Below are 144179 nucleotides of genomic sequence, written 5' to 3'. Positions count from 1 at the left end.
TGCCACTCGTGAAAATACTGAGTTTTTCACCCACTCGATGAAATATATCCGTTATTCACTCGTTTCAAGCAAATATCCTCTATGTATCTTATTATATATGGTAAGTAAGGTGTGTATATATATATATATATATATATATATATATATATATATATATATATATATATATATATATATATATATATATATATATATATATATATATATATATGTGTGTGTGTGTGTGTGTGTGTGTGATTCTACAGACTTGCGCACCTATGACTGATAAACATTCCAGAGTAATACCTCATTTTTCTTTTTTTTAAAAACCAATTTGAGTCCATGTTGGTTATAATAATACTAAATAAAGAGTTTGATCAAAGTCTACACTCTACATGTTCAAAAAGTATGACGATTGTTATAAACATTAATATTTTATATCTGCAGTAACTTTACTGTACTGTAATCCTTTATTTGATATATTTTACTTATGCTCTTTCTATCCCTCTTCTCATATGTACTGTAGAGCTTTCTATGCGATTTAGGAGGTCCAAACTTCTCAGGTGACAATCTCTGAGAAAATTGTAGGCACTGCTGTCTCTAACAAATTCACTTTCATTTGTACACCAATGGATTTCATCACCAAAGGAGGGTGTAAAAAGCAACTGGTCTCAAAATGCACAAGCAGGATGTTGCACAACTTTCCGATTCTTCACCCTATTTTATCCCACAGCTTCAGTCCACTTTTTGTAGTAAACAGGATATTTCGGAAAAAGAAAGAACCCTTTTGTCCCATCATCACTCTTTTGGGTTGTTGAAGAAAACCACAATCGTAAGATATATCACAGATATTTATATGGGGAAATTAAACACACAAATGGCTAGGTTGAATAAAATGGATAAATGTATGTCATATCTGTTTTTGGTATGAGGAAACTACCAATTGTTTACAGAGATTGCCTAATAAATAATTTATTTTATAAAGTGGATTTTTAAGTCTAATTAAACCTTATTTGTGATGTACATTCATAAGGAATGCATTTTTTTAATGACTATAATAATATCACACTTTTGTATAACCTATGTGGCCAGTGACCTTTAAATCTCTATTTCAGGTTTTGACCATCAACGAAGCTCTCAACATAGACAGTGCAATGTCTCGACCAGAATACTCAACTCACAGCAAGGTCTTCGAATCAGTCCAGAGATCTGGACCAAATGATGAGGAAACCAGTCCATCTATGCCATCATCTTACAATATGGCTGCTCCCCTGAATGAAGCAGAGCTGATGGCACTACTGATGGCCTCACCACTTTACCAGAAAATGGAGCAAATTAGGAGATCTGTTGCCAAGGGAGATTTCAGGAAGTCTGCCGCAAAGGATTCCATTAGAGGTAAATTATTTTCAGTCAGAATGCTTTATTCAATACATTTTAGACACATTAGGAGTTTTTATCAAATATTAATTTACAATATGAATAGAATTAACACCCTCTATGCACTGGAGATACATTGGATCTTAGATATGGTATTTGGCTTGGAAAAAGAATTTGAAATGTGGGTCCTATGTAAAGCACCAGTTAGCTTTCCATGGATGATTAAGCTTTCCAAAATGATTTTGAACTTACCGGCTCACTTAACCTGATTGAAAGTAAGACATTCTGGAACATTCATACTGAGGAATATAAACAATTTCTTGATCTACATTAATTTTGTTGTATTTTATATTTCTCATTTCAGACGGAGGCTATCATGATACTCGTGACTCAGAGTGGGAACAAGACACTGAACTCCAGCCAGCTGATCTTAACAAGCTCAATGCCCGAACATTCATCGTGTACAAGTTTGGCTGTTTTGTCACAGATCTGGTTGCTGTCCACTGCCAGCATCCTCCTGTGACCGTCCTTCTGGCCGACAAAATCCCAGCCAATCAACATCTTGGACGCAACTCATATAGAAACTCTTTCCATTATGATGCCAATAACCATATCCTGTATATCCGAACTGCACGCCTAGATACTGTGGGGGAGTTTGTTGTTGTGCTTGTCCATACGCTAGCCCATATTAAATCAGGTTTGCATCATATACCATAAACATTTATTACCATAACACTGTATTATACTGTAAAATAACACCTTGCTATATGACTTTAGCAACCTCATTAAATAAGGCAAAGATGAGATAATTCATACCATTGTCACTTTAGCAACCTCATTAAGTAAGCAAAGATGACATAATTCCTACCATTGTCACTTCTGCAACCTCATTAAGTAAGGCAAAGATGACATAATTCCTACCATTGTCACTTCTGCAACCTCATTAAGTAAGGCAAAGATGACATAATTCCTATCAATGTCACTTTAGGAACCTCATTAAGTAATGCAAGAGTGACAAAACACTTTGAAATATCACTTTAGCAACTTCATTCAGTAAGACAATGAGGCAAAGGTTTAGTAATAGAGATGTCACTTTAGCAACCTCATTAAGTAAGGTAAAGGTGATAAAACTCCTGTTAATATCTCTTTAAGACCTCATTAGGACAGAGGTGACATAACTCTTACCAGTATCACTTTAGCACCCTCATTAAGTAAGGCAATGAGGTGAAATAACACCTAGTAATGTCCTTTAAATACCCTCATTATATGAACTCGATTAAGAGTTTTGATGATGAACCACCAGAGAAATCTTAATTTTTATAAGAAGAATATGACATACATATATAGTTACATACATACATAACTACATACATGCATATTGTGTTTGATTTTAAGGTGATCTGCGAGATGACAGTGATCCAGAATTCCTACATGAATACCACCGTGCCCTGGCTGTCGTTTGTGATGACCTGTTCTTTGCTCGATTCCGCCACTCCTCGAATGTGACCCAGTCTATTTCTGCCAGCACAGGAGCCAGTGTGGAGCAGGCTGCTCTCAAACTATTGCAGGCCATGTTTGGAAGCTGCCACACAGAGGATGATAAGGTTCAAATGGTGGATGACCTACTGGACATGAGGCTTCTACCTACCACCACAGTGGATGGCATCCAATTCAACAAGGACAGAATAATTGAGAGGTCAGTTATATCCTTAAGAAAATCAAAAAAATAAAAACCACTTATTAAATTACAAACCATTTTTTTAAGGAAAAATAGTTTTTATTTCTACATTTTTTGACAGTTTCATGACTTCAACAAATCTTACCAGTCTTTTGAAGATTCAATGCTTAGAGCTTTAGCCAAATTTAATTTTGAGTCACATTTTGATCTTTTGTGATCCAATAAGTAAAATATAAAACAAGAAATAAATTAGCTGATTTGTTAAAATATCTGATAGATATCAAATATCAACTTCAGTATAATATAACATTCAGATACTTATTTATTAATATATGGTTATGTACATGAATGTATACATTTTAATATATGGTTATGTACATGCATGTATACATTTTAATATATGGTTATGTACATGCAGGTATACACTTTAATATATGGTTATGTATATGCATGTATACATTTTAATATATGGTTATGTATATGCAGTATACACTTTAATATATGGTTATGTACATGCATGTATACATTTTAATATATGGTTATGTACATGCAGGTATACATTTTAATATATGGTTATGTACATGCATGTATACATTTTAATATATGGTTATGTACATGCATGTATACATTTTAATATATGGTTATGTACATGCAGGTATACACTTTAATATATGGTTATGTATATGCAGGTATACACTTTAATATATGGTTATGTATATGCAGGTATACACTTTAATATATGGTTATGTATATGCAGTATACATTTTAATATATGGTTATGTACATGCATGTATACATTTTAATATATGGTTATGTACATGCATGTATACATTTTAATATATGGTTATGTACATGCATGTATACATTTTAATATATGGTTATGTACATGCAGGTATACACTTTAATATATGGTTATGTACATGCAGGTATACACTTTAAAGAAAAATGTGCCAATACAGATTTATGGCCATCTTTAATTATAAGGAAAAGAAAAAGTATTTCTACTTTCCATATTACATTTCTTCTTAAATGTTAATTGCAACTTGTTAGTTACAAGATATCTTTGCTGAAATTAGTATGGCATGTTAATTAAATAGATACTATGTCTTCATTTCATTTGAAACTTTAAGATGAACTTGTTTCCAACAAACATTGCCCTAAGAAAGGTACCTTTTCTTGTAGGCTTGCCAAGTACTCCAGTTTCTCCATGACCAACAAGTTACATACAGTGCTGGGAAGCTTGGAGGATAAGATCAAACAAGCCAAGGCCCAGGGCAGTTCATCTCACATGGATCACAATCTCTGGTCTCTTAGCCAGAGATACTCCACTTCAGGTCAGTAAATATATCTCACTCAGATTGCAATCTCGGTAAATGCATCTCACATGGACCATCATGCATGGATGGTAGCATTTGGTTTCACTACCCATGATGCTGTAGTTTAGTACTAAGATCTCAGGCAGTTTGTCTCACAAAGATCACAATCCGTGGTCTCAGTCAGGCAGTTTGTCTCACAAAGATTCACAATCTGTGGTCTCAGTCAGATGATGTTTGCTTTAGTACATTTATCTCTAGGCACTTGATCTTATATTGATTACATCCTGCAGTACTGCAGTCAGTCCTGAAACACAAGATTTCTCACATCAAAGGGTCATTTATTAATTAAATATAATATTACTTATAGGTTTTTATATAAGATAAATTAAGTACTGTAAAATATATATATATATATATATATATATATATATATATATATATATATATATATATATATATATATATATATATATAAAAGTTGATTTCACTCATTACATGTACCACAAGAGACATTGTTTCACTTTTCTTTTTAAAATGCAGTCATTTAAAGGATTATATATATATTACCTTTATCTGTTATTGTATTTACATTTTACAGAAGAATGGGATGATCTTCAAAATTTTGTTGTTCAGTTCATTATAGTGACACTTTTAAAACTTTACCTTGAAATGGCCCTATATGGCACAAATTAACTAATTTGATGCCTAAAGACTTTAATGTTAATGTTTGGGCACATACTAATTTGATTCCTACGGACTTTAATGTTAATGTTTGGGCACATACTAATTTGATGCCCACAGACTGTAATGTTAATGTTTGGGCACATACTAATTTGATTCCTACAGACTTTAATGTTAATGTTTGGGCACATACTAATTTGATGCCTACAGACTGTAACGTTAATGTTTGGGCACATGCTAATTTGATTCCTACAGACTTTAATGTTAATGTTTGGGCACATACTAATTTGATTCCTATAGACCAGTGGTTCCCAAGCTTTTCAAGTAGAGGTCCATATCTACTATTTTCGGTAATTAAGCGGGCCACAACGTTATAAAATTATAAATGTGTATAAATGTTTATAAAATTATGAAAGTCGTGTAATATCATCCTTAAATTTATTAACTTTCAGCAACCAAATTCTAAAACTTTAAAAGCAGTCAGTGTCAGTCCTACACTACATTCATTTTCGGTTTTAAATCAAATGTTCATTTAACAATTTTAAATCAGTTTTGAAAACCGATATCAATATAATTAATTTACAATTGTAACTGTTCTTTACAACCAGTTACTGAAGTTCAAGGCTGGGAAAAGGGAATTTCCAAACGTTTCATTCGCTAACTCAACGGGCGCATTCCATAATTATATCCGAGCACAACAACCAAGCGCAGAGTGAATTATAGAACGCCGACAGAGCTCCGAGTGCTCGACCAAAATGACAGACTTCTTAGACTTAGAAAAAACATTCTAGACTCTAGAATACTGTAGATCGTGCATTATTGCAACTTTCGTCTAGTTATTATTTATTTATTTGAACGTCAATAAATTTTTGAAATTATTAAAATACATTATAGTAAACATAGAGGCCTCGCAGGCCACTTTCTGAGAGCTGATGGGCTACAAGTTGCCTGTGGGCCGTGGTTTGAGAACCTCTGCTATAGACTGTAATGTTAATGTTTGGCCAGATCACTATACTTATTTGGTAAGACTGGCAGACATGCTAGGCCCAGTTTATCTATTTTTAAATAATGAAAATGATATGTAGTGATGCTGGTGTTGAGAAAAGTCCCTTTGTGCCATGAAACTCTACACATACATACCAGACTGTAATAATACATACTTTATCATGCCAAACTGTAATAATACATACTTTACCATACCAGACTCTAATAATACATATTTTACCATACCAGACTCTAATAATATATATTTTACCATACCAGACCTCTAATAATACATGCTTTACCATACCAGACTCTAATAATGCATACTTTACCATATTAAACTTTACCACAATAAACTATATATATATATATATATATATATATATATATATATATATATATATATATATATATATATATATATATATACTGCACCAAATTCTAATGCATACATACTTTACCACACTAAACTCTAATAGATACTTTACCACACTAAACTCTAAAACGTACATACTTTACCACAACAATCTCTAACACATACATACTTTACCACACCAAACTCTAGAACATACATACTTTACCACACCAAACTCTAAAACATACATACTTTATGACACTAACACATACCTACTTTTCCACATTATTCTAATACATACATACTTTACCACACCAAACTATAATGCATGCATAGTTTACCACACTAAACTGTAATACATTGTATTTTAGTGCACTAAACTCTATATATTCATGCTTTACCACACCAAGCTTGAATATAATACATAATTTATGACACCAATGCATACATACTTTACCATTTCAGTCTCTAATACATACATAGTTGACCACACCAAACTATAATGCATACACAGTTTACCACACTAAACTGTAATACATTGTATTTTAGTGCACTAAACTCTATATATTCATGCTTTACCACACCAAGCTTGAATATAATACATACTTTGACACTAATACATACATACTTTACCATTTCAGTCTCTAATACATACATATTTTACCACATCATATTTTACAACACTAAACTCTATATGTTCATGCTTTACCAAATAAAACTCTAATACATACATATATACTTTACCACACTAAACTCTAATACATACATATATACTTTACCACACTAAACTCTAATACATACATATATACTCTACCACACTAAACTCTAATACATACATATATACTCTACCACACTAAACTCTAATACATACATATATACTCTACCACACTAAACTCTAATACATACATATATACTCTACCACACTAAACTCTAATACATACATATATACTCTACCACACTAAACTCTAATACATACATATATACTCTACCACACTAAACTCCAATACATACATATATACTCTACCACACTAAACTCCAATACATACATATATACTTTACCACACTAAACTCCAATACATACATATATACTCTACCACACTAAACTCTAATACATACATACTTTACCACACTAAACTCTGATACATACATACTTTACCACACTAAACTCTAATACATACATACTTTACCACACTAAACTCTAATACATACATACTTTACCACACTAAACTCTAATACATACATACTTTACCACACTAAACTCTGATACATACATACTTTACCACACTAAACTCTAATACATACATACTTTACCACACTAAACTCTAATACATACATACTTTACCACACTAAACTCTGATACATACATACTTTACCACACTAAACTCTAATGCATACATACTTTACCACACTAAACTCTAATACATACATACTTTACCACACTAAACTCTAATACATACATACTTTACCACACTAAACTCTAATACATACATACTTTACCACACTAAACTCTAATACATACATACTTTACCACACTAAACTCTGATACATACATACTTTACCACACTAAACTCTAATACATACATACTTTACCACACTAAACTCTAATACGTACATACTTTACCACACTAAACTCTGATACATACATACTTTACCACACTAAACTCTAATACATACATACTTTACCACACTAAACTCTGATACATACATACTTTACCACATTAAACTCTAATACATACATACTTTACCACACTAGACTCTAATACATACATACTTTATAACACCAGACTTTTATTTTTCTGCACAAGCGATACAGTTTTATTTTAATTCCTAAATAAATCAGTGATTTTGGTATCTGTATAGGAACAACAGTATTAACCCGTCAACCACCAGTCAGCTTTACAACTGCAAACATGACTGGGTATGCTCTCTGGAAGACACTTCTAAATGAGCAGAACAAGGAACATGATGACCTACCTACAGCCAACCTGCCAGAGGATAAGGTATGGAATAGATAATTCTTCTATTGATTATACTTTCTTACTTATTACCATTATCAAGCAAACATCCCATTTAATAAAAGGTTTTCTTCTTAGAGTTTGCATGCACAGCTCTCTTGAGTATGTATTAAACATTTGATAAAATTTGGGACAAGAAATAAGTTGTAATCTTGTGTATTGTATATAAAAATACTTCATTATGAGACTGAAATGCATTAGTAGAAAAAACTTGAAACTACTTTTATCACCATAGTGGTGAAACCTCTTTTATTTTCACTGTGGTTATATCATTTTTATTACCACACAGTACCACTTTTATTTTCACTGTGGTTAAATCATTTTTATTACCACACAGTACCACTTTTATTTTCACTGTGGTGATACCATTTTTATTACCACACAGTACCACTTTTATTTTCACTGTGGTTATATCATTTTTATTACCACACAGTACCACTTTTATTTTCACTGTGGTTATATCATTTTTATTACCACACAGTACCACTTTTATTTTCACTGTGGTTATATCATTTTTATTACCACATGGTACCACTTTTATTACCACATGACCCCTTTATCATCACAGTGGTGATAACATTTTTATTACATAGTTGATACATTTTACATACGGTGTGTGCAGTTTCATGTTTTGACATGACAGCATGGTAAAATATTGCTTTATGCAGTTCTGACTGGTCCAGATAAATCCATGAAATTATTATGCAGTATTCTTTTGACTGTTTGGCTATTATTTGGGAATTTTTCCTTACCGTGCCTTCTGGATCTTTTTGTTTTTACAATTACTATAAACATTTTGTTTTGGTGGCCATTTTTGGTTTGACTTATGAAATGGAATTGTGGAAAAAGAATCATATATGTCTGAATATGGCCATTTTATCCCAGAAGGGGCTAGTTAAGCCAATGTACAGGCCAATTTACCCCAGAGAGCCCTAGTTAAGCCAATATACAGGCCAGTTTACCCCAGAGGGGCTAGTTAAGCCAATGTACAGGTCAATTTACCCCCGAGGGGCTAGTTAAGCCAATGTACAGGCCAATTTACCCTAGAGGGTGCTAGTTAAGCAAATGTACAGGCCATTATGCAGTGAAAAATAGCATTAAACCCCAAACAAAAAATAACAAAAAAATAAAATGAAGGGAATTAGTCAGTTGATAGTGGGCTTGGCAAGAGCAGTGGGCAGTATTAACTCTATACAAAAGTGGTTTAAATGGTAACTTATAAGAGTAAATAAACTCACCTCAGTTCACAGAAGAATGTGGAGATAAACCAATCTTCAAATGACATAAATGTATGGGTGGGTGGGTATGTGTGATTTGGATTTTTAACATAGCTTTAACAATTTTTCAGTCATATCGCTACGATGTCTGCAGTGTGACAGTTTATAGTGATGTCTAGCACTGAGACATCATGCTGCAGACACGTAGCATGATGTCCCACCCAGTCATATTATCCTGACACCAGGAGTACCAGTCCTAACACTAACCTCTTGATGCTGAGCTCCAAGCAAGGCAGCTGTTAGTACCATTTTTGTAAGTCTTTCATATGACTCGGCTGGGGATCGAACCCATGACCTTCCGCATCCGAGGCAGACGCTCTCACTAGTAGGCCACTGGAGCGGTCATAAAATTATGGAACCACAGCATTGTTACATGGTAAAATATATGATGTAATTCTGGGTAAATAAAACTTGTATACGCATGTCAAAACCAGGATATACTGTAGTCTACTGTTCCAAATCAATATAATGCAAATATCCTATCACAAATGCATTACAGTTAATCTGGATTCCTTGCATCCAGTAATCATCCTTTCACATGAATATCCCAACAACTCTAAAAGTATGAATATTGATCGTCTGTCCGAGTCAAACTGTGACATCACACATAATTTCCATTGGACATTCTGTGTTGAAAAATTATTTTATCAAATGTTCTATTTATATGGAAGGACAGTTGCTACTTTGATTTATAATTTGTTAAAAAGTCTCCTTTTAAATATTATTATTGTGACTGATTGTTTTTTAACATGCAACAAATTAAACATGCCGCACCCGAGTCAGAATGAACAAAATTATTCTTTCTTCTTTCTCTCTAAACTATTTCAAATAAAATATAAACTATATGTTAAAAAGAATCTCAAATGACTTAATGTTAAATTTATGAAACCAGTTGAATAATGTCCAGATTTTGTGACACTTGGTAAGCAAAAGCTAGACAGTATTAAACTTGTTTCATAAATTCATTATTAAGTCATAACCCATTTTGAGGTCCTCTACTTATTACCACATGGTGCCACTGTTATTACCACAAAACCACTTTTATCATCACACTGGTGATACCACTTTTAATTATGACATAGTACCACTTTTAAAACTAGAGTGGTGATACCACACATTACTGTATGATTGCTGTTATGATAACATTGATGATACCAAATTTCTCAGCACATGATACCACATTTCTCAAGATATGATACCACTTTTTTCATCACAGTGGTGATACCACATTAGTCACCACTTGATGCCCCAAAGCAAACTCTAAACAACAACATGTTGGCTTCATGTGTTAGGGTTTTTAAAAGTAGTTTTTCAGTGAATCATGCATATTGTCAACAACTAAATTTACATGACCATTTTCTATTTTATATTTAGCGTCACCCACAAAGTACTTTTTACAACAAATGGTGCAAAATGTTAGAGAAAAACTTTTGATTAAATATCGTAATAAAATTGTTTAAGTCCTGATTAATTCTCATCACAATCATAATCAAATTTGAAAATTATGGAGAATATGGAGGTTGCAACCTTAAATTTAGGTAACATAATTTTTTTATTTATTTTTACTTGGCTTAATTGGAGGGACAGTTTTAAAAATCTGAGAAAGTAATAAATAGAACCAAAAAAATCATGTACACTTGATAACCATCTTCTGGGCTGAGAGTGAGATGAAAGAACTGATTTGCCTCCCAGAGACAAATTCGTCTTGATTAATGTATGCTGTCAGATGAAAAACTTCAAATAATCAGATCACATTGAATATTCTCATCTTTTTTAATCTGCTTAAGTCTTAAAGAATCACATTATATTTTGCATTACAAATCTCTGAATGATTTTCTATTCCTTATTTTATTCAGAAATCGCCAGAGGATCGATATGACGACCTGTGTGCTGACTTTACAGAAGTCAACAAGTCCATACTTACACTCCGGGACAGAATACAGGAATTGGAGGAAGAAGAGCTCCGCAAGTCAAAAGGGAACTCAAGTACAAATGACAATATAACCCGACTTAAAGTGGAACTCACCAGACTTGAAAAACAGAAGAAGCAGATATTAGACCGAATGGATGAAACTCGGATATAATTAGCAACTAGGAGGAGTTTTTGAAACAGTGCAGATCAGTATGAAAATCGGACTATACAATAAATTCCTTATCTTAGATAATTGGAAGTATGAATGACAATTGTTCTTAACTGCGACATATTTTCTGGGACTTGTGACTTTTTTTATATGGATAATCATATATTTGTAGTATAAACTGTAAAGCTGTATCTGTGATAAAACCAATTAGTGCACTATTGGTAATTTATATTCCTTTCCTCACACACTGTCTTAGAAATTAAACAAAAATCATACTGAGGAGATAATTCATGAAAATTGCCGGACAGTTTTTATGAACACATTCAGCATTTTGAAAAAAAAAAGTATTCTTTTCTACGTGAAACTTATGTAAAATTTTATCTTCACATTTTGAAAGGAAGGATATTTGTTAGGGGCAAGAGCAGAGTTACGAATCAAAATCTTTTTATTTCAATGAATATCACTTTTTTAAAAATGATTCCTTAAATTTTGTTCATTAAATTTATATCGGAGGTTCAAGTTCCTAGAAGGGACTGCTACTAATGGCTACAGGATTACAGCTCCTAATGAAAATAATTTTCTTTTTTTAGTTGTAGCATTAACATAACTTTCATTTGTATAATGTATAATTATCATATTTTGACTAATTAATGGCAAACTATACTATACTATATATGACAAATTCTAGAGTACACAGTCTACGTGACTAATTCATGACTAATAACAGTGTATGACAAATTCCAGAATATATACAGCATGTATATGTTTTTGAATGCTTTATTTATATATATATATATATATATATATATATATATATATATATATATATATATATATATATATATATATACATGCTTTTTCAAATGGTTGCTTTAATTATAACCTTGAGATGTTTATTACAACTCTGAAATTAACCATTATTTTTGTTTTTAGAAGTTCTATACTTCAGATCCAAATTTTTCAGTCAGATTACGGAAATACATGAATTATTCAAACAATACTCGCACTTCCTAAGTGTCCTTTTTTCCGAGTAATGATCATTTAGTATATTTTTGTATTCCATCCCACTTTCTAGTGTGAAAGTAACAATCTGTGATATAACATTGTCATGTGTATTGATGTTAAGTCACATTTTACATACATACAACAAGTATGTTGCGTCGTTTAGTTTTAAACCGTCCATCAGTTTTAAACTTGTTGATTGACATTTATTTGCTGTATACTGGCACCAATATTTACTGCCTGAAATATATTAATATTTTTACTAAATTTTCATACTTTTAGTTGAGAAAATGTTTAATTTTACTGTGTTATTGAAGACTGTTCTATTCCGTCCTCTCTCTTTCTCATGCAAATTAAATTGAGAACTACTTTTAATTGGGATACTGTTATTCCAAGCAAGTCGGGTTACTCAAAGCAAGTCAGGTTATTCCAAGCAAGTTGGGTTACTCAGTGCAAGTCGGGTTACTCAGTGCAAGTCAGGTTACTCCAAGCATGTAGCAACTGCTATAAACTCCATTCTTGTTACAAAGATTTTAGTATTTAGAATCCTTGTCTTAAAAAAGTAAGATAAATAATCATTTGATAAATATTTCTTGTACACTTGTACCTTTGGCACCATACAGCTACAGCTGTGCTGAGGTTCATATATACAAAGTCATCCGATAGTAACGGTTCTTAAAATAACAACTTTCATAGTTGTCGTTCTTTTTTAACTTTTTTATTCCATGTTTTCTCAACTAGTCCTAATGCTTTTCATTGTCTTGTTATTTAAACTTGTAATTCTTTAATTTTGATACCATTAAGAAAGCATTCACCAATACTGTTATTTGTACATATGTTTTTAATAAAAATACTCTTTTCAAATATTGCTTTGTAGTTATTGGTTTCATCATTCATGTTTCAACTTTGTACTAGTTTATTCATAAATAATAAGTAAAGAGGTTGATATACTTATTCAGTCTTGATACTGAACACCCCCACCACACTTTTCACATGCAATGAAACAGGATGGCATACTGTATTGAGCAAATGTCCAGGTCATAACTTCTTAGTTACACTTGAAAATCCATGACATAACTTACCAGTTCCACTTGAAAGTCCATGACATAACTTACCAGTTCCACTTGAAAGTCCAGGCCATAACTTACCAGTTCCACTTGAAAGTCCAGGCCATAACTTACCAGTTCCACTTGAAAGTCCAGGCCATAGCTTACCAGTTCCACTTGAAAGTCCAGGCCATAACTTACCAGTTACACTTGAAAGTCCAGGCCATAACTTACCAGTTCCACTTGAAAGTCCAGGCCATAGCTTACCAGTTCCACTTGAAAGTCCAGGCCATAACTTACCAGTTCCACTTGAAAGTCCAGGCCATAACTTACCAGTTCCACTTGAAAGTCCAGGCCATAACTTACCAGTTCCACTTGAAAGTCCAGGCCATAGCTTGTCAGTTACACTTGAAAGTCCAGGCCATAGCTTGTCAGTTACACTTTAAAGCCGAGGTCATAATGTTTAAACCATTGGAGATATTTCTACAAAAGTATCTATGATTACTAGATGGTATGTCATGTACTCTACTTGATCCCATCTCAAAGGTCAAACATCAAGGAAAGTCAAACTTTAAATTCTGACCACTTTCATGTTCTCTTCAAAGCATTTGAGTTATAAAAACACCATTAGTCTGAACAGAGGTATACCAGTTTGTGGTTGGTATGAAGTGAAATTGCATACCAGCAGAAGCATCATATATATGTAACAAGCTAAATTGGTGAATATATGTCCCCAACAGTGTCATTACTTTATCATTAATTCAACAAAGTAATATACGAGGCTCATTATAAGCATGTTTTACTGTAGAGGTACTTTTATTGTCCCCTTAACACTGAAGGAAAAATGGTGTTTTTTCTTTATGCAGTGTTCATTCATTATTCCCACTACTATTTGAATAGGGGGGCCCCGAGTGGCCGAGTGGTCTAAAGTGCTCTTCGTTACGGATCACTGCCATCTCACCTCTGTCTGTGGTGGTTCGAGTCTAAGATTCAGCCAATGTGGGTATGTGAGAAAGCTTGCCAGTAGCTTCTCGTGGGTCGGTGGTTCTTTCCGGGCATTTTCTCTGGTTCTTCGTCCACCATTAATACTGGCCGCCATGTATAGCCTATCATGTGCTGCAAAATGGCATTAAACCCAACAACAACAACTATTTTGAATACCCCCTAAATGTCTCGGGGGGAGGGGGGTGGCATTTCACTTGCCTTATGAAATCTGCTGCATTCATGCACCTTAGGAACACGAACTTTTCTAATTGTCAGACTTGAGTGAGTTTATTGTTTCAGTTGTTTGTTCATTATACCTCTACGTCTATAAACCATCTTTCACATACACTCATTAAAATTGGTTCGTAGACACGTGTTGAAGAAAGTAACTGAAAAGATGAACCCACCGGCGGCATAGGAGTAGCTTGATTGAATCAATGTGTAATGGCTCTTGTGTAACCAGTATCGTAGGTAAACAAATTTAAATGGAACACACATTACAGTCCATTTCAGCAGTTTTGGGATACTGTTACAAAGTTGTATAAATTTTAGGATGACCAGGTTTAGACAGATGAAACCATTACAGTCATTTGTCAATATTACATATTGGATTCAAGTTGGACTACATGATGGTATCCTTAGAGCATCAGGTGACAAGGTTGCAGAAAAGGGTGGGATACAAACATAATTGACAGAAATACATTGACTCATTTAAACTTGGATTAAACCCTATGATCCGTACTGATCTACAAGTGAACAGTATTGCAAAGACTGATAAACAATCTGAGACAATATCCAAAAATATAATTGAGGATAACAGTGAGTCAAGAAAGAATATGAGACAATACCTAAAAATATAATTGAGGATAACAGTGAGTCAAGAAAGAATATGATTGAGTCTAGTTCATCTATAAAGTGGAACCAGCACAGAGTGTGATTGATTGTACCTGACCCACAGAAAAGAGATGAATGGATTTGAATTCATGGATGGAAGAAAAGATGATGGTTTGTTGGGTTTGATAGCACTTTTAATAAATTATTGGCTATTTGTATTTGATGCCAAGGAAATGGGACCCCAAGTGCCATTCCCAAGGACACAGCTAGGTAGCCAACCTGGGCATGTATTGAATCTGCAACCCTTGGATTACAAGCCCAAAGCTCTACCAACTGAGTTACCATAATAAACTGCCAAGATCGAGCTATGCCAGCACATAATGTGATGGCAGATCTGGGTTTGTGCAGTCTGCAGTTAGGCTTGACTTATCAGTCAGTATATATCGTAAGATTTATCAGTCAGTATATATCGTAAGTGTTATCAGTGAGTATATATCGTAAGACTTATCAGTGAGTATATATCATAAGACTTATCAGTGAGTATATATCGTAAGTCTTTTCTTCTTTTATCATTATCATTCTTCTTATTGTTTTTTAATGTTCTTTTTGTTGTAAATCATTTACTTGTACAGTCATACTCAGTTAAAGGTCATAGAGTTAATGTTAGAAAAATATGTTACCAAAAATAAATAGAAATGTAGTGTATTAGCACATTTTCCTTTTAACTGCACTCTAAATGTGTCTGAACATCAAGTCATTAACATATTTTTTCCATGATCATTTTGGTTTTTTGACATACTATCTTTGACACAATTGCACTGATGGCACAGTATTTGTATTATTTTTATTTTTTAAAAAAAATAAAGAATGGTCTAGAAATGTTCTTTTACAAGACTTAAAGTTTCCATACTACTGCAGTAGAATATAAAAAATGGTTTTTGATTGATTAATACAATGCTGTCAAAACATTGACTGCCAAAACTCACTTTTAACATTGACTCAACAAAACTATTGGTTCTTCTATGATAATCAAACTTTGAAAACATCCCCAAGGATGCCTCAAGCATGCAGCCATTACATCCAACACTCTGGTGAAGAATCTGGATGCAGGAGTGAGACCAAAACAGCATAGCTCCAAACTGAAAGACTTCCTGTCTGATATGAAAATTTTTTATTACATGTGTGGAGGAAAGATTGGGGTGTTGAAATAAGCATCCAGTAGATCAATAGAAATTGGCACTCTGGACTAATGCTGCAGTTTCCATCTTGAAGGTTTCCTCTCAGAAATTTGTAAAAGGACAAGACATCATCCTATTCCAGACTTAATTGGGGTACAAGACTATTATACCAAAAATGGCCCCTCTATGTGTAGGTCCTGGATATAGGGACATAGATGTTCTGTGACTCCTCACGGGGATTAACTGAACTTTACCTGGTTGGTACCTTTCCTGAAGGATGAGAACTTTCTTGTCCCTTCTGCACTTCATGGAGGAACTATCCCTTGCCTTTTGTGATGAACCCTCCCAAGATAAGCATGCGGGGCTTCCAACCTCAATAACTGTACTTACAAGGGGACATACAAAATTCACCCATTTTCATACAGTGTTATGTATATTTAATTGTTTGTTTGTTAGTTTTTAACAAAATTTTATTTTACTGCATGCCATTGTAATTTAACTGTATGCTGGGCCTGACCTTGTCCAAAATTGATTTCTTTTCTGCTTGACCTTATTGACTTTTTTCTTAATTTCATTTCATGTAAACAATGCATAGCTAAATTATTCACTCTGTATTTGCTTGATATCAAAATCATTATTAACAGAAGTAAATACGTTAATTTGGGTCAATGTTATTGAGTTTCCTGAGTGAATTATACATAGTCCAGGTTATTGTTTTGTAAACATCAGGATCATTCTAGAAGGTTATTTTCAACTGGGTAATTTTTTTAAGAAAATGCTAATTGTGACCTGTAGTCAAGTATTGAACTATATAATGATTGTGAGGACTTGGTCATTTGTGCTTGAACATCTAGCACTTTCAAGTAGTACCGGTATTATGTTGTGTTCAGTTTGGCTGAATTGTATTTTCTTCAAATTATTGAATTAAAGTGATTATTTTCTCTGGAAATAAAAATGTGCTCTGATAAAGTTATTTGATAAAGACATTCACTGGAATTTATACTGAATTCAAACCTGGAATTATATTACTGTGATTCAACAAAAGACTTGACATGTCACCACTCTATAAGCTATAACAGACACATCATCATCTTCAGTTTTGGATTTCTTGGGACTTGTACTGAATTTTAATCACGATTTTAAATTACTAGGACTTGTGCCTGTAATTCTTGGAGTATTTTGGGATTTAATTCGCAATACCGTAAGTTGTTTTTTCTCATTTTCACTTTTGTTTTATAATGAAATATTTATATTTGCTAAATTTTACAAAGCATGTTGTCCTTCACTCTTTTCTGTTACTTATTTTAAGAGCATAGAATCATAACAAAATTGGGGGCTCGTCAGGGATACAAATTTCTCTAAAATATTTCAGAAATTTGTTTTTTCAATTTATGTGAGCCGGGCATTGTACAAAAGAAACGAACAACACCCTCGGGTCGTGGGTTTTATTTAGAGCCAACGATACGAGACAAAAGAAAAACAAGAAGAAATTTACAACGAAACAGAACAAATACTTAATATACGATAGTAAAACAGAACAGAACAAAAAAATACAAACGAGACAAATATGATACATAACCTGCATGCTGGTATTTCAATATACAGCAACACAATAATATAAAAAATGGCAACTTACCAGACACGAAGACCCTAAGCATCCAGATACTAAACTTCTCAAAAACTGTATTCGCCGACATAGGCGTAAACACAATGAATAAGACATCGTTATTCAAGAGACGATACAACGAGCAGCAGAGAGGGCGATCAGACCACTTTAGGGAATGGTCACCGTTGTTTTTAGACAAAAAAAATAGTGACCCTTCATAGAGGTCAATACCACGTCTACGATTATTGTTTGTCCCAAACAGAATTGTAGACAAGGCCCTCTCTGCTGCTATGTTATTCTGAATAATCCTGGGAATCTTCATCTGAATCCTGGGAATTTGTTCTATGTTTCAAGCAATATTCAAGTTTTGATGGTGGTTTTTCTATTTTTGGATTTATGTTCTTTCTTTTTCTGTAATATATCATCAAACTTCTGTATCGATCTCCACCGCAAGTTTTGCAAATCTGATATAATCCTCTAACGCTGTTGTTACATCCAACACAACTTCGTGGACCAGCATGAGGGTTTTTCTTTATAAGATAATTATGTTTTTTGCAATATTCTCCACGACATTTTTTATCGCATTTGTTAGTGGTTCCTTGATGCAGCCACGCACAGTTGTTCATTATATTAATGATATCTTTTTAATTCAATTTAATTTTATCATCACCCCTGTTATCCAAATATTTTATCAAGACCTACATGATATCTTGTTCTAGGATCGTGCAAATTTATTGTTATAAATCCATGTGGGGTAGCTTGCGCTCGTGAGAAGAAATTTCTGAATTTAATTATATCCATGTCACCGCTGCACCAAGTTTGACGAATATTTCGCAGCGTGTGTGTGTCTACGCCATTAAACACAACTAAAATATTACAATTGTCCCTGATCACTTTTGGTATTTGTGTATACTGCTGAGTAACATAGATCACATCTGTATTTTTATGTCTGCCACGAGAAAATATTCTGGCTGGATTTGATTGTTTATCCAGCATCACATCGTCGTATATAACTAAATTATTAATAAATCCGTCTAAAACATCAACGGAGGGTGCTTCATCAATATCTGTTATAAACTCTATAACATCATTATTTTTGTCCAGTAATCTTGCGTTTTCATTGAAATATTTAAGTACATCATAACATCGTTGATCATCAGCGGATGGTGCTACTAAATATAATTTATCCCATTTCAACCATCTCATTATCAGATTAAGTAATAACTGCGTCTTACCCGATCCAGATGGTCCTATGATAATCATTCTGATGGAATTCGGTAGCGCAGGATGATGCTTAACAGGTTCTCGTTTTCTTGTCGCTGAGAAATCAATTATATCCATATATTTTATAACATGAATTTATATTGTTTACGCTGTAGAGTTAAAACTCCAACTACTGATTTAGCTACAGTTACAACAAAAAATAAAAAAATAGCGTATGGTGGAAAATGTTCTGTGTGCGGTAGAAAGAAATTTTCGTTTTTACCTAATAAGCGCGGTGGTGATATTGCTAATTTGATGTCAAGGTTTCCAGGTACTCCATGGGCTAAATACTCAGGAGAAAAACATCTACCAGGATATAATTATTGCGGTCCTGGTACTCGACTTGATATCAGACTTGATAATCAAGATCAACCAAAACCAGGCGAGGAACCAGTAAACGCTATTGATAAAGCTTGTCATGTTCATGGTGTAGCTTATAAGGGTAAAAATCTACAAGACAGGCATATTCCAGATGTGAAATTAATTCATGCATTAAATTCTATAAAAAATAAAAATATTAGAGAATCATTAGCTAAATGGTTAGTAAGATCTGCGATGAAAGGTAAATTAGCGTTTGGGTCTGGTAATATATAATGGAATTAATTTATTATTCACCAAGAGGATATTGGAGAGGCAAAGCAGCAATTGGTAAACTTGCTGATGCAGCAGTGGTTAAACATTCTACTGCTAAAGCGTGGTTATCCAAACAGGCAATATGGCAAATTTATCTACCACCACCGAAACGAATTCAGTACGCGTATTTCGATGTTAGTGTTCCTAATGAAGTTCATCAAGCTGATATTTTATTTTTACCACATGATACTGTACGCAGAAAAAAGTACAAGTACGCGTTAACTGTAGTTGATGTTGCAAGTAGATATAAAGAGGCAGAGCCGCTATCAAGGAAAACATCATCTGAAGTAGCCGATGCGTTTGAACGAATTTATCAACGAGGACCCGGACCACAAGGTGGTCTGCGATGGCCACAGCTACTACAGGTTGATCCTGGTAAGGAATTTCTTGGTCCAGTATCATCGTTGATGAAACAACATAATACCAAAATACGACGAGGTCATACTGCAATTCACCGTGATCAGGCAATTGTTGAGCGATTTAATCGAACACTTGCTGAGCGGTTATTTGGATATCAATACGCTAAGGAATTTATTCAAGATAAAAGATCTCGCGAATGGGTTGCAAGATTACCAAGCGTGATAGCTGCATTAAATAATGAGATTACACGAACAACCAACATGAAACCCATTAATGCAATTACAAAAAAATATATACCATTACAACGAAAGAATATTGAAAAACAAAAAATATTGGGTGATGTTACAGTTAGATATTTATATGAACCGGGTGAACTTGAAGGTGGTAAAGCGAGAGCGACTGATCCTATTTGGAGTGTTACCACACACAAAATATCCACCGTGACAAGATCCTCAGGTAGACCTGCAATCTATAGATTAGATTCGGCTGCTTCTCAACGTGGATTTACACGTGAACAACTACAAGTAATTCCCGAGGATACACAACTACCACCGCGATCACTTAACTAGCGCCTCTACGTCGATTACACTCAAGACAGGTCGACATGGTATTTTCTCGTGTATGACCGCGACTATTATCTTTTCTGTCTACGGTAAATTGTCTTGAATCCTTATTCGAATACCTCCACAGCATTATACAATTGCAACTTGCGCAATGATTATTCTGCTGCTGTTTTAACTCAATAATAAATTTAGCATCAAGATCAAAGTCACGTTTATTTTTTTCATCAGATTGTTTGTATCCGATTAATTTTTTTCTTATTATATCATCATCGATGATGCTGGTTTTATTAACGATTTCAGGAATTATAATTCTCCGTAATTGCGATATTTTTCTCACCCTTGATACCACTAAATAGACTAAGTTTGACCACTCGATACGATAGTCTACAATCCAGACTCGTGTGTCAGAAATAGTTAATCCCTGAGACGAGTGGATCGTCATAGTGTATCCCAACACCAATGGAGATTTGTCAGCGCGTAATGCATCTTCGACCACACTGATATCAACAGCGACAATATCATTTAATACGAGATTTTGATTCTCAGTCTGTCCTGGAATATCAACATTATTATTCTGTTTTCGTGTATCTGATGGTCTATAACACAACGGTACGGGTAATTCTGAATATTTTTCTTTATGCAGCTGAAATAACTTCTGTTGTAAATCGTCTCTGATTATTTTTCTGCTTGCTACTATCAAATCGTTGGGTCTCCATAAATTTAAAAAATCACTCATTGAGGTCTCTGAGATTACTCCGCGTATTATTTCACACTGAATTTTGTTTGATTGTAATCTGATTAATTTTTTAAATTCCTTTAAATTTTCATCGAGAGCTCTATGATCATCATCTATTTCTTCGTAATAATCAACGAAATTTTTTAACCAATCATGTGGAGATGCTCCAACAAAAGGCGGCGGTTGACCATGATCGCCACACATTATTATAGCGGTATTTTTCGTCAGCAACCAATCAAGAAACATTTTTAATGTATCCAATGACACCGTACATATCTCGTCCCAAATAATTATTTTAGGTATATATTTCTCTCCCATTCGTTCAGGAGTCCATGTATCCCCGCGCCACCGAAAGAAACAATGATACGTGCACGATTGTACTTCCCGTTGTTTCATCTCCCGTGCAAGTCTATGTGTGGGTGTCAGCACGATCATATCTGAATTTCTAAAAACATTAATTGCTCGAGTTGTTTTGCCGCATCCACCAGGTCCATTGAGATATACTGCCTTATATCTAGCTATTGGATCACTCAACGATGGCGCTTTCGACATTTCTGATATTTTATTACCCTTACGATAAAAATGTCTCATCGGAACATCTGCTGATTCTGTATAATTGTGTAATATTTCCTTTTTTATTCTCCACGAACTCCATCGTTCATCATTACTTGTGAATTCCATAACAGATCCTAAAAATTTACTCGAAATATAAAACGAATCTGTTGCGACTCTGACTGCGGTCTCAGGAAATCTATTAATCATCGATAATAAATTTATAGAAAAATAAGCCAACATGGAAGATCTTAGATGAGTATACTGTGGGGAGATATCATTTATGTAACTAACGATCGTACCCAATTTTGTTCCGTCGCAGAAATAAACACTTTCTCGATTTACAAATATATCTTTCGCTGTTGTATCAGCGATTATAAAATCGTACTCGGCATCATCTAGAATTAAGCGTGCGTGATGTCTTTTATGATCATATGCACCACCTTGAGTAAATTTACCTATAATTTTTCTACCTAGATCTTTTGCGGTTTTGAGTTTAATCTCGAGAATTTTAGGAGCTTCTTTGATAATATCATCTTCGGAAACACCAGGACATTTTTCCTTAAACTCGCTAATAACTTCATCAATACTGATAGAATCTAACATGGGCAACCAAACTTCGGTCTGCGCATGATATGATATAATTGCCTCACTGACAACCAACGATGTCAGTACCGCACAATCTAGCATATATCGTAATAAAACTATAGGCGCCCAACGTTTTTCACAAAAATGTCTGCCAAACCGAACATAACAAATCTTGTGAAGATTTTCGTTAAGCTCGAATGATTCAACACAAGCGAATCCAGTCAGATCAAAATCAGGTAATGGTCCATTAATTGCCACTCGTGTCATCTCGTTTGTAGGGTGACCGAATCTTTTAAAATACAAGAACAATCTCCGTATCCTAGAAAACTTCCCGGATAACATGCAACCATATCAACTGAAATAACATCATTGTAATTATATTTGGTATTCCATAATCCACCGTGTCCGTATTCGACGCAACTGCGCGTACATCTTCAAGTAAATCAAATCGTGTTGGTTTCCATGAATTTCTTTCTCTAGCGAAATGAGCCGCAACAGATGGAACAGTAAAGCAATTAGTTAGTAATTTGTCAGTATTTTCCGCGTGCTTGCATTCTAAAAACTTCTCCGCGATATTTTTCATCTCGTCATGGAGAAATTCTGTTCGATATATTTCACCGTTTGGTCTAACAATCTGATCAAATCCACCTTCCTCATTACTTTTAAATAACCATACTGATACAGGATCGTTTTTACTTATTTCATTGATAAAATCAAGCATACTCATATCTGAGGGGTAAAATCTAACAGTTCGATCACGTGGAAATATTGTTACTGCGCTGGTCCATGCGTGCGCGTTATGATCAATAATATTTATTGAAGCTCCTTTCGATTTATATTTCCATTCGTACAGTATTTCTCCCGTTATTGTCGCTACGGTTATTGGAAATTTTAATATTTTTCCTAACTCAGCAACATCTTTTATTGTAGCACCGGTATCCTTAACTGAATCAGCCCTCGAGTTTATTTTTTCACGTCTTAAATCAGTTAATCCGTTTCCACGCATCTCGTTTGTAAAGTGTTCTATTACTCGTTCGGCTACACAATTTAACCTTGAAAATTTCATGGGTGTCAGTTTATCAACGTTGGGTTTTTTATTTATCTCATAGACTCCATAAATAACCGCTGTTACAGGATACGCTCGCTCATAATACGGTTTGTTAATACCCGTCAACACACCCGGTCTGGAATTTTTACTTAATATGGCAATTTTATTATTACCAAGGAGAGGATCATATTTGTCACGGATAATCCAACTACCTGTTTCTGTTAACACAATAAATTTTACTCTGAAGAAATATTTTTGATTGCCCTCATACTCAGCGATGTAGTTAATGATAGTGGCCGCTCGTTTGTCATTCATTGTAGCGTCCTTGACAGCATTGCGAATAATCTTGAACGCTGACCATGTATGAGATGCACCATCCGTGTAAAATTCTTTCTTGGCGTCGTGAATTTTATTGATCAAACTTTTATTTTTCGGATCAACCAGATCTCGTACTGGTAAGTCGGGAGATAATCTGTCGAGGTTGAAATTATATTTAGAAGGCCTAGTTTGGGATAATCTCTCAAACTCATTCATATAATTAAAACAAATATTTAAATAGCACAATGTCTCAATGCAGATGGCTCATGATCGGTTCAGTAAATCGATGCAGTAAATCCTGCAGAAAGGAATTTTGTTGGATGCACTTACAAAGTATACGACGAGGAAGTCTAGGACCAATACCGTGTCTGCGATTTGGTGTTGGGGTGCGAGGAAAAACAGAATTATGTGTTAAGTGCAGTGCAAAACGGTTCAGAGAACTTAAAAGATATTATGACAAAAAAAAAAATAATAATAGTGAAAACGCTATAAAATCCGTGGAGGATTATATATCAAGATTTCAGACAAACAATGATTTAAACAAATAATATTATTGCATGTATGGAGCAAAATATATTTGTCTCACATCCTGTCATAACAAACTATGAATCAAATATTAATGGTGTCATTAGACACTGTAAGTTTAAAAAACCGGTTGGTTATATTACTAATGCTGGTTATCTAATGTTTACTGTTGGGAAGAGAAAACATTATCATTGTCATCGTTTTATCTACGAATGTTTCTTTGGAGTGATCAAAGACGGTCTTGTAATCGATCATACTGACGGGGATCCTCAAAACAATAATTTATCCAACCTTCAGGTTATTACATATAGCGAAAAATGTGCACGTGGTAATACTGGAAGATGTAAGACAGTTTCTAGAAGGGCGGTAAATTCTACAAACACAGAAACTGGCGAAGAAATTATATTTCGTTCGATATGTTCTGCTGCGAAATATTTTGATATTAATCCGTCTTCAGTACAAAAAGTAGCAGAAAATATAACCAGATCTGCTTTCTCAAAAAAATATAAACAGAAAATCACCTTTCAGTATTGTTAACTATCATCACCACCTCGATTAAATTTTTTTAATTTATGTCACATTATTTCCCCCATACATTACTTATTTTTTGACTCACGAAAGGGAGATAGTTTTATGATTCTCGGTATAAGGTCATAATTATCTACGGTTTCTAACTTACAAAAATGTGCAGTTCGTGTATTTTCTGTTCTATTCGTGAAATATTTAGAACAGCGCACTACACATAGACAGCATATACATTACATCTAAACTACAGAAAACCGACATGTATATTCGAGCTTACAGAGTGCAGAATCCAGTGTCTAGTCTGTATCGATCGTGGCTGGTTAATTTTAGATCTACAGTACAGTACAGGGATCCTGCATGTATTTACTCGATTACAGAAATACGTGTATATAGTGTTTGGAATTAAAAATCAGTTGCATTTTCCTTGTTCAGTGCAGAAATATACATGATATATATTTTTATACGTATGTGTGGTTATGTATTTGTGTGCGTATGTGTGGTTATTTTTTTATCGAGTAATATTAACAACTAAATACTCCCTTGACCATGTTCATGGATACAGATTTACGAGTGTGAAATCTCGTAATATATATTTCTCCATTGAACAGTTATAGGAAGGATGGAAAAATCTAGCAGTTATGTTATAGGAAGGATGGAAAAATCTAGCAGTTATGCTATAGGAAGGATGGAAAAATCTAGCAGTTAGATGATCTGGACTGGATGTTCCATCATAGATGGCGTGGTATAGTAAATAGGAAATTCCTTAATCCAGCTTTATAAATCTAACTTGTTTGGTGAAAACGTATTTCTTGAATTCAGAATTGTATTTTGAGTAAATATATTCGAAATTAGTTCCTTTTCAATGATTATTAGCTACATATTAACTTCCGAAGCATATGTTTGTAACAAGTTTCGATAGCTCAATCGGTATCGTATTGGACTGTGACGCTCGCGGTCCAGGATCGAATCCCCATGGCTGACAACTGGTCGGTGGTTTACGCATAATTGCGATTTTTATAATAATTGGGGGCCACCGCTCCCCACCCCACCCCCGCTCAGCAAAACTCAACCACATATCAACCGGTGGTTGATACATATTTATGTATCACCCACGGGCTTGATTATTGTGGGTGGGGTTTTGCTGAGCGTATATGTTTGTGCAGTCCTTCATTCAATTCATTCATTCAATTATTTCATCTCATTCATTCATTGTATATATTTCATTTCTTACTTAATGAACTTGCTAAAAAAAACTCGAATAGAAGTTCATTTCATAATATATGTTTGTGCCGTCCCATGCATAATCTGAGCTCGCTAAGACACTCGAATAGGGGCTCGTCATCCATAATCATCCATAATCTGAGCTCGCTAAGACACTCGAATAGGGGCTCTTCATTCATTGTATATGTTGTGCCGTCCTTGAAACATCCCGACGAACTCGCTAACCACTCGATAGGGGTTCTATAGGGATAATTTTTTTTATTTTAAAGATTTATATATTATATAATGAACCATGAAAATATCAAAGACATTATTTCTGCTATTAAAAAACTAGAAGAAAACGGAATTAATATATCTGATGAACTAAATCCTGAAAAAATAATATCTGATTTTGAAACGCTAGAAGAAATTGAAAATGAAAATAAGTATGTTCTATCATCTCAATATAAGTTCATAAAGCGGATTCAGGCAGCTATGTTTCAGTCACTGGCTATGGTGAGCGATGATCAAGTAAATGAATTTATTCCTCTTTCTGTCGCAGTAGAAAAGGTCAGATCGGGATTATCCAGCGAGTACGAAACGAAAAAAACAATCAGTACCCGCATAAGATACTTAAGAAAAATTATGTCAGCGGGTAACGACCAAAGCAACCCTGAGTAGTAATATAATTTCCCTCATCATGTATATCACATCAGAATTAATTTACATAAAAAAAAAATATTTCAGAATAATAATAAAATATTTCAGAATAATAATAAAATATTTCAGAATAATAATAAAATATTTTTTTTGGTAGTATTTTTGGGAAAACTGATTAATTTGCATATTTTTCAGTACCAATTACCCCATCATAATTAGCAAACTGATTAATTTGCATAATTTTCAGTACCAATTACCCCATCAGAATTAGCAAACTGACTGATTTGTATAATTTTCAGTACCAATTACCCCATCAGAATTAACAAACTGACTGATCTGCATAATTTTCAGTACCAATTACCCCATCAGATTGATTCATTTCAGAATAATAATAAATTATTTCAGATTATACAAAATTGATTAATTTGTGTAATTTATCCCATCAGTGATTATATTTATTTATTTAAAAATATTTTTTAAGTTGATCGACTTTAATACAGGAGTGTGCATAATTTAGAATCTGATCTCTGCTACAAATGATCTCAATAATATGTTTTTGACGGAGTTCATCTAACTGTTCTTGTGTTAATAAGAAATCCTCGCTTCCGTATTCATCAATAACTAAATTAACGTTAAATTGCTCTGTGTTTTGTGAAAACGCTGTTCTGATGACGTTTTCAAGTGCTTCTTTTTCATGTATAAAAACCATCACGTGCTGGTACATTATATAATATTTACTGGATTAATTAAGATTTCACATACAGATTTATCACAAGCTCTTCTCCACGTATGTCAATTAAGCGATTAAGGTGGTCTGTGAGCTTAAAATTTATTCGTGTTAACATATTATTGTGACATTGCAGATACACAGGATTAGTTGGTTCTTGCACGATTAAACTTCCAGGGGGAACTTGTGGTGTAAATGTATATAAAATATATCTTTGTTGAGCCTGATTTGATTTTCCGAGATCTATTTGATAGCTGCCATCGACTACGTCACAAACCAGATTGACCACGATCGTGCTGGTTATATTAACGATTCCCGGAGATACGTGTCTGCCGCCGGCATGTGGATCATTATTATATCTTAAAACAGTTGGAGGTGGTGCTAGTTTTCTCCATGCATCGAGTATTTTAGGAAAATATTCATCAATGACATCATTGACAGATTTTCTCCGAGCGTCCGGGTCATAATCGGGAAATTTGAACGTCGGTATATCAGATTCCTTGATTTTATATTTATCAATTAAAAACTTTTATGAAGCAGGAGATGATTTTAAAATTAGATCTATAATTTTGTTGTGATTGTGTTCTATAGCTTCTGCGATATAATTCAGAATTTCTATTTGTTTTGATAATTTCCCCTCGTGTCTCGTGGGATGTTATATCGAAAAGATACTCAGTGAGGCGCTCACGCAATTTATTTAGTTGATCTTTATGATCAAGATTGGAACTATCAGTAGTTCTTTTAACTTCTTCTTCATTAATATGGTTACGGAATGTACTTTCTGGTAAACCTGAAAATAAGCCACCACCATAACCAATTAAATCATCCAGACTAATATCCCAAGTTCGAAGTCCACGCCACCACCACCAAATACCTGTCATTTCAATATCGTGACGAGAGCTATTTGTTGACGTAAAATCAGATTTATTTGGTTCTGGTGGTCCTTCATACACCGGGGGAACATCCGGCCAACCTAGTACGGATCTTATCGTGGACTGATAAATATCAAGGGCATAATCAGGAGAGTGTATCTCAACCGTCGAGGATAGCGTCGGGAGGATAGCGTCGGTTCATGAACGTTAATTGATATTTTTGCTTCTTTTCCGGTTATTGATTTTATTCTACGTTGAAATTCCTCATTGATTTGTTCGATCTCATAACTACCAGTGGGTATTCCAACATCTATCCAGTCAGGAGTACCATCTGGTTTGTTCTTGTTAGCAAATACAAGCAAATTATTTGCTGGTGTACCATTAAATGATTTTGATCTGATATTTGGCCAGCTGTAATATACTCGTAATTGCGCTAGTGCTATTTCTTTTACTGGAATTGCAGTAGGAAAATTAATACTAAATTCAGGATTAGCTGAACTTACCGAGATCATCGTTATCTTTGACGGAGTTGTATTAGTCACGATCTGCTGGAGTAATTCTGTCATTATTAGTACTTGTATCTTTAATACCGATACCTTTGTCATATATTTTAGTCATCATTGAAAACTCAAAATCAGATATAATTCCATCACTGAGACTCACTGATAACAACGAGGACAATTTCGAGTATGCTACCGTCGTTGTGTGTAATCTTATCATGTAATCGGATAATTTTTCATTCATGCAAGTACATGTTTTTTTGCGATGATATTAAGCACACCTGCAATAGTTGTTGCTGCTGAAATGCAAATAGTTACGGCTACTGGTGCCATCATTGTCACCGCTGATAATATAACACCTGCTCCAGCAACAACAGCGGATACTAAATAAACAATCACATCAACGATAACTAATCGTCGTCGATATTTTTTTACTTTTACTGTATATTGTTCGACTCGATCTTTTAGCGCCGCCTGCCATTCACGCGCTTGATTGTATCTGTATTGTGCACCGTCCATATATTTTTATGCAGTAACCAATTGAGGTGTTTCGGCTACAAATTCCAAACACCACCAGTAAGATGTTGCGGTTAATTTCTTATCATCTGCTTCCAGGATAAATATTTCTTCGGTTCCGCTATTGAATATAACAGATACAACCCAGGAAAACCTATCAGTTGAATGACGCCATGGAAACGTTGTAAATATTTCAAATTTTGCAGCACTGAACACAGACAGCCTGTACACGCCAGTGACTGTTGCGGTATATTTGATAGTTTTATTTTTCTGCGACCATATTGCAAATCCCGATGATACTGTGTATGCGATGTTTGTGATATGCCCAGGAGTTATTCCGGCTGAAATTTTAATCAAATTGGTTTTATTAACGATCTCAGGAATCCCCGCTACGACATCTTCAATTGTTTTTTTAGTTGTGTCAATGTTCGTTTTGATATCAGAAAGTTTCATGTCAACGGAGTGCAGAGTGCCGAAGAATTTATCCATAGATTCATCGGTTTTTTGATGATTTTTTCGAAATCTTGTAAACGCGCCTACGTGAACGTCATACTCAGCCCGCAACGTGGATAGTTTACTGTCTACGGTGTCGACGTATAGTTTGTTTGCGACGTCGTTGTCAGATTTTGGAGTTGTTACAGCTACTATTTTGTTCCCGTTCATACTAAGTTCACCTGTCATTGTGTCACCGGTATTTTTCACGCGATTAGCAACGCTTCTTGCAATTTTATCTCTGATGGTTGTAAATGATACACTTGAATCTCTGATTCTACCACCGTCAGTAAACACGGGAATATTATCTGTAACTGCACCGAGTACTCGTCGAACTATATCATTCCATCTGATATTGCTCGTTTTTAGTTTACCATATCGATCTTGAAAAATAACAACCTCATCTGGATCAACTCCAGCCAGGTTCATAATATCAGCAAGTTCATCTTTAGTCGCATACTTCGACAGATCAACATCGCCGGATTTTTTCTTACTGGTAGAAGATCTTCTTCCGTAAATATCAACCATTATATTTTAAGATCCAAGATCTGTTTAAAACGCCTTACGCGCAACGAATCGGTTTCTTGTATAATCATGCACGACTTTATGTAGTGGTTTGGATGATTTTGATATAGCGTTAAGTACATTAATTACCTCACGACCGCATATTGGCGGATCTGTCATTGTTTGTGTGGGTAGCGTTGAATACCAAACTTTACAACCAGAGGTTCTTGCGTGAAGTGGTGCGACATACTTGATAAATTCAACAGGTGGAGCTAACCCGTACGAATCAAAATAAACGATTCCACGTGGATCAACCGCGTATGATACCCAATGAGTACCAGGGCCAGAACGTTCATCGAGATTAATAATACCTGTTTCGAGTTTGTTTGGTTGTTTTGGTAATTGATCTCGCATAAAAACACCTCTAAAGGCTTTTATTTTTAATTTTTACCAGCATCAAGTAAATCAAAATTTGACGCTGGAACATCTAACGTGGAAGCCTCAGACCTCTTCTCCAACGAGATCCCGGCAATCTTAGGCCGCGTCCCTTTTTTTGTACCCATTTCCAGTTGTTTTCTTTAGAGCCATTCCAGCAGCTGTTCCAACAGCACCTAACACGGGTGCTTTTACAACGGCTGGAGCGGCAGCAGCTATTAACGCTGGAATAGACGCAAGAAGTGGAAATATACCACCTGTTTTTACCATGTCCTTGATGGCACTCGGAGAAAGATGGAACTGAACTCCAGTTTTTGATTCTAGGGCTTTGTTGAAATGTTTAATCTGATTATTTGTCAACGATAATTTGTTTGGACCACCACCCATCTGATCTCGTTTTAGTGATATTTTGCGTTCCGCATTTGCCGGTGGTTTTTGATTGAAGCTTTTTGACCTGACCGGGAGTCAAAGTAACATTAATATGACCATACGACATTTTTATATAAATAATATTTTTCTGAATAATTAAAGATTTTCCACTGGTGCATCAACGACTCTCATTCGACCACTACCACCTTCAAGTAACATGGCTTTATCGCTGAGTATGATCGCGATTAGAGCAATCGCGGTCATACTCAGCGATAAAGCCATGTTACTTGAAGGTGGTAGTGGTCGAATGAGAGTCGTTGATGCACCAGTAGGTGCCGCGAATAAGAGGTGGACCAGCTATATCAGGAGGAGGGTTAGTAACACGAGCTCGAAAGTGTATATCAACGACAGATTGTTTGGATAAATCAAGATGTTCCAGTGAAAAATAATAAATCGGATATAGATTTGTAAAATCTAGTTGTGATATTTGCAAACCAGTATCTATATTTTGATCACGTCCCATGAATGACATTAAACGATGATATGCACGCGCTACGTGATTTTGATCAAAATTTAACAAGATATCTTCAGTTGGTTCTTGATGTCCATTTATCCGCAAGGAAACTTCACTAACTCCAAGGTTGTCAAATATCATGTGAACGTTCTTGATTATTCGTCCGAGCATTATCTTGCAGCGCAATAAAAATATGTCGTGGTGCAGAAACACCTTGTTGTGATGCTATATGCCATGTGAATAAACCATTAACGTTACTTTGAATAGCATCTATGGTTACTGTTAACCATGATAGCAATGATTTACCGCCCTGATCCATAAAAGAAATTAATTTTTGTTCCTCAGTAATTGATGGAGTCATTACTGGCATCCACAGTGAAAGCTTTGATATATTTACTTTTCCATCAGCAACACCAGCACCTCGCCAGATTGCATCATTATCATCACCTTTTCTTACGAGCACAACTGTGTGTTTAGCTCCAAAGATGACCTTTCTCACATTTCTGCAAAATCCAAAGATGTGAGATAATGGAATTGCACACGAAAAATTTCTATTATCCCCTGACAACACCGCTCGACGTGCAGCAAACCCTAAGTTGTAAGTTGCATTAACACTTCCCATAACATCAAAAGCAGCACCTGGTCTGGCTGCGTATTCAGGACCATCAGCAACTGGTTGTGGATCAATTGCAGTATCTCGTTCTACCCGTATTTTATTATACTGAACATGATCAGCGTTGTTGGTAATATCCTTGGCAAACATCATTGTTGGACCGGCCGATCTTGTGTAATCATCAGAATATCTCGCTAGACCAATTATTGTTATAGCAACATCGACATCCTTCTGAACTGATTCAATATTTTTTCCATCAATCATGTATGTGGCGCTATCAAACAACGCCATAATTCCGTTGTTGACAAAACCAACTCGTGTATTGGCACCATATGGCGTATTAGCTACAACATTCGTTACAAGTCTACCTTCTACTTCAATAAACGCCTCAGCGGGCAAGAAATATCTACTTGTATCATGAACCTGTAATTCGATTCTCCCCCGCTGATTTGGTTGTCTTGCGTCATAGGAACAAAATTGATAATCACGTACAGATTCATACTTAAGGACAGGTGCCTCCATATCAAATGCTGTGTCTGTTTCACGCTTGAACATTTTTATTATAATTACCATTTTTCCAAATGGTGATCTAAATTATCGTCGACGAAGACCGCTTCCTGCTATTAAATTTGATGTTATATTTCTTTCTGCTTCTTCAGATAATTCTGCTAGTTTTTTATTTGCAGCCTGATTGGGTCCTTGATCTGCTATCAAATTTGATGTTATATTTCTTTCTGCCTCTTCAGATAATTTCGCTAGTTTTTTATTTGCAGCCTGATTTATTATTTTTTTTTCTTCTGCTTTTCGCTTCATTTCCTTTGCCATCTGCTTCCTTTTCTCTCTAGATGGTTTTAACATCAATTGCTGTTGTTCTATTTGTTGTAAAGGTGGAGGAAGTTGATACTGGGAGAGTTGTTCTTGTTGTTTCAGTCTCTCTCTATAAAGTATTTTTACTTCTTTATCAAGATTTTTGTATTCTTGACCTTTAGCTTGTTTTTTGTTGTAATATACGCGATATATATATTTAATAAGATTATCATCATTTACTTTTTCATAATGGGGTTTTAAAATACTAGATTTATTAAATATAATATTTAATATTGCTTCGGGTAATTGTTCTTTTTTGGTATTTCTAATTTCTTCAACAACCCCTTTCCTAAATTTTGCAATCAATTCTACGTTTTTTTCTACTAGTTCGGGTTCAGGTGTATGTTCTTTTTGCACGTCGGTGACTTCAGCACGAAGTCTTCCAATACTTTCAAGTATTTCCTCACCAACAGGTGGAGGTTGAGCAGCAGCTATATCAATTGGAAGATCTCGTAAAATCTTCTTTGTCTGTTTAGTTCTTCTTGCTATTTTTTCAATTTGTTCTGCTGTTTGTTTTGATACCGGAAGAAGATCTTCTTTGATGACAGCTGTAACTTGTTCAGTAGCTGCAGTGACGGGTTTAAACAGTTTTTTAATTTCTTCTTCGTACTCAACTTGGGCTTCTTGCTGCCCTTGTAGATTTTTTCTAAATGAGTCTCTGACAGGAAGAAATTTTTTAATTGCTTCTAATCGTTCTCGTGCTATTCTTGCAGTATGAGATTCTGGATGTACCATTATTTTTAATATAACAATTTTTTAATTGATATCAGCAGAAGGGGTGTAAATTGAAACAAAAAGATATTAATATAATGAACAATTGTGCGTGGCTGCGTCAAGGAACCCCTAACAAATGTGATAAAAAATGTCGTGGAGAATATTGCAGAAAACATAATTATCTTATAAAGAAAAACCCTCATGCTGGTCCACGAAGTTGTGTTGGATGTAACAAAGGCGTTAGAGGATTATATCAGATTTGCAAAAATTGCGGTGGAGATCGATACAGAAGTTTGATGATATATTACAGAAAAAGAAAGAACATAAATCCAAAAATAGAAAAACCACCAACAGAACTTGAATATTGCTTGAAACATAGAACAAATTCCCAGGATTCAGATGAAGATTCCCAGGATTATTCAGAATAACATAGCAGCAGAGAGGGCCTTGTCTACAATTCTGTTTGGGACAAACAATAATCGTAGACGTGGTATTGACCTCTATGAAGGGTCACTATTTTTTTTGTCTAAAAACAAGGGTGACCATTCCCTAAAGTGGTCTGATCGCCCTCTCTGCTGCTCAACGAGCTAGGTGGACATTTATTAGGTGCCTGGCACTCGATGTTATCATCTCCTTCATGCGCCTCATGCACTGATCGATCACTCACTCACTCACTCACGCGCTCACTCACGACAAAACACGCAACTGGGTCATATATTCCCTCCCTAAGTGTAAATGTCTCCTGACATTTAACAAATTTGTGCCTGCAGCCAAAGAAAAGAAACTTACAAGAAGAAATAATCAATCAGTGCTATATAGTGTGTCTTCAGAAATAAATAAAAACGTTAATAAACGACTGTTATTCATATATGATATCAAGATTTAAAATCAAACAAGAACATGAAAGTTCATACTCTTTCATTTTAAAATGAAAACTATACAAGAACGGTTTTCTATTACTACGTATTCCCTTTCTTTCCTTTCGTAGTGGTACTAGTGTGACTAACCTAGTAGGTCAGCCCCAGTGGGAATCGAACCCATCCGTTTCTCCCCGGAAGACCACTATCCCCACATTTATCCATCATTCTGCAGTAGTCTTAATTCATAACATGGAGGACAAGTACAACAATAAGCGGAACTACAGAGATTAATAAGTTAAATTGCCCGGCAACAAATTAATACATGAAACCACTGAAATTGAAAATACAATTACTTACATAATGATGTCAGATTGTCTCCTTTTTTATCTCTGTATTAGATTGACAATATATGAGATATTTGTTTGTTCATTTAAACTTCTTTCATGTTGCCTAGATCCACCATTTTGAAAAGTTATGCTTTCAAGATGCTGACTAATATGGGGGTCAATAATATATCGAGATCTACTATCAGGAGTGCTCCGTGTTAATGGGGTCGAAAATCTCCTTCCCGGACCAAACGGGTCATCTGTGTCGTATAACATACCTGTCGGTGTCTGAATCAGAACTCAGGAGATTCAGAGCTCGACTCAGAATGGGTAAGTTTTTGTACATTCGTTTTTTTTTATTTGTCTGAATTGATTTCATGGAGACTGGATCACAAGGAAGATAGTCAAAGGGCAAAAGCATATTACGGTGCAATGCAGGTTTCGGACCCGCGACCCTTCTCACCTTGTACACTGACATATCTAAATTGGAGATCCATATCACCTGATATACGTCCTTGGTCCACTTGTTGGCTAATTTTTGTTTTCCCCTTAGTCCAATCTTGAGCACTAGGACTCGGTCCCCTACTTCAAGTTTGGACTCTCTGACCTTCTTATCGTAATGGACCTTGTTCTTAGCATGACTATTGCTCGAGCGGCTGTGTAAGCGAATTGGAGGCGGTCTTTCAGTTTTTATGCGTACGTGTGAGGCTCTTCAGCAGCCTTGCCACAATCTGATGCAGTACCCAGATAATCGTCCATCATGATTAGTTGCATTATATGCATGTACACTTGGATCAATGTACGACTTCCAATCTTGTTTTTGCTCTTCCTCCAATATCCCTTCCATTTTTAAGAGTTCCATTAAAGAGTTCGCAGGCACAATTTCCCTGTATGTGAAATGGGGAGTAGCGAGACTTCTGTGTGTTCGCTTATTTGCATAATCCTCTGTAACCTTATCCTCGAAATTACGTCGCTGATCACAGTCAAGCCTTTCTGGAAAACTGTAATATCGTCAAAAGTGCTCATCAAAGACTTTAGATGTAGTCTGAGCCGTTTGGTTTCCGCAAGAAACGGCCTGAGCATACCTAGTGAAATGATCAGTTGATACTCTCAAACCCTCCCTTAGACCGCTCTAGTGACAAAAAGTTTATGCCGACGAGCTCCATTGGGCGAGTGGTGTGAATTGGGGTTAATTTATCCATTGTCCTAACCGGAGTCTTTCTGCGTATGCACCGTTCGCAAGAATCCACCTTGCGATTCACGTCCTTCTCTAGACCAGGCCAGTAAAACATTTGCCTAGCTAACCAGTGTTTTCTCCTTGCCCTGATGACCCATATCGTTATTGATACCTTTCAAGGCCAGGCTCCGGTGTGACTCTGAGATCACAAGCCCTCTGATTGATTGACCATCAAGAGAAGTGGTTCTGCAGAGAACACCGTTTTCAACTACAAGGCGGTTCCATTCACGGAGAAATGTTTCTGCACAGACGAATTTTCTCTCCGGAGACCCTCCTCCCTAAGTCGAAAACCCTTACTCTTGAGGTCAATAACTTTTGCTATTGTTTTATCAGTCAACTGTTTCCTGTCCCACTTAAAATTACAACGTTCAAATGAGAACACCTCATCGGCCGAATGAGGTGCCGAATCATCCAAAACACTCAATCAAGGAAACAGAGACGGTGGCTGCATGGCAAATGGCTACCACCACGTCCGGAAACATTTGCGGTAAACGCAAGAGGGTGTCGGCGTCAACGTTATTTTTGCCAGCTCTGTATCTGATGGAGAAATTGTAGTTTACTAGAGCTGAAACCCATATATGCCCTGTAGCGTCAAGCTTTGCCATCGAAAGAACGTTATGATAATGGGTTGCTGTCCGTGACCAGCTCGAAGGAGGAACATACGAGATAGTCATGGAATTTATTCGTCACGGCCCATTTTAAAGCTCAAACCTCGAGCTTGTAGGCTAGATAATGGCGTTCACTGGTTCTCAATCCGCGAGTCGCGTAAGCAATTACCCTTTTTACACCATTTTGCTCTTGCTATAGGACTGCGCCTAAACCAGAGCTGCTAGCATCAGTATGCACAATAAATGGTTTAGCATTATCGGCAAATGCTAAGATCGGGGTAGAGGTCAACTTATCTATAAGAAGACGGTTTCTTAGGCAGCGTCCCAAGTCCATGGAGCCACTTGTTTCTTTTGGGACTTATTCTTTTATTAGCCTTGGTCGTTCCATGACCCTCTAATAGAGCGTTTAACAGTTGTGATATCTGCTAAAAATTCTCGACAAAACGGCGATAATAACTCTCTTACCCCCAAAATAGACCAGCTCCTTAATGTTGTTAGGCTTTCGCCAAGTTTTAGTAGCAGATGTTTCTCTGGGTCAGTTTTGATACCCTCCTAAGATATAACGTGACTCATGTAAACGACTGAATACATGAGCAATTCACATTTAGAGGGTTTCAGCTTAAGACCATGCTGGTGTAAGCATGTGAACGTTGCCTCAAAAAGTTCCATGTGCTCATCAAACGTCTTTGAGAAAATGAGGATATCATCTATGAAAAGGTGGCACTCCTTGATGTGCATTTCTCCATAAGACGTTGAAATGTAGCTCTAGCGTTGCACACAAAAAAAATTCATGCGGTTCGCCTCATAAAAGCCGAGTGAACCTACCGAGAAGGCTGTGTATTGCTTGTGTTCTTCCTCCATCTCGACTTGCCAATATCGCGATCTTAGGTCCCGCTTGGAGGATAGCTTGGCCCCTCGCAATATGTCGACGGTATCATCAAACCGCGGTGGCATGTAGGCGTCCTTCCGGGTTTTTACATTGAGGGTTCTGTAGTCAATGCAGAAACGCAGGCTGTTATCTCGTTTCCGGACCATCGCAACATTAGAGGAGTAAGGACTAACATCATCTAGCATTTCCTTAATATGCTGACGCACCTCCTCATATATCCCCGGGGGTATTCTTCTGTATGGTTGTTTGAAATGTTTATCATCCTTGAGTACTATCTTATGCTTGATGAGGTCAGTCTTTTCCAAGTCTGTGGGGCCCTTAAAAAATACGCAGTTCCATTTGCCCAATACTTGTCTGATTCTATCCAGTTGCTTTGGGATCAGATTTTCCATGTCGATTTCCTTTCCTGAGTAGAACGTAAACTGTTATCTGACCTGCTGGGGGAAAAATCAGAGGCTAAGTGGTCAACCACTATGACTTCACTTATGAGACATATATCAGACTTAGGTCTTATTGTCACATATCTGGCTGATCTAAAGCGCTCTCTGTTACGGATCACTGCCATCTCACCTCTGTCTTTGTTGTTGTTGTAGGGTTAACGCCATTTTCAGCACACGATAATCTGTACATGGCGGCCAGTATTAATGGTGGAGGAAGAACCCGGTGAAACCCCGGAAAGAACCACCGACCTACGAGAAGCTACTGGCAAGCTTTCTCACATACCCACAGTGGCTGAATCCGAGATTCGAACCCACGCAGACAGAGGTGAGATGGCAGTGATCCGTAACGGAGAGCGCTTGAGACCACTTGGCCACTCGGGGCCCCACTCTGTCTGTGTGGATTCGAGTCTAGGATGCGGCCAATGTGGGTATGTGAGAAAGCTTGTCAATAGCTCCTCGTGGGTCGGTGGTTCTTCCCATAGTTTTCCCGGGTTCTTCCTCCACCATCAATACTGGCCGCCATGTATAGCCTATCGTGTGCTGAAAATGGCGTTAAACCCCACAACAACAACAACAACACATATTTGGCATATATATTGCAAAGTTTGACCTGCACTTTGAAATGTGAACCCTGTTGATTAACCATCGTCACTCTTGGACACCTTTTAATAAGTTTAGAACTTTCTAAAGTTCTCAGTAATAGCTTCTGATATATGAGCATCAACATTGCGGGAAATGCCTTTGATAGTAATAATTTCACATCAAAGAAACATAATGGTGTATAACACTAAACAGAAATATGAACAATACAAAGACTTAGGTTTCATAATAAATACTACATATGTCATTGGACCGCTCCGGTGGCCTAGTGGTTAGAGCGTCCGCCTCGGAAGCGGAAGGTCGTGGGTTCGATCCCCGGCCGAGTCATACCAAAGACTTACAAAAATGGTACTAACAGATGCCTAGCTTGGCGCTCAGCATTAAGAGGTTAGTGTTAGGACTGGTCAGCCTGGTGTCAGGATAATGTGATTATGCTACACACACACACATTGTTGTATTTGATATCGAGGACTTGCATATGGAACCGCGTACCGAGGACATTTGTTGTGGCAATGTTAGTGCGAAAAGAAATACTGTTTGAGGCAGCACATTAATAGCAAATGGTGATGTATCAAGGAGGGCTCTGTATTATCAATTCTAAGGAATATGAAATTTATTAATGCAAGCGAGGACGCAAACATTTACACAACTATTCTGAATAATCCATACAAATTAAGGACGCACACTATTTGACAAAATCATGGAGACCGTGGACATTGGTACATTATGACCAACAAGGACATATTTGCACATCTAATCCAGTCTTAACAATCAGTACGACCGCTCAGGTGGCCTAGTGGTTAGAGCGGAAGGTTGCGGGTTCGAACCAAGGTAGAGTCATAACAAAGACATAACAATGGTACTAACAGCTGCCTCTCTAGGCGCTCAGCCTTAGGAGGTTAGTGTTATGACTAGTCGGCCTAGTGAAAAAATAATGTGACTGCGTGGGACATCATGCTACACGTATGCGGCGTAATGCCCCAATGATCGACATCACTAAAAACTGCCACACTGCAGACACCGTAGCGATAAGACTGAAAGATTGTTAAAGCTACGTTAAAATCAAATCTAAATCACATACTAATATTAAGTAACTGTAACCTCTATAAGGGTTTCGTCTACAACTGTTCTTTAGGGCAATTGCATTATTTTTTGAATATATATCTTGTTGTTATTGACTGACTGATGAATTTATTGATTGGCTGATTGTCCTGCAATTAGACTTTAGTACGACATAACACGCTTCGGACTAATCCACTGCTTTGTTGTGATTTGATGGCCACTAGGCCACCGGAGCGGTTCCACTGCTTTGATTTTTAACGTAACTAACAATTTTTCAGTCATATCGCTACGATGTCTGCAATGTGGCAGTTTATAGTGATGTCTAGCACTGGGGCATCATGCTGCAGACATGTAGCATGATGTCCCACCCAGTCACATTATCGCGACACCAGGCCGACCAGTCCTAACACTAACCTCTTAATGCTGAACGCCAAGCGAGGAAACTGTTAGTACCATTTTTGTAAGTCTTTGGTATGACTCGGCCGGGGATCGAACCCACGACCTCCCACATCCGAGGCGGACGTTATAACCACTAGGCCACCGGAGCGGTTCCACTGCTTTGGGGGTCATATCGTAATAAATTTGGAGTATGCGCATTTGGTTATAGCGCCCCGTTTTAAGGAATTCTTAGATTTGTGTGATTACTTGTTTGATTATTGGAGCTCGATGCAATGGAAATATTCCTTAGCCCGAAATAATTAGCCATTTAGTAGGAGCAAACGTCACGGAGTGAAGGGTTAGTGAGTTTCCATGATGCCATGGTTGACTTTTAGTGAATTCAGGTCAAAACCGCATGGGTGTCCCTGAGTAATATAGTCCCTATTAAAATCTAATGGTGTACATTGGTTGTGTGACTGCAGTGGCAGTATTTACGGTAGGAGACCGGAAAATTACACAAAGGAATAAACAAGAAGGGACTCGACAGATACCGTTTATGTCGCCATGGTGGCAAATGTAACGCAGTTGTACTGGCGAAATGTGCCTTGAAACCATGAACTGACTGGCCTAAGGTGGCGCAGTAAAAATAGTTTATTGTGTTAGGGGATAGTTGTATAGTTGTATAGTTTCTACGGCGTGATCTGCTGACGCTTCATTAAGTTGATGAAGAGAAACCATGCAGATGTGCGGTTGATAGATATTTGGCAAATTTTGAGATCGGTGATCTTGCATTGATTAGCGAAAATTTTATGTATAGAATGGACATGTCGGGCTTTCTAATTTATAACTGAAGTTGTATAGAAGTCATTGGAAATTTGGGGTAACCTTATGACTTCTAGTGGAATCGTGCCAGGGTTTGACACCGCTCGGTCAAGCAAATACCCCTGGCTTATAGCAATACTATTTATCTGGATTTGAGCATTTATGGCAGGAAACTCGTCTTATCGGCAATGACTGTTCGCTTTTTGACAAAATTTAGTAATAACCTCGTTGCATAATACGCGTACGAATCTTCTATCTCTCTCTCTCTCTCTCTCTCTCTCTCTCTCTCTGGCATGTGCAGATGCAAAGCTGAAAATAAGAACGAATGTTTGTGTTACCCATATTGTGTATTTCACGAGACTTTATTTTTCAAGTCACTGGCTGAATAAATCGATGATGCATACAACATTATTTGTGTTGTATTCTGTATAGTGTTTTATCTCAACCTCGACACAAAGAATAATGATAGACTAAAACATCGATAACAACGACAACAACTTATCTATGTCAACTGAATTGAAACCTCCTAAACAGCTTTAAAGTTCAGCAATTGCAGAAGTGAAGAACAGAGTTCTATGAGAGTAGATGTATGCATAGATTTAGTGGATGGGGATAATTTTCTAATACATTTTTAACAAACAGTTCATCCTGTTTTATTGTTTTGGAGCCATGAATGAACAAGAATATACTTTAATGGTACAACACTCTCTTGATTCACCTTCCAAATCACTTAGTTTAAACATTTGCTAATTCAAGGTACCACGTAAATGTGTTTTGTATCGCTGATTGGAAGTTTTAAACAGTTTTTTCCCCCGCGTCGCCTTCTGTATTAAACATACTGAAAAAAGACTAAATGAGTAAGAATATTACAGTCTAATGCAGCTCTAAATAAATGTACTTTTAAGTTATAAATACAAGTTTGTCCAGTAGAGCATCCTGAGCGTTTTGACTATTGTTAAAAACATCTTTAAATTTGGGAAAGCAATATAGATTGACGCCTTGTTTTTACATGTGTGTTGTTTTAATAAGACTTCGTTTACAACAGAACTATCGATACAAATATAATTCATGACATGTTCAGTAAATTCATCAAATCACCAACTGAATCAAGTATATACATTTGAAAGAACATTGAATGCATTCAACAATTTATGATTGCTTGCACGTTTAGTCGCAGGTCTTAAGAGCGTGATGATGAAAAACATATTGCTGTAATTAAATGTTTCATTTTGGGACTACTCATCTTGATGATAAATATTTGACCTCTGTATAATATATTTATCTTTCTACATATTTACTGAAGTTCTGTGCATGTAACTTCCAAATTCGGTTAGTGATAATTCGATCTTACCTAAACGGGATTGTTCACTTGATTCACATCTGTTTTTTCCTGTTTGAATACTAAATAGGCAAATGATGAAATGGGGCGGATATAACTCATTTAATAATCATAAAATACATTTTGCATATCATGGATGTCTTTTAAATATCTTTACGTGTGTAAAAACTCGCCGCAAACAGGACGTTTTAACTTTACAGATGGGTCGGATAATTAGCAATTTCAGAACAACTCTACAATGAATTCATGCTTATTTCCAATAGCATTTTGATGTACTTCTTTCGTACATATCGTAGATTTATTTGCCTGTATTGGACGTGTATGGTATGAATGTATCGTGAGTTTCCCAACACTACTGTCTCACTTGTATGAAATATTAATAAAAATACCAAGGACTGTTATATGCACGAGCTTATGTTATAGTTTAGCTTAGTAGTTGGTATCTGTTGCTTGTATCTAAAGGGAGATAATACGTTTTTGCAACGTGTAATTTGATAGTGGAGATCTCTACAAATTTTCCACCGGGCAATCGAGGACATGGTTACGAGCGTGTGTATCACCAGCTTTGGAAGAAAGATGTACTTCAAACTCGCGAGCAAGTACCAAGCGTGTAAACGGGGACCTTCCTACAAATCATGATTTTACGTTATTCTATGCTAAAATAGTTGGGAGAAGCAAGATTTTACCACTGAGGTGTGTCCTCGGTACGTTGGTGTGTAATCTCAGTAATGTCCTCGGTTTACACCAAATACAAACGCGCGCGCGCGCACACACACACACACACAGATGTCATTGTAATGTTCATTAAATTAATGCAGATTTTTTTTTTTTAGCAACAACCAAACCAAATCATTGAAATTGCTAAAGACAATATGTCAATATAAATTTAAACACTCAAAGAGCAGCCCATAACCTGGAATTGACTCAGTGATTTCTGTGCCGCACGTGATATGCGGGTCAAACCGTGCTGCTAGTTAGAATAGAAAAAAAATGAACTGTGTAATTGTACCGATTATGGAAACTATAAAGGTAAAACAAAATTACTAAAGGCACCAAATGAGCCAAAAATTGATGAAAACTTAACTTACAGTATCAAAAATCCTTCCTTATCAAAATATATAACCTGAACACAGAACGCATAACACTAACACATTACTACGAGTTCTATACACACAATTGTTCACGTCCATTAATTGCGAAGATAATGACGTCCTTACGAGAAACACTATGAAAGAAAAATTGTTCATTCGCCATCTTCTGCCCTGTCGTGACTTCACGGTGGGCGCCATTGTGAGCCGGGCGTTGTACAAAAGAAACGCACACAACACCCTCGTGTCGTGGGGTTTATTTAGCGTCAACGATACGAGACAAAAGAAAAACAGAATAAAAAATCTACAACGAAACAGAACAAATACTTAATATACGATACTAAAACAAAACAGAACAAAAATGAGACAAATATGATACACAACTTCCACGCCGGTATTTCAATGTACAGCAACACGATAATATAAAAAAATGACAATTTACCAGACACGAAGACCCTATACATCCAGATACTGCAATTCTCAAAAACTGTATTCGCCACCATAGACGTAAACACAATGAATAAGATGTCATTATTCAAGAGACGATATGACGAGCTTGGCGGGCATTTATTTGGTGCCTGGCACTCGATGTTATCGTCCCCTTCGTGCACTGATCGATCACTCACTCACACGCTCACTCATGACAAACGCGCACATAGGTCACATTTAAATTCACCTTTCCCAGGTATTATTTCACATTTTATAAATCTCTAGTGAAAATCAACAAGCTTTTTACAATGTCATCTTAAGAGGAGTTCTTTATTTCAAATCCTACCCAGGATCCGTTAGTCTTCTTGCAATAAAATGAATTGCTTCAGCTTGCCAGAAAATGTGATCTTTCTGAAGCAAACGCTTCTTTAACGAAGCAAGAAATAACAAATATTTTGGTCCAATATTTAGTGGAATATAACGTTTTGGTTAAAAGTGCGTTGGATCGATTAGTAAGTCTTTATCAGACTCTAAAATAAATATAAAGGAATTCAAATTAAAATACAAGATGGAATTATAGTTATGAAAGCGCGAGCTTCAAGAAAGACAGATGCAATTAGATAAAGAGGAAAGAGAGAGGACCATTCAGTTGCAGAAAGATGAAAGAGAGACAAAAGCAGTTCCAGAAAGAAGAAAACAAATGCAAATGCAATCGGAGAAAGAGGATCAAGAAAAACAAATGCAATTGGAGAAAGAGGAACAAGAGAAACAAATGCAAATGCAAAAAGAAAAGGAAGAAAGAGAATTGCAGATAGAAAGAAAAGGAAGAAAGGGAATATCAATTTAGATTAAAAGAATTAGAGCTTGCACATGAAAAGCACATTCCCGTTTTACATAAAAAATTTGATGTTACTAACAATGTTAATTTAGTGCCTCCTTTTAGAGAAGAAGAAGTAGATATAGATTTTCCTCATTTTGAAAAAAAAAACTGCTGAAAATTTTAAGTGGCCAAAAGAGCATTGAACTCTATTATTACAGTGCACTTTTTGGCAGATCCCGAGATATCTATGCTTCCCTGTCAGTACAGAAAAGTGCTGACTATGATATGGTTAATCTTAAAGGGGTATGAGTTAATCCCTGAGGCTTATTGGTAAAAGTTCAGGAACTATAAACATGAAGCTGGGCCAACTCTTGTCGAATTCGCAAGAGAAAAAGAGCAGTTATTTGATAGGAGATACTTAGTCAAGAAAGGTGATCATTGGCTGGTCATTTAGGGATTAATAAGACTTATTACAAGGTCTTGAATCACTTCTATTGGACAAAAATTAAAAGTGATGTTTGTAAATACTGCATATATTTATTGTCACACTTGTGAAATTGTAGGAAAACCCAATCAGAAGATTCCTAAGGCTCATCTTCAACATGTTTTTGTATTTGATGAACTGTTTAGCAAAATAATGGTAGATTGTGTCGGTCCCTTACGTAAGACCAAGTCAGATAACCAATACTTGTTGACCATAATGTGTGCGTCAACAAGATTTCCAGAGGCAATTCCTTTGAGGAATATTAAAGCTAAAACAATAGTAAAAGACTTGATAAAATTTTTTTTTTTTTACCCAATGTGGTCTTTCCAAATCTGTCAAAACTGATAAAGGGTCAAATTTTATGACTGGAGTTTTCCAGAAAGTCATGTATGAATTAGATATCAAACAATTCAAGTCTTCTGCCTATCACTCTGAGAGCCAAATGGCTTTAGAAATATTTCATCAAACTTTGAAACATATGATTTGGTCATATTGTTTTGATACGGGTTAGCATTAAGATGAATGCGTTCATTTGCTATTCTTTGCTGCTAGGGAATCAGTTCAGGAATCTTAAGGATTCAGCCCCTTCGAACTAGTTTTTGGACATACTGTCCATAAACCATTGAAGTTGCTAAAAGAGAAACTTCTTTCTAATGAAGATACCGAAATTAATCTTCTCTATTATGTTTCCAATTTTAAGTATAAGTTGTCAGAGGCTTGTGAGGTTGTAAGAACTAATCTGCACTCTACTCAGTCAAAAATGAAATTAACGTATGATAACAATGCAAAGGAAAGGAATTTTCAGCCTGGTGATAGAGTTCTGTCTCTCTTACCTGTACCACAAAATCCTCTTTAGGCCAAATAGTATGGTCCTTACACAGTTGAAAAGAAAGTAAATGATTTAAATTATATCAGAAATACCTCTGTGAGGCGAAAACAAAAACGACTTTGCCATATAAATATGTTAAAGGAGTATGTGGATAGAGATAGCCAGGTTAATCATGCGATTAATTTAGTTGTACCTGTCCCACTCAGTGAGGACTAAAGCGATGGAATGTAATTGGACTGTATTGACCTTTGAGCAACAAAAATTAAAACTTCAGAAATTATGAATAATCTGGACCAGAAACTCTCACATTTGCAAGCAACAAGTAAAACAAAAGAAAAATATTACTTGAATATAAACACTTATATCCAGATGTACCTACACGAACAAATAAAATCTACCATGACACTGAAATTGTAAATTCCAAGCCTGTGAAACAACACCCCTGCATGATGAACTCTCTCAAACAGGAATGTTTGAAAAAAGAAATTCAGTGTTTGCTGGAGAATGATTTCATTGAGCCGAGTAAAAGTGACGACTGGAGTTCACCATGTATACTTGTTCCGAAAACAGATAATACTTTCCGTGCACTAATTATAGAAAGATAAACTGTGACTAAAACAGATTCGTTTCCATTATCAAGAATTGATGCCGACATTTATAAAATTGGAAATGTGAAGTATATCACCAAATTTGACCTTCTGAAAGGATTTTTGCAAATTCCACCGACAGTAAGGGCAAAGGAAATTTCGGCATTCATGACTCCAGATGGACTTTATCAATATAAAGTGATGCCGTTTGGGATGAAAGGTTCACCTATTACTTTTCAACGTTTAATGAATATGGTTACATCTGATCTAGATAATTGTGATACTTAACATCGATGATGTCATTATCTACAATGACACCTGGAAAGATCATTTAGCAACAATTCGGAAATTCTTTGACAGACTTACTGATGCAAATTTGAGAATTTATCCAAAAGTGAATTCTGCCGTGCTTGTGCAACATTACTAGGACATACTGTGGGACTTGGACAAGTTCAACCTATAGATGCTAAGATTAAGGTTATTTCTGAATTCCCTGTCCTACCAGTAAAAAGCAATTGATAAGATTGTTGGTTATGGCTGGATACTGTTGGAAATTATTTTCCAATTTTTCCATAATTGCTGAACCACTGACAAATTTATTTAGCAAGAAAACCAAATTTTATTGTTCTGAAAAATGTCAGGAGGCGTTTGGTTAGTTAAAGGCCATACTTAAAAGTGCAACAGATCTTACAGCTCCAAATTTCAGTAATCAATTAAACTGTCTGTTGATGCAAGTGATGTTGAGGTTGGAGCAGTTTTGATTCAAGAAGATAAAAATGGTGTTGATTATTCAGCGTGCTATTTTTCTAAGAAATAAAATAAGAACCAGAAAAACTATTCAACAACCGATCTGGAATGTTTGGCTTTGATACTGGCATTACAACACTTTGATGTCAACATTAGTTTAGCTCCTTCTCCGATTATTGTTTAGTGATCACAACTCCCTTACTTTCATCAGCAAGATGAAAAACAAAAATCAGAGATTATTAAGGTCGGGTTTGATATTGCAGGAATAAATATTGACATCAGGCATATTAAGGGAAAAGACAATATAATAGCAGATGCACTTCCACATGTATAAAATTTATTGTTTCATGTATATTTTGTGTTATTCTTAAGATTTCAGCTTATGTAATTTATTTTTACATGTATATTCGACTTATAGTAAAAAGAAAGCTTTATTGTGTAAATCTTTCTTTTTCTTTATGAGGGAAAATGTTTATTATATTTAATCTAATTGCTTGTTTGTTAGTTTTTTTAAAAAAATTATATATATTTTATTATATGATATTTTAATGTAACATTGTATGCTGGACCTGACCTTGTCCAAAATTGATTTCATTTCTGCTTGACCTGATTGACTTTTATACATTTCTTTTTATGTAAACAATACATAGCTAAATTATTCACTCTGTATATGTGCTTGATATCAGGATCATTATTAATATTAGTAAAAATGTTAATTTGGGTCAAAGTTTGTGAGTTCCTGAGTGAATTATACAAATCTAGGTTATTGTTTTGTAAATATCAGGATCATTCTAAAAGGCTATTTTCCATTAGGTAATGTTTTTTTTAGAAACTGCTAATTGTGACCCGAGGTCAAGTAGAGAAATATATAATCTTGTATTTGTGAGGACTTGATCATTTGTGCTTTAGCATCTAGCACTTTCAAGTTGTATTATGTTGTGACCAGTTGGGCTGAATTGTATTTTCTTCAAATCATTGAATAAAATGTGATTATTTTCTCTGGAAACATAAAAGTACTCTGATAAAGTTATTGGATAGAGACATTCACTGGAATTTATACTGAATTCAAACCTGGAATTATATTACTGTGATTCAACAAAAGACTGTTGACACATCAACACTCGATAAGCTGCAACAGACACATCATCGCCTTCAGTTTTGGATTTCTTCAGGACTTGTAATGAGTTTTATTGAGGACATAAAATTACTAGGATTTGTGTTTGTAATTCTTGGATTATTGTGGGACTTAATTCGCAATACCGTAAATTGTTTTTTCCACATTTTCACTTTGTATTCCAGGGAAATAAATTATATTTGTTAAATTTTAAAAAGCTTGTTGTCTTTCACTCTTTTCTTATACTTAAGAGCATAGACTCATAACAACAGGAAACTCCACATCCTGTTGAGAATACGCACGTGGAAAGAGGAACATTGGTTTGATATCCTTTCCTGTTAGCATGAATAATTGCATAATTGCAAGCTCTGTCCCTGTAAATGGTTAGTTAGGTAATGTGGAGACAGGGTGGAGTTTGATCCAATCCCTGACTCCAGATTTTTGGATTCAGCACAAGTTATTGATGCCCAGTGTGTGGTATTGTGACCAGTGACTGGTGGTCTATACCTGGCGATTGGTGACTGATTAGCCAGCCACCTAAAGTCTATAGTGACCTAGATATGTGGAAATATCCTTCCTCAGAACATCACATTACCCTCTTGGGGTTGTGGGAACTGCTCATCACTTGACATCAGGTAACTGGAGAATGATGACCTTCTCCTGAAAAGGCACAAGTACAATCAGATTGCACAACAGGGGTCATCTACCCCCCCCTCCATGGTTAAGTCTTTGCTCATGCCTTGCATGGTAGTTACCTTCTCTTTTATAGTCTAGGAAGCGGGCTGCACTCTACTTTGGCAACCCTGTAGTCCTTAATGATAGATGCTGCTGTCTAATTAGACTATAATTATCTTTAATGGGGATCTTGCTACTCATTTTTATTTAGGGAAACACACTTTATCCCAAGAAATAGCTCAAGGGTGGATTTGATGGACCATAGACAACAAAATGGACATCTGTCCATTCATATACACTTTGTACATGAAAGATGCGGTGTGTGACCCATGGGAGCTTCTTGTGCCCAAACTTACCCCCACTTCGTAACATCTGGAGAAAAAAAATCAGAAACAAAAATTATATTGGATGACAAAACAATTATGCATAATAACAAAGACTACATCACTCATGTTGATATCCTTTCATAATCATTTGATTTTGTAGGTTTAATGGCATTTTTCAATATATGATAGGTTATACATGTTAACTAGTATGCTTGATGGAGGAAGAACCCATTAAAATCTGGAAGAAAGCCTTTAATCCATGTGGACAGAGGTGATATGTCATTAAAGGAAGCCTTCGACTACTTGATGGCCCCTAAATGATTAGTAAGGAGATGAACAACATCTGTGAATGATATTAATATGTCTAGCATAACATATGAATGGAGTGACATGTAATCTTTCTTGGTACTAGGAGATTAATTAGGTATTAATAACGCAATTTATAAGAACCCAAGTGCAACATGTAAACACTCAAAGTGAAACATAATGAAAAATTTGTATGACCTACTTGAAATTTTTACATATTTCTACAAGTAAATCCAGAACCCACGAGGATTAGAAAGGGTAGGTGGCTCATTGTGCTTAAAACACTGAAAAATTACTACTGGACTATCAAAACAAACATATTTGATAATTAAGGACTGAGAGAAATGTGTTGCTATTTAGAAACATGAATATCAGATCAAGATACAGAAAATTATCGCTTTAGTTTTTTATTCTTGAAGCAAGTATTTTATTCCATATGTTGACAAAAGAATTTATAGAACATGAGGATGATACATCTGACACAGGCAATGGTTTTCCATTGCAAACAAGATAGGCTAATGTGCATGAACTTATAATGTGGAGTCAGACTGGGTCCATGCATGTGTTCAAAGAATTTCTAGCATAGGAGGATGGTGCATCTGGCAGAGGCGAGGGTTTTCCATTGCAAACAAGATAATGCTACACACTAGTGACAACCGACACATTACCAATATTAAACTCAATGATTGCATGAAAGATAAATGATCCCCATTTTCACCTCAGCTGAATGTCAGATCACTTGAAGGAACCCATATGCCAAAAAACACAAAGCTTGCCTTAAGGAGCATCATAAAATGTACATGTGGCACACACCAAAACTGGGCTGCTACTACCTAAACATGAGATTTATTAAAAAGTGCTTAAATATTCAAACTAGCTATCCAGACTGCAATGCCTACAATACCACAGCTATTTACATTAAATTTATGCTGTATGTGCATCTTGGGATTGATGTATGATGCACATCAAAGCTAGGTTGCCATGGCATACTATCATGAATTTGTTAAATTTATTTAGGAATTATTTGGCTGCACTAACTTTTAATCCATTTTCACCTCTTGCCACCAAACTTGCTCTGTGGGTGAACCTTACGATAGATGTGTTGTGAATCAAACTCAGTTGCTGTGACCAACTTCGCCGATTTTTTTTTAAAACTGCAGAAACATTGTGTATCCTCCTGACTAAATTCTTCACTATGACATCAAACTAATGCTGCATGGGATGATCATGTGTTGTGCAGGCAACTGGGGCATTGGAAGAGACTTAACAGGATTTATTGAAAATTGGTTTCAATTGTGTGGGCCCTATTTTCAACACTTTTTCACCATATGCTACCCATCTTATACTAATGATGCATCTACAGGTTTTCACATCAAAACTGAGTCTGTGTAACATCTTTTAGGCACAGCTGGAGATTTAGCTGCATCATATACCAGTAGTCACCTTTCTTAAGTGCACTGAGCCACAGATACCAATACCAAAGATGTCTTGGAAGGTTGTGCTTACTAACAACTCTGGTAATGCCTAGTTATATTGTAGGGTACAACACCAATGTCTATACTGGAAAGAAGCAACATAATCCTAATTAGTAGTTTTTCAGCCACCACCTTGCTGCTTTCCGGAGTAGCAATATTTGTTATAACATGTAACATAAGTAAGGTTAGTTTGATTTATTTTACAACATGCCATCAAAATAAGAATTGTTTTACTGTTTGCTGTCATGTTTCATGAGAAACAATGTTTTTTGCAAACAATGATAAAGAAAAGAAAAGCAAAAGTCAGATTGCAATTAAAGATAATTTATTTAGTACCTAAAAAAAAACTTTGTAGTTTTCATTGTTCAATCTTTCGTGTAAACAATTTCATTGTAGAACTTGGTATGTAAACAATTTCATCGTCAAACTGTATTGTAGAATATAAAGACTGTTGTAATAAATTATACATTACTAAGCCTTGTGACCTAACAGCTGGGTATAACTAAAACATGAGAAATACACAGTAAACATTATGTAAACGAAAACACTTTTCCAAGAAAATGAACACTAGGATTTTTGGTACTGTACAAAAAGAATATAAAAATATTTCAAGAACTGATATGACAAAAATCTGTACTTTATATTGTACCATTGTTCGAGAGACGAGAGTAATTAGAACAACCAAGTTATTTCCAGCTGTGACTTCGTTGTTACAAAGAGTACATCCTCACATACAAGTCAGGCTTAACTGCAAACAACATAGACTCGGATCAGCTGATCCAGTAAGCAACAGCAGATCATGGTCTCTGTTGTCTGTTCTACAGATCAATCCTAACAAACTGCAAAGACCCAGATCTGCTGGTATCTTAAGTGACAGTAGACTTGGATCTATACTGTTTGCAGTCAGACCGGACTTGTCATCATTGTCCACCCAAAGTATGTAAATGAGATAATCAGAAATATAAACTTGTATATATAATTGTCTGTTGAACCCCATACCTATTTTCATACATTTAAAACCAATTTTTAATAAATAAAATTTGTTACATAGGCCAACTATTCTGACATAATTGGTAACTAAGAAAATATGAATGTCTGTTACCAGGAAAATGATGATAGAATCAAAATGGAACATTCCATTATTATGAACTAATTTACCATGGAACATGTTTGCTCCCATAAATCTTCTATCAGAACCCAAATATTACAATGTAATAAATATTGCTGTTAACAAGACAAGTAGGTACCATGCATATCAAATCACATGCAACAAAATAAACCTTGCCTTGTACAAATCTTAAGCCTTTCATCTTGCCCGTCTTCCAATTCTACTTAAGCCAGCATGATCTCTCCTTTAGTGTTTCATGGAATGGTGTCTCCATCAAATCTCTGCCATGCAAGGGTCTGGAAGAATACTTAATGGCTCACTTTTACAGAGAAAAAGTACTCTGATGAATGTAATTTAAATTTACATGGATATTATTCAATGTAATTTTTATAAGGACACTGACGTGGGAAGCACGCTTCAACAAGCCAGTGAAAATGTCAATATTTACCAGAAATATCATCTCATCACAACAGTGAAGTTTTATGACACCTCACACAATCAAAAATATTTAAAAATTTTGAAACAGCCTTATTCAACAAAATCTGTATTATTATTATTCTTTTTTACCAGACCCTTAATTGGCAGAGACCACATCAAACCATGCAAAATGGTCTGCTTGAACTGACTACAAAGTTTTCTGGATACAATGGTAAGACAGGATTTGGTACAAACTCTGGACACACATTCCACCAAAATTTTGGTTGAATACAGCAACCAATACATACAATAGGTGACTTTCCAAAAACTTCAGACATAACCATAACCTTCAGAAACTCTGTGACTTTGCAACTTACTAAATCAGCTAAATGTGGGGAATTCTGCGACTGTGCAACAGAGTAAATGAGATCAATGTGGGGAACTCAGTGACTTTGCAACTTGCTGAATGAGCTCAATGTGGGGAACTCTACGACTGTGCAAGAGACTCAATGGATTCATTGTGGGGAACCCTGTGACCGTGCAACAGATTCAATGGGCTCAATGTGGGGAACTCTGCGACTGTGCAAGAGACTCAATGGGCTCATTGTGGGAAGTCCACTACTGTGAAAGAGACTCAATGGGCTCATTGTGGGAAGTCCGCTACAGTGCAACAGATTCAATGGGCTCATTGTGGGGAAGCCCGCTACTGTCCAAAAGACTGACTGAGCTAGATATGGGGAATGTATGTAATGCTTACAATGCATAATCCAGAATGAGCTGGGCATGTAAAATGAGGTCAGTGTACAGAAACAGTCATTATAGAAGTTTTTAGACATAATACAAGTATTCTTTGAGGCCAGATATTCAAAAGGGAATAGGAATGTGCTCTAAGTTCATACTACTATCAAGATTCTTACTTGTCAGCTCTATATACACCTATAAAAAATCAAGATGATGAAACACCCTGAGAAAATGTCTTATTAATGAGAAGTCTGTAAGGTTTATGATCCTTTGTTTATCACTGAAAACTTAATTTTCTTTAGGTAAAACAAACATATCTTCATTAAAACCCCACAAGTTTCTTAGAAACATTACAAATACATGTTTTGCTATAACAGAATGAAAATCAAACTATGAAATCCACATGCATATAAACCTAACTTAATATGTCAACCTTTAGTGGTTTTTGCTCAATTGTGGCACAAGATTATTTTGTTTACAAACTTCAGCCCAAAAAGTTAAGAAATTTTTAATAAATTGAAAAACGTCTGCAATGGTAAAAAATAAATTAAAATACACCCACCACAAGTAGTATGAATATATAAATAAAAACATGACATTAAATCATATATATTACAATGAAACCTAGTTATAAAAGACACAAAACATTCTTTATTACATGAAGATATCCTTTATATTGAGGTAAAATATGAAAATTAACAAATTGGACGTAACATTGTTTATTACTTGTTAGGTGTCCTTTAAATGGATATGTCTTCTATGGCAGGTTTAAAATTTAAGTTTCAACATGCCCTTTTAATAAGGGACATTATGACAATGGTTGAATATGGGGTGGGGGTGGTTTGCTTGACTCCCATTTAGAGTTAAAACAGTATATTTTTCTGTGAACTAGAGAAAAAGCAAGAAATTTTAAGCATTATGAACCATCATGTGCTCATAATCAAACTCTCACTGAAGAAAAAAAATGAACGCAAGTTGAAATTCAAGATCTGACACTGTCTTATGAACTGGATTTTGATTACTGGCAATTCATTTACAAACTATGTAATTACCAACATTCTGAATTGTAATGCAGTCACGGTATGTTTGCAAAATATTGAACTTTAACCACTAAATTATGTGATATGCCAAGAACACACGGTATGAATTCTTTAAGAAGTGGTTTAGGTTTTTCATGATGAAATACTCCCCTACCCAAAGTCCACGATTGTTGCAGTTTTCATATAAAATGGGCAAATTCTTTTTTGTTTGGTTGACAAAATTAAATCAGCTCTGATTACAACTCTATGCAATCTGAATGACATCATATCAATATATTAACACAATAAATGCAGGCTTAAGTACATACCTTTTTCTAGCATAATGTAAAACCTGTTAAACCCTATTTTCAGTTTAACTGGCACATTACGCAGTACAAACTGTGTCACAGTTATGTATGCAGGTTGTAGCAAGGTATGCCTAATTCTTCTTGGATGGCAATGAATGATGGGTCAATGCGACCTTGACCTTTCATTATAAAACTGCAGGCCATCAATACAAGTTTGGCTAGGATATGTATATGACTCGAGTTACTCTTTTTGTTATGTATCATTATACCAAATTTTAAAGGGAGCCCTGAGTGGCCGAGTGGTCTAAAACGCTCACTGTTACAGATTACTCCCATCACACCACTGTCTGGGTATGAGGCCAATATGAGTAAGTGATTCTTTCTGGGGATTACCTGGATTCTTCCTCCACTATTAATACTGGCCGCCATGTATAGCCTATCTCATGTTGAAAAATGGCATTAAACCCTACAAGAACAACAAATTTTATAAGTGTAGGTGAAATTGGGTACAAGATATTGAAGATGTAAGGATTGGATAGCTGACAATACAACTGCAAATCAAGCATAACTGGGTCACATTGCCCTAGCTTTGGTATCATTAAGATACTCTCACCATGATGCATCCAGACACCAATTTTCATCAGTGTATGGGAGACAGTGTCCAATATAGTGAGAATGCAAAGAACAGATTCCCAAATATACAACAGGCTCTCAAGCATGAAAATCAGGTTATAGTGACCTAAATTTGGTATTGTAAGAGTTATTCTCAATCATCTACATTCACATATAATTTTCCTGAATGTTGGTGAATATGGGTGAACTCATTAACCCCTGGCACTGCATTTACGCATCAGGAGGTAGTAGCCTACTGCCTGCCGAGCTCTGTAGCATTAAGGTCAGTGTGTATGTGTGTGTGATTTAAATTTTTAATGTAGCTTTAACAATTTTTCAGTCATATTGCTACAATGTCTGCAGTGTGACAGTTTATAGTGATGTCTAGCACTGAGGCATCATGCTGCAGACATGTATAATGATGTCCCACCCAGTCACATTATCTTGACATCAGGCCAACCAATCCAACATCTTAATGCTGAGCGCCAAGCGAGGAATCTGTTAGTACCATTTTTATAAGTCTTTGGTATGACTTGGCTGGGGTTCGAACCCGCGAGCATCAAGGTCATGTACGATACACTAAAGTGGGTGGTATTATAGAAAGGTAGATAAATGCAGCTCTACAATGATACCAAATAATCTGGACATTCTAGGTGCACTACAAAATACAGTGGGAAAAACCAAAATTTTTGGGCTCGACTTTTTTCCACCCAAAATTCACCCATGGTCGGAATCCGACTTTGTGTCCACATTTTAGACTTCTGGCCTCTGACCTAAGGCTAAGGCAGACTGGTCTGAACTGCACACAGACAGGCAAACCTTAACAAAAAGTAGGATAAGATGTGCATTTGGAATGAAGAGTGGTCTTGATACACAAAGGATGGATCCGTTAAGCAGGAAAGAAAAAAAAATCCAACTTTTACCCTTCTGCTTATGTGCAAGTGAAATAGCCAATGAAAAACAATGTTTCTAACACAACTAGGCATTATGTTCGCGGGAAATCTCTTGGAAGTTAACATATTAGGATGTATTAAGAAACAGAAAATGTGTTTCTACTCAAATTTCAGGCGAAAATGACAACAACCTCCAGGGGTTAATGAGTTAATGGGTGAATTTTGATGACATCCCAAAATATGAATATTCCTTGCAAATTTAATCACTTGTGCATCAACATTGCACATAAATTACAAATTTAGTGAATGCTTGACAATTTGTAAAAATTTCCAAAATCCTTGTTAATTCATTAACCCCTGGCGAAGTGTTTATGAGTCAGGAGGTAGTAGCCTACTGCCTAGCTCTGTAGCATCAAGGTCATGTATGATATACTAAAGTGGGTGGTATTATAGACTTTTTGGCCTCAGATCTAAAGCTAAGGCAGACTGGTCTGAACTGCACACAGACAGGCAAAGGTTTGCAAAAAGTAGGATAAGATGTGCATTTGAATAATGAGTTGTATCGATATGAAAAGGATGGGTCTGTTAAGCAAAATAATAAAAATTAAAAAAAAGAACTCCAACTTTTACCCTTCTGCTCATGTGCAAGTGAAATGAAAAAGCGATGTTTCGAACACAATTAGGCATTATGTTAATAGGAAATGTCTTGGATGTCGATGTATTAGGATGTATTCAGAAATAGCCCCCAAAATGTATTTCCTACTCACATTTCCGGTGAAAACGACAAAAACCTCCATGGATTAACAAGTCAAAGATGTTGAAGGCATCATGAACACACACACACACACATGCAGAGCCAAATGAATGAGCAAACAAATTAACATAAAAGGAATGAGACCAATGTTATAACTTTCTGTAACTCTTGGCAAAGGGAGAATTATACTATTAATATGTTTTGTCTGTGACAGACCATGGTGAACACAATTTACAAACTTGAAATTTCATGTCACAGTATGCGCAAGACTTTAACAAAATGCTGTCTGTCTGTCTGCTTGCTGACTACTTAATACAAATGTCACATGTGTATGTAAAGAATGTCATTTTAGTTCACTATGATCCAAACAAGCAGTTCTACCAATCAGGGTATGAAAACAAATAACCACAAAAATGTGGCTAAGACAAGGTAATTTGTACTCCTAAAAACGAATGCACCCATAACTGCTCATGGCAAAAGTGTCTGGGAAATAGATCTAAATGTACAACTTTAATATTAATTCCAATGAGGAGTTAACTGGAATGTATACTGTGGCAAGATTTATAATGAACACATTATTGTATTTTTTCATACATATGAATAGATGGAAAAGTTTCATTTCATTCAAAACTTGAACAGATGGAAATATAAAAAATGTAAGAAATACTTAACACAAGTTTATATTGGGTAACATTTTTGCTGCCTCTTTTTGTCCCAGTAGTGAACAAGTTCTTTCCTTGCCAGTGATAAATTTAACCAAAGTACACATGCTTAATAATAATATAATAATAATACTTTATTTATAGAGGGTGACTCATTAGTCAAGGACTTTCTCCCTTGAAGCCCTCTTAAGGAGAGTATAACAATGCATATTATATTAAGATGGCAATAATTACTGTTTATTTAACATGCTTAGTATTAAAATACTAAATTCCATTATCTATTAGAAACACGTACATGCTCATGATAACTCTTCTTAAATACTCTAACATTTTCAGCAGATTTTACATGTAGTGGAAGCTTATTCCACAGAACTGTACCAGAGTATCAGAAGCTCTTTTTAAATTCCTCTGTTCTTGGGTTTGGTGCTAGAAGGTTTCCATGTGATATTGATCTCAACTGGTATTGTGTTGAAAAAGGCCTGAACAAATCCTGAAGATACTCTGGTGCAGTTCCATGTAGAGATTTATATAAAAGAACTGCCTTGTGAAAATCTATCCTGTCAAATATGGTGAACCATTTGAGTTCTGTAAATAATGCTTTTGAGGGATGATCAACAGATGCATCTAATATTATGTGTGCTGCTCGTTCCTTAAGTTTATAAATCCTGTCAAGCTCAGATTTAGCAGTTTCCCCATACATTAGAACAATAATCCATTGTTGGAAGAATACATGACTTGTAGTACAGATTGTGAGTTTCCATAGGTAAATATTTCTTGATTCTGCTGAGTAAGGCAATTCTGGATGACAGTGCTTTACAAAGTTTATCAATATGGTCATCCCATAATAAATTATTATCTACAGATGCACCTACAAGCCTTTCATGTTTGACATTTTCTAATGGATGATTATTTATTGCAAGAGATAGTTCTGGGTTCCCTGACTTGTGTAGCTTTTGTGATGTCCCCAAAATCATACATTTTGTTTTACCTTCATTAATTACCATCCTATTTTGTTGTGCCCAGTTTTGGACTCTAATAAGGTCCGAGTTTAATCTTGTTTGGATAACTTCAGTATCAGAACTAGATGTATACAAGGTTGCATCATCTGCAAACAAATCTGTATTTGTGGATTCATTATTTAATGGTAGATCATTGATATAGATAAGGAAGAGGGTGTAATTTGGTTTTACCACTTTTTTATTATTGGGGCATGCTTGTCTAAGGCTGCATTGAACATCCAATACCATTTGTCTAAGGAATCATCCTTTTCTTCCATAATGCTGTTATTGGGAATTTCAGTGGCAATTTTCACCAGGTATTTTCTTATTTAAGGGGGAGAAGGAAAAAAACCTGAAAATCGTGCCTGGCAAAAACAACACAAAAATTCCATATATAGCACAAGAATAATGTTGGAAACAAAATATTCCCTTAAATAGAAACATTTTAATTGTTAAGGGCATGACTTTAGGACAAGAATTATAATCAAAAGATGCATACCTGTCATGATATATCGCATGAAGAAAAAATTTTTTTACCCACCCACCCCTGCAAACATGGTTATGTTAAGAAAAATAAAATATTTCAGTATTATTAGCAAAAAATGTTTTTTAAAAATCAAGATCAAGAGAGAATTTTTGGCCACCACTATATATGTCCCTAGCATGCAGTCTCTATAAACAGTGAACAGCCTTGCTTTCAGACCATGTAAACATTATCATCACAGCAATTAAAAAGGTATGGTGTTAACAAATAAGCAACAATCATTTCACAGATTACTTAATTGGCTGACAAAAGCTAGGGTGAAACCATGTTTGAAGACTGCTGTGGAAGAGACCACAAGGCTAATCTGCAGAAGTCAAGTACAAAAAGTAGAGCAACCCACCTAATTCATTTGAATTTACATCAAACAAAGAAATGCATGTTGAAGAACAAAAATTTATATAAATCATTGCCTTGAATGAGAATGTTTAAGCCATCTGTATTAATGATTACTGGCAAGTTTGTGATATGTTGCAATGTTTCTTTCAAACCCTGATCTCACTTCAAATATAAAGCACAACACACATTTCAATAGTCAAAATACTGTACAAGTGCTTTTGAAGGTAAAATGTTGTAATGCAGCTCTGAATTCATGGAAATATATATAATCCACCTACAAAGGAAGCAAGGCCAAACTAATCAAAATTTCAGAACTATTGGACACAGTTTGAAATTGTGAGGCAAGAAAGCAAGGGGGAGTGTTTTATTTTTGCACACAGTGCAAACACTATATTCATATCAGTCATTCTTGAGTGTACAACATCCACTGACATAGTAACACAACCCTGCATGTTTGACACTCCTCAATGCAATGCAGATGAAGAAAGATAATTTTCTCTGCTGGGATAAAGTCAGCTAGATCTTTGGGGAAGTTTGATCAAATAGTAACACCCAGTATCTAACAAGTGCATGATGAAATGAGAGCAGCAAACACTGCATCTAATCAGTAGAATATTTCACTGTCCAGAGATTTTAAAGATAGGATTTTGGTAGATTTCTTTTTCTTCATCTAATGTCTATGTGGTTGTGATAATGTGAGTGTGGACATGTGTGGATGTGTGTGGTCATGCTACTGGACAATGCCAAGTCTATTAACTATTTATTGCTTGGCAGTGGATTAAATGCTTAAAACAAGCCCAATATTTTAGTTTCTATTTTTTATCATAATTTTGAATTTCCAGTAATTTTCTAAAGGCTTTTTTGAAATTATAACTTTTTATCCATTGGATATCAGATTTTTTTGTCATCTGCATAAATCCCTTTGGTCTCAAAACACTTTCAAATTCCCCAAAAATCTTCTAACACAGCCTGGGAAGAGGGCAGATATGATGACACATTTTCAAATCTGGCAAAATTCTACTTGTCCATTTCAGATTTATAATGACATGGAAGAAGCGTAAAACAGTAGAATGCTGGAAACATGAAACAGATGAAGCAAATATTTAAGAATCATTTATACAGTGGATTGGACAGAAATATCATATATAGTGGCTTATAAGTTTTCTGAAAAAATATGTCAAAAATTAAACAAATGAGAACTCTTAACCTTGACAACACAAGTTCATTTGATTTTGAACAAATAAATTAGTCAACTTCAGTAAGAATGATACTATCTATACTTGCTTATAAGTAGAGTCAAACCGCAAACAACAAAGATCCTGATCTGCCATAGCATAATGTGCCTGCAGATCAGGGTCTATGTTGATTATTCCATTGATTATAGTATGCATACTGATTTGATGTTTGTTATTTTCTTGTCAGATTAAATAATGGGTGGGACAATGGATGGAATCCAGTGTTGGTTTTGTGCAGTGCAAATTAAAAAGAAATTAAATTTGTGTTCTCAAAGAACTAGTTTCAATTCCCTCTAATTGTAACTAGGTACAACAATAGTGTTTTTTTGTACGATATATGATTAGAAACCATGTGTCAGCTTACACGCTTTGTCTTTATAATAAAACGTTTTTCACTGAATGACAACGGAAAATTATTTGTAAGATAAATAATTAAGTTTAAATACAAAAAGACACAAGTTTCATCAATTTCATTCACGTGGTATAGCTGTAATCCCCATTCTTGATCACTTTTACTCTTTCTCAGGCAAATGCAAAGTTACAGTTTTTATATTATCCTGCCAATAAAAATGTAATATTTAATGTCATTAATCAACATGTGACAAACTACAAATCATAAATACCAGAATAAATGTTCACTTTTACTCTCTCAGGTAAATGCAAAGTTACAGTTTTTATATTATCCTGTAAATAAAATGTAATATTTAATGTCAATAATTTTCATGTGACAAACGACAAATCATAAATACCAGAATAAATGTTGGCCTTGTTTGTAAACATATTTACAAGTTTAAAAATTACCAGAAATTTGAATTATTGCTGGAAAAAATAATTAATTTTCTCATACATATAATACTAAACTTAAAGTAATCAAAGACTTCAAAAAACAACATACTCCATAATATGTATATGAATAAAACAAGTTTTACCATACAACAATATCATAATGACTTCTACTGATTGACCTGTACAAAGATAATCTAATAAACATAATCAAAATTTACTGTCATATAATAAAGTAAAACCTCCATGACCATGAACTTTGACTTTTGTATCTAAGTTCCATTACCAAAAACTGCATAAAAGTACAATGCACTTAAAAATCAACTTATAACTTCAGACTAAATAATGTAGGAATGACATAATTGTTTTCTATTTTAATATTTTACCTTATTTATTATATGCATCTCAGAATTTTTTTTGGTTAAAGATTCTGTGAAAAATAATACATCAGTCATTATTTTATGTTAAACAAAACTGTTTATCTCACAGAACTAAAACACAGCCCAAATACAAAGTTATCTCACATACCTAGAACACAGCCTAAATAGGAGTTATCTCTCTGACTAGAAAACAGTAAAATGTGAGAAAAACAGAACTAGAGCACATACTAAACATGACTTTCCTCACAGAACACTGCCAAAAAATGAATTATTTTCACTGAACCAGAACACAGCCCATACTATATTAGATAGCTTTAGTTAATAATTGACTAAAAAATTGGACTCTGAAATCTCTGCAAGCCTGTAAGTCAAGGAGGAAACAGGGTGTTTCCTTGTAAATAGGAATATCATTACTAACATGGAGAGGTAAAAGTCTTCGAAAGAGATATGCCATGACAACTGATACAGTCTGATTTTGAGTCTACGTCATGACAGCAGCTTCAGTCTGGCTGTGTATAAACCAATAAATAAGCATTGAGGAAGGAAATGTTACTGCAATAGTCAAAGAGATACATTAACAATTAAAGTTTCATCAAGGATGGGTTTTTAAAAATTGATTAGCTTCAATGTAAGAGGATTAAATGCATAAAAGATGCAAGAACACATGGCTAAAATATAAAAATCACTCAAGCATGTAATCTAGATCACAGCGACCATTGCATAGTTCTGTAATTCTCGTCAAACTGTGTCCAAATAACAATTTTCATTGTGTGGGCAAAATAGGGTCCAAATGTTGAGGGTGTTGTTGTTGTTGTAGAAGGGTTTAACACCATTTTTCAGCACACGATAGGCTATACATGGCAGCCAGTATTAATAGTGGAGGAAGAACCCTGGAAAACCCCGGAAAGAACCACCTACCCACAAGAAGCTACTGGCAAGCTTTCTCACATACGCACATTTGCCGAGCCCAAGACTGAAACCCACGCAGACAGAGGTGAGATGGCAATGATTTGTAACAGAGAGCGCTTTAGACCACTCGGTCACTCGGAGCCCCAAATGTTGATGGTGTAATAAATGAATAGATAAAAATGTACAAGTCACTCATGCATCAATATTTTAGGTCCCAGTGACAAAGTTTTGAAAATTATGTCGGGGGAGAAAACATGGTAGCTTAATCAGTAGAGTATCAGACTTGTAATCTAGTGGTTATGGGTTCAAAACCTGCTCAAGTCAGCGTGGGTTGGGTGCTTCACCCATGCCACAGTAGTCTAGTTTCTGTTTTGGATGAGTTTTCTTGAAATGTATCAGCATATCAACTTTACATGTGTAGTTGAATTAGGGTCTAATCTAATGAGGGCATAACAATGAATAACTGAAAATGCACAAGTCATTCAAGCATGAAAATTAAGTCTCAGTAACCTAGGTTTGGGATGGTTGAGTTACTCTTCTTGAAATGAATCCATACACCAATTTTCATGTGTGCAGGCCAAATGTGGTCCAAGATATTTTGGGCATAACAAACTAAAAGCACAAAATTAAAAGGTGACTCGAGCATGAAAGTTAGGTCACAAAGACTTTGTTTTGGTATGGTTCAGTTACACCTGCTAAGACACATTCTTACATTGATTTTCTTAGGTTTATGTGAAACAGGGTACAAAGAGACTTAATTTTGGCAAGACCAAATTATTTTTGCTGATATTCGCCCATTTAACAATTTTTATGTGTTAAAAAATGTGACCCAAGAGGGTGTAATAAATTGCTGAAAATTAAAAATAACTCAAGTGTATAAAATAGGTCAAAGTGATCTAGTCTTGGTTGTTGTTGTTGTAGGGTTTAACGCCATTTTTCAGCACACGATAGGCTATACATGGAGGTCGAAATCTGCTATTTAAAGTAACGGGGTCATATTCTCCACTCTCCAAAATGGAGGTTGCAGATTTCATTCAGTACTTACTAAGTTTTCCCGATTAGAATCACAACTATGAAAGATTCAATAACTTAGGTAAAGGCTCTGATATTGATGTAGGCAGCAATTAGTTTTTATAAATTATCAAATTCAGATGACTTAGTGATGTAGACGCGGACAAAAAACATGTAAATTTCTCTAGTATGAGAAATGGCAGCTATGGCTGGTCACACGGCTTCACTGACTTGATGATGAATGAGTTCTCTCAAGATTTAAAAGCACATAAAAAAAATTCTTCTGTGAAAAATAATTACACAGCTATAATGATCAGACTTTACTCTTAAATTTTTCCATACGTAATGTACCAAAAATGTAAAATGGTTAAAATTGCTGTTAAACGTAACATACACTACATTGCTTAACAGTTAACAGGCAGGCCTATGTGTATGGAGTTGAATAGGTAACAGGTATTCTATTTATAGCACACTGCACTGGGTAACTCTGTTCAATGAGGTAAAGGGTTAAAGGACCGTTTCAGTAAGTCTTATGGTAAAAGCTTAAGAGTTGGCATGTTTAGTGTAATAACGCACATAAGTCAATGGATGTCAGAATGCTGACAATTAACTTGTTTTCAAAATATAACTTAATACAAAGTCTGATCAGTTTGCATATTGTAACTGACATAATACCAAATCTGTATATTTAGGGTAAATTTCATGCAGTCAATGATGGCATAAACTATTTTCTTCTCACATTAGTTTAGACACCCAAGGAGCTCGTTTGTTTGGTTTATATTGAAAGCTCTTCACAAAGGAGGTTCATTCTCTCCAAATATCCGGGCCTTGCTCATAACATATAAACAAGATCCATTTTGGAGACTGCTTCCCTCACACAAATTGTGCAAGGTTCGAGATGCATGAGCTAGAAATGGAAAATTTATGTGCAAGATTTGGCCGTAAAAGAGGTGATAATAATTAAGGCTTGTTTGGGTATTCTGTTCAATATAGTAGGTACAATTTAATATGTTCACAAGTTCACTGAAGTACAAAATCTATAAGTGGTGATCTTAGATCTTAACCCCTAGGTCAAGTCAAGAAAGGCATTACCAAACTCATTCACAAAGTTGATGAGACAATAAGATAGAAAGCTTGATTAAAATCTTTCCTATTTGTTAAATTTATGGTGTTCACAAGCCATTACAGATAAAATGGGACCAAATACATCATTAAAAGTCATTCAAGGAATGACAATGTAAATATGACCATCCATTTATGAAGACTGATACATACATTTGACGACAGTCACTGTAGCAGCCATGATGCAATCAGATCAACTACATGTTTACAAAGTGTTTAATCAAAAATCTTTTGTCATTCAGGAGAACCTTTAACAAGAATTTCAAAATATTCATTGTGGTGGCCATGTTGAGGGTCAGATCTTTATTTTCATTAGTGAAAATCCCTTGTCCATACGAACATCTTTTCAGGAGGTGCAGCAATATTTCAAAGCTAGCAACTAAACCAGCATTGTTAAAGGTCAGAGAGGTCACTGTTTCCATTTGGGACAGATGATCTGCTCTGAAATCCACAGTTTGATATAACCATAACTTCAAGAAGAGTGACATTACGATTTTTAAGATGGCTGCCAATGGGAACAATTTTCATTCTGGACCAATTAGACCCCAGGATAAAACTGTATGGCAAGTTTCTGGACTTTCCTAAAAGTAGTTTTAGAACCACTACAATAACAAAATAACACTGCTAATCGATGTTGGACAAAAGATGATGGGCAATGGATGACCAAAGGATAACAAGAACCCTATGAAAGCTCTTCTGTTCATTGATCAGTAGTTCTAAAAGATACTGAACAGATCTGATAAGATTAAAGCAAATCCAACTTATCAGCAATGCAATATGTCCTGTCTAGGTATAAACTATAATTACACAAAATGTGTCTGATGATAGTTAATCACATCCATGTGATTATTTAGATCTTCTGCATAATATTTAAGGATATCTGAACTGAAATATAACATATTCATTGCTCTGTGTTCCAGGCTGGAAATGCAATGCTCTGTTAAGCATCACAAAATTCTATTCTTATAAACATTAGGTTATATTTTATACATAGCTACATACACAATATGGTCCTTATAATGACAAAGATGAAAACAGTGAACAGTTAAAAAAAAAAAGGAAGAAATTAGTGTTCGTGGAACAATGATGACCCATAACAGTGCAAAATGACAAAAATGGCAAGCTTCACAAAGGCAATGGACTGATGGACAAGGCAAACAAAATATGCTTTACCATTGTTGTGGTGGGGCATAAGAAAAAAAGCAATGGAGAGGATGATGGAGAAAAAAATGGCTGGTAACTAAACTTAGCCTCCTTGTACATGAAAATATAACCAGGTTATAAATAATCTTGAACAAAAGAAAACAGTAACATTGGCAGATGACCCTGATATTGCATCATCCTTGAATTGGTTACTACTGAGTTATACACAGTGGATTCTGGGTAACTGGGCCACATCGGGACTCTAACACTTTGGCCCAATTAAGCAGCTGCCCCAGTTATGCAGAGGAGTTAAAAAGGTACACATGTATTTTGTCCTTTAAGATTTGTCCCAAACGAATGGCTGCCCCAATTAAAAGATGGCCCAATTAACCGGAATCTATTGTATTATGCCTTGACTAAAAGTTTGCTTAAAATTCTCTTAAAATAGTACAAGCTCATGCTGATCTGGAAAAATACATTATGTTCACTTTGATCTCAAGGCTCATTCATTCAAATTTCAAATCTAAACTTGACAGGAATTAACCAATCAAAGATGTGCATGTGGAAAAAGGGAATCAAAAGAAGTACAACTAAAAAATAACACAAATATATGCTAGTGCATAAAATGTACTAGATTCTCTTTGCAGTATTTAAGATAACTCTATGATTACAATGCCTGGCCCTGAGATTCAGTATCTTCAGATGCACGTCGTATTCGGATCTGAATCTGGTCACAATACATCATTTCTTCTCCTTGATCTACATGCTCCACAGAATTGTTAACATCATCATCGTCATCTTGCTCAAAATGACCTTCATTATTGTCCATTTCTGAGATCACTAATTTTGCAATGTCACTTATGCTGTCACTTTCATCCAACGAAATTTGCCGCAGACGATAACGTATTACCTTTTCCATCTTTCTATGCTCAACTTCTTCTGCTTGCTTCAAAGTGGCTTTTTCCATTTTGCAAGCCTCAGTCTCGTCCCTTTCTTCCTCCCAGTCTGGAAAGAATTTGCTTTCTCCAAAGAAAGAGCCCGTTGTTGTGGGACTTCGTGGAGGTGTTCGATTGATTGTGCAGGTTGTATCTATCTCGTCAGTTATTGTTGTATATTCTGCACGAAGTGGTGTCAGAATCGGTGTAAATGGTGTCACCACTGAGGTTGGAAGACGGCTGGAGGCTGCAAGATCAGACACAAATGAAGTTACTGAAGGAAGAAAAATATCAGACTGATCATTAAAATTTGAATCTGTTTGTATACTGGTAGGTGTGGCATCCCCCAAGCAACTCTGTAAGTTTTCGTTCTCATTTATTCCCTGCTGCACAGTAGACACATGGGTGTCAGATTCCAATTTGGCTGTACTGTACACGGGTTTTGAATTATTTGTGTTATTGTAGTTCTTGTCTTCCGGGAGGCAAACGTGGTAGGCCTCAGGTGAGGACAAAGTGTCTGACAAGTTAGGTGTCGCAGGTTTAGTGTCAACTTGAAGATGGCGTGGACCATATCTCTTCTCTAAAAGAGACTGATAAGGAACACCAGCAGGAGATTCAGATCTACTTCGCTCTAAAGCATGATCAGGTTCAAGTGCACTCTCATGCACTCTGGGCAGGGATCGGCGATTTTTCATGCTTCTAGCTCTCTCTAAAAGCCCTCTTGATTTTACTGGTGATTTGTCTGTGAATCGCTGAAAGTAGTCTTCTTTTACTGGTCTCGAGGAATGTATGAACATTGGGGAGGGTACACTTCTCATAGTACTTGCATCCAGATTAGACATTGCCGATGTGGTAGCATCTAGAGTGGTCATGTCGTGAGGCAGTTTAACCTCAACACCAGCCTCAACAGACTGAGGGAGACCTGACTGGTCATAATACTGAGGTAGATCAACAGTTTCAACAGATGATTCCTGACTGTCACGACGACTCTTATCACTTGAGGCACTGATATGGCGAGATCGAATCCCCGATTTGGAAATGAAAGCCTGCAGAATGTTCAACATTTCAGCATTCTGAAGAGCTATTTCCTCTAGTTTGGATAGTCTATAGTCAACGGTCTGAAGGGAAAGTTTGATGGAGTTCTCTTTTTGGTTGACATCATCTACCTTCATAACCATGTTCTCTGACCTGGAAAGGAAAGAACTTTATAAGCATTTATACCATTTCATAATGAGACAACCAAGAGGAAAGTCAGGACAGATATAACAAAATTTTATGACAATAAGTTTTATAATCCAACTTTACCTGACTCGATGTTGCCTTGCACAATCTTTAATGAAAATATGACAAGACCTTGTGAGCTGAATCAAGAAATTATGGGAACATAAAAATTCGTTTGCATGTCATGTTAAACAAATGTTTTTGAAGATTATTGGTTTTCCTTGGTATTGGGAAAACATCTGGTTCTACTGCATTGTTTAATCCTTTTCCTATGGACAATGGGCTTAAGAGTTCTAATTTTGCTCATTTTTTTTACAAACATGGATGAATCTATCCTGATTAGGATTTTATGTCAACACATCGTTGTGACAGAAGCCTCAAATGAAGGGATTCCGAAGACTTAGTTTGCTTTTTGCTATTTTAAGGTACAGGTAGAACATGAATTTATTTTATAGATCTACCTATACTGTACATGAATCACTTCTGATTTTGAATCTACCACTGTTGCTAAGCAGTAGCTCACAAAATTAACCTTGCTTTTTGTGACACGAGTATCTCTCAAGCTGTGTTTATTATCACCTAAAAAGTAGGTAATTAAGATCGAGTTTCAGAGTGCTAAAGGTGGCGCTCTACAGTTTCATATTTTGCATAGGGTTAGGATTTTAAAGAAAAAGAATTTCCCTGGCTTTCCTCACTGGTTATACTGGCTATTTAAAAAAGACCTTGTATATCTTAGGTATAATTTAAAGAACCTTTAATTCCCTTTATTTTGATGTATGATTGATGGGTGTAATATGGGTTATAGAGTATACAGCTTGGCCTTACTCCAGATGTGCACCTTTCAAAAAAGTGCTAGCTCTACTTGGTCATTTTCACTTCCTGAACTTCAGAGGTAAATTGTATAAAAAGAGCTTTTTTTACATTTAATATATTTAGTAATTCATTCATTGCACTTTCAGAAGCTGGTATTGTCTAGTCTGGCAAAATTCATGTTCCCTATTTTAATAGCTGCTATGGATAGTGTACTTTAGACTAATTCAGGCTGATTTTTTAGCACAAAGGAGCAGTCATTTTAGTTAGCAGTGTGCTTAAATCATGTACAATTTCCAAAAGTACAATATCCAAAGAAACATCATCCACATTACATTAATGTAGCATAGAGGTATGCCAACATTCTCTCCACTGTGCACGTTTTAAATGCGAACAACTTCACCTTACATACGTCACTCTCTTAAAAGTACATAATAACTGGTGAGCGACCCCAAACACTTTTATTCCACGATGGTCTTGCAGTAGGCAACTTTTTCATGGAAAATGTTGAAAACATACTGTAATAAAAACATACACATGATATTTAAGCAACGTTGAATTAACCATGGAAACCAGGTCAAAGCAATTCAGTTTTGATCTGCAGCACACCTTCATTTCAAAATGTACCATTGGTGCAAGTTTGGGGTATTAGATTTAAAAATAAAATGCTGGAATAAAAGCCCAAACAAAAGTTTTAAGCAATGTTGACTAAATTTTAGGAAGTCTGTTACAGAGTGCAACATTACAGTCTGGATGTAGAGGATGGTACAAAGTAATCCCAAATATTCCCATGTCTTCAAGTATGAGTATGGGGTTATAATGATTAAATTAATTTTAAGTTTCCGGATGTTCCCTGCTGGCTGTAAAACTCTCTGATGCAATCTCCTGCATATTGTACAAGGCAACAAACAGAGACAGGTGTCATGATGGATCAGTAGTTACAAGGCAACAAATGGAGGCAGGTGTCATGATGGATCAATGGTTACTTGGCAAAAGAGGCAGATGTCATGATCGATCAGTAGTTACTAGGCCAACAAACAGAGGCAGGTGTCGTGATGGATCAGTAGTTACTAAGCCAACAAACAGAGGCAGGTGTCATGATGGATCAGTAGTTACTAAGCCAACAAACAGAGGCAGGTGTCAAGATGGATTAGTAGTTACTAAGCCAACAAACAGAGGCAGGTGTTGTGATGGATCAGTAGTTACTAGGCAACAAACAGGCAGGTGTCATGATGGATCAGTAGTTACTAAGCCAACAAACAGAGGCAGGTGTCATGATGGATCAGTAGTTACTAGGCCAACGAACAGGCAGGTGTCATGATGGATCAGTAGTTACTAGGCCAACAAATAGAGGCAGGTGTCATGATTGGTCAGAGTTACTAGGCCAACAAACAGAGGCAGGTGTCATGATTGATCAGTAGTTACTAGACCAACAGACAGACAGGTGTTATGATGGATCAGTAGTTACTAGGCCAACAAACAGAGGCAGGTGTCATGATTGGTCAGTAGTTACTAGGCAACAGAGGCATATGTAATGATGGATCAGTAGTTAAGAGGCAACAAATGGAGGCAGGTGTCACACTGGACTTGAGACTAAAAGGGTAAATCAAAGACAAAACAAACCTTTCATTAATGACTCGTATTCTTTCCTCATTTGATGCTTGGAATTGATGTTCTTTCTCTCTGAAATAATCCTCAGCACATTCCTCCTCAAAGTCGTGCAGTTTTTCCATGTCATCGTGAGATAAGAAAAGCTCTGAATGAAAAGAAATATTAGTGCAAACTTTTAATACAACCGCATAAAGCAAATACTGTATTTATTGGGGAATAAGTCTTGTTTATTTTTAGCAATTTCTGTAATCTGGTCACAAATCTTGAAAATCTAACTTGTTGACAGAATTTTACTTCATGAAGCACAGCAGTGGCAGCATTTAAGCAATTGTATGTATATCTAATTTATATTTGATTTAATTTAATCATTTGTTTTAAGTATAAAAATTTTTTATTCCATTACATGCTATTGTAATGTAATTTTATTTAATGGAATTGACATTTTTCAGAAATTCGGTTCAGTTTTTCGAAAACCTAATATTAGAACTCTGTATCAAATACTGACCAAGTTTCTGATCTCGATTCAGAATCAGTGAACAACTTTTATTTCTTTAATTTTTTATTCATTCATAGTGTGAAATTTAGAGTAAAATCGAGGCTGTACTGGGAGTATGTGACGTTAAACATATAGAAATTCTGGTTTTACTGGAGGGTTGACCCTTATCTGAGTGTCTGCTTTGCACACTAGCCAGATTTAATAGAGATGTTTTGAGTAATAATTTTATTTGGGCATTTAAACACTTAGACATCAAGGTGTTGTGACTAGTTGGAGTTAAATTTAAATTTTTCTTCAAATTAATTGGATTCTAAGAGATTAATTCTTTTGCCTGGGTATATTTAAGTACAGAATTCTTGGATAAAGACATTTATTGAAATTTTATTTAGAATTCAAAACTGGAATATTACTTTCTGTGGTTCAACAAAGAACTGTAGGCACATCAGTACTACACTGACTATAGCATGTCATCGCCTTCCATTTTGGATTTTGTCAGGACTCTAACTTCATTCATAAGAACATTTTATTACCAGGACTTGTTTTTTTTTATTCTTGGATTATTTTTGGATTTGATTTTTAAAACCATAAATTCTTTATCTCAATTTTTACCTTGTTTTTTTTCTAGGGAAATAAATTAATTTGTTAAATTTTACAAAGCTTATTGTCTTCACTTTTTTCTTGTTACTGTTTATGAGAGCCTAAACACGTAGCACAATATATCAACATAAGTTTTTCTGGAGTGTACAATGTCTGTTGAAATAGGAGCTAGTTTTTAAAAAATGGAATCTTGCTTGGTGGTGTATCAACAGTTAGTCTAGTTCCCTGCTTCAATGACTCCCAACTTGGCACTATATTATTAAATATTACTCCAAAAACCAGACTAAACAAAAAGTAGTGATGTTTTCGTGTACACATGATGGTTGTTGAAACCAGCTGGAATAATGTTAACGATCTTTCACATGTTGGACAATTTGAAAGTAAATGTAATTTATGCAGAATAGCAACCAGCTTCATTAGAAAAAGTGCATTATTGACAATTATAATATGCTCATTTTTTTCCCTGTTAACTTTACATTGTTAGAGTCATGCAATATTACCCAATACTGAACCCGTGTGCCAATACACATATAGCATTCATGTGCATAAAGGAACTACTTTCTATTGTAAACAAACAATGGACGCAAACGCCAGCACTTTTGATTTGTAAACAAATCATGTACACTAACGTAACAGGCGCTTTACGTTGTGGTTGTTTAAATTTGTTTCTGAATGAACTAAAACAGATGTTTCGTGGACTGCCACATACCAGCTGCTTTGGCACATTCCACGCTGATACAATGTTTTGGATCTAGGCTAGCTACAGTATACAACAGAGGCAAAAACAGGTCCTTATAAATAACATACAAGTGACAAGTCATATGCTGTTTTCTTTAGCTGGTGATAAGAATGGCAAAAAAATATACTTACAGTTATACATCCTGAATTTCCTCAAAATATACTTTCTCAGTTCTGCAAATCTGAATTATATGAGCCATATCATAGGTTCTCAATCTTGATTACACATTTCGAAATTGTATTGTAATTTCGATGATAAGTGCAATTACATCCTCCTTACTGCACTCAAAATGAAATAAGCATTAAATTCCATAGCGTCTTTTTGATAATTGCAATTGAAAGACTTCCTATTTTTCCCACATTATGATTTCAAACATTCAATGACAGAAACAGAAACACATTTGCAGATGTCAACATGCTTCTCCCTAGCTTCTTCAATCCCATGTATTTCATGTGGAATTGTCACATACCAATCCAGTCCATAATCACAAAATTTCGTAGAATCAAAGAAAAAAATACCAAAATCTATTCATTCCAGATCAAATGGAAAAGTTGTTGCAATGCACATTCATTCACAATATGACTCCAAATTTCAACTTTAACTAAACAAGCCATTTTCTTTCGAAAGTTATGTCGAGCATGCGACTAAGTTCAAATTTATCTGGGCGGAGTTATGTGCGCAGTAATAATGTTGTTGTGTAATGATGAATATGCGCTTGTGTATTTAGTTTGGAATGTGGCATACATTTGGTTACTTTCTTTCGTGTAGTGTATTTTGTTAATATAATTAAGCATTAGGCAGAATTTAAAAAATTAGCATATAAAAAAAAAGGTTACTGCATTTGTATGGGATTTGCATTTGTATGAACTGATTTTGTCGGATGGATATACTGCACTCCCAAGGTCGTGCAGTATTTCCATTCGAAAAACTCGTTCATATTTTCCCATACAAATGCAGTAACCTATAATTATTATCAACATAATTGTAAAACAAGGATTTGTTATTTAAATGGCACAGTCCCCCCCCCCACTGGTGCCCCCGGTTTTCTTGATGTCTAATGGATTTTTGGGAGGTCCCTAGGCAACTCGCACACTCACTTTTATAGTGTGGTTTATGTTTGTGGACACCACTGTGCATGAGTATCACGGGAGAGGTGTACTGAGAGCAGCAAAGACTGCATCTAATTAAGTACATATTTTGCCATCCAACGGATTTTAAAGACATGGACGTTTTTATTTAATGTCAGTGTGGTTTTAACTATGTGAGTGTCTGCACATATGTGTATGTGTATGGTGTTGATATTAACAATGCTAAGTAGACCAACTATTTCTTTCTCTGTACGTGTATAAATGCTTTGAAGAAAACAGACAAGTTATTTTCTTTTATTCAGATTTGAATTTCCAATCATTTTCTATAGACTGTTATGAAAATATTTACAAGTTACTGCATTTGTCTGGGAAAATAGGAACAAGTTTTTCAGATGGAAATACTGCACAATCTTGGAAGTGCAGTATATCCGACAAAACGAGTTCATATTTTCCCACACAAACACAGTAACCTTTTTATTATATGCTCATTTTCTTATTCTACCTAAGGCTTAATTATATAAACAAAAATACACTACATGAAACAAAGTAACTGACTGTATGCCGTATTCCGAAATAAATACACAAGCGCATATTCATCATTACACAACAACAACAGTATTAATGTGCACATAACTCCGCCCAGATAAATTTGAACTTAGTCACACACTATACATAACTTTCAAAAGAAAATTGCGTTTTGGTCTACTTGAAATTTAGAGTCATATTGTGAATGAATGCGCACCGCAACAACTTTTCCATCTGACCTGGAAGGAATAGATTTTGATATTATTGTTGTTTCTATGAAATTTCGTGATTATGGACTGCATTTATGTGCCAATTCTTCATGAAGTACATCAGATTTCAGCGGCGATGGAGCAACATGCTGACTTCTGCAAGTGTCTTTGTTCTGCCATTGAATGTTTGAAATCATAATGTGGGAAAAATATGAAGACTTTCAATTGCAATTATCAGATGCCATGGAATATAATGTTTATTTCATTTTGAGTGCAGTAAGAAGGATGCAATTGCACTTGGAATATAGTCGAAATTACAGTACAATTTCAAAATGTGTAATCAAGCTTGAGAACCCATGACATGGCTCATTTAATTAGGATTTGCAGAACTAAGAAGATACATTTTGAGGAAATTCAGGATGTAAGACTCTAAGTATATTTTTTGCCATTCTTATTACCAGCCAAATTAGACAGTTTATGATTTGTCACTTGCATGTTATTTGTAAAGACCCTGTCTGGCGTCTATAGCCAGCCTAAATCCAAAACAGTGTATCAAAAAATCAATGCGGAATGTGCCAAAGCAACTGGTATGTGGCAGTCCATGAAACATCTGCTTTAGTTCATTTAGTTAGTTTACTTCATCCACAGACAAATAAAATAAATCAAAAGTGCTGGCATCTGTGTCCATGTTGTTATGTTATTGTAGGGTTTAACGCCATTTTTCAGCTCACAACAGACAATACATGGCGACCAGTATTAATGGTGGAGGAAGAACCTGGGAAAACCCTGGAAAGAACCATTGACCCATGAGAAGCTACTGGCAAGCTTTCTCACATACCCACATTGGCCGAATCCGAGGCTCGAACCCATGCAGATGGAGGTGAGATGGTAGTGATCCGTAATGGAGAGTGCTTTAGACCACTCTGCCACTCGAGGCCCCCCATCTGTGTCCATTGTTTATTTACAATAGAAAGTAGTTCCTTTATTCAGGCGAGTTCAACATGAATTGCATGCAAGTTCAATATCGTAAAATACTGCACGATTCTGACACTGTAAAGTTAACGGATAAAAAACGTAGCATATAATAAAGCTTATTGTCAATTGGACGACATTACTTTTCATGAGACTCAGAAAATGCTTTGAGCTCCATAGGTGGGTCAGTGCACACTTGAAATTCAAATCTGATAAAAATAAGAAAATAACATATCTGTTTTCTCTGAAGCATTCAATATACTTGCAAACTAAAAATGGCAAATTGATCACCACACGTGGCCATGCTCAAACATAACTACAAGACATTAAATAAAAAAAGTTTCTATTTTTTAAATTTATTGGACAGTGAAATATTTTCTTAATCTGATGCAGTTTTACCTGCTCTCAATAGTTCAGGTCTGTGTGTGTGCATTGGGGTGGGTGGGGGTGAAGGTAATACAGACGTCATTCATGTTCACCTTCGCACTCATTTGCTAATGTATGCTACTATTGTTCAAACATTCCAGAAGATCTTGTTGAATTTTGCTCAGCACAGAAAATGATCTTTCTGGATCTGCATTGCTGTGAGAGATTGGCAAACATGCTGGGTGGTGTTGTTTATGTCGACAGATGTGGTTCACTCAAGAATGATTAATCTTGATATGGTGTTTGCAGAGTGTATACTAGATAAAATGTTCACCTTCAAGGTGCACTTCAAAAAGTCAAATTCAAGTTCTTAAATTTAGTTTGGCTGGGTTCTGCTTGTTTCACAGACAGACATCTTTTCTGGAAGCACAGCTGCATTTTGACATTTTGCCTTAAAAAATTAACCCCACCTGAACACTATTTTGACTACTGAAATAACTGTGTTTCACTGAAATAACTGTGTTATGCCTTTATATATGAAGTAAATTCCTGTTGCTGATCATAAACTTGCTAGTAATGTTTAATAATTATGGCTTTAACATTCTCATTCAAGGCAATGATGTGTGATAGTATTTATTCTTTGATTCATCTCTTTGATTGTACTTCTTAAACAAACTGGGTCATTAGACTTGGTAAACTTTACCTATGCAGATAAGCCTAATGGTCTCTACCACACCAGTGTTCAAGGACTTGACATGGAATCCCATCATAGCTATTCCCAGCCAATTGTGTGATTTAGATTTTTAAAGTAGCTTTAAATTTTTTAGACATATTACATTGATGTCTGCAGTATAGCAGATTTAGTAATGTCTAACAATGGGGCATCATGAAGCAGACATGTAGCATCATGTCCCACCCCCATCAGAATATCCTGACACCAGACTAACCAGTGCTAACCCTAATTAGGTCTTTGACCAATGACCTCTCACATACGAGGACCAATTATTTTGAATGGTGATTGCTCATCTATGACTGCCTTACATTTAAATGACTCCAAGAAAATCAGATACATTAATTGCCCAATGATAGTTTTACATGGGATTTTAGCAGGACTGTTTACAGTCTATACAGACAGGCTTGAGACATACTGTATATAGTGGTGGTCAACAAATGTCATTTGTTTTCCTCCTATGATTATTGAAAATCATGTATTATGATACAAGACCATGTCAGGGGGTTTAGGAGTCAAAAACTGTGTTTTCCTGTCATATGTCATACTATAGCAGGTATGATGTTCACACTTAACAAACCAACTATGGTGCCAATATACATGTTAAAATATGAATATTTAAGATAGAGAGACAGCTGTATTTTGCCCAAGTAATTCTTTGCACTAGACTAAAATCATAAAAGGATCAATTTATTTCTTTTGGTCACAACAACCTAGTTTTAAATTAGCTTGTAGGGATGTGTAAGTTACATTCACATACTAAGTCTGAAGGATAAACAATAGCTAGCAAAGATACAAACCAAATTCATCATAATTCAAAATTATTTGCCATCGTTAATTTAATCTGTTGTACAAATACAAACAACACATTAAAAGACAATTACTGAATGTACTCACAAACCAGATGCAACTGATCCAACATCACACGCACAAGCAGATCAGGGTCTATGCTGACTGTTCTACTGATTACTCCTAGAAAACTGCATAGATCCAGTTGGATTCGCAAGTACATAATAATAAATATGCTCCGAGGCTGAGATTCCATAATAGGGAATAATTTCATTACAGTTATTTTTAATATGATATACCATTCCTTATAAACTTTTTACTTGACATGGAATGGGCTTAAAATCATATCAAGATATATTTATGTAAAAGAGGATGATGGGCTTGTAAACAGGTTAATACGATAATACTCACTCAAACCATTGTCAAAGAAGTCACGTTTCCTTTGGCAGCGTCTCTTGATGAATTTAAGGGAGAGGTAGATCAGGCTAAAAATAATCAGTGGTGGTGGAAGGATGGGCCGAAGCTCGTAGTTGATAATCAACTGGTATCGCTGGAACTTCCAGATCTCTCGAGAATATACATTATTTCTAATGAATGTTGCACTGAAATTAAATGATTATAAACTTCCTCAATGCTGAATGACTCAAAGAATATCAAGTAAATATGGTAGCAGCATCACATTTCCATTTTCTTGTTTTGAATTTTCTGATTCTTTTTACTACTTCTGGATTGAAGAAAAATTAATCATGATGGCTAATATTTTGTCACTGAAATCTTCCATGAAAAAGTGAATTTTTTTGATTTTTTTGTTTCTTCACATTTGCTTCTAGTGTAGTATATTATGGTAATATTGCCTGTGATCATGTGACTGAACTGCCTTAGGCAGGTCAAGATAAAGTAGTTGCTAATTTTACCCTTTAATCCTGGTGGCATGGCTGCCTGGCTTCCTTGTTTGGTGTTTGATGAGATGGATTATACAGTGTGAAATGTAGAAATTAAAATATGATTAAAGATGTTAACTGATTATGGTTGGGTTAATAAAGAGCCCAATCAGCATAAAACAAGAAATATTACTTTGATTTTGTTTACAAGGTATGTTTTGCTTTGGTGATTAAAGTTGTCAAAATGGATTAGAGTCTATACTACATATGATCGAAGGTACTTTAGACAGATTAAATATGTTACTTGATCATGGATGGATTACTCAGGAGCTTAAGTGGCATAAAACTTCTGTGTTAACAATATGTTGAAATGTCAAAGCATGTGAATGCCAAAACACAAAAACACAATCAACCAAAATATCACACGAAATTCTATGATTGTTTGAAAAGGGAGATTTTACTGGTTACATTCTCATTCAAAGAGACACAAATATGCATTTTGCTCTTCCTGTAAAGCTCATTTTAATGTCTGTTATGTTGGCAAGAATGACATCACATGCAATGGCTGTGTGAGGGAGTCAGGACATTTGATTATAGGAGCCAGGTGAAGAGGGGTGGGGTGCCATCCGGAGCTTTATTTCTTGGCACCTGAAATATTATTAGTATTTCACTTCATCTTGGTGTAATGGGCGCAATTCTTAACAAAACAAATATTTAAAAAACTGTTCTCTGTGGCAAAGTGGGGGCAGCATTGAAGGACATTGCCTCTTGGGTTCCTTGTCAGGGGTAACATTAAAGAACATTGCCCCCAGTTGCCTCTACAGCCAAAATGCTTCCGAAATAAATGTAGTCAAACCCGACTAATTCTGGGTCATTGAAAACAAAAATGATACTCAAAATTGTTGATTGGCTCTAGTTTTAAAGATATGATACCTGGTCAGTATACAGAACCCTTGACTTGGGAATGGTGGAGAATAAGTTAGCTATAAAGGGAAGGGACCTAAATTATTTAAACCAGAAATGACCAAAATACATCTTTGACTAGATCTATGAATAAATCTATGACTGGGTTTGGACAGTACTTGCTTTTTAGGCAAAACAATGAATGATGCAATCTGAAGATGGTATTGCATCATACATGATATGAATTGCATCATGTTATTCCTAGAAGTCATGGATGATGCAATCATAATAAAGCTTACATCACTCTGCTGAACATATTGCCCTACATTAGCTCTAGAAATTATAGTGTCATGCTCTCTTATTTGTCAGTATTTGATTTTGCAAAGGGACACATTTCTGTTTAGCCAAAGTGAGCAGAGATGCCTCATACTTCTGTGAACAATGCAGATAACTTCTATGTTTGTGGTGGAGAGACTTTTGCATCACAAAAGCACAGTATAACCACTATGGTTTAAGAAAGCCTATCACCTTTATTTTGGCTGCAAAATTGGAGATCAGGACAAGAGGTGTGCCCCACACATATGCTGCAACACTTGTGCAACAAATCTTTGCCAGTGGTTGAAAAGGAAAAGGAAATCTATGCCTTCTGCAGTGCCATTGATCTGGACAGAGCCAAAATCATATCAGCAATTGTTACTGCATGGTACCTCAAGTTGGGAAAGGTGTGTCAAAGAAGAAAAAGTGCACTCTGCATTATTCAAACATTCCATTAGCTATATGTCCAGTACCCTACAAAGAAGGATTGCCGGTTCCTGATGCACCAGAATCATTCTCACTTCAGTCAAACGAGGAAGAGGAAGAGGATGAAACTTCAAGTCCTGAACCATCAGTGTCACATGTCTCATATTTTCTCCCATCCTCCTCCTCTGAACCACACCTCATAACACAAGGTGAACTGAATGACCTTGTCAGGGATTTGGAACTATTCAAGAGTAATGCAGAGGGCTCAGGACTATAGCAGTGGAATCTTCTGGCAGGTCATGTCAGGGTTTCCATGTTCCATGATCATCAAAAGTGGGGTGCACAACCTTTATTGGCCAAGAGCCTGACTGCATTTTTTAAGACCACTCATAGGCTGCAAACACTTATTTCTTTCATATAATTACTGTTCACAGGCCAGAATTCTGTGTTGTTTTAATTTTCCCTGCGGGCCAGACAGAACACGTTCGTCAAAAGGATCTTTTCCCATTCTTCTACATGGAAGATAATCTTGTAGCCCGCAACAACACTGATGGTGTGATGGCAGCCCTCAATATCATTCATGATCTAGGTGAGTGGCAACTGTTCATTGTTTTGCTGCATGATGGCAATGTTTTGCCATCAATTCCAGTTGGTCATGCAGTCCACATGAAGGAAACCTATGAAAACATGAAACAATTTTTGATGTGCATAAACTAAGACCAACATCAGTGGCAGCTTTGTGGCAATTTGAAAGTTCGCGCTCTCTTGCTTTATCTGCAGACTGGATACTGGATACACAAAGTACTGCTGTTTTTTCTGCGAATGGGATAATATAATTGTGCGAGAGCTTCCCACTACATCAAGAGATTTTGGCCACTCTGATAGTCATTGGAGCCTGGGAGGAATAGTGTTCTGCATCCACTACTTGTTGAATTGAGGAAGATTTTGTTACCACCCTTGCACATCAAACTGGGTCTGATGAAGAATTCTGTCAAGGCCATGGCCAAAGCACAAGCAGCTTTCAAGCACCTTCGTGGAAAACTTCCAAGGTTAACTGAAGCCAAGATAAAAGGAAGGTGTCTTTCTTGGTCCTCATATTCATGATGCACTGTACGGCAAGGAAAAGATGGCATGGAAAGCCTTCCAGTTATTGGCAATAAGATTTCTTGGAAACTAGGCAGAGAACTACATGGAGTTGGTGGAAAACCTCCTCAAGGCATACAAAAGCCTTGCTTGCAACATGTCAATAAAGATACATTTTTTGCGCTATAATCAAAGTTTTTCCCCCACTGAACTGTGAAGCAGTGAGCGATGACCACGGCATGTGATTTCACCAGAACATCGCAACAATGGAGAAATGCTATCAGGGCAAATGGAGCCCACCAATGCTTGCAGACTATTGCTGGACAGCGACAAGAGATGCTCCATTTAATGAATACAAGAGACAAGACAAGAAGTGCTGAGTAGACACTGAATAAGGACTAAACTATGTACTTCTATATACAAAATAGTTGTTTGCCGTTTGTTTCATAATACATTTTATTTATATAACCCTTTTGCTGTTTTCTAAAGTGCTACATAAACAGAACAAGTGAAATATTATCATGTAAATCAACCATAAACACATGAATAGATCTAGCTTTACAATTTATGATTAAAACTCTGTTATCTATAGACAGACAGAAAATGTAAAAACTTAAATATCTTGGAAACAGTAGCCAATCAGTTGTTTTAATTGTCATATTTGAATTCAGCAGATCAAAATCCATAATAAATAGCACATTTTATCTCTGAAGCAGAAGACTTCTAAAAAATTGTAGACCAGTGATAATGTCATTCAGAAACAAGATTTCTTAAAAGTATATTAACCATGACAACAACTATGACATTGTTGAAATCCATGTTCTCAAAATCTGCCATCAGATGTGGATAAAACTACAAGTGCCGTGAAGTCAGTTGCCAACTTTACAGCTCAACATATTATCCCATTTCTAGTTGCATTTTTCAGATTTAGTCAAAATAATGTTCCCATCATAAATCGCACAAAAGTTCTCTTGCAAATATACAAAAACTCCTCACATAGTGAGTATTTTATTGTTCATAAGAAATCATAATCTTAATTGTCAAATAATATTATTAAAAATATTAATAATAATAATAATAATAATAATAATAATAAAGGGGCCCTGAGTGACCGAGTGGTCTAAAGGGCTCTCCATTACGGATCACTGCCATCTCACCTCTGTCTGCGTGGGTTCGAGTCTAGGATTCGGCCAATGTGGGTATGTGAGAAAGTTTGCCAGTAGCTTCTCGTGGGTCGGTTGTTCTTCCCAGGGTTTTCTTGGGTTCTTCCTCTACCATTAATACTGGCCGCCATGCATAGCCTATCGTGTGCTGAAAAATGGCCTTAAACCCCACAGCAACAACAACAACAATAATAATAAATAATAATAATATTATTGATAATTTATTATGTGTGATTTTTGATTTTTAATGTAGCTTTAACAATTTTTCAGTCATATCGCTACGATGTCTGCAGTGTGACAGTTTATAGTGATATCTAGCACTGGGGCAGCATGCCGCAGACATGTAGCATGATGTTCCACCCAGTCACATTATCCTTACACCAGGCCGACCAGTCCTAACAATAACCTCTTAATGCTGAGCACCAAGCGAGGCAGCTGTAAGCACCATTTTTATAAGTCTCTGGTATGACTTGGCCGGGATCGAACCCATGACCTTCTGCATCTGAGGCGGATGCTCTAACCACTAGGCCACCAGAGCGGTGATAATTTATTATATAAACTCACTGTTGTAAGTGAAGATCTGCAGAATGTGACCAGCAATCATGATTTTTTTGGCACAATGCTTGACACTACTATGAATAGCTGCATATCAAAAACTGATATAAACAACACTGACCTTGATTTAGTCCTTTGTAAATGTGAATGCTACCAAGATTAAGTACAAATCACTAACTGCCATTGTAATCCATAATGCCTTGGATGAACAAGGTCTTTGTTTCCAAATAACTTTCCAGATTTGATTGTCATTATTAAAGAGTGGTGATGATAATGATAATAACAATGGTGACTGCAAATTAGACTTCAAGCCACAATGGGCGTGAAGGTGAATTGTATAATGTATGCATTTGTGTTTCGTGTGGAGAATCTTACTGATATTAAAACATCAGACTCAGACAGTACTAATCTTGAGCAGGTCTGGCAGTCAGCAGTCTGAACAAACCAACAAGAAGTAAACAGTACATCATCTTCTAAGTGTTAAGATCAACAATGATTAGGACTGCCACCAATACAATCCGGCAATGAACTAAGAAATGCTATATATATATATATATATATATATATATATATATATATATATATATATATATATATATATATATATATATATATATATATATATATATATGAAGTGTGGGTGTGTGTGATGTGGATTGTTAATGCAGCTTAAAAAAAAAACGTAGTCATATCGCTGTGATGTCTGCAATGTGGCAGTTTATAGTAACGTCTAGCACTAGGGCATCATGTGTCCAAGGTGGACACTCTAACGACTAGGCCACCAGAGCGGTCATATATGAAGAGCATGAATGGCAAGAAGTTAATGTGAAAGTACTGATCTGATGAGATGGTTTTTATATATATTTAACCATATTTTAATAATCAAACAATATATATTTGTTCAATTCTTGTAATTTTTGTCCATTTTCAAGCTAAAAATGTGGTCAATGAAACCGTCCTTTTTTGAGGTCAAAACTACTGACCAAATTTTTAAAATCTCCTGACCTGTCCTGATCTGAACCATCTTTTCTGTTCTGACCAAATCAGACGAGTTGGCATATCTGCTCTCATATGTACACTGTACAGAAATAACCCCATACAAACAAGAAGCTTTGAACTAAAGAGTTTAAAGTCAGTTTAAACAAAGGACTTATTATGCTATTCTTTTGTCATTCATTTGCAATACTGACTTTGTCATTAAACAAGAGACCGATGAGTAGTCTGATACTCTCCTGGCTGAAAAGAATTTGTAGGTGTTGTCAAGAAGTTAATCTTATTCACCCTTTCACCTATTTTAATTGCTGAATACTAAAATCATCTCTGAAAGCAACTCCAACAATCACAAATATAATAAGAATATTTTCTTATATACTTAAACAAACATGATTAAGTGCCATATACATATTTTTGTCTTGGTCTTTTATCTTTAACCTGACAGATTTCAGAAACTCTCATGAAATACCCATGCAGAATTGTATTTTTGTGAAAAGAACACCATGTTATTGAATGGAATTCAAAGTATTCTTCAAATATATCCACAAACTAAGTGTGATAAAAATCTAGTCATAATTATTTCTTTTATCATACCATATATACTCACAAATAAAAATCAAAGTCAAGACTCTTGACCTTAAAATTCATTTCAGAGTGCCATAAGCTTGCTTGCTGAAAACAATGAAATATAAATTCTGATCAAAATGTATTTGTTACTCTACAATTTTTACTGTTTTTGTCAATGAAATAAAAACAAGAGTCATTCAAAGGGACTGATGCTCTATTGTTCGAAAATATTTTTCAGGAATACAAATTAAACTCTATCTTCTTAACTGATGATTTCTTCTTAGATGATTTCACAAAAGTTACAATTACACTGCTACAAAAGAGCAAAATTGGTAACATGGTGGACAAAAATAACTACAGACCTATTATTTCCAAAATATCTGAATGCATCATACTGCAAAGATGTGAAGTCACAATCTCCAATAATCAGTTTGGTTTTAAAAAGCAGCATTCAACAGATTTATGCCTATATGCCTTTAAAGAAACTCAGCTTTTATGTAGAGCATGGCATACCAGTGTTTGCATGCTTTTTAGATGCTAGTAAGGTATTTGATAGGGCCAATCATTAGACACTCTTTAAAAAGTTGATTAATATTAAAATACCTGTCTACATAGTTCATATTTTAGTTCACTGGTATGGCAAACAGTTGTATTATGTGTGATGGGGAAGTGTAATATCAGCGCTTTCCATGTAACCAATGGGTGAAGCAGGAGGTATTCTTTCCCATTGTTATTTAATATATATATAGACAAGTTAAATGGTAAGCTGGGTCAGAGTTACGTGGGGTCACATCTGCCACCAAATGCGTTGTTCCTTAACAATTTTAGTCGTGCTGATGATATGTCATTGATAAGTCCTTCTGTCACAGGTTTAAGGAAATTATTAAAGATATGCGAACAATACGCATTTGAGAATGATATCACCTATAATACAAAAAAGTAAGTATGCATGGTCTTTCAGCCAACTTCTTTCAAATTACCATCTCCTCCCCCTGTACATAATAACGGCAATGCTCTTATGTATGTCAACAGTTATACGTGTTTGGGTCATATTTTGAAATCCAATCGGTCAGATAAGGGAGATATGAGACATTACCGATTTTTGTGTACTCGAACAAACATGCTTCTACGTAAATTTAAGAATTGTTCACTGAATATCAAAATTAGATTATTCAAATCTTATTGCTGCACTATGTATTGTGCTCCTCTGTTCTGAATTTATGAAAAGAAAACTAGTTATTAGTTATAATAATAGTCTTTGTTTTCTATTAGGTCTTCCAAGATGGAACAGTGCCTCCAAGAGGTTTGTAAATTATAATGTATTCAGTTTTGATGAAGTAATGAGAAAGAATGTATTCTCAATGATGACAAGAATATCTAGTAGTAAGAATTGTATACTGAAATCTCTTTGGAACTATGAGATTCATTTAAATTCTCATATTATTTGTAGATGGAACAAATGACTTTTTAAATGTGCCACTTAATTTCATTCTTAACAATGCAGTACACAGTTAATTGTGTAGATGTATCTGTATACTTGTACATATGATATAGATGTTCTTTTATGTTTACAATGCTTTTAATTTATATCTATATTTTAATTTAGATGTATGGACTATGTCGTCTGAAATAAAGAATTATTATCTTATCTTAACTGCAGTGTGATACAACCATCTCGTATTTCTAAGTGATATTAATAGGACTTTAAAGATGGCTGCCATGATGGCCATATTAGAAAGTCAGATCAGCACCACTTTCATGTATTATTTGGTGAAAAGCACATACCAATATGACCATCAATTTAGGAGTAGCCATTACAAGATTTTCTGAATGTCAGATATGCATGATTTTTATTTAGGACTAACCAGAAGCTATAACAAGACTTCTGGTGAAAACCCCAAGTATATGGATCAGAACAAGATGGCCACTATCGCTTAACTGGCTTGAAGCAGCTGTTCTGTTTTTTAGTGCCGTTTTCATGATATTTGTGCTTGTTGCCTGTTTTCATCTTCGTTATTGTGTTCATTATGTATTGGCTGTTAAATTTGTATGTGTTTCTTCATCTCCTTGCTGTGGAAACGAGAATAATTAGACTTTTTCTCAGCTGTCTTGCTCCACTGTTTTTGAACAAACCGCCGTCACGTGATACTCACCTGTCAACCTGTTTATGCTACGATGGACCCTCATTAATTGCTTTAAATGTTCACTTCTTGGCTTTTCACACTACATTATGCTTTAGACTAAACGAACTGGGACTACAATCATCATTACCTAAATGTAAACAGAAGCGAAAAAAGAAACGTTTCAAAGCTGGCCGGCGTAGAACAGGAAGAAGAATTCCAGTTATCTCCCTTATTTTGGCACAACCATTTAAAAAATTTTTGACCGTTAATTTAGATAACCTAATTCAAATCCCAATTAATTCATCAACCTTTGTGTCAACTATCCAAGAAATACCTCTGCGCATTGCATTATTCAAAGCCCAGTCAGTAGGACCACCGGAAAAGCGCACAGAAATAGTTAATTTTATCAACGACGAAAATGTTGACATATTTTTCTTGACAGAAACATGGCTAAAAACATCAGGCGATGAGCTCAAGTATGCGGATTTGACACCCACTGGTTACTCCATCAAGTCGTTCCCCCATAATTCTCGCGGAGGTTGAATTGTTGTCATCACAAAGAACTCCATGATAAAACGTCTTAACTACACCACAACATTCAATTTCGACCACACATCGTTTAAACTAGTCCAAACCACACTCACACTGAAGCAAAGGTCAGTCCATTTTTTCTGCCTATACCGCCCTCCTCCTAGTAGAAAAAACAAGCTGGCTGACTCTCTCTTTTTGGAGCAGTTTCCAAATCTTCTGGACTATGGAAATTCGATAGGTGGCAACCTGATTATTCTTGGAGATTTCAACAACTTTCACTTTGACTGTACCAGAAACTCAAATACATCAAAACTCATAGATTCCATTAATGTTTTCAACCTCAAACAGTCAGTTAACCAACCCACCCATGAAAATGGTCACATTTTAGACTGGATTCTTCATAGACCTGATAACATTCTACGGTCCTCCCTGGTATCCCATGACCTTGCATCAGATCACCTCTGCATTATATGCCATCTTGACATATCAGTCCCTAACCCTCCACCTTTATCTGCTACTAAGAGAAACCTCCGTATGATAAATAGAACCAAATTAATGCACGACATCCAAGCTAACCTAACAACTTGCTTACCTCCTATCGCAGAACAACTCGATAACTGTCTGCGTTCATTACTTGACAAACATGTCCCAGCTATCAAGTGCAGAGTATCAATTCAAAAGTGTTCTCCATGGTATAGCAGTGTTAGGGACCAGCTTCGTACTGCTAAAAGAGACTGCCGTAAAGCTGAGAGGCTTTGGCTTTCCACCAGACTCACTATTCATAAGCAAATCTATGAAGTTGCTAAGAAGAATGTCACAAATATAGTCCATGCAGCGAAATCAGCCCACTACACTACAAAGATCATGGAAAGTTCCAGCTGCAAAGAGCTCTTCGAGATTACTAACAAGCTAATGTCAAGGGAACAAATCAACACCACTTCCAACTACCTTCTCTCCAGTCGACCTTCTGGACATGTTTGCAAATTTCTCCATGACAAAGTACAAACCATTAGAAATAAGCTTGACACCACAATTTCAATTGACTCGTTGTCACCATACAGTTGGGATACAGAATTTGAGCGGCAACCATTAGCAGCATTTGAACCTGTCTCTATGGATTTCGTACGTACAATTGTGATGAAGAGTGCACAAAACTGCCATTGTAAAGCCTCTGCTGAAGAAACCAACACTAGACCATAACGATTTAAAGAACTACTGCCCAGTTTCTAATCTCCCATTCATTTAAAAAATCTTAGAAAAGGTTGTTCTATCCCAGCTTGTATCTCATCTAAATTCAAACAGTCTTTTTAGCAATGTACAATCTGCATATCGCCCTTGCCACAGTACTGAAACTACTCTTCTAAAAGTAGTTAATGACATTCGCTCTGCGTTGGATAGCGGAAAGATTACAGTACTCACCCTCCTTGATTTGTCTGCAGCATTTGACACAATAGACCATGATATATTACTTCACCGTCTCCAGTTTGGCATTCATGATACAGCCTTACTGTCGTTCAAGTCCTACTTGGTCAACAGGACACAAATTGTATCTGCAAATGGAATACACTCCAGGTCAGTTGATCTATGTTGTGGTGTTCCACAGGGGTCTGTTCTTGGACCTGTTCTCTTCATTCTGTACACTCAGTCGCTCTCAAGTGTCATAGATCATCATCCAGTGTCTCACCAATTGTATGCTGATGACACCCAAATATACAAATCTAGCCACCCAACTGAAGATGATACTACCATCCAAGGTGTGGAGAGGTGCATTTCTGATGTGAAATCATGGATGACTTGTAACAAGCTGCAGATGAATGATGATAAAACTGAGGCCATTCTGATCGCAACACAAAGACTTTCTCATTCACATCCTTTACCTCAAACAATAAATATCAGCAATGCCAACATTAAATTCACACAATCAGTACAAAACCTAGGCGTTACTCTGGACAGTACTCTCACTTTGCACCAACATGTCATGAACATATGCAAGGCTGCATATCATGAGCTGAGACGCATCAGCTCAATTTGCAAATATCTTTCAGTTGATGCCACTAAAACACTTGTGTGTTCATTAGTACTTTCAAGACTGACTATTGTAACTCAATTCTGTCTGGTTCATCTGAATATCTACTCCAGAAACTTCAAAAAGTTCAAAACACAGCTGCTTGGATCATACTTAGAGTACCACGATCAGAGCACACCTCCCCGCTGCTCTGTACCCTACACTGACTATCCATTCGATCCAGAATCAAACACAAAATTTGTTCTCTGTGCTACATTTCATTGTCAGATTCTAGTCCAACATACCTATCTGACCTCACCCATGTGTACACACCAGCAAGATACTTACGCTCCTCTTCTGACAATCGTATACTCATTATTCCCACTACGAAAACGAAGTCATATGAACAGCGTTCTTTTGCATACCAGGGCCCAGCAACGTGGAATGAATTACCCACTGAACTTAGACACAAAGACAGTGATCACATTCAAGAGGGCTCTCAAAACTCACTTATTTCGACAGCAAGAACAAACTTAAAGACCTAATAATGTTTCCTACCTGAAATATTCTCAGCATGTTATTTTATTTTTTAACGTTTTTCTAATTTCATGTTGTTTGTTTTTGTAATAATATTATTATGTTTCTAACTTATAGGTGTTGTCTAATGTTGTAAAGCGCTTAGAGCTTCTAAAGATTAGGTGCTATACAAAGTCCTCATTATTATTATCATTATTATTATTATTATTATTATTATTATCATATTATTATTATCATTATTATTATTATCATTATCATTATTATTATTATTATTATCATTATCATTATTATGATACTGCTTTCCACTGGAGTAGTGGTGGTAGCATGATTTTCAAGATGGCTGCTTTGGCAGCCGTATATGATATCAGATCAGCACTATTTCGATTTAAGACCAAACAGATATCAGAAGAAGTTTTCTGGTGAAAACCACATCGATATGACTTTCTGTTCAGGAGAAGAAGCTATAAAAATGATTTTCAATACAGTTGCAGTGTTGACTACATTTTATGTTCACATAGTACTGTTTTCATTTAGGTCCAACTAGACATGGGACGAAAGTGTGTCAATTTTCATGGTAATCCTCCATGTAGTTATGTGAAATAGTGATAATCTGAAGGATAGATGAAGTAACAAAAGGCCATCAAACAAGATCCTATGACTTACAACTAGTAGAGTTAAAAATGCATGCAGTGAACTCTGGCTTGGACACAAGGTCAAGCAGGTCTGGGTTTCAAACTTGTTCATAACAGCATTAAAATGCTGTTGGTCAGCTCTATACCATTATCATTCAGAACCAATCATATATAACAAGCGATTTTTCAATGAAAACTCTGTCTATGCCACCATTCTTCAATCTGAGTAGTGGTAAGATTTTTTAGACAGCCACTATAGTTATCATTTTATCAGAGATGCAACCTTTTTCAATCAGGACCAGCAAAATATTATTTGACTATTTTGATGAAAAGAACATGTTCATACAACCCTCCATTCATCAGAAGTAACCAAAAAAGTATTTTCAAGATGGAAATAAAAAAGGCCATTTTGGTGGTTAGATCAGTATAATTTTTATACAGTGCCAAATAGATACTGTAAGATGTGTTTTGTGAAAAGCTCAATTGATATGACCATCCATTTAAGATGTATTGTCTTAATGCACTGTTTTGCTACAGCCATTCTGTCAATACGACCAACCATTCAGAAGTAACAATATGATTTTCAAAATGGCAACTATTATCGATACAAAATCAGCACCATTTTCATTCAAAAGCAACTACATGTCACACATCATTTTGCACAAAACCAAGGTTGATATGTTTAGAAGCAGCAACAAGAAATTCAAATCACAGCAGTCATTTTGGATCAGTACTAGTTTTATTTAGGTCCATCTGCAAGTCATAAGGAGTCTTTTAATGAAAACTTTAGGAGGTATGACCATCCATTCTCGAGTAGTAGTGATAACAAGAGTGTCAAAAAAGCTGCTGTAGAGGCAATGATGGACATCAGATCAATACAATTTTCATTTATGACCATCTAAATTTAATAAAGCATCAATCACTGAAAACCCCATTTAAATTTGCTCATGTGGAGCAGTGATAAGATTTTCAAAATGGTTGTTATGGCAACCATATTGGATGTTCGAGTTGCACCATTTTCATTTAGGACCAACTAGAGTGCTGAAACCATATATAAAGTTTCACAACTTTCCTCCAAGCAATTTAGGATAAGTAGTAATAACTAACAACTGCTAATGGAGGACAGCTGCAAGCCCATTCATTTGGGATGAGTGATCAATACAAGATTTTCAAGCTGGCCACCCTGGCAGCCACATCAGAAACAATGATCAGTTGAAATGAATTGACTGGACACACTGACCATCAGCTCTTGCACAAGTAGTATTTGCATACCTCTGATTGGTTTTTATTCACTTTCTTTACTTGATTTGATGCATAAGACGTTATTTATGTGATAAGGGCTGTTCCAGTAAAACATATAGCCCCCGAGGGGAAGGCACTTTCAAATTCAACCAACCCACAACAGAAGCAATTTAAAAAAATTATGATCCACCATCAGATGGGTTTTAATCGAGAAGCACTGCCCCCTACAGAAGTATATTTTTTAACATCATTTCTGGCTATGGGTTAGTGGGCGGTAGAAGCGATTTTAATATTGGGTTGGGGACAGAAGCGATTTAAATGACAGCTGGCTGGAGGTAATCTACTGAATTCTTATAGAATATATAATATACTGCATATTTTTATTTGTATTCATTCATTATAATCAGTCTTTTGTCCTTTTGTTTGTTTGTCTGTCAGCCAAGTATGTCTCTGATACTGTGAAATCACAAATTTTCATGGTGGCTTATTATTTGTAGATGTCATTGATCAGTCCCTTAATACCTACTAATTTAACATCCATGAATACAGATTTTATAATAGATATTTCTATTCTAATACAGAAATCATGAATTTGTATCCTTACTAAACTCTGTGTTTCCTAAAGTGATCACTATGACTTGCTATTTTTCTTTGTTCTCAGGCATGCTGCTTTTGATTAGAATAGTTAAATCTTGTATTGCTTTAAATGTGTGGTCAGATTCTATGATTCATTGTTATTATTTTTCCAATAAATGTTTTGGTAAACTTATATGATTTGTCAGAAAAAACCCAATGATGCCTGTGGAAGTGATGTTGCATCATTTGTCTACTTTTACACAATATCATTTCTTGTCAGAACATCTTTTTCAGTTACCGATGTCTTATTTTTATGCCTTGTTGCAAGAAAATATAAAGTTATTAAAAAAATATAGCAAGTCATACATTTTTATATCATAAGTTCGATTTTTAAAAATGGATGAAAGTCAAGGAATCATTTTCCCCAGGGCACTCATAAAATCAATGTCATTGCAGTTAACTGTATTGTCAACAGCATCATCATCATCACTGATGGCCTAGCAGTAACATTCTGCACTTTCAATCCAGTTGTCACAGGTTCTATCTCCCACTTCTAGTCTTTCATATGAGACTTATACCTATGGCCTGAGGGGTTTTCATGGCAGAGTGGTATAAGATGCTTGTCTTGTGATACAGATCTGAGGGGCTTCCATGGCAGTGGTACAAGATGCTTGTCATGTGATTACTTGCCTCCAATGTGCTAATGAGAATGTTGCCAGTTACTTGTGGAAGGTCAGTGGTTCAACACAAGTGGTGTTTGGTGTCTCAAAAGGACTGGGATTTTCTTCAGCAGTAAAACTGGCTGCAATATATAGATTCTCTTCATCTGAAAATGGTGTAAGGTCATAATGATCTACTGAAATCCCCGAGATCTCATGTCTAAATGACTTCAGCTGTTGGAGATAAACGTCAAATCAACAGAGGCTCCATGTGCCCAAGTGTACTAAGGTGCTTGCTTTTACATCACTTAAAGATCTCACAAAGTGAGTTTGTGTCACAGATCAACCAATTTAGGTTGGTGGTCTTTTGGGGTTCTTCCTCCACCTAATATATTGTTAAAAAATCACACAAAAAAAACAAAATCAAACCACACTGAATCAACCAACTAATCAACTGTGGCAACAGCTGTACGAGTTTATACCTTTTGACTCAAGTAATTTTTGTAGACCTTAGAATATCGTCAATTATGCCTTTCTGACAGGTACCTAAAAGTCATCAGTCGGTGCAAATGGATTTTTCATCGTAAGCATATGAGATGGAAAAGTCTTGAGCAATCCTGCATCACACACTGCCAAAAAGTTTACATTTTAGCTCACTTAAATTTTCTCTTAACAATGTTCATTGTTCCAACTAGAACTGTTATAACTTATTCAAGCTATATTCACCAATATCTGGAGATTGCATCTGTAATAAATATTTGTAACAAAGTATGAGAATGCATCAATGTTTTTCAATGATGCATTTGAATTGAGCAACAACCACAATCAACAAACCAAGAAATAAAATGATTCACATCTCTCAGGCAGAAGTAGGGTATAATCATAATCTGCCAAAAGATTTTTAAATTTTTAAATTTGCCAAATATTTTTTTCCAACCATACTGATTCAGTGGACATATCACCAGAATGGACAAAAACAGACCAGAAGGTTAAAATCGATTTGATACAGATTTTAAGTAGCTAAATTCATATTGGTTTAGTTAACTGTACACCCTTTATTGTCTTCCTTTTGATGAAATATCTTACCGAAGGTAAGAAAATAATGTTGCACACATAAAAAAGGAGGCACACTTCTACTCATTATTGTTTTAATTATACTTCTCCATTCCAGCCTTGGGGCCCCGAGTAGCCGAGTGGTCTAAAGTGCTCACCGTTCCGGATCACTGCCATCTCACCTCTGTCTGCGTGGGTTCGAGTCCAAAGCTCGGCTAGCATGGGTACGTGGGAAAGCCTGCCAGTAGCTTCTCGTGGGTTGGTGGTTCTTACCTGGGTTTTCCAGGGTTCTTCCTCCACCATTAATACTGGCCGCCATGTATGACCTATCTTGTGCTGAAAAATGGCATTAAACCCTAGAACAACAACAACCATTCCAGCCTGTTCTTATGTTCTCCCCCCACATGCTGTTTGTCTTGTTTATGATATGTATCTAAATTTCTCACTTTTCCTACTACTATACAAATGTTCTGTGAATATGCATATCAGTGTGAAACACAATGGGAAGACTAAATCCAAGATTGAAAACCTCTACATTTCTGGGATGTATTCTGCTTGGATTCCATATTTCTGCACAAAACTCAAGAGTTCAGGACTCTCTGTACTAATTCAGTTCCCACTGTAAATTTGTGCAAACACCACAATATTAAAATTCAGTAACTTAAAATTTTGAGTGCTCATGATCAAATTTATATCAGTATAGACATCTATGATGACAGCTTTTGTGAAAAGAAAACCATAACAGCCGCACCATTTTCTGGATCTATACAAATTTGAAATGTGTGCTTTCAATACTGCACCAAAGAGTCAGCTGCTGATTTCAGTAATGAGTCGTCCAAACTCGGGACTGTAAAGGGATGGATATTAAGTTAATAAAATAATGTCCCTCACTTTTTTCAGTTACAAGTAGGACAAGCTCTCAAAAGACTGTTTTTACTAAAATCTTACTTTCATTATCAACCAATCAGGGCCAGTCAAACACATATATACTCTATTTTATCTTCACTGATTTATAGCATGGTTCTCATTCTTTCACATCTGTAGTAATGGGAGTCCTTGAACAACTCTCAATGGTTGTAAGCCTTTTTCGACCATGCTGAATGGACACACTGTAAGATAATGTTCAAGTAACATAAATACCATGGGATAACCAGAGACCAATAAAATCAAATAGTCAAGTTATCTCCCCTGCAGGGATGCTGCCAGGATTTCAGGATGTACTTTAAGTTTTGTGTGTGTGTGATCTCCAATGAGGAAGTGGTGGTGGTGGGAATAGCCATTGTTAAATATCTCCCTAACACTTAAATATCTGTCACTCTTTCTTACTGTTCCATTCTGTTACAGCTCTATTGAAATCAAAATTCTCGAAGAGATGTCATCTCTAGTTGTATAGCAATTATTACTGTGATGTCATTGGGCATGGTCATGTGGTTGTGGTGGGGTCTTGGTTGAGATGGCATAAAGACCATAGGCTTACTCTATATTTGACAGCTAATTATGTTGTTGTCAAAAGAATAAAAAAATTTATAGCAATTCATTTGGACTCGGATACTTGATTCATAGTCAATGAACAGGTTCTAAAATTGATGTGTTTATTTTTGGAGCTATGTTCCTCCATCACATTCAAGATTTGGATATACCAAAGGTGAAATTGGTACAGTTGCATCCTAAACTACTATTGTGGCTACTTCAAATATTATTTAATGTGAGACTTTAATGCAACAACTCATAGCTTCAGTGATTTTTGGGTTAAAAATATTAATTTCTTCTCAAACAACTCAATTTGATGCAGATTACATTGTTTTTTAATGATACTGTGAGAATTCTTGATGTGTAAAAATTGCACAAGAAATGAACAACATCATATCAGAAAATTACTACCACTGGGAAAATACTGATAGGAATATACAGAAATAATGATATAATTATTTAAGTAGAATATGTGGTGACAATACGAACGCTAGTTCTACAACTTTGTGCAAAATACATCTTGTACAACTATTCTGTTGTTTCTAACAACACTATAATATGGCAATAATTTCTGTCCACTGTTTACTTTAGTCCCTTGCTAATGAATAGTTTTAGATTTTACAATACTAAACACATTTTACCTTCTGACAATAACACATCATTACAAATATTTAGATTGCAAGAAAATAGAAGTTAAAATTTTATTAAAAGCACTGGTACCAGTAAGACTAAAGGAGATGGTAAAAAAAGAGAATCAGGATGAACAGATTAGTAGCATAGTAAAGAATCCATATATCAGAATGACATCAAGTATTTTTTCATCAAATTCATCATCAGTTAATGATACTGCTTAAAATGTATTGTACTAGATAATAGACTTTTTTAGTTATCCATTTTGCAATACAAATACCAAATGATGGCTTGGAACCAAGTGCCAAAAGGTCTGCAGAAAATATTACCATGATCAAAATATACATAGGAAGAACCGAACACAAACAGGACAAATTTTATCCATCTTGCTTTGAGTTTACACAGATCAGTCTCTTATGTTTAATGTCATTTAATGTTTGCACATAGACAGCATGTACATCATTTGGTCATACATCTGCATGATATAAAAGTTTGTCTTTTTATTCTTTTGCTGCTCAGTGGTTCTGCCAACTTGAGATCTACACACACTTAATTGTGTTGTATGGGGATTCTCTGATGTTCCCTATGAGCATTAATCTGTTAATTGTTTCTGAATCTAACATGATCCTCCTCCTCTGTGTACAAATATTATTCTGTGCTGTGAACTCCTTTCATTGCCTGCTGTCTGAAATGCATATGCATAACTAGCTTGAACAAGTTACTGTTCTTTATGGTTGTGCAATTTTCAACATCTCACATGTATGGCCCCATGGGTATTCTCTCTTGGATATCTCTGTTCCAAAAAGAAAAGTTTTGAACCAGAGGTTTTGTTAGGATTTAAAACTAAGAGTCCATGGCTCCCATTTTGGTAAAAATACGAGTCCCACCAGGAAAAGTTGCAGTCCCCTCTCAGAAAACTATGCAAATTATAAGAACTATTGGTTGCCATAGAGTTTAATTTCTACATTCTTTATAACACTGACATAGCTCTTGCTTGTCCATCAGAGTGAGTCTGAATTTTTTTGATCCAAGGAAGGTCTTATTCAAAGCACTAAGCTAGGCATCACACTTTCTTACACTTGGCTACTGTCCCTACCAAACTATCAGTTCTAGCAACTTTAGCACTCTCCTGAATCTCACAACCTTCGTCAGTTTGCCTTTGAACCCCAAAATACTCATTCAAGTCTAAGTCTCAACATGTCATGATTCCGAGGTCACGTGCACTGCTTATTCCGTTACACTCGCAAATGAACACAATAATGAAAGCTAAAGTTGTTTATTTGATGTACTGTTATAAATGACCACATGTACATCTCTGGGTATTTCTGCCTCTGAATTCAAGCACTGTAAATATCAGTAGATTTTCCCACCCAGCTGCCAGTCAAAGCCTTTGATCATGCCGCTTAACTATTGCAGCATGTTCTTTTGAGGTAATCTTATAATGGTGACGATGGGGGGGGGGGAGGCTTTCAACCACTAAATTCTGTCATTGTAAATATCAGCACAGCTAACTGATCAACGCATTTTCCCACTATGCAGGTGACTGAAGCAGGACTGGCAAGTCTTTGAATTTTACCGCCCACCTAAATAAAAAAAATTAGCGTCCAAATACGTGTGATTATAAGCGTTTCCGAGACCTCTGTTAGTTTTCACTAACATGAACCCTGCCAAAGATTCACTTCCTTGAATCAGTGTCTTGCTGCCTCTTATGCCAGATCTTCCATAATGCTGTATTAGGGTTTTATGTCCAACATTCCCATAGTCTGCTTGTTTAGAACTGGGTATCTTGAATAAATATAACTGGCATATTGTCCATCCAACACGCACATCGGACTTGCACTCAACATCAATTTTGGGCTCAAAATCACACACTGGTATTTCCAGTGACATTTTCCCAATGTCCAACAGACCGATATACATGAAATTCATTGTCATCATAGCTATCACCAGCCAGTATTTGCAGACTGAAAACGTCATCTGAAGACAAACCATGCTGTGATTCAACCATTTTGGTTTCCTGTGTGGCCCTTATTGGAAACATGCATCTGTAAAACTTCCCCAATGAAAGTAAGGCTAAAACTCCATAAAATGCATGTTCCAGGGCCAATGAACCAATTAAATTTAGTTTAACAGCCATTCATGTCAAACCGAAGTATCCAGATATCTGGATGTCGCATTAGGCACTGTGAGACAGCTGTGGCAGCGCGAATTACATCGTGAAATGCTCTTTTAAAGTTAAAGTTAAAAGTTTAATAAAAATGGCATACTGCGCAAAGCACATTTTTTTATTTCCGCGACGTTGACATAATTTGCCGAACACGTATCACTGCTTTAAAAGTACATGAATTCGTACAAATTACGTGCACTCGTGTGTACTGGCATCATTTTCTGACCCAATGTTTTATTCACGTTAGACCGCTATGAGGGGGTTAGATGCGATTTTAAATATATATTCGTTTTTGTTTTCTTTCTTTCTGCCAATCCCACCAGCAATTTCTCATTTTGTTAACACAGCCTCCTACAGAAGTGATTTTCCTAACCAACCTTCCACTGTCAGAATCAAAATAGTTTGAAACACAACCTCCTACAGAAGTTTTTTTGAAGTGCTGTCCCCGGGGGGGGGGGATATGTTTTACTGGAACAGCCCTAATACAATAAATATCTACTTTTAATTAATTTCATTGCAACAAAGACATGGTTAACATCATTCTCACAGGAACGCTTGATGTCATTACCTTAATGTTAAACTAACAGTTTTCACAAAAGAATGCAAGCAGGCATATCATATTCATGATTACACTAAAACTAAATTAAATGATAAAATCGCTATGCAAATTTCACTTAACAATACTTATTTAATTGGTATTTATTTCTTGACATGACGTATTTCATTGGCATTAAGTTTTAGACAAGACATATTTAATTAGTATTCCTTGACAAGACATTTAATCAGTATATTTTTCTTGAAAAGACATACTGAATTGGAATTTTTTTCTTGACAAGATATACTTAAATGGTATTTATTTCTTGCCAAGACTTATTATGGGTATTTTTTTCTTGACGAGACTCATTGAGTTGGTATTTATTTCCTGACATGACTTATTTAATTGGTATTTCTGAAAGTGTTGGCATCAGTAGGTATTACAGCATTTTCAATGACTGAATTTACATCATATACTGTTAATTACAGTGCACTGAAATTTGTTCAAACAGAAAATGTAGCAAAAGTTAATGACTTCTTATTGAAAGTTGCAAGTTCCTTGATTCTGATTTCAAATTTCTGGGCATTTACAGATTTGGACTTGTTTAGGAACTTAATTAAGAAATGCCATTATGTGTGATGCTATTATACGTGTAAAGAGAACTAGCTACATCCAGACTGAGGTCATCAAGGAGAAATATTTTTGTCACAAAAAAAATGTAAATACAGTCAAGTTTACTGGAAAAAGAAATCTGTTAACGGTTTTGATTTGGAAAATACTCTAGACATTTTTTTCCTGATTTGATGTGAATGACTGTTTTATTTCCCTTTTGTATGCTCTCCAGCATTAACAGTAAAAGAAGCCTGCAATTCCGTGTTGACTCGATGTATTGCTGATCACAACTGATTTTATAGTTATCAAATGACGTTAATTAATTCTACTCAAAGTCTTGAGATGAAATGCAGATTTTTCATTGATCATTACCAAGCTCATTACTCACTTTATGGAACTACTTGCTTGCAAGATGTGGAGCATGTCGTGTTTCTACCTTTGTCTGCTGACAATACCTTCAGTTAATCCACATAATGGTGTATTTAAAATGGTTTCATGGAAAAATGGTTGATTACACAACCACCACTTGTTTTAGTACAGGTAAAACATTCATACATTTGTTGCAATGCAAAAATTTTACTTTTTGTGATGGTAACCTGAAATATTGAAAATCTGGAGCATAGAGAATTGGAACATTCAAATATTGGGTCAATTATGGTAATGCAAGTCTACTCCAAGTACTAAATCTTATACTGAGTCTTATAAAAATCAGAGAATACAGGACTTAGTTGCGACTTATGAAAAATAAATGAAATAGAAACTTTTTTCTTTATACTTACTTGAATCTGGCTATTAGAAGATTGACTAGCAAGATATTGGCCGCAAGAAGATACAAACACATCAGAGTGGGTGATATCCAGGATCCATATACACATTCAGTGAAATTTACGTCTGTACAGGCTGGAATAAAAATGTGGAGCATTTTCATAAAGGAATGTCAAATTGCAAATGCAAACTTAAAACCTAAGTGGGTCTGAGATCTGTCACCTGACTGACCTCTGCCTAATGGCAAAATGCAAGAATAAAGCCCAAGTGGGTCTGAGATCTGTCGCCTGACTGACCTCTGCCTAATGGCAAAATGCAAGCATAATGCCCATGTGGGTCTGAGATCAGTCGCCTGACTGACCTCTGCCTAATGGCAAAATGCAAGCATGAAGCCCAGTGGGTCTGAGATCTGTCACCTGACTGACCTCTGCCTAACGGCAAAATGCAAGTATCAAGCCCAAGTGGGTCTGAGATCCGTCACCTGACTGACCTCTGCCTAATGCTAAATGCAAGAGTGGTTGGCCAAGAAATCCAAGTCAGTAGGATGCTTTGTGGACTGCATATGTTATGAGCATTTGTTGAAGTAAAGTTGTGTAAATGTTTAAGTTTTTGGTAATGATGGCCATATCAGATAGTGAATCAATTTAATTTGTATAAATTGTAAAGCCCTTAAAGCCAAACACTTTCTGTCAAAACTCTTTTTCAGCAGTATTTTAGAAGTTATTTTTCTATTAAAAGTTTATTTTTCTACTTTTAGTAACAACAACCAAATCTGATGGAAGATTGGAATAATCTGTAAACAAGCATCCCTCAAGATAAGACCATTTGTTGCCCTTAAAAGCCGAGTGTTGAAATCATCTTTTATATTCTTTAGCAATCAAGAGTTTTAAAATACAGTAGCTAATGTGATTGACATGTTCGATGTAAAGCACCCACTGATTTCATGTAGGACCAATATGGATCATAAGAAGTATTCTATTGGAAACTCAATGTTGATACGACTTTCCATTTTGGAGAAGCAACAATGAAAAGTTGCACTATGGATGTTATAGTGGCCATAATCAACATCAGATTTACATAATTTCTACTTTGTATTAACTAGACCTCTTTTGGTGAATTTCTTGTTGTTGTTATAGAGTTTAATACCATTTTCAGCACAATATAGGCTATACAAGGCAGCCAGTATAAATGGTGTAAGAAGAACCCAGGAAAACCCTGGAAAGAACCACCGACCCACAAGAAGCTACTGGCAAGCTTTCTCACATACCCACAGTGGCCAAGCCCGAGACTCATACCCTTGCAGAAAGAGGTGAGATGGCAGTGATTTGCAACGGTGAGTGCTTTAGACCACTTGGCTACTCGGGGCCACTCTTGGTGAAAGCACAATGACATCACCAGCCATACAGGAGAAGTAGTAATAACAAGATTTGTTTTTGATGACCACTGTGGCAGTCATCTTAGAAGTCAGATTAGCACCTTGACCCACTAGACATCATACCAAGTCTTCTGGTGAAAACCCCAAGGTACATGCAATACGGTCATCCAGTCAGGAGAAATAGTGATAAAAAGATTTTCAAGATGGCCATGGTGGAAGGCATACTAAATTTCTAAAGGGTGCCATTAGGACGAATTAGACATCACAAGAAATTGTTTAGTAAAATCTCCATATTATTACAACCACTCATCCTGGATAGCAATATTTTCAAGATGGCCATAATGGACATCAGATCAACACTATTTTAATTCTTCACATGTGGAATAATGACATTATCCCAACCAAAAGAGATTAAAGTTGATTTATACCACTTGTAAGCCGCTGTGTTAATGCTATGGTCATCAGAAAGTAATTGAAGGTGCAACTTGTACAGTGTTTTAATGAGGAAGTCATACAGATGTACTTTAATAACCAATTATTGTATTTTAGTATTGACAGCTGTGTGTAATTCCTTTTAGTATTGACAGTTGTGTCGAATCTCTTTTATGTTGAGTGCAACTGATTTATCCAGACAGGTGTTCCATTCATGTTCATAAAGGTGGTGGCACAGTTTTAACCATTGTCTTCATTGTCTTGTTCTTTCTGTCTTCTTTATTAGACACATTTGTTGAGATTATTCAAAGAATATAAAATATCCAACAAATAGGCAAGCTAAGACAGGCAAAACCATGAACTTAAGTACTCAAAATTGTCTTTATTTTTGTAACCACAACAACTGAGATCCAGAAAAAGAAATGATACAAAACTATTCAAGACCTTTTCACAGATTCTACATTATAAATTGTTCCCCTATTAATAGGCTGGAATCCATAAGATCATCAGTTCCCCACCCCCTTGAAAAAACCGAGACATCTTCTTTTTTTCTTCTTTAATACATATAATTACAACAACAAAAATGAAATTACACAACTTCAGAGGCTTTACAGATGTAGTAACCATTACACGACATTTTAACCTTGTTACCTTTGACACCTGCAACCTTGATCTATTCCATTCCTATTCAAACTGAATAATTTATTTGTGGCATCTCATGAATAATTGTGGCAAGTGTTAAGAAATGAAATGTGCATTTGATGGAAATATAATACTTTACATATGGTACGAAGAGGGGAGTAAGGCTTGGGACACACTAGTACTAATAAATACTTTACACATAGTACTAAGAGAGGAGTAAGTCCTGTGACACACTGGTAAAATACATACTTTTGCATGGAAGAAATACATACTCAGAGAGTAGTAAGGCTTGTGACACAATGGTACTAATACATACTTTTGTATGGAAGAAATGCATGCTAACTATTCTAAATAATGGTCTAAACACTCCATATTTGAATTTGACAGCTCTAGCACTCAGATTCAGTCATACAACAGCAAGTTTGGTCCTTGAGGTTCCACTCGTGGGTTTCTGGTATAGATACTTATTTCACAACAAGCTTCTCCCTTATTTGTTTCACAATGACCTTGACCTTGGACCTTTTCACACAAAATACAATCGGCATTTGTCCTGCCTATTGCATTATCCAGAAAGTTTGGTCAATGTATGTCACCCATAGCTAAATTTATTGTCCAGAAACCATTGTGATGTTAGCTGATTATCTGTGACACTGAACTTTGATCTCTAAATATGTGTGGTCCAGAGCTAAAGTTACTGTACAGAAATAACATTTTATTTTTACTGTCAGTTGTTGACCTTGACCTTTGACCCACAAATTGATGGACTTTTTCTTAAAAACCACTTGCAAGCCATCCACAATGTTTGGTTAAGGTCCATGGTCTAGACCTCAAGTTACTGTATCAAACTAAAACAAACAGATGGACAGACTGATAATATGTACAGGGGTATGGTTATATAGTGCCATTTAAGATTCCCCAAAAGACATACAAAACAAAAACAAAGCAAATTTAGTGTACTTCTCCGCTCTCTCCCCACCCACCCAACCCTGCCTGACACACACACACATACATACACACACACACACACAAGGTGAGGTCACAAAGGTTCACAATAATGAAATCTGTCATCTTTAAGGCAGCCCAAAAGTTACAGAGTATACATGGAAACGAAGCAAATTTCTTTTCTATATCTCAATAGACTTGAAGATAAAGCTTCCACATGTACAATACATGCCATCTAATGATCACATACATGTATATAACAAGTTGCATCCCTTAGTCTCCAACAGCTATAAAGAAACCATTGCTCAGCAACAATGTCCTTGACCTCATGACCCTGGAATCAATAGGAGTTTACCATATTCCAAATGCAAACCTTATCTCAGGCCTGTGATGTAGAACAAATATTTTTGTGATGAAAATCTTTTTCATCTTTTAGTCATAGTGACCTTTGCCTTTGACACCAAAATCAACATCCATACTTCTAGTACAAGCCATCCACAAGCTGGGTCCAGGTATGTGATACTGAACTAATGCAATTGTGCAGAAAACATTTTCTTCTTTTGTCACAGTCAAGGTATGACATTTAAAACTTTTGGCCCCAAATCAAAAGGTTTTCTTATTGCTCCAAATACAAACCATCCAAACAGTTGGAAATTGCAAAGAACTCGATGAGTAGAAACAAAACAGGGAGCCGATGGACGTCAAAATATAATGTACTCTGCATTGTCTTACGGCAGGCATATCAAAATTCCTTCTGAGCATGAACATCATGGGATGCATCTCTGGTGAAAAAAGTTGGACAACATCATAACATTATACAACCTGACTAATTAACACCAGATACATACTATCAATCTCTTCAGCGAAAAGCTCTCCATATATCATCCAGTAAGGGTAGAAAAATACATTGCGGAACCGCCTGCCAAGGGGCATATCTTTATCCTGATAGTGAATGGATTGCCGAACAATTCCAAAACTCATCAGCACAATCAACAGTATGATAATGAAGTATGACATATCACGCACCTGAAACAAAAGGCAAAAGAATTATTAAAACCTATCAAATCATCAATAATTTTAAAAACAAACTTTTGCATATATTTCCAATAACAGGTATTAAATCATGACATGATGTCAAAGTTCATGATGTCGTGAAAGGAAATGAACTACACAATATCAGTGTTTCTGTTGTACTGACTCAAGCAGGAGTTGTTAGCTGAGTAGGAGCTCAAACGATACTCCCACTTGTGAAGCATGAGTCAGTATTAACCAAGAGTTGAAGCCAGACAGATGGAAGAATGGTTTGATAAATGGACAGACATCATCAATTTATATGTTGGAGTTGACATGCAATCTTAAGTAAATTGTGTAAATGCAAACATCAGATTATTTTACTTAGTCAGCCTCTACTGAATGTTTTTCTCATTAAAAATGAATATAATTACCATGGAAAATCAAACTGGTTTATTATAATTTTGACCATCCTTCCATTGCAAGAAATGACTTCCATTTTACGTACATAAGTTACTGAAGACAGTATAATTTATAGACACGTCAAGTGTACTTCTGAACAAAAACTGGACTACATTGTTCATCAAGATGCATTTTCAATTAATGGCATCAATACCACAAAAATACGCCAAGAATTAATAATGAACATTAAATACTTCCTTCTTTTTTGAGGTTTGTGAACAAAAAATAACAGGAAATTCCCCTGGAGTGTACAGAATAGAGTGTACAAACATTTATTTTGTTGTTTTTTATGTTTTAGAATAACATACAGCTTTCAAGGTTTATCAACAAACTTTTTAGAAAATTGTATTTAGGAGTGTTAAGAGACAGTCACACTTCCTTGGCTGTCACATGTGTTAATTGCTTTTTCTTCATTTAAAATGTGAAACATTATGAATCAAAAGTCCCACAATGGGACTGATGTTCTAATACCCAAGAAGAATATCCAAAATCCATGACAAGTCCATTGCTTCTGTTGTTTAATTCCAACTGCAGATTATTCTTGAGAAAGTCCAACATATCAAATTTTATAACAAATATTTTCATACATGCTTAAGCTAAAATGCTACTGAGTGCAGTATAAAAAAATTATGCCATGACCTTCAGCATGATACATGTACCATGGTTACAAGATTACTGAGTTTTCCTCAGGTAATGTCAAGAACAGTTTGGTTAAATCAATAAAAAACATTTTCCTGGCAAAAAGGTTCTTGAACTGTCTTCATTCAAGATATTCTTCATATATATATATCCACAAAATGGACTTGATTAAAATGCATTTATTTGTAGATTCATGCTAGCAACAACAGCTAAAAGAGAATTGGAGTCAAGACCTTGACCTTAAAATCAATATCTGAGTGACAACATTCCACATGTTTATTGGAACAGAACTAAATACAAAGTCTCATCAAACTTATTAGTATACAGTGGTCACCATCTTAAACAGGCCCCTGGCCTGTGGCCACCCACATTTTTACAGCCAGAATCCCTTGGCACCGATGAGTTTGTGTTCAAAAGTTCCCCTCTAACATGACCAGCAGCCAGCATATTAGTACAAAAATGAAAAATGTTCCTCTCATAAGCAGACACACTTTATTTTAAATGTGTCCAGAACCAATAATCAATTCAAATGGTAAGGTAAGTACTCCAGTTATTTCTACCAATACCTGTCTCTGGATGTCAGGATTCCGTTACTGAAAGAAGTATTGGCTGAAGTACATGTAACAATCAGATTAATGATATATCATCATCAAGAAAAGCCGACATTTACAGGAAATGGGCTCAAAAATGTTGTTATAGATTTTTGGGCTTCACACACCAGTTGAGTTCTTTTTTCATGATTATTTGTTGTTGTTGTTGTTATAGGGTTTAATGCTGTTTTTCAGCACAAGATAGGCTATACATGGCAGCCAGTATAAATGGTGGAGGAAGAACCCAAGAAAACCCCATAGAGAACCATCAACTGACAAGAAACTACTGGCAAGCTTTCTCACGTACCCACATTGGCAGAGTCTGAGACTTGAACCCATGCAGACAGAGGTGAGAAGGCAGTAATCCATAATGGTGAGCGTATTTGACCACTTGGGGCCCCTCTCATAATTATAACAGGACGTAATTGTCAAGATCATAACATGGTCAATACAGGCTAAATATAGATTTTGTGGCTTAACACAGAGAAATTAATCTTCAACAAAAAAGGGTACCAGACAAAGGCTGAAAAATCATGTGACGGTACATGTATCACTTCCTTTATAAAAAAAAGGCATTTCATCCACTCTACAAAAGTTTCATCTGCTTAATTAAATTGTAGTACTGTAAAATAAGCAACACAGGAATAAATCATTACAAAACATGTGATCATGTAAATGCAGACTTATCAATTTTAAGTTATCACTCAAATAAACAATGTTGTAACAGATAAGGATAATATTCAGCAGCAGTAGGAAAATGGAGCAAATGGAAAAAGAATTATGTACCAAGATTTAAATGACATTTCTGAATGGTTTGCAAGGTGCACTACAACAATTGCAGTATATTCTTCAGATAAGAACGTTTTAATAATAAATGTTACTCTGAAATGAAGATATTAAATGCTTTGAAGTATGTAGCTTTCTTACTATGTATATTACATATACTTCTCACAAAAATTTTGTCCCCCTCTAGAAAGTCCACCCTCCTTATAAAGCCACTTTCCCAGTTCAGAAGGGGTGGCCATATAAGAGGGGGGATGATTCTAGTGCAAATCACTATCTTCAATTAAAGTTTGCTGAAGTACAATGACTTTGACCTGAACCCAAGGTCAATTCGGTCTAGTTTTCAAACTCCTTCACAACAGGGTCAGATCTACACCAGAACAGATTCTGTATGGAATAAGTGTTTCAGTGAAAACCCAACTTATATGTACCTTTTTGTGCATAAGGAGTAGTTATAACAAGATTTCCCACATGGTGACATTTTGCTGTCATGTTTTAGTTGAAGTCCTATGATGATAGAACCATCCATTCTGAAGTAGCCATATAAAAATTTCATGATGGCCATCATGGCAACTTTATTTGCTTATAAGACAGGTCCAACTGCACACTGCAAAGACCCAGATCTGCCAGTTCATTATATGTGAGCAGATCTGGCTCTGTGCAGTCTGTTAGGAGTAATAAGTAGAACAATAAACAACACTGACCCAGAAATGCAGGTGTATTATGCTACAGCAGACCAGGACCTTTGTTGTTTGCAGTTTGACCTAACTTATAAGTGTCTACAGACAATATTTTGGAAATAGCTATTTCTTCAGTTTAATGCTGGAACAATCATGTTTGCAAAAAGATGGGGTTTTTTTGGTTGGTTTCATTTTTGCACAAAAAAAAAACGTGTCAGCATGGCCATTAGTTTAGAAATAGCTGCAACAAGATTTAAACATTTTGGGAGATTAGATCAGCACCATATGCATCTTTGATAACAAAACATCATACAAAGTCTTTAAGTAAAATCCATATGTCAATATGACCATCCATTCAGGAGAAGCAGCAACAAGATTTTCAAGCTGGTTGCCAAATATACGCACATCATGGTGACCATGCTGAATATCAGATCAGCACCATTTTAATTTAGGACCAGCAAGACAAAACAAGATGTCTTGTAGTGAAAGCCCCATGTCACTATAACCATCAATTTGGACTTGTGGCAGTAATAAGGCTTGCGGTCTTTTAGTAAACACTCTATGTTGATAAAACCATTTGTTCAGAAGAAGTGATATCAAGAATTTCAAGACGGAATCCATGGTGGTTTAAAAAACGTGTCTGAGGGGCACAATTTTTATTTAAGAAACAATGCCCTCAGGATGAAATTGTGTTCCAAATGAAGTTTAAAATCTATCAAATAGGTCAGGAAAGGGGTCTGAAAAAGAATATGAAGCACTAAATAACTACTGACCACTACTGGATTAATCTGGAACAAAGTTCAAGCAGCAGCGAAGACAAACTTTATTCTCCATTTATAAAAGTCTGCCATACTCAAAACATCTGTACATAGTAAATTTTGGTGATGTACAAGGTCTTAAATGTTGCAAAAATGTCATCTAAGTTTTAATACAAGTTTTGCAAAAATCACAATCTCACTTTTGTTTTGGCAATTTCACATAATCTAGAAAATGATAAAACATTAAACAAGACCATGTATTAAAGCTGATTAAAACCAATGACAGTATCAAACTGAAATAATATGTTTCCTAGGAACATATAACCTTCTCTGAATTTCACAAGCAGTACTTCAGTTTAAAACTTAAGTCCCAGGGCCTGAGATATGGCTGGATGAAACTGCAGTCTGGATAAAGCCTGATCCTTCAAGCCTGGACTTTTATTCTATTTATTTTTTGTCTATTTTTTATCTTTCACTGACACAAGCCTGATTATCAAGTGCTTCAGGCATGTGGAGATATGACAGCTATGTCCTGCTTCCCATTAAAATGGTGATGACAAAACATGGATTCAAAAGCTTTAATAATTAAACAAGACTGATCTAAGCTGTCAGGAAAAAAACCTTCAAGGAATTTACAACCATGAAGCTTACCAATTTTCCAATAATTTTCACGTAAGGTCCCAAATACTTGTTGACGCTGAGAATCTCAAGCATGCGCATGTACCAAAAGACAATGTTGACTGCATATATAACACGTGTGGCTTTGTACATTTCAGGAAATAGTCGCAGCACGGCACCAGAAGAGAAAAGTAGTATTGCAATAGTGTCCCACACATTCCACAAATCGGAAAGAAACACCTGGACCTTCTTTGTAAATCTCACTGGCTCTGATGCAATAATCTGAAGAAAAAAAGATAATATTTACCTGGAACATGTTAAATACTGCCAACATTAAATGAACTGTACTGCAAATGTTACATAATACACAGCAATAACACAGCATGTGAAATGGGTGTATTGTGTGTGTGTGTATGTGTGTGTGTGTTGTGTTTTGTTTTTAGATGAAGTGAGAAAATTTTATTTTATTATTGTTGTCAGGATTTTACACATCCCCTTACATAACCACCTGACTAGGTTGTATGGGGCATTTCCGTAAAATGAATTTTCAGTCCTGATCTTTACTTATGTTCCCTTACTTACACACACATATATTGTACATAAAGAACTATTCATACAAACCCCAAAGTGTTTATAATGCCTGCTTGTTTCGTGTGAAGGTAAATAAAAATCTAAGAAATCAAATCAAAGGACAACAAAAGGATCAATTTTTGCTGAAACTCATCACTTTTATTATTCACTATGGAGATATTTTTCCAGCCTTTTGTATAATAAAACACAATTTTTATAATAATTGAGATTTGGAATTTTGATGCACAACATGCTCTGTATAAAAATATTTTGCAAGCAAAATTTGGAAATTGATAAGATGAACAAAGTTGTTATTTAAATTAAAGTCAGCTTTATGTTTAATTTTAAAATTTGGATCCATTCCACAATTTATTTCCAAAAAGTTCTCAATTTGTTCTATTCCCTCCTTACAGAAGGTATATTTATCATTATCACTCAAATTTATCTTTTTCAAAAACTTGTTTGTAGCAATATCTTTTAAGTAGAAATTTCAAATTAAAGCTGATCACTTTTGTGCAAAGTTTAGCCAAAAGAAGGGTTAGACCATTCTTTAACACCTTTTGCACAACTTAGCTGCCTGGACCAAGTTTCATGTTAATATTTTGCTTTTGCATCTTGATTCTTATCAGATCTTTATAAATAAATCTATTATTTGCTCTTACCCTAAGAAAGTCAGAATATTAATTAGCAACACTGATTTCAAAATGACTTGTGATAGTCAGATGAAAAATATAACAAAGCCAAAAACGTTAATTTTTCAGACAATTTATTGAACAAATTCATAATGTGTCATGCATGTTTCCATTAATTTCAAAATATGTGTAGAAAGTTTTCATGAAAAGCTGTAAAAACTGGAGTCAATTACGCAAGCTCAGGACACTATAAAGGGACTGTCACTTGTAAAAAAAAAATACAAGGTCTGAAATACGCCTTCAGCAAGCAAGGTAAAGCACTAAAAACTACTGGAGGACTTGATTACACAAAAAGTGCAGCCATGATGAAATGGCTGGACATACAAATGTATCATATCCGCCAATATTAGACAAGAGAATTATCACTACTATCAGGTGGAATAAGAGAATCATCAACAGTACATTATTAGCACACTCCGTGTTTACAGTTCTCTATGAAGACATTAGTAAGGCTGCATGACTGGAAAGATTACTGACCAGTGGGTCTCCATGACCCTGACCTCTGAAATAAATTTACTAAACAAAAAACATCCTTTTCTTACTTACAATGACTCTGGCCTTTCATCTTTATGCCCCAAATCTATAGTTTTATTTTTAGTCTAAGTGCAAGCCATCCACAAAGTTTAGTGAAGGAACTTAATATAGAACAAAACTTGTAAAACCCATTTTTCCTCTTGCCAAAATAGCCCATACCTTTTGACTTCAAAGTACAATGGTTCCATCAGCAACCTTGACCCTTGAAATTCTGATGACTGGATTTTATTTTGCTCCATGTGCAAGCCATCCATAAAGACAAGTTCAGGTTTGTGATGCAGAAATGAGGTTCTTGTGCAGGTTGTTTTTATTTCAGTCACAGTGACCAAAATCTCTGATCCCGATGTAACTGGTTTCTTCCTGTTCAAAAGTGCATACCAACCATAAAGTTTGGCCTAGGTATGTGACAAAGAACTGATGTTACTGTCTGGAAACTATTTTTCTTCCTTCAATCAATAACCTAAGCTTTGGACCTTTGAACCACCAATTTTATTCTTCCTCTCTTCCTCACCCCAAATGCAAGCCATTCAGATAATTGTGCCCATATCGATACTGTTGAAGAAAGTTATTGTGTGGAAGTCAATTGTTTTTCTTTCTGTAACAGTTACATCCATTTTAACCCTTTCCCTCCCCAGCCAAAAAAACTGGATAAAAGCTATTTACAAAGTTTGGTAATAACAGATGGTAGAGAACTGGAGTGATTGAACAGAAATGAAACAGCGAACTGAAGGATAGATGGGCATCACATGAAGGACAGATGGACATCACATGACAATGTGCATGTGTGTGTGTGTGTGTATGTGTAGCAGAGTTTTATGGCACCTGTGCACAATAGTGGTTATACAGTACTGAAAATTTCAAAATGGAACTAATTTGGAAAGACAAATCCTTCAGAATAAATATCTTTATGAAGTACAACCAAATAGAATATAAAACATAAGAATGTTAAAATTCTGTAAAATGAATATAAAATAAAAGTTTAATATAACTTGCATAAACTCGTAAAAACTAATGGCTGGTGCATAAAAAAGTAAAAGCTTAAATCTTATCCAAAGGCACACTACTTACTTTCAGAACCTTGGTCAAATTTGGTCTTGGCAAAATAGCATGACTTGGGAGTTTTGTTTTCCACCTCAAAATGTATTTGATAAATTCTTCATAATAAAGTGACAAGTTAAGCACAATATCACCGATGAAAAAGAGGTCAGAACAACTTATTATGACGCTGGTATTATACTGCCATAATGTTATGGTCATCAGTATTAATCTGCCATAAAGCCACTCCTGATATTCATTGTGACCAGCATCATATGGATTAAATGGCCCCAAGATGCAAAACACTGATCAATCTGTAAGCATATGGAGAATGGTTGATAATTCTCTGCAACAAAGTAGTCATTATTGATTCATGATAAAGTAAACAAAAGCTAAATGGTGGGGGAAATACTGATGACAAATGGCAACAAAATCAAACCCTCCCAACTTTTAACAGAAAGAAGTCTGAGATTTGTGTACATCAATTGGAGTGGAATATTTCAAAGTAACAAAAACTGATGAAAACTATTAGACGACTGTCAGTGTGTCCATAAGACAATGCCGTATTTGCTTACTTTGATGGAGTGCCTCGTACATTAAGCTATGTTGTGTGCTCAGTGATTTCAGTCTCGTCAATGTTGCAGTAATCAATACTCTAGTAGCGACACTAATACAAATATACTTTACTATGTCCATATTAAATAATGAAATCGGTTTAGCTTTTTGTTATGGTGTAGGAGGAGAATAAGGTCTTCTTTTGTGAATTAAATTTCTTCCGCAGTGGATGCCAGAAACTGATTAAAGTCAAACTCAGTATAAAAGGCTCAGGTGCTTATAAAATAAATGACTGATAACCAATGCCTGGTAGGAAAGAACGTGAAATCTAGATGTACCAGAAGTAGTTAAGACTCTTCCAAGTTGATAACAAAAAGGAAGCAAGTGAAAACACTTGATAACAAAAAGGAAGCAAGTGAAAACACTACGATCAAAAGTTAACTGGAATTAGTTCAACATGGCTGGGAAAAATACTTTGGTGGAAATATTCTGTGAGAAATAAACAGTTAAGTAATAGCTGATAAGATGTTTAACAAATACAGTGGGCCAGATGTGCTTGAGTATTTTATTTTTTAAGCTTCAATTCAGGAGCAAGTTTATTATATAAAGGAAGGGTAATTGACTGATAATTGATAGATGAATGATGCAAGACAGACATGCAGGCAATACCAAAGCTCAACTGACCTTTCCGCCAGGTAAGCTAAAAGAAGGCCATATCATCATACAATCTGAGGCTCACAGTAACATCAGTGTTATAGATTAAAACAGCATCTATTGTAATCAGCTCTTTTGCCAATTTCCATTTGGTGTAATCCTTGAATTGTGGTATGGACAATAAAGAAAAAACCATTATCAAGAATTACATCTGCTGCTCTTTACAGGCAAGAAATATTTGAATTAAAAACTTGTTTCATTCTTCACTGCAAAGTAGTATTTTTGTAGTTACTGGTCAACCTTTGAATTGCTTGTAATTGTACATTTGTTGTATCAACTCCATCTGGTGCCTGTATAGATTCTTTGTTCCACTTTGAGTCTGAATATTGCAACTGTGAATGCCAACTTCAATTCATTTTCATAATCACAGTTGGAAAGATAAATTCCTTCCTTCTAATGGGCTGTTGACAAAATGCTGGATTCTTATTGCAGTAATACTGAATCATCAAACAAGGTCATAAACAAATGATGAATACAACTCACACCTATCATACAAAATCTGACATACAAATTTTGTCAAAAACATTTCTGCAAAAAATGTAGTTTGGCTATGATCAAGTAGACTTGAAAATATATTTGTATGACAATTTGATAGCAAGTCCCTCAAAGAGACTGATGCTCTACTAAGACAAGATCATTTGTGTGTGTGTGTGATTTGGATTTTTAACGTAGCTTTTAACAATTTTTCAGTCATACTGCTACGATGTCTGCAGTGTGAAAGTTTATAGTGATGTCTAGCACTCAGGGGCATCATGCCCCAGACATGTAGTGTCATGTCCCACCCCATCACATTATCCTGACACCAGATTTTAAAACTAATCGCATTTGCAACTACACTGGATACAAGATCATAACATTTTTCATTTAATACATAATGGATACCATTAAATAACTTTTGATGAAAACCCTATGCAAATATGTCCACCCATTCATGATTATTTAATGACAAGATTTTCAATATGTTCATTGTGGCAGCTATAATGGATGTCTGTGAAACACCATTTTAATTTACGAATAACTAGATAGCATAAGAAGCATAGGTGAAAATTCTTGTATGATGATACATTTTGAAAGAATAACGACAAGATTTTTCATGTTAAATTTCATAATGGTACCATTTTAACTTGGGACCAATTAGTCTTTCAGTGTAAATCCCATCTTGATAGGACCATCCCATTCTGGATGAGTAGCAAGGACAATATTTTCATGATGACTGCTGTGACAACCATACCAGATATCGTAACAGTACCATTTTTATAAAGACATCATCATAAGAAGTTGTTTCAAGAAAATCCCATGTTGATATGACCATCCATTTGAGCTGAAAAGCAACAAGATTTTCATGATGGATGCCATATTGGCTTTCAGACTGGCATCATTATTCTTTCAGCCCAGCTAGACACCATAAGAAGTCTTCTAGTCAAAATCCCATGCTGATATGAATTTCCATTTAGGAGGCATAGAAATAACAGGATTTTCAAGATGGCTGCCAAGCTGACCATATTGGATTCCATATCAGCACCATTTTCAACTTGAGCCAACTAGACATCAGGAGAAGGTGCAGTAAAAACGTTTTCAAGATGGCTGCCATGGTGGCCATATTGGATGTCAGATCGATACCATTTGTATTTAGGATCAACTTGTCATCATAATGAATCTATTATTGAAACTCAATGTTGATATTACCATCTGTCAGAAGCAGTAATGATAAAAAAAAATTTCAAGTAAGCCACTCTGACCTCCCTGGAAGCTTAGTGGTTCGAGAGTCCAGCTTGGATGCAGGAGGTCGTGGGTTTGAACCCATGGTAGAGTCATACCAAAGACTTATAAAATTGGTACTGACAGCTGCCTCGTTAGGCACTCAGCACTAAGAGGTTAATGTTAGGACTGGTTAATGTTAGGACTGGTCAGCCTGGTGTCAGAATAATGTGATTAGGTGGGACATCATGCAACATGTCTGCAGCATGATGCCCCAGTGCTAGACATCACAATGAACTTCTACACTGTGGACATCGTGGCAATATGACTGAAAAACTGTAAAAGCTATGTTAAAAATCCAAAACACACACTCAAGTAAGCCATTGCAGTGACCATTTTTGATGTTTAAGCAACACAATTTTCACTTTAGGAACAAATGAACCAAGGAATAAACATGTTTATATAATGTTTCATGCAATCCACAAAATAGATTGGAAAAGGATAACATAGTTGTGCTAATGGATGAATGGACGATGACAACTGACTATCGCATAAGCTCTTTTGGTGTACGACCAGCTGAGCAAAAAATTCAGTAAAATAAATCAATTGAAACTTTACCAACATACACAAGTAAAACTTCTAGGGAGATTAAACAGGATATAATAATGATATTTTGAACTATCTCTAACAATAACTTCATAAACTCAGGAGTGGACAACTTTATCTCAAGCTATTTCAATGGCTATTCTGTTATCATGGTCATGATATCTCTTGACTGTACAGATGGAAGTAATTTATGAAGCTTCTTAAACTGGATTGTTCGAGTTTTTTTATATGTATTATATTCTGTTCATTTAGAAATGCTCAAATTTGCAAATGAAACCTAAATTATAAAGTGCCAAACACCTCATTATTTTTTACCTTCATATTGTATGATAATGGATGTAGTATTCTGAACAAGTTATTAAAACAATATCAATATCAATTTATAATTTCTCCACATCCCTTATGAATGAAATATTAAAGTTCAAGCCTAGTTTTTTCTTTCATAAATTTTAACATTTAATGATTAATGGAACTTTTGGAAAAACATTTTTTTGGTCTCTAATATAAAAAAATTATCACTCGTAATATTACAATGACTTCACATTGCCACTGCAGGATGCGGAGCAGATATTTACATTGGCAGACATGCTGTTATCAAATTGACCTCGTATATTAAACTGAACAGTTAATTTAGATGTGTGATCTGCCTCATATTAATTTTTTATTTTCATTTTTGTCAGCCATATAAGCGATAGTTAAAGGCTGCAAAATGTTGGTAGTAATTGGCATCTTAACTGGGTTTCACCATTTGTCACTAACGGCATTGAAAGGCAAAAGTGCACTGGAAAGGGCCGAGCACTGAAAGGTAAGAGTGAACTGGAAAGGGCCGAGCATTGAAAAGTAAGAGTGCATAGTGCATATAGCCTATCACTGAAAGGCATCAAAGGCATGTGTGCATAAGTAAGGGCATAGCAATGAAAGGCATCAAATAGCAGGAGTGCATATGAAAAGGCCTAGCACTGAAAGGTAAGAGTTCATAGTAAAGGGTCTAGCAATGAAAGGCAAGAGTTCATAATAAAGGGCCTAGCACTAAAAGGCTTGAGTGCAAACTAAAGGGCCTAGTACTGACAGGCAAAAGTACATAGTAAAGGGCCTATCACTGAAAGGCAAGAGAGCACAGTAAATGGCATATCATAAAATGGTGTCAATCCCTACCAAGCTAAACCAATCCTTTTTATGCATTTTTTGCAATATCACTGCTAGAATTTGTTGAATTTCTTTCTTTATTCACCCAGCTGCAACAATCTTAATTAAATCTGATTCCAAAGATTGATTATCCCAGCATCTATGTGAAATGTACAGCTGTAGACACGGATTATCCCAGCATCTATGTGAAATGTACAGCTATAGACAGGGATTATCCAAGCATCTATGTGAAATGTACAGCTATAGACAGGGATTATCCCAGAATCTATGTGAAATGTACAGCTATAGACAGGGATTATCCAAGCATCAAGTTGAAATGTACAGCTATAGACTGGGATTATCCAAGCATCTACATGACATGTACAGCTATGGACAGGGATTATCATAGCATCTATGTGAAATGTACAGCTATATTTTCCCTATGTCATTTTGCTATCATGTATAAATAGTGTAGACACAATAAAATAATTATGCTGTAGTGTATGTATGCTTTGCAATTTAATTAGGCATTATGTTCCTTTTTAAACAAAAAACAAACATTGAGCTAATTAGCATGCAGCACACACTTCATCACTTCTGTCATGTGAAAATGTATTTTAGAGGCAAAAATGTTGTTGTACAATACAAATGGACATCATGATACTTTTCCACAAGAATGGGCAGTCATATTTGGTACATTTATTTATATGCATGACTTTTCCTTGAAATTAGTATAAATGACATACTAGTAGTTAAAAATAGTGTAACAGATGGACATTTTTTTCTCTCGAAGAGCAATATGGATCAAATCAAATTAAAAGTCCCTGATAACTGAACCAACTCACAACTTTTTCTGTCTCATTCTCACAAGTCTAGTTTCTTAGAATTCTTGTAAACAAAAAATATAATAACATCAATGAATGCAATGAACATTCTCTGAAACATCAAAAATGTGTGACTGAAGCAGGTCCTATATACTATAAACATTTTAAGCATTAAGTTCAAAACCCCAAAATTAGATATACTGGTGTAACAGCCAATTCCCCCCCCCCCCCCCCCACTGAATGTTTCTCCAGGGAAAGAATTGGCTAGCTGATTCTTTCCCCCTCAAGTTATTTTCCCCCCTCCCCCATAATAAGTTAGTTTCCCCCTCTAGTTATTTCTTCTCTCCCACTCAAACAACCAATTAGATTCTTTTCATTAGTGGATTCTTTAGTAAAAGGCTTAATGCCCACATGTGAAATATCATACATGTAATGGTCACTAACAAAGGGGAGGGGGACAGAATCAGCTAATTCTTTCTCCCCTACAACCAAATACTTTCTTTTCATTGATGGGCTCTTTGGCAATACAGCCTACAATTGAAATATCATACATATAATGGGTAACTTAACAAATGGGGAGGGGGGACAGAATCAGCAAGTTGATTCTTTCCCCACTACAACCAATTGGTTTCTTTTCATTAATGGACTCTTTTCTAAGCTGCTTAAGGTCCACACTGAAATATAAGACATGTAACGGTTCAGTTAACAAAGTCTCACATAGGGTTTATTTCAAATGAGCCATTACATTAATACAGACTTCAATTTCAGACTAATAACCTTTCAAAAATCACTTATGGAATAAGACATAGCTTTTAATTAATGTTCATGCTTCTTCTTAGCAACTTTACATTAAAATGGTCATCTGCAAGGTTTTGTAAATAAACTCCACACTGAGTGAAATCATGTTGGGTACCTCAACCAATCATAGTGCTGAATTCCTTTGGAATTTGATCCACTAGCACTATGCACATAAATGTCTGTGGATAATGGTGATGCTGTACCCATAATCTTGGCATCAGTTGCCCATCCAGTATCTGACTCCATATTACTGTCCTGTAAATACTTATTTGTGTTGTTGTTGAGGTAGATGCCAATGTGGAGTGCATATGCCTGACAATACTATTATGGCAAATGTTGTAGCTCACTTCACTTCCTGAAATTGCAAAGCTTATAGCTCTAAATGTACAATTACCATCACCTCGTACAATATGCAGTTTTGTTGGGGCTGAGGATGTCTCATGTAAATTAAACTTTGGTTGCTTCATAAATGTGATTTGCATTTTCATGCAACTGTCTTTGCATTGTTTTTCTATAGGTGGATTGAAGATATTATGACAGTTTTTGTTTTCCTTGTGTCCCTGGGGCCTCCTTGGAAGTCTTGTGGACAATCTTTTCAATTGTTGACTTGTTTTTAAGAACTTATGGTGGATTACCATTACTTCTATTACTTATTGTTGTATAAGTTGAATATGATGTTGTCTTTTGACATGTCTTTTCAGTAGTTCTTTCGCTGCTTTCTTGGAATTTGTGGCACATTTGGTGGTGGTGGCTTTTGTCTCCTAGTATAAAGTTTCAAATGTATAGAATTATAGATATTACCTGCTTGCCACCACGTTCAGTTTGCAGTCTTACCCTGCCCTTTGTAAGAACATGTTTAACTACATAATGGCCCACCAATAGGGGTGCCAGTTTGCAATCAAATCTTATTTTATTGGCAGTCTTCATTAGTACAAGAGCTCCCTTTTTAAAGGTTTTAAAGGATTTATTTCTTTTATCAAAATTTCACTTCTGGCGGATCGGTGCATTTTTAATGTTTTCTGTTACACTTTGACCTATAAACTCCGTGTTTGTTAATGTTTGCAAACATTTGAATACTTGAGAAACATTGGCCTCAAACTTCTATTATTTTTTCTTTTTAATTAGCAGTTTCAATAAAAATACTAAATTATTGTACACATGCTAGTAAAACTGACTAATTGGGACATTCATATTTCTTCTAAGTGAGAAAATAATAAAAACATATAAACCCCTTCAATGATGAAAGGGCATTAATATATTTTTTGTTAATATGGTAGGTTGTAACATACATTTTTTGTTAATATGGTAGGTTGTAACATACATATTTTTTTTAATATGGTTGGTTTTTAAAACAAATATATTCATCTCCTGGAGGAATTTGTTCTTATAAAATTCTTGAAATAAGTTAGCATCAGTTTTATTAATTCATTTCTGCTAAATAATTGTTCTAATGTATAAATGGTGTAATTGGAGGGGGAAGAATCACCTAGCCAATTCTTTCCCAAATGGGAAAAACTTTCAGTTGGGGGAGGGGGGAGAAGAATTGACTAGCTAGTTGTTTCCCCCAAGGAAAGAACTGGCTAGCTGGTTCTTTCCCTGGGGAAAAAAATTAGCTAGCCAATTCTTTCCCAGGGGAAAGTTACAGGTGGAGAAAAATGTGACTACTACAAGAGAGACTGATTTGGATTTGGATTTTTTAAACATAGCTTTAACAATTTTTCAGTCATATCGTTAAGATGTGTGTAGTGTGGCAGTTTAAAGTGATGTCTAGCACTGGGGCATCATGCCAGAGACATGTAGCATCGTGTCCCACCCAGTCACATTATCCTGACACCAGGCTGACCAGTCTAAACACTAACCTTTTAATGCTGAGCACCAAGCAAGGCAGCTGTTAGTACCATATTTTTTTATAAGGCTTTGGTATGACTCAGCTGGGGATCGAACTCACGACCTCCCGCATCCCAAGTGGATGCTCTAACCTCTAGGCCACCGGAGCGGTGCTTTTTTGGAGAGACTCATACGTAAGTAACCAAAGTTAAGACAAACCTGAAAGTGCATTAATACTTACTTTTGCTTCTTCATTGAATCTTCAATATAATATTAATATACCATTGTTACAGAATTTTCAGATTTTTGTACTTTAAGTCTAGAGTTTGTGTGAAAAAAGCTCTGAGAAAATTTTGACTCGATATTGATTTTTATTCCTGCATGAACATGGAATTTCTGTATGAAATGAATAACATGAAATGTCATATTTACAAGAATGCTTCAAAATAATGTGATAGAAATTGGAATTAAAATCTGAGATAAAATTAAATGTTTACATTTCTTTTCAGGTTTTAGAACACAATTAGCATTGGAAGAGCTGTATGACAAAACATTTGGACACTCCCATTTGCAAGATAATCAATGATTCTTTCAAAGATAACTAGGACATCGACTTGACAACTAAACAACTTGTCTGAAGAAATCATTTTTACTTCGGAGTTGCTTTATGAAATTATGCCTTCTAGTACAAAATTGGACAATGAAATGTGAAGAAAGAATGTTATATATGTTACAATGAATGACTGAAAATGCCATTTTGAAATGACCTTTACAGTTTTGTTTATAAGTATCTGTAATTTTTTACTGTTCCTTTAAGATTTTCAAAACACTTTTTGTGATCAATCTTGTCAAGACCATGGAGTATATAAGCCAAGAAAATGACATGTTAAGACATGTTTGAATGTAGCATATAGAGAATGAATTGAATGGATACAATGCCCACCAATATCTAGGAAACATTTTGTGGGTGAATTTATATTGCACATAAACTGCACATAATCTCAGATCTTTTAGAAAATGATTTAGAAAGAGGAACCAAACAAGATGTCTTCTATTTTCAACACACAATCCAATATTAATGGTAGCAGGACTGTGGAATTAATAGAAAACAGTACAATTAGTTCAGATGTCAATGGCAGCATTTTCTTTTCTGATGATGGAGTTCATCGAGCTGGCAAAAATTTGATTCTATGGACTTTTCCCATCGTGATTGTCATTGGGACTATTGGGAATATTTTCAGTTTCATTGTAATGCTGCAGAGAAAGCTGCGGCAGACCTCAACTTTCTTTTATCTTGCAATGTTGGCACTGGTGGATACTATGGTTTTGTATGTCAGTGCTCTGAAAACATGGATCCGTGTAGTTGCCGATTTCGAACTGCTCCACATCTCTGATGCTAGCTGTAAAATCTTGATGTTTTTTGTCTACTTCAGTCTGCATTTTTCTGCGTGGCTGATTGTAGCCGTCACCATTGAGCGCTTTATTGCTGTGTGGTTTCCACTAAAAGCAACATCCATCTGCAATCCTCGACGTGCGAAGATTTCATCTTTAGTAATTGCTCTTGTGCTGTGCATCATAAATGGCCATCTTTTCTGGACAGCCAAGCTACATTCTGGTGGTGATACCGGTATTAAGCAATGTGCTATGTTTGCTTATCATAGCATATTCTACAAACTAATATGGCCATGGATACATTTCATAATGTATTCTTTTCTGCCCTTTGTACTTCTTTGTGTATTCAATATACTTATTATTGTAAGCCTCATTCGACATCGTTGGATTATCACCAGCACGATGACAAAAGATGATCGCCGGATTCGATACAACCACAGAAAGTTGGCCATAACCTTATTATGTATATCATTTGCATGGATACTTACTACAACCCCAAGTGCTCTTTACACTGTTTTACCACTAAAACCAATAACAATAAATGACCATGCCAAAGACTTTCTCATCAAAGTTATATGCTACATACTTCTGTATCTCAATCATTCAGTCAACTTTTTCCTGTACTGTATAACAGGACAAAATTTCAGACAGGAGTTTGTGAGATTCATCTGCCGAATCCACCGCAGGCGGAGACCTCCACCACCAAAGCTCACATTTCGTGCAAGTCGAAGCAACAGTGGTCAAGAAACTTCCTATCCTCTGATGGAACAGGTTAAAACAGTTGGAAACTATCCAAACAGGACATCAAAATCTTCATCAAAGTCAACATCACAATCACATTCTGTCTAGAACCATAAGCATGCATGCATGAAGACCACAAATTCATAGAACTTCAGCAAAAATTAATAATTATCTAATTATATAACACAGATGTGGACAGGATTTAAGTGGGTGAATGTTATATCTGAAATGGTTACTTTAATAACCAAATAGAAGTTCTTCAGGTTTTAGAACCACATAAAAGTTTAGCCTATCATAATAGTTTTCCATTAAACATACCAATTATTACAATGCAATACTGGTAATGTAATTCATTGTTAGAGAAGCTGGCTATTAAAGATCTTCCTTGTTATAATGCATTTGTCAGTGTCTATAACAGCCAACTGCATTATAATAATAATAATAATAATAATAATAATGCTTTATTTATAGAGGGTGACTCATTAGTCAAGGACTATTCTCCCCTGAGGCCCTCTTAAGGAGAGTATAACAATACACATTATATGAAGATAGCAATAATTACTGTTTATTTTAACATGTTTAGTATTAAAATTCAAAATTCCATTGTCTATTAGAAACACATAAATGCTCATGATATCTCTTCGTAAATAGTCTTAATATTTTCAGCTGATTTTACATGTAGTGGAAGCTTATCCCACAAAACTGTACCAGAGTATGGGAAACTCTTTTAAATTGCTGTTCTTGGTTCTGGTCCTAGAAGGTTTCCATGTGATATTGATCTCAACTGGTATTGTGTTGAAAAAGGCCCAAATAAGTCCTGAAGATACTCTGGTGCAGTTCCATGTAGACATTTATATGAAAGAACTGCCTTGTGAAAATCTATCCTGTCATATATTGTGATCCATTTGAGTTCTGTAAATAATGCTTTTGAGGGATGATCAACAGATGCATCTAAAATTACATGTGCTGCTCGTTTCTGAAATTTATAAATCCTGTCAAGCTCAGATTTAGCACAGTTTCCCCATACATTAGAACAATAAATCCATTACTGGAAGAATATATGACTTGTAGTATAGATTGTGAGTTTCCATAGGTAAGTATTTCTTGATTCTTCTGAGAAGGGCAATTTTGGATGACAGTGTTTTACAAAGCTTATCAATATGGTCATTCCATAATAAATTATTGTCTATGGATGTGATGTGATGTCCCTAAATCATACATTTTGTTTTACCATCATTAATTACCATCCTATTTTATTGTGCCCAATTTTGGACTCTAATAAGGTCTGAGTTTAATCTTGTTTGGATAACTTCAGTATCAGAACTAGATGTATACAAGGTTGCATCGTCTGCAAACAAATCTGTATTTGTGGATTCATTATTTAATGGTAGATCATTGATATAGATAAGGAAGAGGAGAGGGCCCAAAACTGAGCCTTGAGGGACTCCTGAATGAATAGTGCAAGTTTGAGAGCTAATATTGCCAATGCTTACTTGTTGATACCTTTGGTTTAGGTATGATCTAAACCAGTTTAAAGAAGGATTGTCGAACCTGTAACAGTTCAACTTTTGCAGCAGAATTACATGATCAACAAGATCAAAGGCTTTCTTGAAGTCAAGGAAAACAATCCCAGTCATATGTCCATTATCCATTTCCTTCAGCCAAAAATCAATTAATTTGGTAAGTTCTGTTTGGCACGAGTGGTACTTTCGAAATCCTGATTGCGCTTTATGAAATAGAGAGTATGTTTCAAAATATTTACAGACCTGAATGGCTACATGCTTTTCAAATAGTTTTGACAATAAAGGTAGGATTGATATTGGTCTGTAATTTCCTGGATCCTCCTTTTCTCCTTTCTTAAAGATAGGTGTAACCTTTGCACATTTTCGTGTTTCTGGAAAATTATGTATTGAACCATAATATTGTGAGAACCACGCTAAGTTTTGAACTGTGATTTATTGAGAATAGCATAATGTATTGAAACATAGTATAGTGGAAAGTTTAAAAAGGAAATAAAGATCTAACACAAAGCTTCATCTTGTCTTCTTTCAATCCATATTGCTATAGACCATTCTAAGAATATATTCATGTATTCATGTGACCCTGGGTCAACGAATCCAAAACGAGGCTAAGCTAGGCACCAGCTTCATTTTACCTCGCAACCATGGCTGCTACAAATTGATACTGGCATGGGAAAAAAATAGTGACAAATATTTTTATGTTCTGTTGTGCAATGGAAATGGTAGAATTCACATAGATTTAAGCTTCCACTATATTCCATCAGTGAAGAAGATGGAGTGTCGTAGAAAATGGATTGTTGCAATACGTTGTGATGAGAGGCCGAATGTTAAGATAATAAACTGGATGAATGTTGGTGTGTTTGTTTTTTCTTCTGAATGATGTAATAAAGTGAAATCAAAACAAAAAATAGGTTCTGTCGATGATGCAAATGAGTGTATGTATGCGTGTTATATAATGGTAGGTTTCAAAAAATGTTATACCTAGTCCCATTCCACAAAACAGGGTCATCGAAATCTCTGTGTAACTCCATGCAGCACATTCATCTCAACAATTATGAATTGATATACGAATAGTAATTACAGAAAAAGTGAATTTTATTAAATAAAAACAGTAGATTGAAAATGACCACGATAAAGAGATATAGCACCAGTAAAATGAAAATGATGAGAGGACAAGTTGAATAAAATTAACACTGAGAGAGAGAGAGAGAGAGAGAGAGAGAGAGAGAGAGAGAGAGACTGGATACAAATTAATGAAACTGTTGGTAAAACCTATTGATACGAGTAAACGTAAGGAAAAGTGCACACTTATATCACAGGCCAATGAAAGTCTATCATTGTAGTAAGTTAATGTCAGAGAAATCCCCCAAAAGGGAAGCAATATATATATATATATATATATATATATATATATATATATATATATATATATATATATATATATATATATATATATATGATTTTTCTTCCCTTTTTTCTTGCATATTTTGGCTTTTTTTTTTTTTACTACAGTGATATAATTTTAATGGCGTGTGCTGAAAAAATAGTTTGATCTTTTTGACAACTAATTATTGCAATTAACTCATAGTTGATTGTTTTTATATGTTGACACCCGTGATGAAATTCTCAACGAATGCAAAAGAAATATCTGGCAAACAGTTTAGATCGTTACTCGATGTACAGCAGGACACCATATTTTTCTCAATCTGCCTAGCTTAGCCTTGTTTTCATGATATATTAATACTGATGAGGATCTCATTAAGAATGGTCTATATTGGTTTATTAGTATTATTTTGGTCTTGATGTCCAGTGGTACAGTGTTAACATCGGGGACTGCATTACACCAAAGTGCATTATAATGAGGAAAAAACTTTGGATTTGGATTTTTTTTAAACATAGCTTTAAAAAAAAATTCAGTCATATCGCTACAATGTCTGCAGTGTGGCAGTTTAAAGTGATGTCTAGCACTGGGGCATCATGCTGCAGACACATAGCATCATGTCCCACCCAGTCACATTATCCTGACATCAGGCCAACCAATCCTAACACTAACCTCTTAATGCTGAGCACCAAGTGAGGCAGCTGTTAAAACCCTTTTTGCAAGTCTTTGGTATGACTCGGCTGGGGATCGAACCCATAATCTCTCACATCCGAGGCGGATGCTCTAACCACTAGGGCATAGGTGTGGTTAGGAAAAACTAAGTATCTATATTAACTTTGCTTTGAAATGTCTTAGCAACAGAGAATAAAAACAGCATTTAAGGACTTCTATGGGCTATTGGAAAAACTAATTTTACATTACAGTGACCATTGAGCATTATTCCTCGTCTTTAAAAAAGAGTTTTGGAACAAGTTATTTTCATTGAGTGGTAAAAAGGAACTAAGGGAACATGAGCTGTGGACACTTCATTAACTTAATACAAGTGATAGGAACTATGACAGACTAAGTAGACTAGAACTGGGTCCTTGTGGGAGATATTAAAAGTGGCCAAACGCAGCTAGCTTTCATAAACCGGTAAACGTATAAAAAAATCATGTTTAAATTCGTTCCTTAACTGGTCACTGTAAATAGATCACACACACACACACACACACATATATATATGAGAGAGAGAGAGAGAGAGAGAGAGAGAGAAATGACCACTACTATAAGCTAGACTGAAATAAATAATGGTTGTTCACAGAACAATTTTTGGGCAATATTATTTGACTATATTTATCATTTCAATTGATGCAACAAATGCTATGGAAAAAATAATACATGAATATGCAGGAACCACAGCCAGTGTAAAACTTATTTGCAAACAAAATTTATTCTAAGGTTCTACCTTAAGTATTTGCCAATACACTCCATATCAGCTTTTTGACATGGCTTTTGCACCAATCCCCATTCTTTACATGCAATCAAATATTTGTTTTCTTCCTGAATGTTGATTTTAGTAAAACTGTTTGATCAGCAATCAAACATTAAAAGCAATCTTAATGTAGAAATTTGGTTTCCTGCATGGATTTTGATCAACAAAAGTAGGGTAGTGCACAATTTGTATACCATATGTAGATAATAACCCAGAAGCAATTTTGCTTCCATTGTTTGCCAACATTAACTGACATTAAACATGTTTAAAATTGACGGAAGTACATTTAGGTGCTTCAAATAATAGAATTTGTTTATATCATTGATCAAATACCATTGAAACATACTGATATTGATTTCACCTAATGTAAAATGTTGTTCAATGATTGATTAAATAAGGAGTGGAAGATACCAGACTATACGCTTTCATTATCAGCTGAAACACAATACCGCAGAGAAAAATGAACCAATTATAAAAAATGAACTATTGTGAACTAAGTGTAACTAGTCTGCCAGTCTAAATAATGCATTGACTGTTTATTTTTATAGACAGAAAATGGCAAAATCTTATAATGTATTTATTTTGTCAGCTAAAAATAGTGTCTTTATCTTCCTCTAAAACAATAACAATTCTTCAAAGAGACATCCATATTACCAATCACTTGTGCGTGAAAAAAGTAGGTCAAAATGACCTATGTGTCTTGTATTTTTAAATATTTTAAATATAACTTTAACAATTGTAGTCATATCGCTATGATGACTGCAGTGTGGCAGTTTCTAGTGATGCCAAGCACTGGGGCATCATGCCACAGACATATAGGATCATGTCCCACCCAGTCACATTATCTTGACACCAGGCCAACCAGTCCTAACGCTAACCTCTTAATGATGAGTGCCAAGTGAGGCAGCTACTAGCACCATTTTTATAAGTCTCTGGTATGATTCAGATGGGGTTCAAACATGCAACCTCCCACTTCAGAGAAGGATATTCTAACTACTTAGGCCACCTATGTGATTCTGTATCTATTCCAAATGATGCAGTGACAACTGTGATAAAAAAAAAGCAATGAATAAATTTCATCACTAAATAAAATTTGAGATCATGGGATACAACTTGAATATGTGCCACAAGAGAACGCTTGAAATGTTGACATGGATATAAGTAACTTGCATATCTACAGAAAGCAGGCCAATGTAATCTACTTACCCAGATGGCAATTATGAATAGGTCAATAAGCATTAATTTTAATCATAATGAATGAAAATACTGCTGTGCAAATGTAGCATGTCTCAAAAAACATTATTTGCTTACTTTCAATAAATGTCCTATTGATAATAATTACACAGCTTATAGCTGATTTCAGTGGACCTATGTCCAAACATTTTGCAAACCAAATATGAAACATTGCATTACCACCAATGTCATAGTTCTTTAGGTCTTGGACTCAGGCACCTACTACAACCAGCCTTGAAAGACCACCCCTTGTGCCAACAAAATGAGGTCGCTTAAGATGAGGGGTCTTGCATTACTGGTCATTACATACTATAGTTGATCTATACATTAAAAGCCTGGTCTTTCATTACTATGAGTGATTCAAAACATAAAGTGCTTTAAGACCATTTTTCTGTATGACCATAACAAAAATTTGTTGCAGTAATTCGGCCATGTATTTTAGCAATTTTTATAAAGTTTCTAATTTCCCTTCATAAGTACCATGGAATATCCCATGAAATATACAAATGTTTATTTCTACAAGAACTACTATGCTCACAGAAAATAAATGCTCCACCACTGTAACTCAATGGCAAAATTTAACTGGAAGTGAATTAAATTCTTAATGGTGCCGTTCATGAATTTTTCTAAGGAAAGCTACACATTTTGTTATCGTTCTTGTTTTTGTCTAATTAAAGCATCAAATTTCTAAATTTTGTCCTCGCATACAATCATCTCAAGGATAAACAGTGAAATTTAAAGACAAATGCATTTTCGGTTTCTAAAAATGCCATACAGTATTAAGGGTACAAATAACAGAAATTTTGAGATGCATGCATTTTTGGTTTATAATAAATGCCATACAGTATAATGTGACAAATAACAGAAATTTAAAGATGCATGCATTTTTGGTTTCTAATAAATGCCATACAATATAATGAGACAAATAACAGAAATTTAAAGGTGCATGCATTTTTGGTTTCTAATAAATGCCATATCATGAATGTTTCTATGCCTCAACACTCACTGTACAAGATAAACAGATGGATTTAAATGATATTACAAATGAGTGTACTCACATTCTCAACGGGTTAAACCATAAATCTTGAATCATTAAGTACAATGTTTAATCAAATAAAATAGTCCATTTTGAAAAATAATGTCTTCCTGTATAACACTGCAAATGAACTGTCAATTCATTTTAGAAATATTAAAACTTGGCATTGCAAACATTGGATGCAGACAACAGTTTTTTCTGACAATGAAGTGTTCTACAACCATAAAAGACAGTGAACAGTCTGTCCAGTTGTTTACAATGGCAGCATCCATTTAGTTTTCAAAGCAAACATGACAATGCTTTGGGCCAGCTGGCAACAATCTGGTTAGAAGTTATAAATTGATACATGAAATTTCTTAGTTCATTTTTGTATAACCTTGATGGTTTTCATTTTTAAAATTGGTAGGGAATAGGGTACAAACAAACAGAATGGTAAGCAAATAATATAGATATTTACCCAACAAAATACATTTATTAGGTGAGACATTTTTACTGGAAGGGTGAATAGAGAAAATATTTGTTCTTGAAAGATTAATACCACAAAGCAAAAATGATGGCACCAGTGTTGGTTTTTCTTCATATTATCATTATGTTGTGCAATGCTGATGAATCCAACCAATGTAAATCTTTAATGAGAATTCTAAAAATCATGCCAAAAATTAAATAAATGTGCAAAATCATACATCATTTTTGCAAACCCTACATGGAATTATTTAAATTCTTTCTGAAATTAGACCCCCCCCCCTTGTTTTCAAATTGAGGAGAGTATTCCCCCTGCACACTATCAGACCCTGTTTTAGCTCAAAAATAACTTGTCCCCAACTGTAAACAGCATAGACCCAGGTCAGGTGTACAGCTTGGTATTCCCAGCCATTCTCTAACATGAGTATGTACCACTACAGTACTGCATATATAAAGTCACTCTACAGTTTACAAATGATTCCATGTTTGCATCATTGCAGAAATCAATTATAGGACAGGCTGAATTACTGTTACAAATAGAAACATTTTTTATTTTGTTTCTGTCTTTCTTTTATGTGTTCAATGAACTTATATCTTTCTGTCTTTCTTTTATCCGTGCAATGAAATTATTCAGGTACAAAACTAATTCCAAATTAATGACAGCAGTGTTAGATCAACAATAAAACTACTGAGGAAACACAAATGTCAACAATATTCAACTGGAACAAAATCTATTTACTGGAATGAATCAAAACTTAAACAGTATTATCTAGAAGCTAGAAATAAACAACAACTTCAAATCTCTGCAGGAATAACAAATGTTATCTCATGATGTTCACAATTTTTTGTAAAGTAGAATTTGCAATAAGCACATCAAACTGAGTGGAAAACAAATATTTTTGACTTGGTTTCACTTATTTCTCAACATTAGAATAAGGTATATGAATACCTAATTTAAAATAAACATTTACTGTCTTTGTATCACTTTTCTGAGAAAAAAATATATAAGGTATCTCTATATCTAATTCAGTCTGCTATTCTTTTTTTCTGAACACTTAACTTGTTCAGAACCTCTGCAAATCAAAAATCATTTACCTGACCCCACTGTATATTCATGGCCATAAATTTACAGTTGCAGATGTTAGCCTATACCTCAGTGTGAATTCTGTTTTGAGAACTAAACCCGGCTCTTAAAGATAAGTTGTTTTTAAAGACACTGCAAACACTGCAATACTGGCCAGCCTGAATAAATTAGGAACCTTGTCTTCAGGATATTCAAACATAATTGTCCCAAATTTGTGCATATTGTTCAAAGGATATATCTGTCCAAGGAACACATTGTGCTGTAACGCACAGATGATGGCTGTATCTCTATCACCACTCTCTTCACTACATGCACATATTGTAAGCGTCAGAACATAAGAATGTCTTCTTCCATAGTTTCATCCCTAGGAGATGATTTTCCCCTGTCCCCCACATTTCTAAAGATGTTAGTTATCTTTTGCTTGAACACATCTCACTGTTCTTGCACTACAGAAATTTCCCTTACTGTTGACCAATGAAACAATCTGCTATAGTTTAGAAGACATTTTAATCAGAACCTCTCAACAGTTTCTGCAACGTGACAATTGGACTTGAACATAAAGGTGCTTTTATTAAAACAAAAATTCTCCTTATCTGTAGGATCTATTGTATTCATGAATGAAAGAAAAGAAGGCAATTTCATAAACCTTTATTTAGAACCTTTAAAAATCATGCATTAAGACATGTTGCAGAAACCAAAAGTTAACTTTTGCAATCCTTCCCCCAGTGGATCTTAAAGGTATTGCTCTCAATCATTTTTGCAAGAGAACCCTCAATCCTGTTGTGTAGACACATTCATACATTTGAACCTTCTGGATGGAATGATGTTTCTTCCCAAGTTGAAGGGTGCCTCCCATTTCTTGTCACTCGCTGAAATCTCCCGCATATGCAAAATTATTATTTAAAAATATGTTCTCTTGTTTTTCACACCTTGCTTCCAGTGAAGTATATTATGGTAATATTGCTCATGTGCATGTGAGTGAACTGGCTTAAGTGGGGAAAGACAATTTAGTTGCGAATTTCAAGCATGCATAAAACAACATCTCTTTGATTCTGTCGGCTGAGTCAGTTGGCTTCAGTGTTTGATGTTTATCAAGATGGATTATACTATGTGTGAGCAAAGTAATTCCAAAAGGATTAAAGACAATCACTGATTATGGTTGGGTTACTAGAAAACTCAATTAGCATAAAATGATTAACATTACTTGGATTCTCACAAGAGGGTATTTTCTGCTTCAGTACTTGGAAGTTGTTAAAATTGATTTGAGGCCAAAAGTATAACCAAATGTAATTAGGACTGGATTAAAGATGATAATTATCACTGGATTACTTAAGAGCTTAAGTGGCATAAAACAGTGTTGTTGTGACTTTAAGGTCTGTCAAGATATCTAAGTTTGTACTATTTCCCAATACCAAAATGCCAAAATCTAAGCAACAGAAATATCAAACAAAATTCAATGATGGATAGAAAATATAATTTTAATGATTGGAATCAAGTTTGAAGGGACATGAATACCGATACTGCTCTTCCTATACTGCTGATTTTAAAATCTGTTTCCACTGCAAGAATGACATCAAGTGTTATGCAGAAACTCAATTTCATAAAAGCATATTAACTGCAAATATGCCCTTAATGAAATCCATGTTTGAGGAATCTGCATCAAATGTGGATAAAGTTGCAAATGCTGAGACACTATTTGCTAACTTTATAGCCAATCATAATCTCCCTTTTCTGATCATTTTTCAGATCTAGTCAAAATAACGTTCCCTGACTCAAAAGCTGTACAAAAGTTATGATGCAAACAGACAAAAGCTATTCACATAGTAACTACCATATTATTCATAAATAAGCATAATCTTAATTATATTATAATACAGTAATAATATGAATAATTTATTATATTTACTTAGTCACGAGTGACCACCTGAATGCAACCAATGACCACTATTTTTAGGTAAGATATGTGTTTGACACTGAACTGAATGACACCATCACAAGAACTTATATAAACACCAGTGATTTTGATTTAATCTGTTGCAAAGAAGAATGTAAACCAGACTAAAGTACATATCACCAACTGCCATTGTAATACCATAAGGCCTTGGAAGAATGAGGTCTTCGTCTGTATTACTAACAAGTGATAATCGTTTTCTGGATTTGATGATCATTATTAAAAAGTGGTGATAGTATGATGATGATGACAGCAAACATGTCTGCAATCAGGCTTAAAGTTGCAAGAACATTTTCCATTCTGAAGACAATTCAGGTTGACGCCAGCAAAAGCCTGGATCCAATTGTTGTCTTGGTTTTAATGCCATTTCTTGGTGAAGGAATGGCTATACATGGTGGCCAGTATATCTGGTGGTGGAAAGAACCCTAAAAAAAAAACCAGGGCCACCTGGATCCAGTAACAGCAATGATGAGAACTGCCACCAATAAAATCCAGGCAATGATCTCCTAATAAATGCTAATATGCCTATGGTAAATAAAGAATATTAATGGCAACAAGTTACTGTGAAAGGACTGATTTGATGAAATGATGTGCATAAATATTTTTAAAAAATGTAAATTTGTTCAACAGTTGTAATTTTAGCGAATTGCATGCTAAAAATGAGGTAGATCCAAATCATAGCACTTTTGAGATCAAATATCCTGATAAAATTTCTGACGTCTTTTCTGACACATGTATGTAGCATGTCTGAATCATATATACACTAGTATAGGGCATTATGTGACATCAGAATGGATCTAAGCTGGTTGAACAGTACAGACCTGACCTACTTCGACATTATGTGACATCAGAATGGATTTACTCTAGTTGAACAGTGTAGACCTGACCCATTTGGACATTTTGTGACATCAGAATGGATTTACAATGGTTGAACAGTGTAGACCCTGACCTACTAAGAAATTATGTGACTTTAAAATGGATTTAAGCTGGTTGAAAAGTGTTGACCCTGACCTACTAGGACATTATGTGACATCAGAATGGATAAATGCTGGTTGAACAGTGTAGACATGACCTACTTGGACATTATGTGACCATCAGAATGGATATATGCTGGTTGAACAGTATAGAACTGACCTACTTGGACATCATGTGAGATCAGAATGGATAAACGCTGGTTGAACAGTGTAGACCTGACCTACTTGGACATTATGTGACATCAGAATGGATAAATGCTGGTTGAACAGTGTAGACATGACCTACTTGGACATTATGTGACCATCAGAATGGATATATGCTGGTTGAACAGTGTAGAACTGACCTACTTGGACATCATGTGAGATCAGAATGGATAAACGCTGGTTGAACAGTGTAGACCTGACCTACTTGGACATTATGTGACATCAGAATGGATAAACGCTGGTTGAACAGTGTAGACCTGGCCTACTAGGATATTATGTGATATCAGAATGGATCTAAGCTGGTTGAACAGTGTAGACCTGGCCTACTAGGATATTATGTGATATCAGAATGGATCTAAGCTGGTTGAACAGTGTAGACACTGATTGAGAAGGACACTAAGACACCAGAATTGGGTATAAGCTGGCTAACAGTGTAGACCTGGATTTACTGTGATGTAATCTGACATCAGAACCAGGTCTAAGCTGGCTGAACAAAGATGCCGATTTTCAAGAACATTATGAGACATCATAACTGGGTCTAAGCTGGTTGAACAGTTTAGACACTGATTGAGAAGGACACTGTGACACCAGAACTGGGTATGAGCTGGCTGAACAGCGTAGAGCATGATCTACTAGGACATTATGTAAAACCAGAATTGGGTCAAGTTGACTCAACAGTGCAAACACTGATTAACTAAGAAATTATTTGACATCAGAATATATTCTAAGCTGGCTGAACAGTGTAGATAGACGTTGATTTACACGGAGATTATTTGGCACCAGAATTGGGTCTAAGCAGGTTGAATATTGTAGACACCGATTTACAAGAACATTATTTGATACCAGAACTGGGTCTACGCAGGTTGAATAGTGTAGATACTGATTTACAAGAACATTGTTTGATACCAGACCTGGATATAAGCTGTTTGAATAGTGTAGACCCTGATTTACAAGAACATTATTTGATACCAGAACTGGGTATAAGCTGTTTGAATAGGGTAGACACTGATTTTCAAGAACATTATTTGATACCAGGACTGGATATAATCTGTTTGAACAGTGTAGACACTGATTTACAAGAACAATATTTGATACCAGAACTGGATATAAGCTGTTTCAATAGTGTAGACTCTAATTTACAAGAACATTATTTGATACCAGAACTGGATATAAGCTGTTTGAATAGTGTAGACACTAATTTACAAGAACATTATTTGATACCAGAACTGGATATAAGCTGTCTGAATAGTGTAGACACGGATTTACAAGAACATTATTTGATACCAGAACTGGATACAAGCTGTTTGAATAGTGTAGACACTAATTTACAAGAACATTATTTGATACCAGAACTGGATATAAGCTGGTTGAATAGTGTAGACACTAATTTACAAGAACATTATTTGATACCAGAACTGGATATAAGCTGTTTGAATAGTGTAGACTCTTAATTTACAAGAACATTATTTGATACCAGAACTGGATATAAGGTGGTTGAATAGTGTAGACACTAATTTACAAGAACATTATTTGATACCAGAACTGGATATAAGCTGTTTGAATAGTGTAGACTAATTTACAAGAACATTATTTGATACCAGAACTGGATATAAGGTGGTTGAATAGTGTAGACACTAATTTACAAGAACATTATTTGATACCAGAACTGGATATAAGCTGTTTGAATAGTGTAGACTAATTTACAAGAACATTATTTGATACCAGAACTGGATATAAGCTGTTTCAATAGTGTAGACTCTAATTTACAAGAACATTATTTGATACCAGAACTGGATATAAGCTGTTTGAATAGTGTAGACACGGATTTACAAGAACATTATTTGATACCAGAACTGGATATAAGCTGTTTAAATAGTGTAGACACTTAATTTACAAGAACATTATTTGATACCAGAACTGGATATAAGCTGTTTGAATAGTGTAGACTCTTAATTTACAAGAACATTATTTGATACCAGAACTGGATATAAGCTGTTTCAATAGTGTAGACTCTAATTTACAAGAACATCATTTGATACCAGAACTGGATATAAGCTGTTTGAATAGTGTAGACACGGATTTACAAGAACATTATTTGATACCAGAACTGGATATAAGCTGTCTGAACAGTGTAGACATTGATTTACAAGAACATTATTTGATACCAGAACTGGATATAAGCTGTTTGAATAGTGTAGACACCAATTTACAAGAACATTATTTGACACCATAACTGGATATAAGCTGTTTCAATAGTGTAGACACGGATTTACAAGAACATTATTTGATACCAGAACTGGATATAAGCTGTTTGAATAGTGTAGACTCTAATTTACAAGAACATCATTTGATACCAGAACTGGATATAAGCTGTTTCAATAGTGTAGACACGGATTTACAAGAACATTATTTGATACCAGAACTGGATAGAAGCTGTTTGAATAGTGTAGACACGGATTTACAAGAACATTATTTGATACCAGAACTGGATATAAGCTGTTTGAATAGTGTAGACTAATTTACAAGAACATTATTTGATACCAGAACTGGATATAAGCTGTTTGAATAGTGTAGACTAATTTATAAGAACATTAGTTGATACCAGAACTGGATATAAGCTGTCTGAACAGTGTAGACACCGATTTAAAAGAACATTATTTGATACCAGAATTGGATACAAGCTGTTTGAATAGTGTAGACACGGATTTACAAGAACATTATTTGATACCAGAACTGGATATAAGCTGTCTGAATAGTGTAGACACTGATTTACAAGAACATTATTGATACCAGAACTGTGTCTAAGCTGGTTGAATAGTGTAGACACTGATTTACAAGAACATTTTTTGATACCAGAACTGTGTCTAAGCTGGTTGAACAGTGTAGACACCGATTTACAAGAACATTATTTGATACCAAAACTGGATATAAGCTGTTTGAATAGTGTAGACACTAATTTACAAGAACATTAGTTGATACCAGAACTGGATATAAGCTGTCTGAACAGTGTAGACACTGATTTACAAGAACATTATTTGATACCAGAACTGGATATAAGCTGTTTGAATAGTGTAGACACCAATTTACAAGAACATTATTTGACACCATAACTGGATATAAGCTGTCTGAACAGTGTAGACACTGATTTACAAGAACATTATTTGATACCAGAACTGGATATAAGCTGTTTAAATAGTGTAGACACTTAATTTACAAGAACATTATTTGATACCAGAACTGGATATAAGCTGTTTGAATAGTGTAGACACTAATTTACAAGAACATTATTTGATACCAGAACTGGATATAAGCTGTTTGAATAGTGTAGACTAATTTACAAGAACATTATTTGATACCAAAACTGGATATAAGCTGTTTGAATAGTGTAGACTAATTTATAAGAACATTAGTTGATACCAGAACTGGATATAAGCTGTTTGAATAGTGTAGACACTAATTTACAAGAACATTATTTGATACCAGAACTGGATATAAGCTGTTTAAATAGTGTAGACACTTAATTTACAAGAACATTATTTGATACCAGAACTGGATATAAGCTGTTTGAATAGTGTAGACACTAATTTACAAGAACATTATTTGATACCAGAACTGGATATAAGCTGTTTGAATAGTGTAGACTAATTTACAAGAACATTATTTGATACCAGAACTGGATATAAGCTGTTTGAATAGTGTAGACTAATTTATAAGAACATTAGTTGATACCAGAACTGGATATAAGCTGTTTGAATAGTGTAGACACTAATTTACAAGAACATTATTTGATACCAGAACTGGATATAAGCTGTTTAAATAGTGTAGACACTTAATTTACAAGAACATTATTTGATACCAGAACTGGATATAAGCTGTTTGAATAGTGTAGACACTAATTTACAAGAACATTATTTGATACCAGAACTGGATATAAGCTGTTTGAATAGTGTAGACTAATTTACAAGAACATTATTTGATACCAGAACTGGATATAAGCTGTTTGAATAGTGTAGACTAATTTATAAGAACATAAGTTGATACCAGAACTGGATATAAGCTGTCTGAACAGTGTAGACACCGATTTAAAAGAACATTATTTGATACCAGAATTGGATACAAGCTGTTTGAATAGTGTAGACACGGATTTACAAGAACATTATTGATACCAGAACTGTGTCTAAGCTGGTTGAATAGTGTAGACACTGATTTACAAGAACATTTTTTGATACCAGAACTGTGTCTAAGCTGGTTGAACAGTGTAGACACCGATTTACAAGAACATTATTTGATACCAAAACTGGATATAAGCTGTTTGAATAGTGTAGACACTAATTTACAAGAACATTAGTTGATACCAGAACTGGATATAAGCTGTTTGAACAGTGTAGACACTAATTTACAAGAACATTATTTGACACCATAACTGGATATAAGCTGTCTGAACAGTGTAGACACTGATTTACAAGAACATTATTTGATACCAGAACTGGATATAAGCTGTTTGAATAGTGTAGACACCAATTTACAAGAACATTATTTGACACCATAACTGGATATAAGCTGTCTGAACAGTGTAGACACTGATTTACAAGAACATTATTTGATACCAGAACTGGATAAGCTGTTTGAATAGTGTAGACACTGATTTACAAGAACATTATTTGATACCAGAACTGGGTCTAAGCAGGTTGAATAGTGTAGACACTGATTTACAAGAACATTATTTGATACCAGAACTGGATATAAGCTGTTTGAATAGTGTAGACCCTAATCAACCAGGATAGTATGTGACATGACAAAGGAAATGGCTGAACAGTGTAGACCCTGATACACTAAGAAATTATACGACATCAGAAATGAGTCTAAGCTGGCTGAGCAGTGTAAACCTTGATCTGCTAAGGCATTATGTGATGCAAGAACTGGGTAAAAGCTGGTTCCAATCTGCATATTTTGTGTCAGATTCTAACACAAAATTCTACTGTTAAAAAGAAACAATAAATTTTACCATTTTTTGTTCTGACTTTGGCCAAGTTTAAATGTTGGAGCATGTATGGTTGCTTTGGAAAAATATCAACCAGCATGTGCATCCTTGAAAACAAACCTAAGTGTTTACTTTTAATCAACAGCATATAAACATTTTTTTCTCCTGGACAATGCATAGTGAACAACATATGTACAAAACGTATCATGTAAAGTTTCTCTAGCTGAAATAATGAGGGTAATACTGAGATATCGTGCACTACTCAAGTAAATGTTCAACCTAATTGTTCTCAAGGCTACATGTGTGGTATACTTGTACCATTCATTTCTTTCCAAGCACACCCACCACCCCACTAATGCGCATGCTGCATCAACATTCACATTCATTCATTTTTTTTCCAGTTACAATTAGAATCTGCTCTCAAAGATTCTATTTCATACAAAATAACTTCCATTATCAACCAATCCTGGCCACCCAAACCCATATATACTCTATGTTATGTTCACTCATTTTCAGGCTGGTTCCTATTTTTACATAAAATTAGTACCTTGTGTTCTGTAGAGCTATATCTGTCTATTTGTCTGTAATATCACACGTTTTGGTGAATATTTAATGACCTTGATGCTACAGAGCTAGAAAGCAGGGTACAAAACTCATCACACCTAAAGGTGTCATTGAGGCTTGATGTATTATATTTAAAACCAGATTTTTAGCAGTAAACTGGTTCAAAACATTAAAGGCAAGTAAATGATATAGCAATGTGAGTAGTACAGAAGAAATAAACAAAATTATACAAATGATTGTAGATGTTGACTAAGAAGCTTTTTAAAGCTTGGCATAAGTCAGCTGATTTGATATAGTGTGGTATGGAATTCCATAGTTTGGCTGCAGTAAAATCAAAATTCTTCTTATAAAACTCTGAATTTAGTTTAGGTAAATATAACTTGTTGTTTGAGATGGATCTCAGTTCATACATATGTAAATTTTTTTAAAATTTAAAATTACATTTAAGATGATCAGGAGCCAAACCATGTAAGAATTCATAGACTTGTAAACCTTCAGAAATTGAGTTCTCTGCTGAAATGGAATCCACTTTAGGGTTTTACATAGATCTGTTGAAGGGATACATAGATCAGCATAAAGAACAACTCTAGCTGCTCTTTTTTTACATTCCAGTAATCTTTCTTGATTTTCTGTATCATTATTACCCCAAAAGAGAACAGTATTATAGGTGTGGCATGATATATACATTATAGAATAGCTTTCTCTGTTCTTAATGTTAGATTATCTGTTTGGATCAACCCAAAATAAAATAAACAGCACAGACACTGATCTAAAGGCACAATATATAACAGCATATCTGGTTCTCTAAAATTCTATGTTATATACAAGCAAATACCATTTATAGATTATTTTACAAGCCATTTGTGTTATTGATTTCCATCTGACAAACAGGACCACTACATATCTTCAATGTGACAACATTGTCATTCCCTCCTCAGGTTTAGCTGGATAGATAAATCTTTACTCAAACAAACCCAATCCTATATTTTCAGGCCATATCATAATCCAGCAAGCTAATGTAGCAGACACCCACTCATAAACGAACCCGCAGTGATAAGGAAATTACAAACAGAATCTGAAATCCTGAATCCTTGCAATTTCTTCCACCTCATAATCTAACAAAATTAATACCAATAAAATATACCTCTATATCTCTTCAACTTTTGCTCAATGTATGTATTAGTAGTGTTGCCTTATAACAATTTAAAACAAAACTGAAACTCAAAACAAAAGACCTTAATAATGCTTGACGTTGTACCGGCCGAAAAGAATTTTAGCAATCCACAATACCAGCAAGACAGATTATTCTTTTTATCAAATGCTGAGCATTTAAATTATTTCTGATATTCTTGAACAACTCCAAAATGCCAAATTTCATGAATTTTGTTTTACAAGACTCAGCTGACAAAATATTTCTCTCTGTTGCAATAAAAATGAACCAATTTAGTTAGGATTAAAGTAAAAAAAAAGTATGCATTTTAGGACTGTTCTGTGTTTTGCCAAGTAGTCTGATATTTCTAGTATGTAAAACCAGCAGGGGAAAGACAGGTTTCTATGAAGCTTAATTTTTACTGGCTGAGTTTTAGTGCTGGTCAGGCAAGGGAAGGGACATTACAGAGTGATGCAAATCATCTGATTGCAAAGCTCTACACTATGATATATTGATAAATATACCTGTAATCATTTACACTTGATGAAATAAATACTTTATAGGACTCCATTTAGTTTAATTTTTTCCAGTTTCTGATTTTTTCAAATGGTGACATATCATTTGACTCTCTTCACCTAAAATCTTCATTTTATGGTGATGTTCAAATAATGTTGCATTTAATGTAAATGCATAGAAAGCCTATTAAAGTGAAGAATGCAGCATGTAATTAAAACGAAAACCACTTTTATTCAGAATCATTTGATAAAACAGAGCAAAAGACACAACATATAAACCATATGAGCAGGGGGATGTGGACATTACAGTTTTTGGGACTGGTGTTAACCATTTTGCAACAGTTTTTTAATATATAGGATTAAATGATCATGGTTGGGTATTTATCAATGTGTAAATTTTACTTAATCACTCACAAAGTAAAATTTAATTAAAACCCATTTCAATATTTCAACACCTTTAAGAGTGTTTTAGTTTAAAAAACCATTTCAATATGTCTATACCCTCAATAACGTTTTAGTGAAAAACTTCTTTTCAATGTCTATTCCCTCCAGAGTGTTTTAGTGAGAAAGAAAAACATTTCAATACGTCTATACCTTCAAGAGTGTTTTGTGAAAAACCTCATTTCAATATATCTATACACTCAAGAGTGTTTTGGTGAAAAACCCATTTCAATATGTCTATACATTCAAAAGTGTTTTGTGAAAAACCTCATTTCAATATACCTATACACTCAAGAGTCTTTTGGTGAAAAACCCATTTCAATATGTCTATACCCTCAAGAGTGTTTCGGTGAAAAACCACTTCAATATGTCTATACCCTCAAGAGTGTTTTGGCGAAAACCCCATTTCAATAAGTCTATACCCTCAAGAGTGTTTTGGTGAAAACCCCATTTCAGTAAGTCTATACCCTCAAGAGTGTTTTGGTGCAAAACCCATTTCAATATATCATACCCTCAAGAGGAGTAATGATCACAAAATTTTAAGGATGGCCACCATTCAATCAGAATGGAAGTGTTCTGTCTCCATCATCAAGATGTCAGCCACAATGGATAAGTAATTATTATCATTATCAAGATGACAGCCATGATGGATGAGAAATTATTATTATTATCAAGATAACAGCCACAATGGATGAGCAATTATCGCCATCATCAAGATGACATTCACAATGGATGAGTAATTATTATCATTATCAAGAGGACAGCCATGATGGACAAGTAATTATTATTATTATCAAGATGACAGCCACATTAGATTAGCAATTATCACCATCATCAGGATGACATCCACAATGGATGAGTAATTATTATCATTATCAAGATGACAGCCATGATGGATCAGTAATTATTATTATTATCAAGATGACAGCCATGATGCATGAGCAATTATCATCATCATCAAGATGACATCCACAACGGATGAGTAATTATTATCATTATCAAGATGACAGCCACATCAGATGAGCAATTATCACCATCATCAAGATGACATCTACAATGGATGAGTAATTATTATTATTATCAAGAGGACAGCCATGATGGATCAGTAATTATTATTATTATTAAGATGACAGCCACATTGGAGGAGCAATTATCACCATCATCAGGATGACATCCATGGGGCCCTGAGTGGCTGAGTGGTCTAAAGCGCTCACCGTCACGGATCACTGCCATCTCACCTCTGTCTGCGTGAGTTCGAGTCTCAGATTCGGCTAATGTGGTTATGTGAGAAAGCTTGCCTGTAGCTTCTCGTGGGTCGGTGGTTCTTTCCGGGGTTTCCCGGGTTCTTCCTCCACCATTAATACTGGCCGCCATGTATAGCCTATCATGTGCTGAAAAATGGCGTTAAACCCCACAATATCAACATCCTCCACCATTTATACTGGCCGCCATGTATAGCCTATCTTGTGCTGAAAAATGGCATTAAACCCTACAACAACAACAACAACATGACATCCACAATGGATGGATGAGTAATTATTATCATTATCAAGATGACAGCCATGACGGATCAGTAATTATTATTATTATCAAGATGACAGCCATGATGCATGAGCAATTATCGTCATCATCAAGATGACATCCACAATGAATGAGTAATTATTATCATTATCAAGATGACAGCCACATTGGATGAGTAATTATTATCATTATCAAGAGGACAGCCATGATGGATCAGTAATTATTATCATTATCAAGATGACAGCCACATTGGATGAGCAATTATCGCCATCATCAAGATGACATCTACAATGGATGAGTAATTATTATCATTATCAAGAGGACAGCCATGATGGATCAGTAATTATTATTATTATTATTATTATTAAGATGACAGCCACATTGGATGAGCAATTATCACCATCATCAAGATGACATCTACAATGGATGAGTAATTATTATCATTATCAAAAGGACAGCCATGATGGATCAGTAATTATTATTATTATTATCAAGATAACAGCCACAATGGATGAGCAGTCATTACCATCATAAGATGACATCCACAATGGATCATTATCAAGTTGACAGCCATAATGGATGAGTAACAATTATCATTATCAAGATGACAGCCATGATGGATGAGTAGTTATTATCATTATCATGATGACAGCCATTATTAGTGCAGCTTAATATTCTCACAAATACCATACAAATTTGCATGTAAGTCAGATCCCTAAATGTAAACTTCACAGACCCAAATCTGCCATTGCATAATGTACCAGCATATCTGATTCTATGTTGTCTGCAGATGAACCTGGTGTATAAGTGAGTATATATACAGTAGGCTAATCTCAGCTCCTAGTGCAATTAATCATAATTTAGATTCTAATACATATGAAAACATACAGCACTATCCAATTGTTGAACATTGCACTGGTAAAATTTTGTGATAAAAATGTCAGAAAATTAAAAGTCAGTATGTCTTCATAATAATGTACAGCACTGTTCCAAATGTTCTACTTACTGTATACTGGTTAAATTGGATGGCACTTTGATCTGAGAATCTGATAATTTAGGCTACAGCTTTAATGTTAACAATTATGTTTTCCCCCCAAAAAACCAAGAAGTTTTTAATCATCTTCAACTAGATTTGATTAGTCTTTAGTACAATAGAAGACTGTGAAGTGTGCTTCAAGCTAACAATAACTTGATTAACTGATTTTGTTGGAAAATAATGCCCTCAGACAGG

At 35.3% G+C, this 144179-nt stretch overlaps 3 protein-coding genes across 3 annotated transcripts in view; 2 read left to right on the top strand and 1 right to left on the bottom strand.

Moving 5' to 3' along the window:
* Window positions 1-13609, top strand: part of LOC149770287 (uncharacterized) — a 94642-nt gene extending 81033 nt beyond the window's left edge. Inside the window, exons 29-34 of the mRNA XM_089949250.1 lie at window positions 1095-1374; window positions 1721-2053; window positions 2752-3052; window positions 4217-4368; window positions 8231-8370; window positions 11519-13609. Of these exons, the coding sequence (XP_089805376.1) occupies window positions 1095-1374; window positions 1721-2053; window positions 2752-3052; window positions 4217-4368; window positions 8231-8370; window positions 11519-11746 (1434 nt within the window). The 3' untranslated portion in view covers window positions 11747-13609. The remainder of the gene's footprint in view (window positions 1-1094; window positions 1375-1720; window positions 2054-2751; window positions 3053-4216; window positions 4369-8230; window positions 8371-11518) is intronic.
* A 38627-nt stretch (window positions 13610-52236) lies between these two features.
* LOC149770286 (uncharacterized) lies at window positions 52237-109640 on the bottom strand (the record flags this gene model as incomplete). The annotated part of the gene is made up of 6 exons (XM_089949248.1): window positions 52237-69026; window positions 71493-71625; window positions 78403-78593; window positions 100429-100549; window positions 104654-104831; window positions 109380-109640. Coding segments are annotated over 6 exons (2340 nt in total), but the record flags the coding sequence as incomplete, so codon positions are not given.
* An 11811-nt stretch (window positions 109641-121451) lies between these two features.
* LOC149770285 (putative G protein-coupled receptor 139) lies at window positions 121452-124487 on the top strand. The gene has a single exon (XM_089949251.1). The coding sequence runs from the start codon at window positions 121576-121578 to the stop codon at window positions 122563-122565; it is 990 nt and encodes a 329-aa protein (XP_089805377.1). The 5' UTR covers window positions 121452-121575; the 3' UTR covers window positions 122566-124487.
* The last annotated feature ends 19692 nt before the right edge of the window (window positions 124488-144179 follow it).

The sequence above is a fragment of the Sinohyriopsis cumingii genome, unplaced genomic scaffold, assembly GCF_028554795.1.
Source record: "Sinohyriopsis cumingii isolate HCF-2022 unplaced genomic scaffold, ASM2855479v2 utg002481l, whole genome shotgun sequence".
NCBI lineage: Eukaryota > Metazoa > Mollusca > Bivalvia > Unionida > Unionidae > Sinohyriopsis > Sinohyriopsis cumingii.
The sequence above is the reverse complement of the archived record's forward strand: the minus strand, read 5'-3'. Positions and strand labels throughout refer to the sequence as shown.

Bases quoted from the DNA above. Each gene is read 5' to 3' on its own strand.
- LOC149770285 (XM_089949251.1), top strand. From the start codon at position 121,576: ATGCTGCAGAGAAAGCTGCGGCAGACCTCAACTTTCTTTTATCTTGCA.